Source organism: Ovis aries, chromosome 18, assembly GCF_016772045.2.
Source record: "Ovis aries strain OAR_USU_Benz2616 breed Rambouillet chromosome 18, ARS-UI_Ramb_v3.0, whole genome shotgun sequence".
Classification (NCBI taxonomy): Eukaryota; Metazoa; Chordata; class Mammalia; order Artiodactyla; family Bovidae; genus Ovis; species Ovis aries.
Window position 1 is genome coordinate 1,190,765 of NC_056071.1, and position 141,304 is coordinate 1,332,068.

Consider the following 141,304-nt stretch of genomic DNA (forward strand, 5'->3'; position numbering starts at 1 on the left):
CTTTCTACCTCAGGACAGCGTCTGACAAAGCAGAGACAGTCCATGATTTGCCTTTTGGGAACACTCACAAGTTCTAGGAGTGGCATATTTCCAAAGATGGTTACAGTAACCCAGCTGCACAAGGCTCTTCTGACAGGATCACCTTCATACACAACTAGATCTGACCCAAAACCAATGGAACCGTAACTAGCACTGCAGGGTTGGCTTTGTGAAGGATTCTGAAACAGCCAGGTTTAAGAAAATTGACATTAAGCAGGTGAAAAGCGTTTGCCCTGAGGCTTACTTAGGAATCATAAGAAAACAGGTGCATGCTTTTATGTGCTTGAAAAGCAGGAGTCTGGAATTGTAGACCCACGCAGAGATTTTGTGGGAAGCATTTTCTGTTTGCACTCAAGAAGAGTCTTCTTATATTATTCTAAGAACAACCAACTGATTTTTCAGGTAAAAGAAACTATGGTGAAGAATTCTAAAGCATGGGGTTTAATTGTAATACAGACAGGCAGGATCAGTTTCTCCTAATCATCCTGTAGATAAGGGGCTCCAGACAGAGAGATGAGCTAAACTCCAAGGAAAGTGAGTTGCCAGGACTTGGTAAACAACATGTTTCTTGAGATCTGAGCCTGTGATTATGCCAGAACTGAGACTCAGAACCTGCTTCCATTTTCCAGTCCAGCGACCAAGGCTTATAAGAAGGTGGGTACAGTCATCCAGACCAACTCACAGTGGTCCTTTTTGACCTATTAAAACCTTGCGCTTTTGAGCAGAAACTAGGATTTCTTTGGTTTGAGTACAACAGAGGATGTGAATACAACCAAAATCAGCCAGCATCTATTGAGTACTTGTTCTGTATTTGTCATTGTTGTTTTTGTCCTCCATGGAATATTCCATCTTACGGATAATGAAATGTCATACAGGGAATTACCTGGTGGTCCATTGGTTAAATTAAGATCCCACAAGCCATGTAGCACGGCCAAAAAAATAAAAACTCATATAAAGAGGCTAAGTGCCTTTTACAGGCTTATATTTAAGTGAAGAAGTAACTTGGCTCTCTTAAACGTGCTGGATATCCCTTCCAAATCATGACCTCTGCTTCTAACCGAGATGAATCCTCCATGCTGTTCTTTACAATTTTATCCCCTGTAATTACATATTTAAGGTATAGGAAAGCAGTCGATGTAATTGTTCCTGCTCTTAACTGTGTGTGTGTGTGTGTATATATGTATATTTTTTTTACTTAATATTATGTTTTCAGTATTCACCCATTTATATGTAACAATAATTGCTCATTTTCATCTCAAGATAATATTCTATCATTATCCTTCTGTATCTATCACACTATACCTGTGTCTAATATCACTATGTGTGTATGTGTGTATAAATAAATATCTACTTATGAATAGTTGTGTATTTAGTAATGTTAAGTATATGTAGAAATAATACCATGATATCTATATGCCACAATAGATGTGCCTCTTCTATATATGATGGTTGTTTAAATTGTGTAGTCTTCAGTTTTCACCTACACTGCTGCCATGAGCATCTAAGTATGGGTATCCTTAGACCTTAGCCCTTAAATGTTACGAGTAGACCAAACTTGCTCACTTAGCTAAACAAGTGAAAACTGACAAATGATGATGATTAGTCGGTATCTACATGTTCAGCAAGATGTTTTAGTGGAGATTGAAGCCCCTGGTTTAGCAGTGGTGGTTTTCTGGCTACTTCAATACAAATCCTATTTATCTCTTTAATAGACTGTGAACACAGTAAGGACAAAATCCATAAGATTATTTTATTTGGTGATGTAAATATAATTGTGTATGAAAGCTTATACTGAAGTTATTCAGGATGGAAGCAGCAAAAGCCAAAGTTTCAACCTCTGTTTTTCTTTTCTTTTCACCTATTACTCCAGGCATATGGTATACATGTTAGTTATTTGTTTATAAAGGGCTCTTGGGAGAAAGAAGGTTTCCAGCGTTCTATGTAAATCACAGAAAATGCATCTGTATGCCTACAGGTTTTTTAATTCTTTAATTCTCAAAATTAGATTGCTAACTCCCCTTGTTCCACACCCCCCTTTCCTCTGCTATCATTACTCTATGAAGTTTTCCATACTGTACTCTTGGAGTCTTCCTTTCTGTATTAATTTTTTCCGAATAATTTAGAAGGATGTTTGAGAGAGGAGGCAGGGCTAGAAACTGTAATCCAGGTGAAAGTGATGATCCTCAGAAGATGATAAAGCAAATGTGGCAAAATATTTAAAATTAGTTAATCTGGGTAAAGCAGATGTAGATGTTTTTCTAGAACTCCTTTATTTTTTGATGATCCAGTGAATGTTGGCAATTTGATCTCTGGTTCCTCTGCCTTTTCTAAATCCAGCTTGAACATCTGGAAGCTCACAGTTCACATATTGTTGAAGCCTGCCTTGGAGAAATCTGAGCATTACTTTCCTAGCCTGTGAGATCAGTGCAATTGTACTGTGGTTTGAACATTCTTTGAAGTTTCCTTTCTTTGGGATTGGAAGGAAAACTGATGTTTTCCAGTCCTGTGGCCACTGCTGAGTGTTCCAAATGTACTAGTATATTGAATGCAGCACTTTCACAGCATCATCTTTTAGCATTTGAAATAGCTCAACTGGAATTCCATCATCTCCTCTAGCTTTGTGTGTAGTGATGCTTCCTAAGGCCCCCTTGACTCCACATTCCAGGATGTCTGGCTCTAGGTGAGTGGTCACAACATCATGATTTTCTTTCGTGAAGATCTCTTTTCTATAGTTCTTCTGTGTATTCTTGCTACCTCTTGTAAATATCTTCTGCTTCTGTTAGGTCCATACAACTTCTGTCCTTTATTGTGCCCATCTTTGCATGAAATGTTCCTTTGGTATCTCTAATTTTCTTGAAGAGATCTCTAGTCTTTCCCATTCTATTGTTTTCCTCTATTTTTTTGCATTGATCGTTGAGGAAGGCTTTCTTATCTCTCCTTGCTGTTCTTTGAAACTCTGCATTCAAGTGGGCATATCTTTCCTTTTCTCCTTTGCCTTTCACTTCTCTTCTTTTCAGAGCCTCCTCAGAAAACCATTTTGCCTTTTTGCATTTCTTTTTCTTGGGGATGGTCTTGATCATTGCCTCCTGTACAATGTCATGAACCTCCATCCATAGTTCTTCAGACACTCTATCAGATCTAATCCCTTTAATTCTATTTGTCACTTCCACTGTATAATTGTAATGGATTTGATTTAGGTCATACCTGAATGGTCTAGTGGTTTTCCCTACTTTCTTCAATTGAAGTCTGAATTTAGCAATAAGGAGTTCATGATCTGAGCCACAGTCAGCTCTGGGTCTTATTTTTGCTGACTGTGTAGAGCTTCTCCATCTTTGGCTGCAAAGAATATAATCAATCTGATTTTGGTGTTGACCATCTGGTGATGTCCATGTGTCAAGTCTTCTCTTGTGTTGTTGAAAGAGTGTGTTTGCTATGACCAGTGCATTCTCTAGGCAAAACTCTGTTAGCCTTTGCCCTGCTTCATTCTGTACTCCAAGGCCAAATTTTCCATTACCCCAGGTATTTCTTGACTTCCCACTTTTGAATTCCAATCATATATAATGAAAACACATCTTTTGGGGGTGTTAGTTCTAAAACGTCTTGTAGGTCTTCATAGAAGCATTCAACTTCAGCTTCTTCAGTATTACTTGTTGGGGCATAGACTTGGATTGCTGTCATATTGAATGGTTTGTCTTGGAAAAGAACAGAGATCATAGTGTCATTTTTGAGACTGCACCCAAGTACTGCATTTCAGATTCTTTTATTGACTATTAGGGCTACCGCATTTCTACTAAGGGATTCTTGCCCACAGTAGTATATATAATGGTGATCTGAATTAAATTTGCCCATTCCAGTCCATTTTAGTTTAGTGACGCCTAAAATGTCAATGTTTACTCTTGCCATATCTTCTGTGACCCCATCCAGTTTACCTTGATTCATGGACCTAACATTCCAGATTCCTATGCCATATTGTTCTTTACAGCATCGGATTTTACTTCCATCATTAGTCACATCCACTGGGTGTTGTTTACAGTTTGGCTCTGCCTCTTCATTCTTTTTGGAGTTATTTCTCTACTCTTTTCCAGTAGCATATTGGGTCCCTACTGACCTGGAGATTTCGTCTTTCAAAGTCATATCTTTTTGCCTTTTCATAATGTTCATGGGGTTCTCAAGGCAAGAATATGGAGCTGGTTTGCCATTCCCTTCTCCAGTGGACCACATTTTTATTTTTATTTTTTTCAGAACTCTCTGCCATGACCCATCCATCTTGGGAGACCCAACATGACATGGCTCATAATTTCATTGAGTTAGACAGTGTTGTGGTCCATGCAATCAGTTTGATTAATTTTCTGTGATTATGGTTTTCATTTTGTCTGCCCTCTGATGGATAAGGATAAGAGACTTATGGAACCTTCCTGATGGGAAAGACTGAGGGGAAACTGGGTCTTGTTCTGATGGGTGGAGCCATGCTCAGTTCAGTTCAGTCACTCAATCGTGTCTGACTCTTTGTGACCCCATGGGACTACAGCACGCCATGCTTCCCTGTCCATCACCAGTGCCTGGAGTTTACTCAAACTCATGTCCATTGAGTTGGTGATGCCATTCAAGCATCTCATCCTCTGTCGTCCCCTTCTCCTCCCACCTTCAATCTTTCCCAGCATCAGTGTCATTTCAAATGAGTCAGTTCTTCACATCAGGTGGCCAAAGTATTGGAGTTTCAGCTTCAGCATCAGTCCTTCCAAAGAATATTCCGGACTGATTTCCTTTAGGATAAACTGATTGGATCTCCTTGCTGTCCAAGGGACTCTCAGGAGTCTTCTCCAACACCACAGTTCAAAAGCATCAGTTCTTTGGCACTCGGGTTTCTTTATAGTGCAACTCACACATCCATACATGACTACTGGAAAAACCATAGCTTTGACTAGATGGACCTCTGTTGGCAAAGTAATGTCTCTGTTTTTAATAAGCTGTCTAGGTTAGTCATAGCTTTTCTTCCAAGGAGCAAGTGTCTTTTAATTTCATGGCTGCAGTCACCATCTGCAATGATTTGCAAGCCCCCCAAAATAAAGTTCGTTACTGTTTCCACTGTTGGGCCATGCTCAGTAAATTTTTAATCCAATATTCTGTTGATGGGTGGGACTGTATTCCCTCCCTGTTATTTGGCCTGAGGCCGCACCTCCACAGGAGACCCCTGGACACTCACAACAAATTCTGACTCCATCTCTTGTGGGGACACTGCTCCTTTCTCCTGGTTCCTGGTGTGCACAGGGTTTTGTTTGTTCCCTCCAAGAATCCATTTCCCCAGTCCTGTGGAAGTTCTGTAATCAAATCCCACTGGCCTCTAAAGTCAAATTCCCTGGGTATTCTCAGTCCCTTTGCCAGATCCACAGATTGGGAAATATGTTGTGGGTCCTAGAACTTTCTTAAAAGTGCGAGAATTTCTTTTATATAATTGTTCTGCAGCTTGTGGGCCATCTGCTCAGCGGCTCTATGGTGGGTCACATTGGGTGACCCAGTTCTGCTGCAGGAAGAGCCCCTGTTCCTGTGGCAAGCCACTGCTGCTCCATGCCTCCACAGGAGACACTCAAACACTCAAAGGTGGGTCTGGCTCAGTCTCTCTGGGGCCTCTGGATCCTGGAGCACCCAATGCTTTGTTTAACCTCTCCCCACCCCCCACCCCCCAGAGTTTCTGGCAGTTATGGGATTTGATTCTAGACATGATTTTGCCACTCCTATCGTCTTTAGAGGCTTCTCCTTTGCCCTTGGATGTGGGGTATCATTTTTTGGCTGGATCCAACATTCTCCTGTTGATAGTTGTTCAGCCATGAGTTGCAGCTTTGGAGCTCTCACAGGAGGAGATGAGTGCATATCCTTCTACTCTGTCAGCTTGTGAATTTGGCTCACAGTATATGTGGTTCCAAAGAGTCAGACACGACTGAGCACTTGTGTATTGTATTGGCCTGTACAAAATGACTGAGTAATATTCCATTGTGTGTGTTTGTGTATGTATACATTCACACACATGTATACTATACATCTTTATTCATTCATTTATTGATGGACACTTATATTGCTTCCATATCTTGACTGTTATAAGTAATCCTGCCATGAACATTGGGGTGCATGTATCTTTTAGAATTAATGTTTTTGTTTTCTATGGATGTATACTTAGAAGTGGAATTGCCGGAGCATGTGTTAGTGCTATTTTTAGTTTTTTGTTTTTATTTTTAACAACCTCCATATTGTTTTCCATAGTGACTGCATCAATTTGCTTTCTCACTGGCAGCAAGAAACATTCTGGCTAAGATTTGTTAGTTGTATTATTTTTGACGATAGCCATTTTGGCAGGTGTAAAGTGATACCTCATTGTACCTTTTGACTTGTGTTTCCCTAATGGTGAGCCATGTTGAGCATCTTTCATGTGCCTGTTGGCCGTCTTCATGTCCTCTTTGGGAAAATATCTATTTGGGTTTTCCATCCAATTTTACTCAGAAAGAGAAACCAAGGAAATAATCCTCTTACTATTACATAAAAAAGAATAAAATGCTTAAGAATAAGTTTATCTAAGGGGTCAAAAATCCTGTGCTTGGAAAACTATAAGACACTGAAGAAGGAAATTGAAGACAACACAAATATATGGAAAGGTATGTCTTCTTGTACTTGAAGAATCAATATTTTTAAAATGACAATATTAACCAAGGAAATCTACAGATTTAATGAAATCCCTATCAAAACACCATGAATATGTTTCACAAAACTGGAACAAATAATTTTAAAATATATATAGAAACACAAAAGACCCCAAGTAGCCAAAACAATATTGAGAAAGAACAGAGCTGGTGGAATCAAGTTCCCTGACTTCATCCTATATTATGAAGCTACAGTAATCACAACAGTGTGGTACTGGCAGAAAAACCAATGCATAGGTCAATGGAACAGAATAGAGAGCCCAGAAATAAACCTAGGCAATTATGGTCAATTAATATATGACAAAGGAGGCATGAATGGACAATGTTTCTCTTTTTCAATTTTTTTTTTCCTGGGTTCCAAAATCACTGCAGATGGTGATTGCAGCCATTAAATTAAAAGATGCTTACTCCTTGGGAGGAAAGTTATGACCAACCTAGACAGCATATTAAAAAGCAGAGACAAAATAAATAAATTTAAATTAAAAAGGCAGAGACATTACTTTGTCAACAAAGTTCCAGCTAGTCAAGGCTATGGTTTTCCAGTAGTCATGTATGGATGTGAGAGTTGGACTATAAAGAAAGCTGAGCACTGAAGAATTGATTCTTTTGAACTGTGGTGTTGGAGAAGACTCTTGAGAGTCCCTTGGACTGCAAGGAAATCCAATCAGTCCATCCTAAAGAAGATCAGTCCTGGGTGTTCATTGGAAGGATTGAAGCTGAAACTCCAGTACTTTGGCCATCTGATGCAAAGTACTGACTCATTGGAAAAGACCCTGATGCTGGGAAGGATTGAGGGCAAGAGGAGAAGGGGACAACAGAGGATGAGATGGCTGGATGGCATCACTGACTCAATGGATGTGAATCTGAGTGAACCCCGGGAGTTGGTGATGGACAGGGAGACCTGGCATGCTGCAGTTCATGGGGTCACAAAGAGTTGGACACGACTGAGTAACTGAACAGAACTTATTTATTTTAATTGGAGGCTAATTACTTGACAATATCGTAGTGGTTTTTGCTATACATTGACATGAATCAGCCATGGGTGTAAATGTGTTCCCCATCCTGAACCCCCCTCCTAACTCTCTCCCCATCCCATCCCTCCGGGTCATCCCAGTGCACCAGTCCTGAGCATTGTCTCATGCATTGAACCTGGACTGGCAATCTGTTTCGCATATGGTAATACACATGTTTCAGCGCTATTCTCTCAAATCATCCCACCCACGCCTTCTCCCACAGAGTCCAACAGTCTTTTCTTTACATCTGTGTCTCTTTTGCTGTCTCACATATAGGGTCATCGTTACCATCTTTCTAAATTCCATAAGTATGCGCTAATATTCTGTGTTGGTGTTTTTCTTTCTGACTTACTTCACTCTGTATGATAGGCCCCAGTTTGATCCACCTCATTGGACTGATTCAAATGCATTCTTTTTAATAGCTGAGTAATATTCCGTTGTGTATATGTACCACAGCTGTCTTATCCATTCGTCTGCCAATGGACATCTAGGTTGCTTCCATGTCCTGGCTATTGTAAACAGTGCTGCGATGAACACGGGTACACGTGTCTCTCAGCTCTGGTTTCCTCGGTGCATATGCCCAGAGTGGGATTTCTGGGTCATATAGCAGTTCTATTTCCAGTTGTTTAAGGAACCTCCACACTGTTCTCCATAGTGATTGTACTGGTTTGCATTCCCACCAACCCTGTAAGAGGGTTCCCTTTTATCCACACACTCTCTAGCATTTATTGTTTGTAGAATTTTTGGTAGCAGCCATTCTGACTGGCATGACATGGTACATCATTGTGGTTTTGATTTTCATTTCTCAGATAATGAGTGATGTTGAGCATCTTTTCATGTGTTTGTTAGCCATCTGTGTGTCTTCTTAGGACAAAGGTCTGTTTAGTTCTTCAGCCCATTTTTTGATTGGGTTGTTTATTTTTCTGGAATTGAGCTGCAGGAGTTGCTTGTATATTTTTGAGATTAATTCTTTGTCCCTTGCTTTGTTTGCTATTATTTTCTCCCATTCTGAAAGCTGTCTTTCCACCTTGCATATAGTTTCCTTCATTGTGCAAGAGCTTTTAAGTTTAATTAGCTCCCATTTGTTTATTTTTTCTTTTATTTCCATTACTCTGGGAGGTGGGTTCAGAGGATCCTGCTGTGATTTAGGAGAGTGTTTTGCCTGTTTTCCTCTAGGAGTTTTATAGTTTGTGGTCTTACGTTTAGATCTTTCATTCATTTTGAGTTTATTTTTGTGTGTGGTGTTAGAAAGTGTTCTAGTTTCATTCTTTTACAAGTGGTTGACCAGTTTTCCCAGTACCACGTGTTGAAGAGATTGTTGATTTGATTCTTCTGCCTTTTTTTCTTGATGAGTTTGGCTAATGGTTTGTCTATTTTTCTTTTTATCTTCTCAAAGAGCCAGCTTTTAGTTTTGTTAACTTTTGCTATAGTCTCCTTTGTTTCTTTTTCATTTATTTCTGCCCAAATTTTTATGATTTCTTTCCTTCTACTAACCCTGGGTTTCTTCATTTCTTCTTTTTGTATTTGCTTGAGGTGTAAAGTTAGGTTATTTACTTGATTTTTTTCTTGTCTTTTTCAATCTTCTATCAATTATAAAAAATGGTCTTCTAGAAACTCATGCAAGGTAATAAAGAGTTTTTCTTCATATTCTTTTATATTAAATATTGTTTTCAGCTTATTAAAGTTTCTCAACTCAGAAAAATATGTCACTATGTGATATTTCATTGTTGAGTTAATTAAAGGATTCCAGTATCTGTTGCTGTATATCCAATCACTGTTTTAACTTTTATCTTTTCATTTTTTGAATAGTAGACATTACCATTGCTGCTGCTGCTGCTAAGTCACTTCAGTTGTGTCCGACTCTGTGTGACCCCCATAGATGGCAGCCCACCAGGCTCCCCCGTCCCTGGGATTCTCCAGGCAAGAACACTGGAGTGGATTGCCATTTCCTTCTCCAGTGCATGAAAGTGAAAAGGGAAAGGGAAGTCTCTCAGTCATGTCCGACTCTCAGAGACCCCATGGACTGCAGCCTACTAGGCCCTCCGTCCATGGGATTTTCCAGGCAGGAGTACTGGAGTGGGGTGCCATTGCCTTCTCCATACCATTGCTAGATCATGCCTTAATTTTTGGAATCTTGCCTAATATTACCAGGCAGAACAGCTTCATTCAGTGGAATAGTAGGAGTTTCTTTCTGACATTGACTAAATCCAGTGGTGGTGAAATATTTTACTTACATAATTTGTAATAACTGAGCATTTGAATCAGCGAATGTCTCAGTTCCAATAAGTGATAGTTTATTCTGACATTTTCACATATTATTTCTTCACATTCTTTAATAAGTTCTTCAGCATCTGTAGTATCTTCCACATCTATGTGCTTAGTCACTCAGTCATGTCTGACTCTTTGAAACCCCATGACTCCTGTCCTTTGGATCCTCAGGCAAGAATAGTTAGGTGGGCAACCCACTCCACATCTGTAGTACAGTCTATTTCTATATCTTGTTGATTCAGTGCCTTGAGCTTGTGATTTTCTTAACCTTACGATAATTTTAAAAAGGTCTGTGATCTTGGGCAAGTCCTTCAAGCATCTGAGCATCAGTTTTGTTATCACTTTATTCAAAAAATGTACTAGAGAATAAATGGTACTTGAAGGGAAGCCTTCAAGTTAATTGGTTTCCTCAGTTCCCCACCCCTTTGTCTTGCCCTCCCAACCAGTGTGTTTCTGGAGCTGTCATTGACGCAGAAGCTATAGAAGAATGGTACTTGAAGAAAAAAAAAAGAATGGCACTTGAGGCCTGACTGGACTTTGAGTATTAAGGTTTGTATACGCAATTCCAACATGTGGGAAAATTTCCCCTACAACCACCAAGCCATTGTCTGATACCAGATAGCAATTGTCTGACACCAGACACTGAAATTCAACTCAAATCTGACGTCATCCAACCAGAGATAGTATCAGATTTCACAGGTTAAGGGCTCAGCCCTAGAAACTGCCCCTCTTGCTTCAGATATCAATTGCAAGTTCAGGTTATCTCCTGTTTCTCTGACCAGCTGGCTAAAAATCAGAGCTTCCTATGACCACTTGGATTCAATTAATTTGTTAGAATGGCTCACAGGACTTAGAAAACTGTTTTACTCACTGTATTACCAGGTTATTACAAAGCACATTAAAAGTTAGGAATCAGCAGCTGCAAGAACAGATACCGAGTGCAAGGTCCTGATCAAAGGGACTCCATCCCTGTGGAGAGTGGGCCCAGCACTGTGGTGTATGAAATATTTCTAGTTCACAAACCTAGAAGTTCTCCAAACCCCATCCTTTTGTTTTTAATGGAATCTTCATTACCTAGGTACAGTTTATTAAATCTGGGGATGGGATTGAAAGTGCCACCTTCCTAATCACTTGCTTATCTTGGCAACCAAGCCAGCCCTCATTCTTCCCTATCTTCTAAAATCACCTTATTAGCATAACAAAAAATACCATTTTTACTCTCAGCACAAGAAATTGCAAGGGTTTTAGGAGCTCTACGCCAGAAAAAGGGAGATATATGTATCTTATTCTAAGTTGCAATATCACAAGTATCCAGTTCCGTAGTGTTGCAGGAAAGAGAGTAGTACTAGAGAGCACAATCACATCCCAGGTTACGTCTGAGTCCCTGGGACAGCCGCCAAATGTGGGTTCTGGGCTCTTACAGGAAAGAATTCAAGAGTGAGCCACAGTAGGGGAAAAGAAGATTTATTCAGGGAGATAAACACTCCATAGACAGAGTGTGGACCATCTTCGAAGGCAAGAGTCACCAGGGTATGACGTTATGGGGCTATTAGTTTTTATAGGGTTGGGTAATTTTGTAGGATAATGAGTAAGAGGATTATCCTAACTATCTGGGGGAAGGGATGGGGATTTCTAGAAATTGGGGCACGATCCACTTTTTGGCCTTTTATAGTGTTGACTAAAAAAGATGCACAATGTGAGAGTTGCAAGTTTTGTTTGTCTTAGTGTTTAATTGATTGATGATTGCTTCACACTATTGCTTTGATTTCTGTCATACATCAATATGAATGAATCATAGGTGTATACATGTGCCCTCCCTCTTGAATATCCCTCCCACCTCACTCCCATTCCCACCCCTCTAGGTTACTATAGAGTCCCGGTTTGAGTTCTCTGACTCATATAGCAAATTCCCATTGGCTATCTATTTACATATGTTAGTGTATATGCGTCCATGCTATTCTCTTCATTTGTTTCACCCTCTCCCTCATTTCCCCCACCCTTGTCCATAAGTCTGTTCTCTATGTCTGTGTCTCCATTGCTGCTCTCTGAAAAGTTTTGTCAGTAACATCCATCTGGATTCCAAATACATGCATGAATATATGATACTTCTTTTCTCTTTCTGACTTACTTCATTCTGTAGAATAGGCTGTAGGTTCATGCACCTCATTAGAACTGACTCAAATGTGTTCATTTTTATGGCTGAGTACTATTTCATTGTATATATATATATGTACCACATCTTCTTTATCCAGTCATCTTCCAGGCCTTGGCTATTCTAAATAGTGTTGCAAAGATACCCCAGTGTATCTTTTTCAGTTTGGTTTCTTCAGGGTATATGCCTAGAAGTTTAATTGCTGGGTCATATGGTTTTATTTATAGTTTTTTAAGGAATCTCCATACTGTCTTCCATAGTGACTATATCAATTTACATTCCCACCAGCAGTGTAGGAGCGTTCCTTTTTCGCACTTGCTGTTTGTGGATTTTTTGGTTATGGTCATTCTGTCTGGTGCAAGGATTCTTTAATATATGCAGATCAATCCGTGTGACACACCATATTAACAACTTGAAAGATAAAAACCATACGATAATTTCAATAGATGCAGACAAAGCTTTTGAAAGAATTCAGCACCCATTTATGATAAAAGCTCTTCAAAAACAAAAAATTGGCATAGAAGGAACCTACTTTACCATAATAAAAGCCATATACAACAAGCCCAGAGAAAACATTACTCTAAATTGTGAGAAACTGAAAACATTCCCTCTAAGATCAGGAATAAGACAAGGGTACCCACTCTCACCACTATTATTCAATATAGTTTTAGAAGTGCTAGCTGTGGCAATCAGAGAAGAGAAAGAAATAAGAGGAATCCAGACTGAAAAGGAAGAAGTACAACTCTCACTATTTGCAGATGATATGATATTTTACTTAGAAAACCCTACAGATACTATCAGAAAATTGTGTTAAATTTCGTTTGGGCTGAAATGAGGACCGCAGCCTAGGAGGCAACAGCTCAGATACCGCTGAGAGACTGCTTCAAAGAGGCAGTGGAAAGAAAGTCAATATATAAGGTTTTGGTGAAGGTAGAGTTCAATACAATTAAGACCTCATTTTACAAAAGTTTTTTCTGCTAGTCACAAGGATCTGATGTTATCATGAAGAGAATTAGTGCTTTTCTAGATATCAGTCAGTTCAGCTGTGCAGTTGTATCTGACTCTTTATGACTCCATGTACTGCAGCACGCCAGGTTTCCCTGTCCATCACCAACTCCCGGAGCTTGCTCAAACTCATGTTCATTGAGTCAGTGATGCCACTCAACCATCTTATTCTCTGTCATCCCCTTCTCCTGCCTTTAATGTTTTCCAGCATCAGGGTCTCTTCCAGTGAGTCACATCTTTGCATCAGGTGGCCAAATTACTGAAGTTTCAGCTTCAGCATCAGTCCTCCCAATGAATATTCAGAACTGATCTTCTTTAGGATGGACTGGTTGGATCTCCTTGCAGTTCAAGGGACTCTCAGGAGTCTTCTCCAACACCACAGTTCAGAAGCATCAATTCTTCGGTGCTCAGCTTTCTTTACAGTTCAACTCTCTCATCCATACATGACTACTGGAAAACCAAAGCTTTGACTAGAAGAACCTTTGTTGGCAGAGTGATGTCTTTGCTTTTTAATATTCTGTCTAGGTTGGTCATAGCTTTACTTCTAAGGAGCAAGCATCTTTTGATTTCACAGCTGCAGTCACCACCTGCAAAGATTTTGGAGCCAAAAATATAAAGTCTGTCACTGTTTCCATTGTTTACCCACCTATTTGTCATGAAGAGATGGGACCAGATGCCATGATCTTAGTTTTCTGAATGTTGAGTTTTAAACCAACTTTTTACTCTCCTCTTTCACTTTCATCAAGAGATTCTTTAGTTCTTCTTGACTTTCTGCCATAAGGGTGGTGTCATCTGTATATGTGATGTTATTGATATTTCTCCTGGCAATCTTGAGTCCAGCTTGCACTTCATCCAACCTGGCATTGCTCATGATGTACTCTGCATATAAGTTAAATAAACAGTGTGACAATATATTGCCTTGACTTACTCCTTTCCCAATTTGGAACAAGTCTGTTTTTCCATGTCTAGTTCTAACTGTTGCTTCTTGACCTGCATACAGATTTCTCAAGAGGCAGGTCAGGTGGTCTGGTATTTCCATCTCTTTCAGTATTTTCCAGAATTTGTTGTGATCCACATAGTCAAAGGCTTTGGCATAGTCAATAAAGCAGAAGTAGATGTTTTTCTGGAACCCTCTTTTTTTTTCCTTTTTATTTAAAATTTTATTTTTACTTTATTTTACTTTACAATACTGTATTGGTTTTGCCATACATTGACATGAATCCGCCACGGAACTCTTTGTTTTTCTATGATCCAACAGATGTTGGCAATTTGATCTCTGGTTCAGTGCAATGGTATCTGAAAATTTGCCCCAAATAAGGTTAGGTATTAGAAAGCTCATTTCGCTTTTGAGAAAAGTATACTATGGATATGCACTCTTTGGGACTAAGGCAAAGATATAGTATAAATTTTGTGGCTTATATTCTTTCTCCCTTTTGCACTCTTCCTGCTCTTTCCCATTCAAGATTCTCATCAGTGGACTCTAAGTTGTGTCATTAATGAACCACTTGCTGAAAGATACATTTACTTATATTCTATGATTTTGTGTAAAACATCTCTAAGAATTAGGTACAGCTTAATATGCCTTTTGGCATCAAGATCTGGGAAGCTGAGTTTGGTGCCTTATAAACTAGACCCCTGGAGGAAGAGATGGAAGCCCACTCCAGTATTCTTTCCTGAAGAATCCCATGGACAGAGGAACCTGGCAGGCTATGGTCCACAGGGTCGCAAAGAGTCAGACATGACTGAAATTACTTAGCACAGCCCAGCACAAACTTTTAGGAGCTCTGATTCTTGATATCTGCTAAGAATGTGGTGCTGAAAATGTGAAAGTGTTGGGAATCAGTGTCTCAATGGACGGGAGACAAATTTGCTGATAGTACAAGTTTGGACCAATGGAGTAATGATGGTTGGTGCCACAGTAGTAGAGACCAAAGAAATATATTACTTATTTTAAATTATCAACAGAATTTACTGTTGATGTAAAAATTATTTAAGTATATTTTTCAAATAACTTATAAACCAATTAACAGAATCAGACAATTTCCCTGGAAAACTATAATATATAGACATTTGGGGTATTTTTTTTTTAATTTGTGTCTGGGCTTTTCATGAATCTAATAATTTGCTTACTCATCATAGTGCTTTGTACTATTTTTTACTGTAATAAAATTCATGTTAAATAAAACTTACCATTTTAAATGTACAGCTCAGTGGCACTGTATGTCACACTGTTCTGCAACCATCCACCATACATCTCCAGAACTCATTTCATTTTGAATGACTAAAACAGTACCCACTAAACAACAGTTCCCCATTTCTCCCTATTCCCAGCCCCTACCAATGACCATTCTACTTTATGTCTCTATGAATCTGACTACTCCAGTTATCTCATGTAAGTAGAATCATATAATATTTGTCCTTTGCTGTCTGCCATAGTTCATTCACATAACGCCCTGAAATTTCATCCATGTTGTTGCTATATGTCAGCCTGATGGTTTCATTTACATAAATTGGAAAAGGAAGATTGTTAATCACACTATTCTGACTAGGAATTCCTGACAACTTTTGTGATAAAAGTGACTAAGATAAAGATCAGCAACCTTTTTCTCTAAAGGGCCAATTTGTTGGACAAATAAAAATTTATTTTTAGAAATTGACTCATGTGAGTCAATGGCAAATCCAAAATCTGCAGGGTAAGCCAGCAGGTTGGGAACCCAGGAAGTGTTGAATGTACAGAAAGAGTCCAAAGGCCATCTGCTGGCAGAATTCTATCTTTCTTTGGGGACCTCAGTCTGCTTTTGCTTAAGACCTTCAACTGATTGAATGAGACTTACCTACATTATGGGAATAATCTGCTTTGCTCTAAGTCTACTGATTTAAATGTTAATCCCATCTGAAGAATATCTCCACAGCAACAAACAGATGATGTTTGACCAAATATTTGAGTACTATATCCTAGTCAGAAGAAGGCAATGGCAACCCACTCCAGTACTCTTGCCTGGAAAATCCCATGGATGGAGGAGCCTGGTAGGCTGCAGGCCATGGGGTCACTAAGAGTCAGACACACTTGAATGACTTCACTTTCACTTTTCACTTTCATGCATTGGAGAAGGAAATGGCAATCCACTCCAGTGTTCTTGCCTGGAGAATCCCAGGGATGGGGGAGCCTGGTGGGCTGCCGTCTCTGGGGTCACACAGAGTCAAACATGACTGAAGCGATTTAGCAGCAGCAGCAGCATGTCCTAGTCAATTTGACACATAAAATTACCATCACAGTCAGATAGTAAATATTTCTGGTTTTGTGGACCAAATAGTTTCTGCTGTTTAGTGCAGGAAGAAGCTCTCCTCAACCCTGTCCTGGCAGGGTTTGAAAACTGAACTTACAAAGACAACCAAATTTATTTATGACTTTTTCGTTTGCCAGCTCTGGGTGGCTGGTGGGATCCTAGTTCCCCAACCAAGGATCACACCCTGGATCCTCAGCAGTGAACACATGGAGTCCTAACCACTGAACCACTGAGGAATTCCCCATACAGATTTAGTTAATGTGAGTTGTATGTGACATAGGAGCCTTCGTTCCTAAGGAAAATTCTAAATTCTATACAATTCTAAATTCCTATAGAAACAGACCTTGACTATTTTAATGCCAAGTTTGTACAAAAATGTCAGAGAGGATGAGCTTAGTGAATAAAACTGAATGAAATTTATTATGGTAATTTCTTATTCCTTTTGGCATCCTTTTGTCTTTCAAAATAAAAATGATCCTTCCCCCTGGGTATAGTACGGGCACCTCTCATGGGAGATTCTTATGACTCATCTTAGAGGAAGTTTGGGAGAAGATCACAATGACCTTCCTGCCTTCCTGCCTCTTCTATTTCCTCCGAACCTTCAGCTTAAAATATTCAATGAAGCATGTGTTGAGGTGCATGCATGAGTGTGTGTGGGTGTGCTCAGTCCTGTCCAACTCCTTTGTGACCTCATGGACTGTAGCTTGCCAGGCTCCTGTGTCCATGAAATTCTCAGGCAAGAATACTGGAGCAGTTTGCCATTTTCTTCTCCAGGGGATCTTCCTGAGTTAGGGATGGAACCCATGTCTCTTGAGCCTCCTACATTGGTAGGGGAGTTCTTCACCACCTGAATCACTGGGGAAGCCCCTATGTTGGGGATATGTGTGTTAGTCCCTCAGTAGTGTGTGACTCTTTTTGACCTGATGGACTGTAGTGCACCAGGCACCTCTGTCCTTGGGATTTCCAGGCAAGAATACTGGAATGAGTCACCATTCCCTTCTCCAAGGGATGATCCCAACCTAGGGATTGAATCCAGGCCTCCCACCTTGCAGGAAGATTCTTTACCATCTGAGCCACCAGATACAGTATGCCTTTAACCCCATCAGTTGTAACTACTCAGCTCTGTAGTTGTAACCACAGATAATATGTAAGCAAATGTACAAAGCTATTGTGAGATAACAGAAAAAAAAATTATATGCCAGTCTCTGCTCCTAGTTCCTGCCACAGAGCTCCTAAAACCTTATAAATTCCTAAGTAATAAGAACACTTGTCTTAAAACTCAACATTCAAAAAACTAAGATCATGGCATCCAGTCCCATCACTTCATGGCAAATAATGGGGAAACAGTGGAAACAGTGACAGACTTTATTCTCTTGGGATCCAAAATCACTGCAGATGGTGACTGCAGCCATGAAATTAAAACATGCTTCCTCCTCGGAAGAAAAGCTTTGACCAACCTAGACAGCATATTAAAAAGCAGAGACATTACTTTGCCAACAGAGGTCTATCTAGTCAAAGCTATGGTTTTTCCAGTAGTCATGTATGAATGTGAGAACTGGACTATAAAGAAGGCTGAGTGCCGAGGAATTGACGCTTTTGAACTATGGTGTTGGAGAAGACTTGAGAGTCCCTTGGACTGCAAGGAGATCAAACCAGTCAATCCTAAAGGAAATAAACCCTGAATATTCACTGGAAGGACTGATGCTGAAGCTCCAACACTTTGGCCACCTTATGTGAAGAACTCACTCATTGGAAAAGACCCTGATCCTGGGAAAGATTGAAGGCAGGAAGAGCAGGGGGATGACAGAGGATAAGATGGTGGGATGGCATCACCAACTCGATGGACAGGAGTTTGGGCAAGTTCCAGGAGATGGTGAAGGACAGGGTAGCCTGGTGTGCTGCAGTCCATGGGGTCTCAAAGAGTTGAACACAACTGAGTGACTGAACAATAAGAACACTAGGGGTATCTCTGGTTCTAATATTTGTCTTTGACCTCATCCTTGATACAAGGCTCCTAAATCTTTTGTAAGTTGCTATGTGAGAAGAATATTTGGAGCATCTTCTGTTCTAATGAGGTGACTGGGTGGGCTACTGGGTGACTCTTGAACATCAGAAAGACCAAGCCATGCTTAGAAGCCTGGAATTTTTCAGTCCCACCCCTCACTTCTCTAGAGAGGAGAGGGGCTGTAAATGGAGTTAATAATTGAACATGCCTATATGAAGAAGGCTCCACAAAAATTGCCAAAGTACGACGTTTGGCAAAGTTGTAGATTGGTGAACTATCTGTGTACTGGGAGGACTTTGATGCACCCCAGTCAATCCTCCCAGACCTCACCCTAAGTATCTCTTCAGGCTGTTCAGCTGTATCATTTATCATATCTTTAATAAACTAGGAAATGTAGGTAAAGGTTTCCCTAAATTCTGTGAGTTGCTCTAGCAAATAAATTGAGGAGATCATAGGAGCCTCCAAACCACAGAAGTGTTGACTGGGGGGAAAAAAGCACAACCTAAAAGTTGATAATTCTGTTTTATTTGGCAGATTTTCTGAGGACTGAAACCCATAAAATAATCCCTCAGTCCTGAGGGACTGTTTCCCAGAGGTAAAGAAGGAGCCAAGATATTTAGGAGCTTTTGCAAAAAACAACCAACCAACCCCCCACTCCACAACCAGGTGGTGGAAACATTGAAAGTCTGCTGTTAATTAGAGAAAAACCAGATATCTCAAGTTAATGAACTTAACACTTTTTCTGTGTTTCGGAAGATGCAGGAGCCTGGGCTCATTGAAATCATTCCTTTGATGTGCACCTTAACCATATAGGGTCAACATCCTGTTTTTCTCCATCCTGAATCCCCTCCGGGTGCATAGCTGGGGGTGGCTACAGAGCCTGATGGCTTGATGGTGGCAGCATCCTTTGTTTACTGCTATGGCAGGGTACATTCTTTGTCTGCAGAAGTTATGGATAACCTGGGGAGTATTCTTGCACTTGGCATCTGATGCCGGGTAGGAGAAGTCTTGTAGAAGTGAGCTGTGGGCTCTGACCTGTGTTATCTGACACTATATCCAGGCAGATAATATTAGAATTGAGTTAAATTGTACAACATCCAGCTGGTATATGGATAATTACTTGGTTTAGAGAAATCCCAACACATATTTGGTGATGGAAATGTCAGAAGTGAAGTATTCTATGTGAGTGTGATAGTTGTGTAAGGCTAAAGGGGAAACACACAGCAGTTTGGGACCTGGATTTTTCCTTACTTGGGAAAAGTCTGGGTTTTTCTATTCAGCTATGTTCTACATGCACTTTATTCCTGAATACTGAAATTTGAACTTCATATAATTTTTGTATCACAAAATATTATTTCTTTCGATTCCTTCCTAACCATTAAAAAATGCATAAGCTGTAGGTGGGATGTGATGTGGTTCTTTGACCGTCTAGAGAATTCTTGCCCCCCAAATCTGGAGACATAGTGAGAATGTATATACAATCTGTGGGTGGAAGAGTATCTTTTTATTATGCGTGTTTTGTTTCTAAACAAGTAGGTACTTTCTTCCCCTGATCAGCCTCTTCCTGAATTGGTCCTGGGACTTTCCAAGAAGGCTGCTAATAGGAGAATCTCCCTCCTGCTGTTCCCAAGGTGGGGGAGGGGCCCTGCAGCAAAGATTTCTCTCTCCTGTTGAGCTTGTGAACCAATTGTGCCTGTAGTGAAAGACTGCCACCCAGTGCCTTCAGTTCAGTTCAGTCGCTCAGTCGTGTCTGATTCTTTGTGACCCCACGGACTGCAGCACGCCAGGCTTCCCTGTCCATCATCAACTCCTGGAGCCTACTCAAACTCATGTCCATCATGTCGGTGATGCCATCCATCCAAACATTTCATCCTCTGTTGTCCCCTTCAGTTCAGTTCAGTTCAGTTGCTCAGTCGTGTCTGACTCTTTGAGACCCCAAGAGTACTCCAGGCCTCCCTCCCAGTGCCTTAAGTAAGAATAAGAAGGCAGTTTTGGGTTTTTGTGTTGTTTTCTCTTTTCACCCAGCTTTCTGCTTGGGTTCTCATATGTGGATTTGTGCACATCGGTTGTGGAATTAAAATTATAATGAACAGAGTCATTACCCCTACAAGATGGTTAGGCCATTACAGATGGTTAAGAGTAGAGGTTAAGAGCACAGGTATTGGAGCCAGGGTGCTGGGCTTGAATCTGAGCTCAACCACCTATGAGCTGTGTGACTTTGAGTGTCGATTTTTACTGCTCTGTGTCTCAATTTCCTAACCTGTAAAAGAGATGGAGATTCGAAATAAGTTATATGGTTGTTATTTGAACTAGTGTTAAAGTACCTGGAAGATACTTCATAATGATTGGGCATCCTTGCACTTTTTTCTTTGAGGTTCCCTTTTCCTTATTGATTTCTATATGTTCTGGCTGTAGTGATAATTAATGACAATTAATGATTCATTGAAGATACAGAATTAATGATAATTCATTATCTAAGTATATAGCAAATGAGTTCTCTTGTGTTTTCCATTTCAACTTTATTGTCTTTTGCCAGACAAGTTTCCTTGAACAACTTGTTATGTTCCCTTTACTTTTTACTTCATATAGTTCATAAATTCAAGTTACAGAAAAAAAATCTTTCAAATTAGATTTTTTTTTCAGTAGGAAGTCTCCCTTCTTCCCTTGTATGTGAGCCTTCTTCTCCTTTATAGGTGACCATGTTAGAATATTTTTGCATATCATTTTCTGATCAGGTTTATTCCCTTAACCAAATTTAACTTCAGAATACTTTTATATTTACATATTTTGAAGGTAGTACAGAGAGTTCCCCTATATCTCATACATATATTCCCTATTATCAATATGTTACATTTGTATGGTACATTCATTACAATAATGAACCAATATTGGTACATTATTATTAACAGAAGTTTATGGTTTATTCAGATGTCCTCAGTTTCTCCATAATGTCCAAGATCTCATTCAGGATGATATATTACATTTAGTACTCCTGTCTCAAGGCTCTTCTTGGTTATGATAAGAATCAGAAAGTTTATCAGCCTTTGTTTTTGATGCTCTTGACAGTTTTGGCAATTACTAGTCAGGTATTTTGTAGAATGTCCCTCAATTGGGATTAAAAAGAAATTAACTTATATTGCATATACAAGAAAATCTTGTAAAAACTGCACAATTTAGTGCTTTTTAGTGTATTCACAATGTTTTACAACCCTCCCAACTATCCAAATCCAGAACATTTCATCATTCTGTAAAGAAACACTTAACAATTAGCAGTCCATCTCCATTTTTTCTTTCTTTAATTTCCTGACAATCACTAATCAGTTTTCCAACTCTATGGATTTGCCTATTTTGAACAATTCATTTAATGGACACATAAAAGAATACAGCCTTTCACTTAACATATTCAGGGTTCATCCATTTTGTAGCATGAATCAATACTTCATTCCTTTTAATGGCCAAATGCTATTCTATTGTACAGTTATACCATACCATATATTTTGCTTAATCATTCACCAGTTGATAGACATTTATTTCCACTTCTGACTATTACAGCAGGATTGTTATGAAAATTCATGTATAACTTTTTGCAGATGTGTGTTTTCATTTATTTTTGGTTACATACTTAGGAATAGAACTCTAGGAGGGAACATACGGTAACTTTATGGTTAAGTCGGACACAACTGAAGCGACTTAGCAGCAGCAGCAAACTCTTCCTAAATGACTACACTATTTTACATTCCTATGTGCTGTGTTGAAAGGTTCCAATTTCTCCACATCCTCCTTAACACTTGTTATTGTCTTTCTGATTATAGCCCTCCTAGTGAGTGTGAATTCGTATTTCATGGGGCCATTCATTTGCATTTCTCTAAGAATTAATGATGCTGAGCATCCTTTCATGTGGTGATTGGCCATTTGTTTGCCAGTTTTGGGTGAATTATCAAATTCAAATCCTTTGCCCATTAAATTTTTTGTCTTTTTAGTTTTGAATTGTAAGTCTTCCTTTATCAGATAGCATTATGATTTGCAAATTTTTTTACTATTATGCTGGCTGTCATTTCATTTTTTTAAGTGACCTTTCAAGAAAAAACTTAACGTACTTGTGATGAAGTCCAATTTATTTATTTTGGTTGCTTGTGCATTGGTGTATCTAAGAAACCATTCCTTCAGTCAGAATCACACAGATTTACGTCTTCGTTTCCTCCTAAAAGATTTGCATTTTACTCTTACAAACGAACTTTCATCCATATCCATTTTGAGTTAATTTTTGTATATTGTGTGATGTAGGAGCTCTGATTACTTTTTGCAGACTCCAGTTTCAGTTGCATAGAGAATAATTATAGTCTAGATTTGATGTGTTTTAAACTCCTATCTCTGTTTGAATTGTGACGCCTACATTAAAAAAAAAAAAAAAGGAATGGTTGGGCAACATCATTTTGCTGGGAAGTCTCCTTTTCTGTATACTCACTTGCTAATTGCAGAATATGCTCACCCTTACAAACTGATTTTAAATATTCTCTTTCAATAAATGAGTGAGCCAAAATGGCCACACTCTCTGTGTCACTTGTAATGTCGGGATCCTATCATGCCTTTCCCGCCATCCAAAGCCAGGTTCTTAACTATAGTACTTAGTTGCTCAGTCGTGTCTGACTCTTTGTGACTCCCATGGACTGTATCCCGCTAGGCTCTCTGTCCAAGGGATTCTCCAGGCAAGAATACTGGAGTGGATTGTATGCCCTCCTCCAGGGGAACCTCCCAACCCAGGGATCAAACCCAGGTCTCCATCATTGCAGGCAGATTCTTTACCATCTTAGCCACCAGATTGAGCAGCCACGAAATTAGGAGTCTGGGCAGACTGGCAGAAAGAGCAGGCTAGAAAAGGGTGAAGATAGGTAAAGGAAATTGACAGCAAGTACATTAGAGCTTAGAATTAAGTTTAATTTTGTTTTATCTTAATACTTTAATTCTGAAAGTAATCACTGTAAAAATACAAACATGGCAAAAAGATTAAAATGTCTCACTAAAGAAGAGTTTAAAGAAATCATGACTTGCTTTATATGTGTTTATAAAACATATAAATGTAACATAATATGTGTGTTACCTTGCAACAGGATAAGGTCACCAGAGGAAAACCTGAAAAAGGTATGGACTTTTGCATTTTCACAAAAAGGAAATACCCAATTCCCACTCCAAAGGGAGGTACCACTCTGGGTTGAAGTACAACTGTTAACATTTGGTACGATTCTAAGAGCCATGAACTGCCGGCTCGTGGTGGTCCCTAGAGCTCCCCCACCCCAAAGGCCTTAGGACTTTGACCACCGGGGTGGGATAGACACCATCCCCGGTTTCCCTGCCTGGGAGGGCGCGCATCGCCTGCAGTGCCACTGCGGCAAACAGACTGCGCAGGCGCGGCAGAGTCCGGTCGCCAGGAGCGGGGCAGCTTGCCGCGCATGTGCAGGCGGAGTCTGCGGAGTGGTGCCGTGACGGCGGCGGAGCGCAGCGCGGTCTGCCAGCCGGAGATGCGTGACGTTGTGTTCTGAGGAGCGGCCAGCGGCGCGATGGAGCGGGCCAGGTCAGCCGTGTGGTGGGCAACATTTTTTTTTTTTAAATCATCCTGAGCTTTCATAACTAGAAGTATTTCGGTATTCACTGGGGATCTGGGCTCTCACGTTCTTTGTTCGGTGGCCGGATGGAACAACTCTGGAGGCTTGAGGCTGGAGTGACTCTCCTGACCGTGTCTTGTCAGGTCTTGGGGGTATCTGCACCGTCATGTTGCGCCCCCTCAGATTCTCTGATTCTTTGTTTCTGTGGTTGAGGCCGCGACCGCGGGCGGCCACGATGCAACAGTCGGGGGAAGGCGGGGTCAGCGTTGTCCACAGCGGCCGTGAGGCGGCAGCAGGTGCCGTGTCCACGGAGGCGCTGATGTGTGGCAGCAGCGGGAGGGAGTGGTTGTGGTGGTCCCTGCGGCAGTGAGGAGGAGGGGGCAACGGGGTGACCGCGGTGGCGGCTATTTAGGGGGCGGCCGAGAGGCCGCGCTGCCCGTGGCGGGTGAAGGGGGCCACGGGAGCATGGTGGGGTCCCTCTGTGGCCTCGGTATCGGGAGGTGGTGGGGTGCCGGCGACGGTGGGGCCACGGAGTGGCGGTGGGGGCACGACAAAGCAGTCTTGAGGCATGGCTGCAATAGGTTAGCGGGTGAGCGGGTGGGGGCACGCGGGTGGCGGTGGCCATCTGTTTGAAAAAAAGGGAGAACTGTTCAGTGTTCTCGTGACCAGCAGTGCTCTTAGAGTTTGAATGGTGCAGCAAAACTACTGTCCCTAAATTGAAGGGGTGGCTGCAAAAATGTCCGGTCCTTATATACTTGATTCCTTTAAATATCTCACATTTGTGAGCTTGGTTTAAGAGGAGGGATGTGGTATTCACAGCCCATCTAATGCATCTTGCGGGGGACCTGCCAGGTTCTGGGATGTGACAGCCAGAGGCGTTTCTCGTTCGCGTGCGTTTTCTCTGCATTTGGAATGTGAGTTTCGAAGGCCAGCTCAGGAGCGTGGGGGTTGGTGTGGCGTCACAACCTTTGTGCGGCTCTGCGAAGATGGCGGCCACTGCAGCTGTGCGGCTCTGCGCAGGCGTGGAGTAGGGGCGCGGCCCTCCCCGTGTTGCCGCAGTGGGGGAGGGGCGGCCCTGCGGCCTCCAGGCGGGAAGTCGGCCGCGCCCTCCGGAGAGCCGTGCGCAGAGGGGGAGAGGCGGACCGGGGAGTTGTGGGGGGCGGCTGCCGCACCCTGGTGCTGCGGTAGGGAAGGTGTGGGCTGGGGGTGCTCAGGTGCGTCAGTGATGACACCACGTCTGCTGTGCACTGGGAGAAGGGATTTGTGCAGCTTCCGCTGTGTGGGGTGTCCCGGGGAGGAAGGACACAGGTTTGCTCAGCCTCTGCATTTTAAGTCACCCCTTCCCTGCAGTGCCATGGTGGAGTGGAGCAGGTAGGCCAGAGAGTTGCACAGTTTTTCCATCCTGTGCCTGCCTGAAATGTCAGGGCAGTTGCACTGTGCCCCTGGCCTTCTCAATTTTTAAGGGAGTGGTGCGGCCTTGGAGGCCAAGAGAGGTGAGTGCATTCTGGGATTCACTACGCTACTTAAAAGACAGCCTCCATCGCTGGTGCAGGAGCTTTTTCAGTTTTGTTCATTTCCCTTAGGTGGTATTGTGAGCAGTCTTTTAATTGTTATCTGTAAAGTGGATTCAGTTAGCCTTTTAGACAACTCTCATCCCTTTAATCTCTGATTTCAGTTTTCCAGATTAACATAATTCCATAGCTACATTTCCCTTTCGTGTCTGTCTTATTTTTTGATTGCTAGATAATCCATTGGTGATGTTACCTTTATAATTTCCTTAAATCAGGGGATCAAGGCTCCTCTAGGACTCTTAGGAACTGAGGTCTATGAGTTGTTCAAGGAGAAAAGCAGAGAAAAATGTAGAATGTAGGTGTATCCTAGGTGTATCTGGGATTAGTGAATTCTTGCCCTTAATTGGACTTTTAAAAAAATTGGAATATATTTGCTTTACAATATTGTGTTAGTTTCTGCTGTACAGCAACTTCACAGTTGCTAATGTGCTCAGCTATGTGTACATATTCCCTTCCTCTTGATTTTTTAATTATTTTTGTTCCATTATTTTTGAAGTTGGAGCTGGTATGAATATTCCCTGAGAAGAGGTAATTAACAAAGTACCATGATTATTGTATTACTATTTCCATACTTTGATTTTGGGGGACATTTTTAAGGATTTTCCTTGCAGAATTTTGATGTGTTTGCCTTTTTTACTCATTTATCACAAATAGTATGCCTGCTTGTGTGCCCAGTTAGAAAGTAATTTAGGGAAATGTAAATTAAGCTTTGGAAGCTTTTTTCTGGAGTTATTTTCTAGTAGCTCAAAAAACAGGACTCTGGTATTTTGTGATACTTATGATTTGCATCTTTTTTTTTTTTTCTGCTTGTAGGAAGATACTGCTTCAAATATGAACATCTGATCATTTGGCCCTTTGCGAGATGAGAGTGCATCATCCTGGTCCGCCATTTTGTAGTCTTGCCCTCTGACTTAGGACCTCAATATGGCGGACTCTGTGGAAAGACCTGAAGTTTGAAGGTCTCTGTCCTGACTTGTGACTGTTTGCCATAGTACCACAGCTTGTTGAGAATGGGAAAGGAATATGAGCCCTGTCTGAAGTTTAGAGCAAGGACTGTGTGTTGCTTTCTAAGGCAAGGTACTTTGAACATGAGTTGTTGATGGTTAAGGCATCATCCTTCACTAAGAATGGGCAAAGAAGTTTTATTTTCTGGTTCCTGGGTGCTGGCTGGCTCAGAATTCTCTTTGATTCTAAAGGTTTTGTTTTTAGAGGCACTGATTTTCATGTTAGTGGGAGATCACACCCTGGGATTACCTCACATTATCTTTGTGTTTTTTAATTTTTATTTCTCATTCTTGAGGTCTTAGTCATTGAGTTATTACTTTTTTTGGGGGGGTTGTGTGAGGAATCCTGAGTATTTGATAGAATATTAGATAGGAAAAAACCCTCATGATCTTTTGCTTTTTCATTATATTTTCAAATTTGTTGTTGTTTTAGTTGCTAACTCATGTCTTGCCTTTTTTGGACTCCATGGATGATAGCCAGGCTCCTCTGTCCATGGGATTTATTAGGCAAGAATACTGGAGTGGGTTGCCATTTTCTTCTCCTGGGGAACTTCTCAGGGATTGAACTGGAGTCTCCTGCTTAGCAGGTGGCTTTTTTACCATGGAGCCATCTGAGAAGCCCATATTTCCAGATTAGTATTAATTTTTTAATGAAAGGGATTTTGGAGTGAAAAATTACCATTGTGTACAAAGACATTACAAATGTACATATGTGTATTTAGAACAAAGTTCGAAATAAAGCTGCTCATCACTGATTTTGCAGGTAGCTTTAAAAATCTTTGAAAATTGAAAAAGATAACTTTATATACTGATTCTTTTCTCAATTGAACACAGACCTTCAGGTTACATAAAGGAACTGAAGATTTTTTTCTGAGGGGTGGGATGGATAATGGGGTATTCTCAGTTAAGCGTGGATGAATCATAATGGGTGGTCTGTGACAAAGCAGAGGTCTGTGGCAAAGCAGAGGTTTATAATTCCTTTTACTGTATTAGTAAATATGTTTGAAACTACAATCTTGTGTATCAGTGTTTCATCCTTTTTTATGACTGAATGACATTCCATTGTATGGATATACCATACCACACCGTATTTTGTTTATGCATTCATCATTTATACTTTGGGTTATTTCTATTTTTGGCTATTACAACTAACACTGCTAGGAATTTTCATGTTCAAGTTTGAGTTTTTATTTCACTCCAAGCTTGGAGTAGAAATACTTGGGTCACATGTTAATACGCTCAAGATTTTTAAGAAGTACCAGAGTTGTGTCATTTTTCATTTCTCCAGTTTCTCCACATCCTACTCCTGTGGTGTGAAATGGTGTTTGTGGTTTTGATTTGTGTTTTCCTAATGACCCTCATATTGAGCATCTTTTTTTCTATTAAGGGAAATTTTTATGCATTTGGAAAGCGATCTGTTTGAAACTTACTCATTTTATTTTTTGTAATTTATTTATTTCATAGCTGTGCTGGGTCTTCATTGTTGCACCGGCTTTTCTCTAGTTGCAGTGAGCTGGGGCTGTTCTCTTAAGTTGCAGTGCAAGGTCTTCTCTTTTCTGTGGCTTCTCTTGTTGTGCAGGCTGGCTCTAGGGCATGTGGGCTTCAGTTTTTTCTGCTCCTGAGCTCTAAAGCACAGGCTCAAAAGTTGCAGTGTAGGGATTTAGCAGCTTCATGGTCTATACGTGGGATCTTCCCATACCAAGTATGGAACTTGTGTCTTCTGCTTTGGCAGGTGGATTCTTTACCACTGAGCCATCAGGGAAGCCCCCTTTACTCATTTTAAAATTGTTTTGTTACTATATTATTGAGTTGTAAGAGTTCTTTATATCTCTCTAAATTAGAGTTCTTTATATCTGGAGGAGGAAATGGCGGCCCACTCCAGTATTTTTGCCTAGAGAATCCCATGGACAGAGGAGCCTGGCGGGCTACATGTAGTCCATGGGGTCACAAAAAGTCGGACACGACTGAGCGACTAATGTTAATACTATATATATTCTGGATAAAAGACTTTCATCGCATATATAATTTGCATACCTTTTCTCCCATGCTTCTAATTGTTTTTCTTTTGAAGCAAAGATTTTTCACTTTTGGTGAAATCCTATGGATTTCTGTCTCCATTAGGTACTTAGGTGTCATAATCTAAGAAAGCATTACCTAATCAAAGGTCCAAAGGTCAAGGGGATTAGCAAAGGTATTTTTTTAAAATGATCTTTTCTACTGCTTGATTAGAACATTAAAGTTTTTGAAGCAAATCCAGGGTTATTGGTAAACTCTTGTTTATTTTGCATAGTCTAATATGAAACCCAAAATAGCATGGGTTCAGGAAATTATCTTTTCGAATGTGTCCTTTGAAATCTGCCTGGGAAATACTACTTGCGTAAAATGCCTTTCCTTATCTCTGTTTTGAGTTGACATTTTAAAATTGCAGTTCCTGTAGTTTCTAGTCTGTGACGCAAGTGCTGAACAGATTTCCTGTTCAGATCCTTTGAGCAGCCATTTTGTGAGCTATTCTGCAGATTATACTGTCAGTGGCTATGGTTTTTTTTTTTTTAAGCATTTTTAAAATTTCTTGTTTCTCAAATCCTAAGAAGGAAGCATTCACACAAGAGATTGCTTAGACACTTTGTAATTTAAATTTTATACTTTATTCCACTGTACAGAAGGATCTATCATAATAAAATATTTTTCAAATCATTTTTGGAATCATTGTTGCCATTTTTCAGGGGTATGTTCATTTATTTGTATGTAAATATATATAAATATATAGTGTTATATCTGTATATGTGAGTATATGTAGAAATATACAGTTTTGCTTAACTTTTTGATATTTTTCCTTTTTGGGCTAGATTCTGACCATTGACGGATAAAGATCTAATAGTTAATTCTGCCTTTGTCAGTTTTATTGATTTGTAATTGGCATATATCACCATACCTTGCTTTAATTAGATTAGATGGAGTTTAAAAATTCCGTTTTACTAGATACATGTATAATCTTTAAGTAAGTGGTTATTTCAGAAATTGATGAATTCTGGAAAACAAATCCCCTTTCTACCTCAGGGACCGTTTACACTTGAGACGGACTACAGAACAGCACGTACCAGAGGTGGAAGTCCAAGTCAAACGTAGAAGGACAGCCTCACTGAGCAACCAGGAGTGAGTACAGTCAGGCCCTGAGAACCAATTTAGGGCATTTTCAAATTGGAACAAAGTATGCTGCCACAGGGAATTTAAATGAATTTAATTAATGAAAGAAGCTTGTGCATGTTATATTGATACAGTAAAAAAGCAATTAAATTATCCATAACCATGTTGTGCTAACTTTTGCTAAAATTTTAGTAACATGTATTTCCTTTTATCTATACACGTGTAGGTAACACGGTATGTTCATAAAGTTCTACCTCCTTCAGCGTATTAAAGTTGTTTCTGCTTTATTATTTTGCACTTTTGCTGTGCTTGCCTGATGTTCTGTGCTTTGAAGAGATGGAAATGTGTGTGTTCATGTGTGCTCTGCAGTCGTTAGAATTTTTTTAGTTAGTGCATTTGAAATGTATACGTTTTTCTCTTAATTTAGGATATGAATGTGTTTCTAAAAGGAGCATTTCAATTAAAACTATATTAACATTTCTAAAGAGTCACAACTTAGCAGCTAAAACAATAATAATGACATGATACATACTGAATTTATATTGGGTTTTGTGCATTTTGTTATTACCACAAATCTTGATAGTTATCAGTGGTAAAATTGGTTTTCTTTCCTAAAGCTGTTATTTTTCAAATTGCATTGCTGTTACTAATACATGAATATGATTTTCTCATAAAACATGTAATTTTGAGATACACAGTGAATATCAAGTATCACCAGTCCATTCCCCTCCCTGTGTCTCCCCAGAGAGAAATCCTCAGGTAGTTTGATCTCTTATCATTTCAGACCTTTTAATATGCATTCATGTGCACACATATGGAGTGTGTGTGTGGAGGCATGTTTGTTTATATACAGAAGATTTATTGTGTAGCAATACGCCTTGGGAGTCTTTCCATGTCAGGCATTCTATAATAACCTTTATCATTATCTTACTGATGGATATTTACATTGTTTGCATTTCTTAGTTATTGCAGTGAAGAAAGGAGCAGTCAGTCTGAAAAGTAATACTACAGTTGTCTCTTGTATAACAAGGGAGTTGGGTTGCAGTCCCCCACATAGGCAAAAATCCCTGTGTATCTTTTGAGTCCCCCCAAATTGAACTATAAATTGCCTCTTGTTGACTAGAAGCATTACTGATAGTATAGACAATTGACTGAACAACATTTTTATGTTAAATGTATGTCTGCATATATTTTACATGTTCATGACATACCTAACTTTTTTTGATGTTTCTAGGCTCTGGTTTGTCTGCAAGTTTTTCAAATTGTCAAAAATTTCCAAAAAAAAAATCCCCAATATATTTATTGGGGGGAAAACATATATAAATAGTCCCACACAATTCAAACTCTCATTTAAGGGTCAACTGTTATTAATATTTGTTTCTATTTTATTTCACTTCTTCAAATATGAAGTTTTTACAAATATGAAGTTTTTACATGGGTAGCATTTTGTATCTTATTTTTGTTATTTGCTCATTTAATATGTGGGAAAATTTCAGTATTTTGCATATTTTAAATTATTGGCAAGGCAAAAGATTTCTCTATTTTCCCATGTCTGTTTTACTTTACTTATTCTTCAGAGTTCATTATTCTTTACTTTATTAAATTCACTTTAATATTCACTTCATTAAATATTCACTTTGAGTGAATATTTTATATAATTTATGATAGGCATTTGCCTGTTTTCTTTTACATGGTAATGCCATTTTTTTCCTCCCCAGAATCTCTAGAAATGACTTGAGGTAGATTAGAGATTGTGGCAGAGGTATGGGTGGAGGAGATTTCTTGGGAGAGGATCTTTGTTAGTGAGTGAAGGTTCTATTACATTTGTTATGTTTTATTAGAGCCTTTATCCAGTGTAACATCAGTGTGAATCATCAGTATAACAGCTGGTCATATGCTAATCTTCTGAAAGCCTGCTTTAGGTTTCATTCATTTTTCCATGTCTGTGGAAATACTTTATTGCTTTTGAAGAAGAGACAACTTCATTTACCTGATGTCTGTTGTATATGTTATGTATAAATACTAGGAGGTGCTGAACTAGAATCTGAGGGTAATTTTGAGTTGGAAAAACAATATAATTTCCCCAACCACCTTTTTCCACTTTGATAATAGGTGGATTATAGAAACAGGTAAGCAGCATAAATATTCTGTTCTCTAAGCCCAGGTTTTAACCTGAGCCATCTAGTTAGCTTTAACTCTGGTGTGATCCCAGAGGCCCACCATGAATAACAAACACACTCCTATCACTGGTTAAACTCAAAGGATTAGAGATGACCTCCTAGGAACCATGGACAAAGTCCAGCCTAATTCTTTATGTTGTTGTTCAGTTGCTTAGTCATGTCCCACTCTTTGTGACCCCATGAACTGCAGTTAAAAGTCTTAATTTAAAAGTATAGAAATAGTGGAAAACCATTTATCACAGTCCCATTTTCAATTCTAGCTGTTACTGAATATTTTCATACATATGTACTTATCAGCTGCTTGCTAGTGCAGGAAGTAAGAGAAATGGGTTCCATCCCTGGGAAGATCCCTTGAAGGAGGACACGGCAGCCCACTGCAGTATTCTTGCCTGGAGAATCCCATGAACAGAGGAGCCTGGCGGGCTAAGGTCCACAGGGTCACAAAAAATTGGATACAACTAAAGTGACTTAGCATGCAAGCACATACTTACAATGAGGGCAGTTTTTTGGCTGGTGATTTATTTATGCTTGTCTTGTTAGCCAGCAAACTGTGTAATTTACTGTATCTCTTATTCTCAGGATCAGATTTACAGCCAGATAGAGTCTTACTTATAGGTAGGAATATGTTGAGTATTTTTCTAGAATTCCCTGATAACTAAAGGATGGTAGATTTACATAGTCTGAGAGCCTAAGTAGCTTGGAGGTTCTTTGTTTCAGTTAGTAACTTCCAGTCAGCATAAATAACTATCTTAAAATGTCTCATTGGAAATGCCTTAACCAATACCCTACCTCCTTAGGGGTTAAAGAGTTGTTTCCAGATTAGAAATGGTTATTATACTCTTGGTTCTTTTATAGGGCATTTTAAACCAAAAGAGCTCTTTCTTTTTTCCTTTAAGTTCCTTGGTAATATCACCAAAGAGGGTAAGTATCCCTCAGTTCTTGTACATTCCTATGTGCAGAGAGCCTCCTCTTTTATAATTTGTTCATAATGTAGTGGTATGCTCTGAACCTTGGAGTATTAAATTTAAGGGTCTTTTCATGCTTGCATTGTTAACTATATAGGGAAATGTCTTTTCATTTATGTGTTCTGTGCTCTTGTCGTAGGTGTCACGTGTACCTGAGGCGATCTCAGCAGCAGCAAGTACCTGTGGTGGATTTCCAGGCAGAACTGAGACAGGCATTCTTAGCTGAGACACCAAGAGGTGGTTAAAGCAGTATTGGAACACCAAGGTAGCTGATTTCAAGAGAAAAATAAAAACAGGTTATAGCTGATGAAATCATGATCAGGATTAAACAACTAATTAAAGGGTAGGATGTTTGGAGGTCATTTAATTATTTGGGATATATTCAATTTCTTTTCCTTAAAAGCATCATACAAATATAAACACATAGCAGAAAATTTTAAAAAGTAAAAGCAGTACCTTAATGCTCTCACCCTGAAAGACTTTTGTCATGAGTTACTTTCTAGACAATGTAGTCTTTGCTTTTTAGGTAGTTTTATTCATATTTAACTTGTACTGCTTTTCACCTTAACGTAAGAGAAGTATTTCATTATAAATAGTTGCTGAATATCCTCCTAATATGTTTTAGAATTCCTTTCTGTGAGAACTTTATCTTTTCTGCTGATAGTTTGAAATGAAGTTTCAGTGATTTGCTTTTTGCAAAACAGATAGGACCATTTCCTTGGATATGCAGATGTGAAAATAAATCAAGGAATTTGAAATTAAGGTTCATGTTCTAAATTATATTATGAATTATTAGTCTTCAGTTGCCATGAGAAAGTATAGTGCCAGGTACACTTTCATCTGCATTAATTTTGTCAATTACATATAATTTATTTCTATTAAATTAGAAATACACATCACATCCATTAGCAGATGAGAAGCTAAATATTTTCCCAGGCTTATTTACTACTTATTTCTTGTTTTCTTTCCTCATGTTTTGTTACCCATTTGTTTGAGTCATCTGACAATGTAACAAAACTATTATTAACTTATGATTTGTCAGTATTATGTAGATTTATTTACAGTGTCTTTTTGTGTTAATTGCTTAGATTTTTAGAAAATTGCAATTAATTTTGATTAAATACTCTATTTTTCCTTTCTTAAGTTTAAGATTTGAATGACCTAAGTTCAAAGGGTTTAGTATGTACTTTTCAGAAACTAAGGAAAGAAGTTTATAGATGAGTTTTCTTCTAGATTTTCTTTATTTCTATTTCAGAGTATAACCCTGCAACTCAAATTAATTAGGCTTATGGCCATCATTTCAAACGGAAAAATCCTCCCCTACTGAATACTTTACCCAGCATTCTCCAGTAATTGCCTGGACTTGATTGCAAGACAGTAGAATTGATTTCAGGCAGTGGAATCTGATAATTGTCCTCAGCTGTCCCCCAGAGTAAGAACGTTTTTACATGAATAAGTGTGCATAATTGATTTTTTAACCAAGAATTTTTTGGCCCTTTAGTATAGTTTAGATACTCTTGCAAGTTCCTGTATAGTATTATTTAAATCATAATTATGATCTACAAGTAGAGTAATCTAATTTTCTAAGTTTTAAGTGCTAGTTTCATCTAAATAGTACTAGTTACTAGAATTATTTTACAGCAAGATTGATAAAGTATCTGACTCATTTATTGCCTGTTTTTATAAATAAAATTTTGTTAGCACAGAGCCATATCCATTTATTTACATAAGGCCTGTGGATATTATTGACAGTACAGTGGCAGGTGGGAGCATTCATGACAGATTGAATGCCAGGCAAGACCTACAATATTTATTGTCTTTCCTTTTAAAAGAAAAAGTCTGCTAGTCTCTTAGAGAACCACTTTCAAAGATGAAAACATAAGGTGGAGCCAGTAGGGGAGTGTTGGTGCTATAGAATGTGGTAAAGGGAAAGGTATTACAAGGAGAGTAGATGAAGTAAACATTACAGAGTAGAGAATCAGATGAATTTGGTGACAAGGGTCTTGTTAAAGTCTGCTGTACGTGTAAATGGGTAAAGACATTTAAACAATTGATATGTTTTCTTTTTCATTATAAAAATGTAAAGCATATGAGTGATAGCCAAGAAAAATGGGAAAGTAAACCACAGATTTTAAATAGCCATGTTTCAACCATAGTGGCATTTTTTTTCTTTCATTTTACCCATTTGCTTTTCTTTTGAAAACATAGTTGTAATCATGTTTTTAAACTATTCTATTTATGTATATCATTAATGTTCCTTCATTTTATTACATAATCCTCAATATGATTTGTAATGAATAAATGATGGTCCCTTCATGATTTACTTTTTCTTTGTACTTGTGTTTCTTTCCCCCTAGTTTGCTATGCTGTTACGAATATTCTGCATTTTTAAGATAGTGTATATTAGGTATTTTAAATTTATTAGGATGAGGATTCAGTTTGGGTATGCAACGTATAAAAATTAGTAATTTATAAAATGTTTTGTTATGTTGCTTTCTAATAACACAATAAGCAGTATTGATTACCATCAAGAATAATTCAGTTCAGTTGCTCAGTCACGTCTTGATACTTTGCGACCCCGTGGATTGCAGCACACTAGGCTTACCTGTCCGTCACTAACTTCCGGAGTCCACTCAAACTCATGATTATTAGAGTCAGTAATGCCATCCAGCCATCTCATCCTCTGTCGTCCCCGTCTCCTCCTGCCTTCAATCTTTCCCAGCATCAGGGTCTTTTCTAATAAGTCAGTTCTTCGCATCAGGTGGCCAAAGTATTGGAGTTTCAGCTTCAGTGTCAGTCCTTCCACTGAATATTCAGGACTGATTTCCTTTAGGATTGACTGGTGGATCTCCTTGCAGTCCAAGGGACTCTCAAGAGTCTTTTCCAACACCACAGTTCAAAAGTTCAAGAATAATTACTACAGTGATAATTTCTTAGTACCACCTTTGATGTCTCTTTTTTCCCCTTTGATAAACACTTTCCAAAATGGAAAAATTGTTTTCCTCTGGTTTAAGTGGCATTGCTTTGTGGATTAATAGTTTCCACTTACTTGTGTTTCTCACATTAGACTTTTGTGCATTTTTTTTTTTCAGTGAAGGGTCTATTTTACCAGGTGAACGGGAACTAATACTATACCATTGTTCTGTGACTTCTCATTTTTTGTATGTTATTTGGCCAAGTCTGACCATCAGATCTTTTGATTTAAGGAAGCTTTACACATCTACGTAGTTTAATCATTTCAGAGTCCACCCTTTTCAAAAATTTGAGAACTCTTCTTTCTGAGGAGTCCGAGGATGTAGTCAGGCTCGCTGGACCATTTATTTGTTTATGTCTGCTTTCATAGAAAATTTATTATAACTGCTAATTCCTTAGTGCAGTGTAATATTGCTGCTCTTGTTTTTTTTTTTTTTCCTCTTACTGCGTTTTGTTCTTTGCTGTGGAGATAACATTTGATCATTCTACAAAGTAATATATCTCCTTTCCCTCACAAGGATTCATGATTAGAGTATGCTGAATTTAGGAATGAGATATAGCTTTCTAAATTTCAAGTGCATCTCATTAAGAGAAGCCCATTCTTAACCTCTCCAATTAGTCAACCCCTATTCTGAGTGAAATGTTACCTTCTATTTATATGGATTATTTTATACATAATACATATTTATGTTCCCAGTTCTGTAGGTCTCCAGTTCTTAGTCCGTGACTCAAATCCCCAGGTGCGTTTTTATACTTGGTAATAACTTAGTGGTTGTGGGAGGAGTTTGGAACCTCAAACAGATTAGAGGGACAGATACAGGCCTGACTGGCTTCCTCTTGTGTTCTGATCTACTATACCAGGAAATCTTTGTTTGCATTTGTTGATCTGTTAATAGCTAAGGTGTATGAACCTGGTTTGGTATGTGTTCACTGAAATACCAAGCAGAATAAAACATTTGGAATGGGTCTGATTGGGAAATCTGGACTCTGAAGTCTTTTGGCACTTGAAGGTAAAATCCCTGACTCTGAATTATAAAATTCCATTTGAGGGGTGACTGACTACAAATATCCACCTTAAATGCCCATTTGATACTGGTTCCTACTGAAAAGTGAAAGTGTTAGTCGCTCAGTTAATGTCTGACTCTGCGACCTCATGGACTATTGCTCCCTGGGCTGCTATATCCATGGAATTCTTCAGGCAAGAATACTGGAATGGGTAGCAGTTCCATTCTCCAGGGGATCTTCCTGATGCAGGGATTGAACTCAGGCCTCCTGCATTGCAGGCAGATTCTTTGTCTGAGCCACCAGGGAAGCCTATTATATTAATCTTTATTTCAGAAACCTTTCTGTGATTACATTTCTTTCCTTTACATGTAATTTTGAAAAGCCGTATCCAGCCCTGTTTTTTTCACCTGGTAATCACTGTCTGTGGCTCATTGTCTACTAGCATGTCTCCATTTGGGAATAAGGGCCAGGAATACTGTCTTACTGAACATTCAGCTGCTTTTGTTCTTTGGAGGCACTAGTGGCAATATTAAATATAATCTTAGCAACTTTGAAGATTATTTGACGGTTCAGACAATTTACAAGAACAGCTTTATTGGTATATGTTATATATACCATAGGATTTGCCCAGTTATAAGCAGATTGCTGTTACAGCCATTGCCACACGTCCTTTTAGGGTTTTCTGTTGCCCGAGTAAGATCCCTTTGTGCCATTTAATTCATTCCCCAACTCCATCCCCTATTTCAGATAACCACTTAACTTTCTATCTCCATGGATTGCTGAAGATCTTAAATCTTAGCTATACTATCATAAAAGTGGAAATTGCAAGTGGTTCAAACATATACCAAGGTTTCCTGAATTTACAGACTGCTCTTTTATAGAGAATCCTGTCAGAATTCAGAACATTTAAATTATAGGCCTGAAACTTTTCATGTGGATATGGATTAAAATTGCATTCTTCCTCTGCAATTTTTTGGAAGAGTTTGAGCAGGATAGGTGTTCTCTAAACTTTTGATAGAATTTGCCTGTGAAGCCATCTGGCCTTGGGCTTTAGTTGGAAGATTTTTTATTACAGTTTCAATTTGCATGCTTGTGATTGGTCTGTTCATATTTTCTGTTTCTTCTTGGTTCGAGTTTGGAAGGTTATACTTTTCCAAGAATTGGTTCCATTTCTTCCACCTTGTCCATTTTATTGGCATATAATTTGCTCATACTATTCTCTTATGACCTTTGGTATTTCTGTGTTGTCTGTTGTAACTTCTCCTTTTTCATTTTTCGTTTTGTTGATTTGAGTCTTCCCCCTTTTGTTCTTGATGGGATCCTCAGTTTTATCTTCTCACAGAATCAGCTTTGCAATGAATTTTGCTGTAGTCTCCATTTCTTTTTCATTTGTTTCTTCTGATCTTTGTGATTTCTTTCCTTCTACTAGCTTTAGGGTTTTTTTGTTGTTCTTTTTCTAGTTGACTTTAGGTGTAACATTAGGTTGTTTATGTGATGTCTCTTTTTTCTTGAGGTGGCTTGTATATCTATAAATTTCCCTCTTAGCACTGCTTTTATTGCATCCAATAGATTTTGAGTTGTGTTTTCATTGTCATTTGTTTCTAGACTTATTTTGATTTCCTTTTTGATTTCTTTAGTGAGCTGTTGGTTATTCAGAAGCCTGTTTAACCTCCATGTGTTTGTGTTTTTTATAGTACTTTTCTTGTAGTTGATACCTAATCTTACAGCCTTATCAGAAAAGATGCTTGAAATGATTTCAACTTTAAAAAATTTAACCAAGGGTTTGATTTCTAGCCCAGGATGTGATCTATCCTGGAGAATGTTCCATGTGCACTTGAGAAAAAAGTGGTCTATTTTTTTGTGGATGAAATACCCTGTAGATATCAATTAGGTCTAACTGATCCATTGTATCAGTTAAAACTTGGGTTTTCTTATTGATTTCCTGTCTGGATCATCTGTCCATTGGTGTGAGTGGGATATTTTTAAGTCCCCTATTGTGTCACCCTGTTACCAAAATCAGACAAAGATGCCACAAAAAAGGAAATTACAGGCCAATTACTGATGAACATAGATGAACAAATCCTCAACTAAATGTTAGCAAACAGAATCCAATGGTGGGCTTTATCCAGGGATGCAAGGATTCTTCAGTATACACAAATCAGTCAATATGATTCACCATATTAACAAATTGAAATATAAAAATCACATGATCTTCTCAGTAGATGAAGAGAAAGCCTTTTACAAAATTAAACACCCATTTATGATAAAACCTCACCAGGGAGTAGGCATAGAAGGAACATACCTCAACATAATAAAGGCTGTATATGACCAACTCAGAGCAAACGTTATCCTCAGTGCTGAAAACCTGAAAGCATTTCCTTTAAATTCAGGAATAAGATGAGTCCACTCTCACCACTCTTACCACTATCATTCAACATAGTTTTGAAAGTCCTAGCCTTAGCAGCCTGAGAAGAAAAAGATATAGAAGGAATCCAGATTGGAAAAGGAGAAACTACATTTATTGAGGGTAGGATTGACTTACAGAAAAAGCTGCACACAGGATGCATGGCAGTTTGCATGCGGAGAACAAAGCTTGGGAGAGTCCGAGTAATGGTCATTTTATTTTATTTTTTTTAGAAAACCTAATACCCTCCAAATTCTCTTTAAAATGTAGTGAACTGACACAAAATTTTTCTAATTGTAGGGAAATACTGCCTCTACAGTTTACCATCCTTACTGAACTATTTGCATAACCTTGTTAAACTCTCTTCTAATCTATTATAGTTTTACACACCATTCTTTTTTGTTGATACCATAGATCTTAACCACTATTTAAATGATTTTATTTTCACATAAGAAAATAGATGATTGTAAATTACTTAACCAGCTTACTGTTTGTAAATTTCTCTATTGAAAACAATGGAGACAGCAATCTTACTTGAAATGTTTGCATTGTTGAAAGTATAATTATACTAGATTTGTTTATGATACTGAGTTACTTTTACATGTAAAACCAAATTCCCATTCATAAAGAACATAATGTGTATGTTTGCTTTTTAAATATAATTAGCAGTTTGAGACCACTTAATAGTTTTGGCTAGGTTTGGTTCATACTTATTAGAAGCATTTTCTTAAGTATATCTGGGGAAATGATAGTATTCTAATGCTTGTTTCTTTGATTACTAAGAAAGTTGACTGTACATACATGTAAGCATTCAGTAGTGGTATGTCGCCTTTTGACAAAGGACATCTTAAGCAGGTACGTGATAATATATTGTATTCTTAGTGAAGAGATATTTCCTAGCATTATTCTGAAGGGACTTTGGCTTGGTGCGGGGAGGTAACACTGAGGTTGAAAGCATTTAGGTGGTTTAGCCAAGGAGCAAAATCTGGGTTAACTCAGGAGGAATTCAAATGGAGAAACTTAGGAATACCAAAATGTTGAAGTTGAGATTACTTGGTATTAATTTGTGACCAGAGAATTAAACACCTTAGAATAAGGATGGAAAAAGAGAATACTACATTTTGGGAATATTAATAGAAAAGCTTATTTTTGAAACTTTAAAGAATTTTCTGTGTAAAATTACATTCAACAAACTGGTAACTTACAGGTGTGCAAAAAATGGGAGATAAGGTGATCAAATAGTGAAATTTGGTGTTTAATTGGTGGGTATAAGAATGAAATGGAGTGATTTAAGATTTTCTGCCTGTTTTAAACCATGGTAGATGTGGTGCAGCTTGATCATGCTTTCCTCTGCAGGCTCCATCTACTATTTGAAGCTTCTGCCTCAGCTTGCATTGTTTGTAAGAGAACCTGCGTCATACCTTTATCTGTAGCCTTCCCTTAGGTCTTAAGGATCCTGAAACTTTCCTGTGGACATTGAATTTGGTGGAACAGCAATCATGGTAAGATGTTTATTAGGGTAGAGGGGAGAGCAGCTATTCTCTCAATATATTGGATTTCCAGAGTGTGGGTGTTTTGGGGTTCTTAATAGGGAATTAATCTATAGTGATGATACCTCATTGCATTGAATAAAAACTGGAGAAAACCTCGGTATGGTGTCCTGTTATAGAGATCTTGCATTGTGAAGAAAAACAGAACAGAATTTTTGGTCATATTTACAGTGGTGAGGGATCACCTGCAGATGAGGGACTCAAGAGGTCAGATTTCAATAGATTGAAAAGTCTACTTTGAAAATGGATGGTCCAGTAAAACCACAGCAGAGGAACAGGCTTGGAATCAGTGGGGAAGAAAAATGGAGGTCTTCAAGGCTTGATTGGTACAAAGGAAAGCAGTCTAGAGAGATTCAGCATCCTGATCCGTTTTGTGGTTCTGTTTAAGTTTAGGTAACCAAGAACATACATTCTTAATGGGAAGGATATTCAAAGGAACTGAAAATTAGTTTTTGAGGAATGAGAAGAATCTTAGATTTTTAGAGTGGTTTGGGGTCTTCCAGAGGTCCACAGTATGTAAATAGTATTTCTGCATATAAAGATTTCAGTGGAGTGGTCACTTGGGATGAAAATCTTTTTAAAAGGTGCCTTAGTGGCACCTTTAAAAAAAATAAAAGTTTGAGGAACACTGATGAAAGTTCTGAATGATATAAGAGGTGGGGTGTAAGCTGGGATAGAGGCCTTTAAAAGAGAACTGAAAAATAATACATTGTGTTTACATTGGGTTGACAGAAACTGCAAAGTTTTTGATGGAGATAGGAATTTCCCGCCAATTGTCTAGGTGTCTAGTAGGAAAAGAAATAGTTCTAAGGATCAAGTACTCTGCAGGAGAGTGAGGTTTGGGATTCAAATTGGGAAAGGACAGGGATTAGAATGATGGTATGCTAAAAGGGAGAACTGGGTTTGGGGATCTATTGGGGATGTCATATATTTAGGGCAGTGGAAAACTACATAGGGATTCTGAAAAGCAGACCATTTCATAAGTGGTCCTGGGTCCAAATTTAGTATCCTAAAGGTAAGGTAAGAAAAGATTGACTGCATGATGTTTTTGTTAAGAAAGCAGCCAAATTTGGATTGGCATAGGAGTGGGGAAGAAACAGGAAAGGGTTAGAAAGTAGCTGCAGACAGTGATGACTAACTCTTACCTTACTCCTTCCAGACTGTGGGAAAGAGTAGCAAGATGCTGCAGCACATTGACTATAGGATGAGATGTATCCTGCAAGATGGTCGCATCTTCATTGGCACTTTTAAGGCTTTTGACAAGCATATGAACTTGATCCTCTGTGATTGTGATGAGTTCAGGAAGATCAAGTAAGGCCATTTTGGGTTTGGGCAGTGGGGTCCTGAGGGAGAGGCAGAACAGTTTAAGGGTAAAGGAGGATAAAGTAAGTAGTTAGGGTACCTGCTGAAGGAGACAGGAAAAATGGCAGTCCTGTCCTGGTCTCATCTCTGAATTGGATGAATCTCCCAGTATTAGAGTCACCATATCCACACTACTATTTTATTATTTTTTTATTTTAATTTCAAAAGTGGAATTATGAACTAAAACTGAGGAAAAAAGCTGTATGCTACTCTCAGAATAACAATTTATGTTTATTTAGAAAATTGAGATCAAAGGAATTGTAAGAGTCACAATTACTCTTCATGGTTGAGTTGAAATGAGAATAGAATAGTTCAGGCCTGGTCTAGCAGTTGTTCAGCCAGCCTCTTTGCCTGCCTGTTGTTTTGTCTGAACTCACGTGGTCAGTGTTGATTTGGTGGCGGCCTCTAACCTCCCTTGCTTATTTTGGAGGTCTGTCCATGCTCTTTCTCCAGAAATAACTTCAGTATGCTTGTGCCTTACCTACGACGCAATCCTCTTTGCACCTGTGTTTGAGGAACTTCCTTTAACAATAAGAGCGTGGCACTTGGCAGATCCCAGAGCTATTACACTCAATTGACTTTTCATTCAGAGTATTTGAGTCAGTGCTTGTAATATCTCTAGATGTTCAAAATGGTTTTGTATCAGGCTCTTATCTAGGGGCAGAATTTACATTGACCATTGGCTTGATTTCTTCTGTTCCCACAGTTGATGATATATTGTCCAAAAATTTAATTTGACCAATTCACTTAGAATTTTATGTATGAAGAGAAAGGTGATGATGCTTTGCCTGCCTGCTATACACGTCTGTTCTCAAATCTTAATAGAATCTATAACATATTCCTTGTCTTTTTGTTTTTATTCTTAATTTTCTTCCTGCATATGAAGTTGGGTCATTTCAGAAATTCTAGATGATGAATGCTAAGTTAATGATCAATGTTAAGGTTTTGTTTAAATAATCTACATTTTTACTGGAAACGATTTTTAAAAAATTACAACTTTGATAAATACTAAAGACAACTGAGAGTGCTTTATCCTTAATTTATGTCTCATTCTTCAGTAGTTTTAGGGATAATTTCACCTAAATAAGGCACTATCTCTATGGTAGAAGTTGTATGCATATATGACTTTTGCTGCTGACACATGAGGAAATTAGACTAACAGAAGTTCAAAAAGTTTTCAGAAAGATTTCCCCTGATTATACCCATGCATACTCAGTCACTTTGGTTGTGTCTGACTCTTTGCCACCTCATGGACTGTAGCCTGCCAGGCTGCCCTGTCCATGAGATTCTCCTGACAAGAACACTGGAGTGGCTTGCCATCTTCCAGGACTCAGACCCACATCTCTTATGTCTCCTGCATTGACAGATGAGTTCTTTACCATTAGCACCACCTGGGAAGCCACTTCCCATGGTTATATAATATGTGGTAAGTCTAGGAATAAGCAGGTGTCTGCTATTAGACTGTTGCTGTTCTCATCCCTTATTTCAGTTGTCTGTCATCAATATTTACTTAATTAGTTAAAAATGATTTAAATCCCATTTTAACATAAAAACTTGGTTTCAATGTTTCCTGTCTTCAAAGTCTTAGCCAGTGTTGATCACTTTATAATGATCTCCTTATAACAGAAATAATTGAATTACTGTGTAGTGCATTAGAAAATAATGTAGTGTTGTAGGTCAGTTATACTTCAAAAACAAACTCAGAAAACGAGATCGAATTTGTGGCTGCCAGAAGCAGGGGGTGGTGGGGCGAATTGGATGAAAGTGGTTAAAAATTATGAATTTCCATTTTTAAGATAATTAGGTACAAGGGATGTGATGCAGAGCATGAGAAATGAAATTAGCAGTGCTGTCTGTTATACATGAAAGTTATTAAAAGAGTTCATCACAAGGAAAAACATTTTTTTTCTTTTGTATCTGTAAGACATGTTGGAGGTCCACTAAAATTATTGTGGTAGTCATTTCATGAAATAAGTAAGTCATTATGGTATAGACCTTGAAGTTAACACAGTATGGTTTGTCAATTGTATGTCAGTAAAACTGGAAGGAGAAAGATAAAATTCTAAGTTTTGCTATCAGTAAAGACCCTTATGCTGGAAAAGATTGAGGGCAGGAGGAGAAGAGGGTGACAGAGGATGAGATGATTGGATGGTATCACTGACTCAATGGGCGTGAGTTTGAACAAACTCTGGGAGACAGTGAAAGATAGGAAAGTATATTGTGCTGCAGTTCCTGGGGTCGCAGAGTCAGCATGACTTACCAGTTGAACAATAGCAACAACTATTAAAAGAATCTTAGCAATGTTATTTGCATCTATGTTTCACAAAGAAGAAATTAGTTTTGCTATAGTACAACATTGAGGGAATATTCTGAAAGTTTGATGTATGATAGGAAAAGAGCTCACGTTATATATCGAGTCTAGTTTTCTTTGTTTTTGTCACGACTCAGTAACTGAGCATGACTATCTGGGCATGGATTACTGTCTTGATAGGTAATTATCTATAAAAATGTTAGTGAGTCGATCCATAACTTACCATACTAAAATTTTCTTCCCGTTTATAGGCCAAAGAATGCTAAGCAGCCAGAGCGTGAAGAAAAGCGAGTTTTGGGTCTGGTGTTGTTGCGTGGGGAGAACTTGGTTTCCATGACTGTGGAGGGACCACCCCCCAAAGATGTAAGAAAGATGTAGGACAGGACAGAACATTAATGTGGGAGGGAATCACATTGTTTGAATTATGTGCTAAATGAGTGTACAACAGAGACAAAGTATACTATACCTTTGTCAAAATGTGCCTGGCACTTGATATAAGTTCTTGTTTGTCTATAATGGGAGATTAAGCATATTCTATAGAGTTATGCTGACTACAATCTAGTTAAGGGTAGGAGTGCTGATTTATTTTCTCTTGATAGGATCATGAAAATATATGGGCTCCCAATTTGACTAGTGTACATCTAGTCTGTAGGATGCTTCTCTTGATGCTATTTTCAATATAGAACCTCATATGAGATAGGGTATATGGGAAAATGTTGGAAAGAGGTAATTATTTAGGAATGATTATTGATAGATAGGTTTCATAAATTTGATTTCAAGCTATATATGTATTTTTTTGTTTCAGACTGGCATTGCTCGGGTACCACTTGCTGGAGCTGCAGGGGGCCCTGGGGTTGGCAGGGCAGCTGGCAGAGGCGTTCCAGCTGGTGTTCCAATTCCCCAGGCTCCTGCTGGATTAGCAGGACCTGTCCGAGGGGTTGGGGGCCCATCTCAACAGGTGAGGAACCAGGAATGTTATTGAGAGAAAGTACCTGGAATCTGATATTGAGGAGGTAGAAAAAACTGAGTGAACATCCTGTACTGCGTAAAGCAGTATATGCTGTAGAGGGAAGAGAGGTAAAAATATACATTATGAAGCCACCATGATAGCAGTAACTCAGCACTGATGAGCAAAGAGGAATATGGATGGATAAACCAGAGTTGAGCATGCAAAGGGCTGATGAGGTTAAAAGTGGACATGTTCATTTTAAAGGATAGTGTGATAGTGGTGATAGTGTGCTTTAAATGAGAAAAATGGGAGAAGTGCAGAATTACTATAATTACTTTATGTTTAATAAATAGTGTATGATCAGCCTTTTATTTTCTGTATTTGAATGATGTGAGGAAGTGTTAATATTTGCTGTCTATCTGTGTGTTCTTTCTCAGGTAATGACCCCACAGGGAAGAGGCACTGTAGCAGCTGCTGCAGTTGCTGCTACTGCCAGCATTGCTGGAGCTCCAACTCAGTATCCACCAGGACGGGGGACTGCACCTACACCTGTTGGTCGAGCAACCCCACCTCCAGGTAAGGAATTGGTGGAGAATTCGGTTCTAAAAGGAATTCTAAAAGAATTTGGTTGTTAGATACCAATGTGGATCTGTGAAATAAAATCATGATGACCAAAATCACTCTTTAAGAAGATACTGAATTAAGGCTCAGCCTAACTCCCTAACTAGGAACTTGGAATATGTTTTCACTTTTGGCCATTGATTTTTAATGAAAAGCTATGGACTCTTGAATTGGGATGATCTGACGTAGCAGTGGTCAAGGAGAAATTTGTTCAACTCTTTACTTACTACCTGGCTTATTTTTTTAACTATTATCTTGTGCTTTATGCTACCATCTTAGCTGATTTATGTGCCTTTTTTTTCCTGCCATTTTTCTTTCTAGGAATTATGGCTCCTCCACCTGGTATGAGACCACCCATGGGCCCACCAATTGGGCTTCCTCCTACTCGTGGGACACCAATAGGCATGCCCCCTCCAGGAATGAGACCCCCTCCACCAGGGATAAGAGGTGAGTGAGTGTTAATAATTTTCTCAGTGGTACTAGCCAGGCCCCTGAATATTTATGTTTGACTATTTTTTTATGATCTCATGGAATTTTGCTTTTTCTTTTCAAGGTCCACCTCCCCCAGGAATGCGTCCACCAAGACCCTAGGATACTGTTGATCCTTCTTAGTCACTTTTTGTCCTGCAATGCAGCTTGTGAAATGTGTGAAATGTTTGTGAGCTTTTGTCCCCTTCTGCTCCATTAATATTAGCTAATAAATGCATAGAGCAATTAAACTGTGAGGTACTGTTGTACATTTTTTGCCTTTTGATGTTTTTTTAGAGGTCAGAGTTAAGATTGGGATTTTTCTGGTCTTGAAGTTATTATGGATGAGGTAAATCCTGTTAACCAACTCATTTAAATAATTTTGTCTTTAGGTCTTATGGTAAAACTGTTGTGATACTTGTTTTAGCTTCACAACTTTGACTTTGTGCACTGGCTGGTATCATATAATAAACTTTATACTGACCCCTCTACTTTACCATGCTATATATACTTGAAGGAAAGTAGGGATGTGATGCCTTGTAAGGTCATCTTTAGAAGGAAACTGATACTGAATTAGATTTTGTTTCTTCAATCAAAGTATTTGAAATGGGAAGGTTCTCCCTTCCTTGCAAACTTACTTCAGTTGATGACCTTTTTGGACGTAGTGTCTTGTGCCTTTCTGGTCAGAGAGACGACATGATCCTGGAGTAATCATCATTCCCTACCAGTGAGTAAGTATTTACAAATTTTAAAATGAATGGTAGAGTATGGGTCCTGGGACACTTCTTTAAATTTTACTTTTAGGCTGCACTGTGCACCATGTAGGATCTTAGTTCCCTGACCAAGGATCAGATGCACACCCCCTACGTTGGAAGCATGGTGTCTTAACCACTGGACTACCAGGGAAGAGCCTAGTTGACTGTTAAGCACCAGCGACAATCATATCCAGCTGCATCATTTAGTGGTGCATGGGAAGTTCAGAGAAGTAGACAGTATCTTCCAAACAAATAATTAACAAATGCCCAAATATCTAGGTCTAGTTAGAGTTGATACGTGACAGTGAAATCTTTTAAAAGGAAGAGGTTGAAGGTTTCAGGTTTTATGGCTAAGGTTTCAACTAGACAATAAATGAGTCCTTATTGACTGTAGCAATTAGCTTGTAAAACACCACAGTTCAAGACTGGTAATAACTCCTTACTAATTTAAGACTTGTAGACTAATTTATCTTCTGCTTTGATTTTATCAGCAGAGATTGTATCTGTGTCGCCTTTTCCAGCTTTTAAATCATGGCCTTTCAAATAACAGTCTCTGGAAGAAGAGGGGCATTCAAAATGACTACAGGTGCTGGCCCCAACTTTATATGATCTATCCCAAAGTAATTTTTAGATTAATGGCCACTTTCAGGTAAGAAACAAAAGCAGCCAAGCCTTCCTTGGTTTAGGAGATTTTATAATACATGAGATAACTTTTTTAGAGTTTGTGAATGTTACAAAGAAACTTTGTGATAACTGAGCCCCAGGCATTTGGATCTCTGTAGGCAAAACCATTCTCTTAGGAGAAAATTGACCCTGATATATATGACAGATACACAACCCTCATTTTTTATTTTTTTTTATTTTTCCAACCCTCATTTTTTAGAGAAAAAGTATGTAAAGAGTTTATTTTCTAAGAAGCTTGGTCTCTGGATCAGCTTTAAATAATTTGTGGTACATTTTTATGTTTTTGGAAAGAAAATACTCATCCTTGTATAGATCTGCTGATGTGCATAGCCTTTGCTACTACTGCTAAGTCGCTTCAGTCGTGTCTGACTCTGTGTGACCCCAGAGACGGCAGCCCGCCAGGCTCCCCCGTCCCTGGGATTCTCCAGGCAAGAATACTGGAGTGGGTTGCCATTTCCTTCGCCAGTGCATAAAAGTGAAAGTGAAGTCGCTTAGTGGTGTCCGACTCTTAGCGACCCCATGGACTGCAGCCTACCAGGCTCCTCCATCCATGGGATTTTCCAGGCAAGAGTACTGGAGTGGGGTGCCAGTGCCTTCTCCGGCATAGCCTTTAGATATGCATATTTAAAGACTACTTGTTCTCTAATATTAATTAAAGATGGCCTCTTTTGCAAGTTAGAGGTGAATGGCAAGAACCCTAGATTATGCAAAAAGCTTACTTCCATTATTTTTGCTTGGTGATAATAGTATTTTTCTCTGGTTAGAACTTGATTTTTTTTTTTTTTTTGAGAACTCTTCATTGTAGAACCCATACAAAGAAAACTTAGGTGTAAGAGAAGTATGGGTATTTTGTTGTGGATTGCTAGGTCTGCTTCTACAGTGTTATTTTTTGGTCACATACTAATACCAACATAGTCAGTTTTTAGACACTCATGAAGTAAATACTTGGTGTCTCTAAGAGTTTCTCCTACATACCTGCATTTGAATGAGTGCATGTTCACCTAAAACATAGTTGGACAACAACTTCCTGGTTTCCTGTTCACATTTACTGTAATGTAATTTACTGTAATGTTCACATTACATTCACTGTGGCTCCATAAAGATATACATATTGTATAGCAATGTATATTTTTATTGTGGTTTACAATTTTCAGTAGAATTCTGGGACTTTTAAAAATTGAAGTAAGAAGTTGGTATTTAATAATTAATACTACCTTTCTGGTTTTGAGTTGTTTGTGGTATTCTGTGCTTATGTGATAGACAAACTGATGTTAGTTTAGAAGCATGTGAGATGTGACATAGTTCCCTGCTTCCATAGACTCAGTACTCACTTGTGTAATCATGTCTAATTTTAGAAGTCTTCTAATTTTTCCCAGCTTCACTGATAGCATTGTATAAATTTAAATAAATTCATAAATTTAAATTCATAAATAGCATTGTATAATTTTAAAGTATACAGCATGATGTCTTGTAATAGGTATATATTGTGAAGATTACCACAGTAAGATGAATTAGCACATCTGTTGCCTTATGGAATTATTTTTTGGTAATAAGAACATTTAAGATCTATTTGTAAAATTTGTCATAGCAGATTTTAAGTGTACCATATATTAACTGTAGTCATCATGCTCTACATCAGATCCTTAGAGTTTATTCATCATATAATTGAAAGTTTATTACTTTTGATCAGCATTTCCCCATTTCTTCTACCCCCTAAGCCCCTGGCAGCAATCACCATTCTAGTCTTCAGATTTTTTAGATTCCACATTAAGTGAGATAGAAAATTTTCAACTTTTGTAAACAAAACTCATGTTTTGTTTTTAATAGGTCTTTACTTAAAGGAGTAATTTATGGGATTATGTGAAAATGGTAGAATTTTCAAAATCCTGCAAATATCACAAAAAAACACTTTACTATGTTAATTTCAAGTAAGACTTATTACTCATTTCAGCAGGTAGTCAGTTACAAACCTCTGTTGTATTATGAAATGTTCAGATACATGTTATTGAGTTTATAATACATTGCCAGATTCTGTTTTATTCATCTTTGCATTCTAACTCCTGTGGGATGTGCCATAAATATAAAAATGTTCAAAATTTGAATTTTCTTAGATAAAGCAAATCATCTTATCATGGATTTTTTTTTGTCTTGAAACTTTTTCAGTCATATGCAGTACCTTTTTGCCCACATAATTGATGCCTCTGAAAGGAAGAGAGAATTTGGATACTGAATTTTCTGATGTGTTAATGTGGATCCTACCCAGTAATGTTGCAACAAGGCTAAAAATCTTACTTAACTACGTTTAGGACAGAACAAACCACACCAGGTAAAATAATCTTGTTTTTTTAAAAAAGAGCATATTACAGAGGCCTTGGCTAGGTTTATGATGACATAGGACCTTGTCTGAACATGATGATTTCAAAATTTGAGCTTAAAAGGACACTCTGAAATCTAGTCAATGTGCCTCAATAGACTTTTCAGACATTATTCTTGGCAGAAATGTTGTCCTGACATGTGAAGCCTGAATGGCTAAAATTGGCAGGTGTAGCAGTACACTTTGTGCCAGTTCTTTAGACATCCCTTGTTTTCTTTTCGTAGATTTTTGTAATTATTTTCTTTTTTTCTTCCTTTTTTATATGTGCGCATATATATATGTGTGTATATATGTGTGTGTGTGTGTGTGTGTGTGTGTGTACCACACACACTGTTCAAAGCAAAAATGGAAGCTCATCTTGGATCTCAGAAGGCACATATGTGACAAGGTGGAAACAAAGACAGAAACAAGATCAAAAGAAAGGAAACTACCACATCTTGGATCAAACATTGGAAACCAGCTCTGGGTGTCTAAGTGATGTCCAGAAAGAATGTTTATGGGACGTATTTTATGAAATGCAGTGAATGTGGTAAGTGCTGCCACATGGATGTTGGTGTTTAAGGACAGTTTATTTCTCTTCAGTTGTCTGCAGTTGATCAGTGCGATCAGAGCCTATCACAGAGTAAATGCTTAAGAGAGATACCATTACTGATGTTTTAAAATTTTATTAGATACTTATATTAGTGAATGTTAACTTGGATTAGTGTCAGATTAGAATCTAGGGCTATCTGATATACTCTGAATACTTACTAGTCAGTAAGTTTGGCTCCTCTCTGGGAGTAGCTGTTTAGTAAATAGCAGGATTTATTGTAGAGAAGCTAAGTACTTTGTCATGAAGTTTACAGGGTATTCATAGGGATACATTTTAGTCATTTTTGTCAAAAGTGGAAATACGTGCAATTTGAGTTCATAGGAGTGAGCATATCTTTGTTGCTTAGTGAGATGATGAAGTTCTACTAGAAGAGAAGTATTTGAAATGTACTTTTGCTTGTTCTAGATTTGAATGTTGGTGAGTAGCATCAGATATTCACACAGCCAGTGTATCTTTGCAAACAGTGCATAGGGGCAGTTAGTACAGGGGAGCTGCTCCTTTATTGCTACAGGATACTTACTTCAGCTTTTTAAATGGTAGATGAAGTCTTCTTTCTGTGACTTCTGCCCTTCAGTCATAAAAATGACTAATAAAAAATACAAAGCAATAGTAGATGTTTTAAGAAATATTTCTAAGAATAGAAACAATCTCAGTGAGTAGTATGTTTTCTTAGACATGGTAATTTCTACCTACAGTGGCAACTCACTCCAGTACTCTTGCCTGGAGAATCCCATGGAGGGAGGAGCCTGGTAGGCTACAGTCCATGGGGTTGCAAAGAGTTGGACAACTGAGTGACTTCACTTTCACTTTACCCTGGCTGGTGAACTTGGCTGGAACACTGGCTTTGAATTTTATATAGACTGAGCAGTTTTTTTGACTAAGACAGTGAATTGTGGCCCTAAGTGATGTCAAAGCAACAATACAAATATTCCATCCCCTCAAATTGCTGAAGTCACAAAGAAGAAACTTATGAAAGTCTTGTTACAGAATAATATTTTTGTTGTCTAAGATTATAACATGGCAGGTTTTGGAAAGATGGTTTTTCTAATAATGGAAATATTTCTAATACCGGAAAGATAGATTTTTCTAATATTCTTCCTTTATTAGAATTAAACATTAATGGTTCACTGGAGGCCTTGGTGTCATTATGACTTTTTTTTCACCAAAGCCTATAATAAAAATTGGGATCTAACAGGTTTTTGATAGGAATTTTTGTTACACTATTGTCTCAATTATTGGTAAGTACAAAAAGTTGGCCATGGGGTCGCAAAGAGTCAGACACGACTGAGCGACTAAAGTGAACTGAACTGATAGGCAAAATTTGGCTTTCAGTGTAATGTTTATTTTCTGATTATTTTTTGTAAGGATTGAGTCAAGAAGTGAGAAAATTTATTGTGCCAGCCAGAATCTAATATCAGGGAATTGTGTGGTACAGTTCCCCCTGCCCCTGGCTGTACCTTGTAGCTTGTGGAATCTTAGTTCCCAAACCAGAGATTGAACCCAGGCCCTCAGTAGTCAGTGTGGACTCCCAATCGCTGGACTGCCAGGGAATTCCCTGGGTAACACTATACTGTCTTAAACTTACCTATGTGAGAGTTCCAAATTTTGATTAGGGGCTTTTCTGAAGAGAGATGTGTATCTCTTACTGAATGCCTTTACCTGTTTCAGTCTGGCTCACTAGGGAATAAAACTTCTGTGTTTAAAAAAAAAAGTCATTTTTTATTGTAAAGTAGTTAGCCTCCAATTAGAATAAATAAACTTAAATTTTAAAAAAGGCATTAAAAAAAAAGAGCTGTTATTTATGGCTGCACTGGGTCTTTGGTGCTGTGTGTGGGCTTTCTCCAGCTGTGGCGAGTGGGGGCTGCTCTCCTTGTGGTGGTTGGGCTTCTCACTGCAGTGGTTTCCCCTGTTGCAGAGCGCAGGCTCTAGGCATGTGGAGGCTGTAATTACAGCTCATGAGCTCTAGAGCACTGTCTAGAGCTGTAGTGCACAGGCTTAGTTGTCCCTTAGCATGTTGGATCTTCCTGGACCAGAGGTTGAACCTGTGTCTCCTGCATTGGCTGGTGGATTCTTTACTACTGAGTCAACAGGGAAGCCCCCAAAGACATGTCTTTGTTTAATTTATTCTTAGAGCAAATCTTAAAAATCAAGAGAGCATAGTTTTTGAGGCATATACAACAGAGTTTACTTATTAGTGGCTAACAGTAACTTGAAAACATAAAGATATGTGAAAATGCATATGCTATATTTAGGTTAGCAGAATACATTGATTATTCTCTTGGTTTTTATAATGTGCCATAAACAACATCCTACAACTCATTGTAAAAGAAAAGACTTTGAATAGTTGCTTTTAAAATTGAAAACACGTGTACAGATAATTCAAAGAGGATAGTGGCAAATAAGCAGGAAAACAATTCATAAACATCCTTTTAAAATCACTGTGTAATATATATTTACTATCAATTTTACAGAGATTTGAAACATGATGTCAACTTGAAGGTGATTGGCTGTCATTCATGAACATGAATGGGGCCTAAGAAAATGGACAAGGATTTCATCAAGAAACTTAGAATCTATTTTGCACAATAGCTACTGTGTTATATAGATGGCTGTTTTGGAGCTGCTTTTCATACTGAAACTTCTAACTGGTCCCCTTACTTCCAGCTTCAGATTCTGTAATTTATCTGTTGGCCAGAACAATCTTTGAGAAAGATGATGAAACCACATTGTATTCTTCATAAATCTGCAATAGACATGTTTCAGAAGTGTTAGAAATAAGCAATAATCGGAGAAGAGGACAAAGGTTTATATAAACTGATAATATTTTGAGTATTTCTTGCCACTGTGAAAATTGAAAATTTTCCAGTTCTAGTTACTGAACATTTGGATTCATAAATGTCAAACTCCTTTCCCCTTACCCTTTGGTCCACAAGAGTCTCAAGATAACTTTGCACAGCAAGATACAGTGTGCAACTCAGGATGGTTTTAGGGTAGTTGTGCAAACTTTTTTTTCTATTAACATAGATGAGCAGATTTTTCTGGAGTATCCTGAGCAGTTTTACGTATGGACTGATAAGGAATTCTACACCTCTTGCCAATTTAAAGCGTCTTTGGCCAGGGCGCTTCTGTATAGATACTTTCTAGATCCTTAACTCTATTGATTTGCCTGATCCAACAGCATCAGGACAGCAACTCTCATTCCAGATTCTCTCCAGTATTCAAGTATGTGAAGGGTGTCTACTGAATTGAAAATTATTTCAACTCGGTAAAACTTCAAGTGTTGGCTAGTCTGGACAATATCAAGTACGCAAGCTAACCCTATAGGAATAAGAGGCTAGGAAGGGAAGGATAGTGCTTCTTGATTTCAGTTAGAAGCTTCACCATCTACAGAATTATAGACAAATTAAGAGTTTAATACTGGCCCGAACTTCGTCTTGGTTCTGAAATATTGATATTTCATGAGCAGTCTTTGGATTGGTGAGGAAGAGTAATTTCCTTGCTGTGGATTATCACAGATACCAGTGAAAGCCCTATATATATGGCATTTGTGTACTTTTATGATAAACAGATCTTAATTGCATTTTAAAACAACTCTGATCCTATTAATTTATTTGACATTTCTAGCTTATGAATGTTTTTAAATACTTAGGAAAATTGTGTTTGGGTAATGATATTGAGATATAAAATACTCTGAATGATGAATTGTTTATTGAATGTTAGGAGAGGAAGAGAATGAAATTCAGCATGTAAGAGCTTAATTGTATTCTTTCTTTGCTTAATCTTTTGAAATCTAATATTCAAGTAGATAGGTCTACATTTATAATCATCAATATATTATTTTTATATAAGATAATACAGCTTGTTTCCTAAGAAAGTTTCTAAAAATATCTTTGGTAAAATTGTCTTCTGGAAAAGACCTTTAGAAAGGGATTCTGAGGACATTTTGTAAACTGTACAGAATTCTGTATTGTTTATGGCTGGCAAAAAGAGAAGGACATGGAAATGTCTCATATTAATATATCATAAAAGCAAAAGAAGGTACTGCTATTGTTTATATGCATTTTAAAAATACTATGTATGACATAAATATAATTGTTTCGTGACAATTCTCAGTGTGTTGCAAACATTAACAGAGTTTGTTAATATGTATAGAATTATGTTTAATACATGATTATAGAAATAAGGATTGTTAGAATACCTCTGAATGATGTATACATTTGAAATCATCTGATTGGATTATTGCAGTGGCTTTTTGGGATGAGAGAGATTGTTCTGTATTCAACTGTCATCTAAGAAATTCTATTAAGGGTGTTCCATCAGGTTGTAGACGTTATCCTGTAAATGGTATTTATGTTACAGTTTTTTATGGTATGAGATTGCCTTATCATGATGGAATTTTTGCACCAGAGAAGAGACTCTCAACGCTTACATAATCAGGGTTGATTGGGATTTTTTTAATTGCTTTGTACATAATAGAAAAAGTACTGTGCTTTATCATCCTATCATGCGTAGAGATGGTTGACATTTTGGGCATTTCAATTACTAGAATATAATGTTGGTTACTGAGGAATTTCTAGACCACTTTGTGTTAGGCAAATAAAAGCTGAATTTAGGAGACAGAGAATAGGGAGTTTTGGAAGATTGTATATGTAAATGCATCTGCATAAAGAGTGTTCTCAAACAACATCCAGACTTTGCTCCATGATCAGATGTTGGGAATCTAAATATATTTAAGCAATATTCTAATGGCCAATCAATATTAATTCATTTCTGGTAGAAGTTGTTAAACAGTTTGTTGTAAGCAATGTTAAATTTTTTGTTTAGCTTGTAATTGTCTATATCATTGTAAATTCATATCAATCTAATAGGATAGAAATATTTTTGTTTGTCAAAAGGAATGTTCCTTCCAGCCTCTCAGTTCATTGGATCCTTAGACAATTTTTAGGTTGTGAGAAATACATAGTATGGAGTATCTAATGTAAATATATCATTTTATGACAGGATTCATCATGGTGGAACCATCACTGGACTGCTTTTATGTTTTTCAGATATATTTGTATACAGAAAGAACACAACTCTTTATATAACTTGGAGAAATCTTCATATATGGTAAAACAGCATAAGTTACAAAAGTTTTCATTTGCCGGTGGCATTTGACTTTTAATGAAAATAGTGAATTATTGTTTTAAAATACTTGTTTATAGTTGTATAGACAATATGTAAGTTTTTATGGGTGATGTTAGTGATAGTATATCCATATATCAGACCTGAGTTCATTAAATAGTTGGCTGATCAAAGGAATGTTTTTATATTATGTCTATTTAATAGTATTATTATATGTTTTTAGGCATATGAGCTATAATTATGCATGTTTTATAAAATATTAACTGTGCAGAGAGTGAAAATTTTGCCTATTTTCACACCATCTGAGTAAATAATTGGGCAATTAAGGGATTCTTTTAGATGGTGGTCAATAAAATAGAATATGTAGTCGTTTGCTCTAAACATTTCTTCCACGTTTTGTAGGGATGTTTTTACATACATATCCATGTATACATATAAACGCACAGGAATACATGCACATATGTGTGTATTAAACTAGTGATACTAAAAGTCATAGAATGGAAATATTTTGGGGGCCAGTTATCATTTGGCTTTAGTCTTAGGTTCTTTGGGTTGTTTGAGGGTGGATAATATAGGAAGCTTTAGTTTATGAACTTTATTGCTGGAGAATATAGTGAGGCTGTTAGATATGTGGGAAGCAAATATTAGTGTTTTAAAATGACATCTACATAGGATTTGCCTGGTAGGCATGTATTTTGTGAGTACCAAACTGATAGACAAAAGTGAAAACATTATTTTGACAAATTGAATTGCTAAACTACTTGTATTTGGGATATATTTGGTTGCTAGGGATTACTTTTATAAAATATTTTTAATTTCTGTCAATAATTTTGGAATACCTTTTTGTTGAAATGTTAAAGTTATGGTCATTGTTTTATCTTAGTTAGAACAGAGGGAGCATCTTCATGAATTAGGCTTGAATTTTTATGGTTTTTGTTTCTTATTGTGTTCTTGAGGCTTTTTTCACTAGACATTGTTTGTTAGCGTGTAGAAATTATCATTCATATTTTTAAATATATAGACTTGTGTATTTTTCCTTTCCATCTAAATTTTGAGTTTTAAATATTAGAAGAGAGTAAAGACACATTGCATACTTGTCTAACAAGCAAGCTCTTCCTTAACAAGTTCCTATGTGTTCTGAAACCGCGCGTACGCGCGCGCACACACACACACACACACGAAATCAATATACTAATGTTAAACTAATGGTGAAAAATATATATTATGAAGAGAAGTGTTGCATGACCATTATGTGTTTATACTTAGTCTGTACAGGGGGACAGTATTATTAGGTGGTTGTGTGCCTGTGATCAGATTTTTGTTTCTTATCCATATAACATTAGATGTTCACAAATTTCTGTCATAGTTTTGAATACATATTTACCTAAGATTCAAACACATAAGCTTTATGCTTGTTGAAATGGAATGGTAACGTTAAGTCTCACTGTTCTTGAGTGATTTTTAGAATGCTGTGTATGCAGTTAAAAACATGTGTTCTTTCTAGATACAGGCATTTCTTATATAATTTTACCTCTAATTGTGGGACAGGTATGTGTAACTTATTTTCCCAGATGTGCTAAGGTTCCTGATGCAATTCATTTTCCTAATGAAAATTTTATAGAAATGTTTGTGTTCACTTGCTAACATGACAATAGCCAAAACAATTTTGTAAATAAGGAGCAAAAGTAATATTTAGTTTTAAACATGTAATATTTCTAAATGTACTGAGAATCTAAAAAGTTTAACTTTATAACTATTTCATTGTAAATGTGTTAGTATTATCTTTTAAAATCAACATAGCAATGAAGTTGACAAACAGGCCCTTGGAGCTATGAAAAAGTTATCATATATTAGTTTGGTTGTTAAGTGGAAACACTGACAAGATCACACATTTACCCTGTTCTCATATAGAAGGAGAATTGGCCATTGTATCAAGTACGTATATTTAAAACTTACACCATGTAAATTCTTTTGGTATATCTAATTCAAACCAAGATTCCTGATATATTTCATTTATATAATTTTTATTAAGAGCAGTTTCGGGTTCACAGAAAACTTGAAGGGAAGGCACAAAAGATTTCCCATGTACCCTCTGTCTGAACACTTGCATAATTCCCCCCATTATCAACCTAGTACATGTATGAAAATCCACCTCCGTTATCAAATCCTCTATGAGAGTGGTACATTTTGTTAAAATTGATGAGCCCACATTGACACAATCACCCAGTGTCGGTAGTTTATACACATTATGGTTAACTCTTGCTCTTGCACATTCTGTGGGTTTGGAAAAAGATAATAATGACATGTGTTATCATCATCCTATTGTAATGGCCATAAAAAGCCTCTGTGCTCTACTCACCCTTCTTACAGATTTTATCTTTATTTTTTTCCTCTTAACATTCAAATTAAAATATGACTTTGTCAAATAAATTTTATACTACCTCTTGGAACAATACACAGTTCTGTATGTGTTCCCTCGGTTGCATGACAATATTCAAGACAGCTTTGTAAATAGGCAGATATAAGGTTTTAATTTTTAACATCTAGACTTTCTAGATGTATAGAGTCTCATAAAGTATAATTTTGTAAATAATTCATTGTAAAGTTTCATTGTTTTCTTTAGAAATCTCAGCAGTGAAATTGATGCTGTTGTGGGTTTCTTGAGCTATATACCTGTTTAGGGATCTGCTTTCTGAGTTATGGAAAAGCAAGAGTTAAATGGTACTTTTTCATTTTTGGATTCTCATCTAAAAGAAAGTTTTGTATTTTTAGTGCTTAGATTTTTGTACATTAAAAAAGTCAAGTCGTAATTTGTAGTTGTGCTGCTGATAGGGTATTATATATTTTAATCAAAGGAAATGTGTCTTATAAGATTTTATTGTCTTTGAATTATACAGTGTTGTATTTAATTGGAATGCATGACAGCATACAAGACAACATTGTAAATAGCAGTAAAAGAATCATTAAAAAATCTAGGTTTTCTAGATGCATGGGATTTCACTAAGTATAAATTTGTAAATATCTCATAAAATATCACAAGGTGGCTTCTATGGTTGTATTAGTGTAACAGAACTCATAATTGGCTTTTAGGACTGTAATATTTTGGTGTTTAGTTCAGTTCAGTCACTCAGTCATGTCCAACCCTTTGCGACCCCATGGACTGCAGCATTTCTGGCTTCCCTGTCCAATACCAACTCCTGGAATTTACTCAAACTCAGTGTCCATTGAGTCGGTGATGCCATCCAACCATCTCATCCTCTTTAATCCCCTTCTCCCACCTTCAGTCTTTGCCAGCATCAGGGTCTTTTCAGATGAGTCAGTTCTTCGCATCAGGAGGCCAAAGTATTGGAGTTTCGGCTTCAGCATCAGTCCTTCGAATGCGTATTCAGGACTGATTTCCTTTAGGATGGACTGGTTGGATCTCCTTGGAGTCCAAGGGACTCTCTAAGAGTCTCCTCCAACACCACAGTTCTAAAGCATCAATTATTTGGTGCTCAGCTTGCTTTATAGTCCAACTCTCACATCCATACATGACTACTGGAAAAACCATGGCTTTGATTAGAAAGGACTTTTGTTGGCAAAGTAATGTCTCTGCTTTTCAGTATGCTGTCTTGTTTGGTCATGACTTTTCTTCCAAGGAGCAAGCGTCTTTTAACTTCATGGCTGCAGTCACCATCTGCAGTGAATTTGGAGCCCAGAAAAATAAAGTCAGCCAGTTTCCACTGTTTCCCCATCTATCTGCCATGAAGTGATGGGACCAGATGCCATGATCGCAGTTTCTGAATGTTCAGTTTGAAGCCAGCTTTTTCATTCTTTCACTCTCATCAAGAGGCTCTTTTTGCTTTCTGCCGTAAGGGTCGTGTCACCTGCATAACTGAGGTTCTTGATATTTCTTCCAGCAATCTTGATTCCAGCTTGTGCTTCCTCCAGCCCAGCGTTTCTCATAATGTACTCTGCATATAAGTTAAATAGGCAGGGTAACAATATACAGCCTTGACATACTCCTTTTCCTATTTGGAACCAGTCTGTCTCATGTCCAGTTCTAACTTTTGCTTTTTACTTCTACAGTGGAGCACGTTTTTCCATAACTCTCCACCATGACCCGTCCATCTTGGGTGGCCCTACACAGCATGGCTCATGGTTTCATTGAGTTAGACAGGGCTGTGGTCCATGTGATTAGTTTTCTTTGATTGTGGTTTTCATTCTGTTTGCCCTCTGATGGAGAAGGATAAGAGGCTTATGGAAGCTTCCTGATGGGAGAGGCTGACTGAGGGGGAAACTGGGTCTTGTTCTGATGGGCTGGGCCATACCCAGTCCATCTTTAATCTGATTTTCTGTTGATGGGTGGGGCTGTGTTACCTCTCTGTTGTTTGAGCTGAGGCCAAACTATGGTGGAGATAATGAAGATAACGGCAACCTCCTTCAAAAGTTCCTGTGCACACACTGCTTTACTCAGTGCCCCAACCCTGTAGCAGGCCACTGCCGACCCAGGCGTCCACCGGAGACTCCTGGGCGCTCACCAGCAAGTCTGAGTCAGTCTCTTCTGGGGCCACTGCTCGTTTCTCATGGGTCCTGGTGCACACAAGGTTTTCTTTGTGCCGTCCAAGAGTCTGTTTTTCCAGTCCTGTGTAAGTTCTGGCGGCTCTGTTGTGGGGTTAATAGTGACCTCCTCCACGAGTGCTTATGCTGTACCCAGATCTGCTGAATCCAGAGCCCCTGCCCCAGTGGTAGGCCCCTGTTGATCCATGCCTCCACAGGAGACACTCAAACTCAAAGGCAGGTCTGGCTTAGACTCTGGCATCCCTGGTGAGCCCAAGGTTTTGTTTGAGCCCTTCAAGCATCTCTGGCAGGTATGGGGTTTGATTTCTACATTCAATTTCGCCCCTCCAGCCATCTTGTTGGAGCTTCTCCTTGGATGTGGAGTTTCCTTTTTTGGTGGGATCCTTCATTCTCTTGTCAGTGGTTGTCCAGTAGTGAGTTGTAATTTTGGAGTTCAGAGGAGAAGATGAGCGCCTGACCATCTGCTCTTCCATCTTGGGTCTGCCATTACAGTTGGTGTTTATGCAGTGAGTTTTTGGGCATAGGGATATCTAGATTGTCTCCATGTCTTTAGATTGTTAGATTCTCATAGGAAAAGATTAGATTGTATACTTTAACAAAGAAAAATGACCAAAGGATTTTATTTTTATCTTCAGGAAGAAAGGAAGACATTAAAAGGGAATTGGCATTTAAGTCATAACTATTTTCATAGCTAACATAAAGTAATGGTTATTTTGCTATACTATATAAACATACTGGTTGAGAATTTATATCCATATACAAACATACTGTAAATGTATATACATACATATGTAAAATTAGTTTTAGGGATATAGATAGGATAATTTCTCTTTAAACATCTATTCATTGCTTTTTTTTCTTTTTAGGGAAAAAATGGAAATAGAATTTCAGTTATAAGCTTAAATGTGTAGAAACCTGCTTCATTTATATCTAAACATATGTTAATATTTCCATATATACTTCTGTGAGAACAGAATTTCTGTGATTTTGAGGTTTTTTTCTGAGAGCTTTTGAAAGTTTTCTGGTGGGTAGTTAAATTTGTATATTATAATCAGTAACTAATGTCAGGAGTATTCTCAATTGCCTATAATGTAAATAATGAAAATTTGTTAGAGGGATCATTTGTCTATCTTATTTTTTGTAGCAGTTTGGCAATGACAATCAAAATTTGAATATGTAAAACTTTTGAAATGATAAAACTTGCTGATGGGATTTTACCTGTTACTGTTCTCAAATTCATAAAGAAGAAAATATGTTAGAGATTGTAACATAATTTGAATGTCTGAAATATGCATCATTAAAAGAAGAATTGTAATGATAGCTTATTTGTATGACTGTCATTGAAACACTGAAAAAGTATTCTGATATTGAATGTTTTAAGTTGATTCTTTCAAATGTCATTTTTGAACAGATAACAACTAAATGTGTATGCTGAGATACGTCCATATGCCTCTGTTTTTTCTATTTGAAATATTAATGGTTACTATTCCTAAGGAGGGGTTTTTTTTCCGACATAATAGAATTAAACAATGCTTATTCCGTAGTGTTAATTGGTGATATTTTAGCATTCTTTTTGAAACTTTTGCACATGTGTAAGTTCAGTACTAAAACATATGTTGCTATATGACAATGTAAAAGTGCAGATGTGAATTATGGAATAGAAAGTTGTCTGGAAAATCATAGCGAAAATTTAACATTACTATATAAACATACCAGGAAAAAAGGGACAGCTGCTATTTACTGCCTTTAAAATTTTATATGTATTTCGAAAGCAACATCAAACAACCGAAGGAACTTAAAAGATACAGCCAATTTGTACTTGTCTTCATTGTTACCTGTTGACATTTTTGGAGTGTTGGGCTGTTGTATCCAGCTTTGTATTCCCAGTGACTGTTACGCATAGTTTTTGAGTGATCATGAAGAGCGTGTGACCTAGATACTAGTGCGGCAGAGAGTTTTAAACAGTGAATTAAAGAATATTTGATTACTCTCGGAAAGAAGGGAGAAGATGGGATTTCAGGTAGGTGTTATACAATTATATTTGGGTTGACAAACACATGAATGATAACAGTAGTCATTGAAAGTTTCTATAAAGCGTGATTTTATAAGACAGTGCCAGATTTGTGGCTAATTGTTGAGGAAAAGTCTTTTGGAATAGCTTGGGAATTACTCTTAATTAATGGGCCTAATTGGAGAAGGGGGTTATTTTCTTTTACAGTAGTTTGAGTCTGTTGAATGGATTGCTCATAGGTTTTTATGGCTTTTTAGATTATTCAGAATTGGCATGAAAAATTTCAGTAGTCTCAACATTCATGTTGAAAGTACTCTGAGAAGGTGTAAGTAAAAAAAAATTCTGTTTGGGCTAGTCTTATCTGCTAGTTTTTTAATTTGCATTCACTATTCCTGTCACTTCTAAAGGTATAATAATCAGTGTCTCCTGGAATTTTATTTGTATCTGACCTTGGCTTTATTGTATACTTGCTTTTCAGGTAAATGAAAGGTGAAAGAAAAACATAACATGCAGATAATCTGAGGATATCTGAGATCATCAGGAACATTCTTCCAGTGGAGTTCCTTGATTTATAAATCTCAACTGTAAACCACAAGTAAGACAGTTCTGGATCAAGAAACGCTGTATTAGGACAAGATTTTGGCTAGGCTCAAGAAAATAACACTGGTGCAGACTTTGTTCTTGTACAGCTTGGAATTAGCAGATATTCCTGAGAATCAGTAAGTAAGCCAGTTACTTAAAAATATAATTGTATAAAAGATGGAGTCCATGAATACTGTAGGCGATGGCCTGCCTTTAATTAATTTAACACCAAACACGATAACTAACATTGCAAAACAAATGATAATCAATATTTTACTAATTATAAATTAGGGAATAGACCAGCTATTTTTGCATGTGTAGTTTGGTGGTAGAATAATGGTAGAGGTTCATGGCAGCCTAAGAAAGGTGCTAATATAGAATAATAGTAGTAGTAAAGTCATGTTGAAGTTGGAGAGTTAAATCAGCTACAGGATTAATTAATGAAGAACCGTTTCTAAGTGTTAGTTCAACATTAGCCTCCACTTAACCTGCTGCTTCAGTGTTTGGTCAGAATGCTATGTGCTTTACCTTATTATTTCCTTGTTTTTCCCTGTAGGGAGGTGGTAGTACAGGAAAAGATACTTTGCCATTTTTGTTTTAATCTCAGTAATTGTCACCAGACCAGTTACATTATTGCTCATTCCAGGTTTTCTTCACTCCCATCACTGGGCTCAGGAAAACCCCTTGGTGATAGTGATTGTAAGGGCAATATGAGTGCTCATTTGATTGAGGGCAGGGAACTTTGGTTAGACAGGAACTGATTCTACTTTTCTTAAGTTTGATGGAATTTTGGTGGCAGCTAGTGTTTATCGTTCCGATAACATATAGGTAACTGTCCTAAACGTGGTTAATATATAATACATTATTGTGCTATTTCTACAGATTCTGTGGGTGAAGATTTCTGAGAGTGCCAGAATGTATGTGGAATCAACTGGGAAGACCCAGTTCAATGATTGAGAGTAATTCAAACCACTAGAGTCTTCTGGATACTTTTTCACTCACATCTGGCACTGGTTTTAGATGACTTGGAAGGTTGGGCTTAGCTAAAAGGCTTTTTAACCATCACACAGTTAGGTTCTCACTTGAATCATAAAAATAAGTGTTTGAAGTGGCATGGCCTTTTTTGATTTAGTTTCAGAGGTCATGTAACATCATTTCTGCCATATTCTGTTGGCTAACCTTGTCATGGAGAAGGCAATGGCAACCCACTCCAGTACTCTTGCCTGGAAAATCCCATGGACAGAGGAGCCTGGAAGGCCGCAATCCATGGGTTTGCTAAGAGTTGGACACGACTGAGCGACTTCACTTTCACTTTTCACTTTCATGCATTGGAGAAGGAAATGGCAACCCACTCCAGTGTTTTTGCCTGGAGAATCCCAGGGACGGGGTAGCCTGGTGAGCTGCTGTCTGGGGTTGCACAACGTCGGACACGACTGAAGTGACTTAGCAGCAGCAGCAGCAGCAACCTTATCATATGGCCAGCCAGAATCTCAGCGTGGTGGGATAGTGCCAGGGTGACTGCAGGCACAGATAGCTTGCAAGACCAGATTGAAGACAGTACAGTAGATTAAGAGCGACACATGTGGAGCTTCAGTAGTTTTTTGTATTGTTTTTGAAGGGGTCCTTGATTTTCAGAATTCTACTTTTCTCACACTCAGAATCTCTTTTTAGATAATTTTTGGCAAATATCTTACTCATTGCCTGACGTAAAGTCATACTGAATTGTTTTGTGATTTGGGGAGTTAATTAGGCAAAAGATAAAAAATTAGAAAAAAAATGATTTTTGGATTAAGTCACTTGGGAAATGAAAAATAGAGAAGATTCAGGTCCAGAGTGTAGATACTGAAATGTAGAATCTTAGAACTCCTGAAGCTGTGGAACTATAGGAAGAATGAGAGGGGACAGCTGTTGATGAAGTCAGTAATGTAACAGATGCTGAATTCCTGCCCTTGACACTGTAGGAGCTTTTCCTTCATTTCCCATTCTGCCTTGCTGTAGGATTACTTCATGGGATGTGCTGGCAAGAAATGAATACTGACAAATTCCTTAAACGTTCTTTCTCAGAGAGCCTTATTGCCTACCTGCTGTCCATGGGATAACCTTGAAAGTAAAGGTTTTATTCAGAAAATGTTTCCTTTTTCCTCAGGGATAAATCATAACTTAAGAGAAGATTACAGGCTTCCCTCATAGCTCAGTTGGTAAAGAAGATCCACTGGAGAAGGGATAGGTTATCCCCTTCAATATTCTTGGCTTTCCCTTGTGGCTCAGCTGGTAAAAAATCCGCCTGCATTGCAGGAGACCTGGGTTCGATACCTGGGTTGGGAAGATCCTCTGGAGAGAGAGAGGCTACCCACTCCAGTATTCTAGCCTGGAGAATTCCATGGACTGTATAGTCCATGGGGTCACAGAGTCGGACATGACAGAGCCATTGTCCTTTCATTTTCTTTCAGTTTTTCAAAGATAAGATTAATGGTTTTTTGAAAGGTACCTGCTCAGCAATTCTGATGGGGCCTATAATGCATTAGGAACTAAATGGTTTCCTAAGTTCCTTTGTAGACTCTATATCTTTAATATAGTTACTATTTTTCTTATCAAATGGACTAAGTTTCTTGGTTATTTTCATTGCAATATTTAGGTATTGGTATGTTTCTTATACAGAAAGCCATGTAGATTACATGATATCATGAGTGAGTGATCTGGTGGAGATGGAAGAGTAATAAAGAGACATAGACAATGTGAGGAGAAAGTTCAAAGGATCAGTTCATAAGATACAAGAAGCAAGATATAAGAATACCAATACCTGGTTTTCTCATTGTTAAAAGAATTCCAAAGCAAATTTTGATTCACTTGTTTTTTCATGTTAGAATAGCTATTTATTGCATTTTATTTTATGTAATGAAATGAAGTATGCTACTAACCTTTACCCATTTTTTCCCCAGTGTGTCCTCTCAAGTGATGACTACATAGGAAAACTGATACCATTGATTCTGCCACCATCTTCCATAAAACCAAAAAATAGTCTTCATAATGTATGGCAACTCCTCATTATTGTATTGCAACAGACACTCCCTGTAGATCAGAAAAACAGGCTGAGAAGGCTCAAATTTAAAGGGTGATATTGGAGAGAATTGTAACCAGGCATGTGGACTGTTTTCATTGTTGCTATTGGACTGAATCTCAGGAGCTTGAATGATGGAGACAGTGTTATGCCCAGGACCTTGTAATGTCAAAGCTTCGTTTCATTGCACCCAAAAGTATTATTGCATATATTTAAAATTTTCATTTATCACAGGGAAATTTAAAATTGATTCATAAAAAATCACAATTTTCAAGATTTCAAAGGATATGGAAAATTTTAAATGTAACATTTTACTTCTTATATGCTGTTTTTCCTCCTCTGATTCTGCCACCTCTGTCTATGTTATCTACTTATTGATGAAATTTTGGGCATATCTTATGGGTTTATTGATCAGTTAACACTCATGGCATTTTGGGGGATCTGTATATACTAGCCACAGATTTTTCTATGCAGTAAGCATTGTTTATATATGAATTGTAAATTTATCCAACTAATTTGTTGAAATAATTCCAATGAAACTATGAAGACTAAGGATACCCAAAATTTACAGTTTCAAGTCCAAAGTAAAATAGATTTTCCTCTATTATATAGACAGGATTTCATCAATCTTATCTACAAGTGTTTATATAGATATAGTTCCTAAAACTGTATAAATGTTACATTTTTATTCTTTGGCAATATGATGTTACAAAGAAATTGCCTTTTCTTCAGCCTGTCATTTTCATAGATGCTTAGTCCTTACCAGTCTCTTGCATTATTTCATTTTTCTCTTTTTTTTTTTCCTTTTCATTTTCCTTGGTATATCAGTGTCTTAGTGTAGTACAAATGAAATACCATATTTTATTGCTGTCAATTTACTGTGTTTTGTATTTTGGTTGTATATTAAAATATAATCATACTATGTTTTATGCCTTGTGAGTTTTGTGTTTTTCTTTAAAACATGTTTGTATTAGTATCATTTCCTCATCTGTTTTTTTTTATCACATGTTTTGCCATTTCTCTTTCATTTATCCTTACTGTGGTTTTAAAGCATTACATATTCAAATTGTTTACCTTGACTTAGGTAGTTACCACTCATCTTCACTTCTACCATAATCATAGAAATTCTGACATATAATTGATTGAATTTCTATTTATTTGTCTGCCTTACTTTCTATTGTTACTTTAAAATTACTGATGAATCTTTTCTATTCCATTGAGCTCTCTCATTTCTCTTCTTTTTCAGAATATTCCCTGACTAAACTTGCATTTTTTCTCTCAATTGATGCTTAACATTACTTTGCAAGTTGGAAAAAATAATGCAGTTTTTATTTCATTTGCAACAATTTAATAGATTAATTAGGAGAGACTAGATCTCTTTGAGTCTTCCTGTCAAACAACAAGGTATGTCTTTATATTTTTCTAAAATCAAATTGTTATGTTGGAATACTGCTAGTTTAGCTTTTCTTTTTAAAATTCATTCCTAAGCATTTCATAGTTTTGTTACTGTAGTGATAGGGATTGCAAAACTAGTTTTTTTCATATTAATATATGTAAATCAGCTTTAATATTTTTTAAATACAATTTCATTGAAACTCAAATTATGATTTTCTTTAATTTTTAAATACTTATGGGTCATCTTATGAACTTTTTCACCTTTTAAGAATTTCTCATCAAATTTGGTGACAGATTTAATAAAATGTCTGTGTTTTCAAGTTGATATTTGCCATTTTAATTATTAAGATGAACTGAATTTTTCTAAAACTGAAAATTTTTGTATCCAATGAATATGTGAACTACAATTTGTTTATTTTTATATTATCTCTCCCCTATTACAGCTATCATTATTTTATTGACACTTTCTGAGAAGATAGTCCTAAACACAGAACTTTATTTTGTGTTTGCTTTACTAGCTCTGTCAAAACTGTTCTGAGTGTTTTTTCATGTAGACTGGAAACAGGAAATACTAGCCTTATTTAGTTTCTAATTCTATATTGATATATGACTTAATACCTCCACGAATGTTGCTTTGGTACTACATAGGCTTTTGTTGTTGTTCATTTGTGTTTTTAATATTTTCCAACTACTTCTCTAAACATCTTTTATTGCAGTATACAGTTATAAAAAACAGTAAATGTCTATTGATGTGCAATTACCAACTGATAATTTTATACATCTAAAGTGGTATCCAGTGTTGCATGTAGTTGTCAAAATCTGCTTAATCTCTCATTTGGGATGGCTGTTTAGTTTGATTTCCTTGATTTTTAACACTTGGAGAAACTACAAAATACCTGAACCACGTGCATCTGGGTTTGTGTGCTCTTTTTCCTTTCCTTTGAGTTTGAAATATACACTTGGCAAAAATACTATGGAAGTGATGTAGTTTTCAGTTCATCCCTGCTTGCTGCTGCTAGCTGCTAAGTTGCTTCAGTCGTGTCCAACTCTGTGCGACTCCACGACCTCCCACCAGGCTCCCCTGTCCCTGGGATTCTCCAGGCAAGAACACTGGAATGGGTTGCCATTTCCTTCTCCAAGGAAATCACTAGGGATCATATAATGTTGACAGTGGGCTTCCCTAGTGGCTCAGTGGTAGAGAATCTGCCTGCCAGTTAGGAGACTGGGGTTCTGAAAGACCCCTTGGAGGAGGGCATGGCACCCCACTCCAGTATTCTTGCTGAAGAAATCCAATGGACAGGTGCTTGGTGGGCTACAGTCCATGGAGTCACGACAGAGTCAGATGTTCTAACTAAAAACAAATGTTGATAGTGCCTTATGACTAGTGATGTAGCTTTGCTTACTTACTGTTATAATTAATAAGTATCTTTTGTGAAAGATAATGCCAGTACTCTTATACTTTGATATGCTAATTTTAGTGTGTATTAAAGTTTCTTGTCAAATTATAATTTTAAGAAAATCTGTCAAGTCTACATTTTAATTTTATTTTTTAAATTTATTTATTTTAATTGGAGGCTAACTGCTTTACAGTATAGTAGTGGTTCTTAACATACATTGACATGAATCAGCCATGGGTGTACATGTGTCCCTATCCTGAGCCCCCTTTCCCTCCTCCCTCCCCGTCCCATCCCTCTGGGTCATCCCATTGCACCAGCCCTGAGCACCCTGTCTCATGCATCAACCCTAGACCAGCGATCCACTTCACGTATGATAATATGCACATTTCAGTGCTACCCTCTCAAATCATCTCACCCTCGCCTTCTCCCACAGAATGAAAAAAGACTGTTCTTTACATCTGTGTCTGTTTTGCTGTCTCACATATAGGGTCATTGTTAGCATCTTTCTAAATTCCATATATATGTGTTAGTATACTGTATTGGTGTTTTTCTTTCTGACTTACTTCATTCTGTATAATAGGCTCCAGTTTCATCCACCTCATTAGAACTGATTCAAATGTGTTCTTTTTAATAGCTGAGTAATATTTCATTGTGTTTACATACCACAACAGTCTTATCCATCCGTCTGCTCTTGGACATCTAGGTTGCTTTCATGTCTTGGCTGTTGTAAACAGTGCTGTGATGAACATTAGGGTACATGTGTCGTTCAACTCTGGTTTCCTCTGTGTGAAGAAACATTTTATTATGTGAAGTTGTCTGATTGGGAGTTGTCCATTCTCCCCATTCAGTTTTTCAGTTATTCATTTCAGTGTAGACTCATGGATATTTTCTTTACCCTATAGATAAAGATGGATCTCCACTACACTACCTTTTTTTTTTTTTCCCTGAATTATCCCACATTTGGCCTCTGTCTTTTCAACATGTCCCTATCCTTTCTCTAGTAACAGTATCCAGGTTCATTTTGTTCTTATCTTAACCCCCGTATGAAACCTACCATTTCTCCTAGGATCCCTGGTTCCTTAAGGGAAGTAAGATTCGAGAGCAAGATATGTATCAACTTCATTTTTCTTTTTATGGCTTTCTGTGGGTAAACCACATATTTTCTGTTGATGAACTTGGATGTTTCCGCTCTTTTGCTTTGAATAATAGGGCTAGTGGCTATCCACATTGAACAATGATTCTATGAACACTGGTGTAGAAATGTCTGAGTCTCTGTTTTCATATCTTTTGGGTAGATACTTAGAACTAAAATTGCATGGTAATTCTCTGGGTAGCTTTTTGAGAACTATCCAGTTTTTGTTATAAAATGTTTCAAAGACAGAAGAGAGCATAATAAACTTTCATATATTTTGCAACTAGAACTAATAGTTGTCAGAATATTGCCAAATTTTCAAAATTAGAAATACAGTGATACTTTGGCCCTATGTATGTGTACAGAACACATTTTTAAATAACTACAATTTCATATCCCTAGTATTAACTAGAATCCTTTAATATATTTTAAAATAAATCCCCATGTAAATTTATTAGTTGTTCCAAAGATAACTGTGATAGTTGGAAGAAATCTGAATCCAAACTGGAAATACATTTTTATCTAGGCTACTTTTAGCTTAGTTTGGCAAATTTATTAATTTATTTCAGTTCAGTTCAGTTGCTCACTCGTGTCTGACTCTTTGCGACCCCATGAATCGCAGCATGCCAGGCCTCCCTATCCATCACCAACTCCTGGAGTTCACTCAAACTCATGTCCATCGAGTCAGTGATGCCATCCAGCCATCTCATCCTCCATTGTCCCCTTCTCCTGCTGCCAAACCCTCCGAGCATCAGAGTCTTTTACAATGAGTCAACTCTTCGCATGAGGTGGCCAAAGTGTTGGAGTTTCAGCTTTAGCATCAGTCCTTCCAAAGAACACCCAGGACAGATGTCCTTTAGAATATACTGGTTGGATCTCCTTGCAGTCCAAGGGACTCTCAAGAGTCTTCTCTAACACCACAGTTCAAAAGCATCAATTCTTCGGTGCTCAGCCTTCTTCACAGTCCAACTCTCACATCCATACATGATCACTGGAAAACCATAGCCTTGACTAGACGGACCTTTGTTGGCAAAGTAACATCTCTGCTTCTTAATATGCCATCTAGGTTGGTCATAACTTTCCTTCCAAGGAATGAGCGTCTTAATTTCCTGGCTGCAATCACCACCTGCAGTGATTTTGGAACCCAGAAAAATAAAGTCTGACACTGTTTCCAGTGTTTCCCTGTCTATTTCCCATGAAGTGATGGGACCAGATGCCATGATCTTTATTTTCTGAATGTTGAGCTTTAAGCCAACTTTTTCACTCTCCTCTTCCACTTTCATCAAGAGGCTTTTTAGTTCCTCTTCACTTTCTGCCTTAAGAGTGGTGTCATCTGCATATCTGAGGTTCTTGATATTTCTCCCGGCAGTCTTGATTCCAGCTTGTGCTTCCTCCAGCCCAGCGTTTCTCATGATGTACTCTGCATAGAAGTTAAATAAGCAGGGTGACAATATACAGCCTTGATGTACTCATTTTCCTGTTTGTAACCTGTTTGTTGTTCATGTCCAGTTCTAACTGTTGCTTCCTGACCTGCATATAGGTTTCTCAAGAGGCAGGTCAGGTGGTCTGGTATTCCCATCTCTTTCAGAATTTTCCACAGTTTATTGTGATCCACACAGTCAAAGGCTTTGGCATAGTCAATAAAGCAGAAATAGATGTTTTTTTGGAACTCTCTTGCTTTTTCCATGAGCCAGCGGATGTTGGCAATTTGTTCTCTGGTTCCTCTGCCTTTTCTAAAACCAGCTTGAACATCTAGAAGTTGATGGTTCACGTATTGCTGAGGCCTGGCTTGGAGAATTTTAAGCATTACTTTACTAGTGTGTTAAGTGAGTGCAATTTTGCAGTAGTTTGAGCATTCTTTGGCATTGCCTTTCTTTGGGATTGGAATGAAAACTTACCTTTTCCAGTCCTGTGGCCACTGCTGAGTTTTTCAAATTGTTGGGCATATTGAGTGCAGCACTTTCACATCGTCATCTTTCAGGATTTGAAATAGCTCAACTGGAATTCCATCACCTCCACTAGCTTTGTTCATAGTGATGCTTTCTAAGGCCCACTTGACTTCACATTCCAGAATGTCTGGCTCTAGGTGAGTGATCTTTGTGATTTTTTGAGTTTAATGTCAGATTTTTGAGTTGTCTCTTGTTAGTGAAAAACACTTAATGAAGTCACTAGTTAAAATACAAAGAGTTTTCTTGCAGTTACGACCATCAGAAGTTGCACCAGCAGGGAGAATGTGGATATTGTGATAATGGGTTTTGATTTTGGAGAGATTTCCATGAAATACTAAGGAATTCATAGAGCACATTATTACCTTTTGGTTGTGCCATTGTCTTTTTATTTTTAACTTTGAACTGGTCTATAAATTACCAGTAAGAAGTTACATTGGAAATGATATTTCAAAGAATACATGTGTGGTTGAATGGCATGGAAATAATTTTGAATACAAGATGGGTACCAGGGTCTCAGTAAATGAGCTGAGGAAAGAAAATTACAGTTTCATCATTTTTGTACTTATACCTGGTGTTTGTAGCCAGGAGATAGATTTCTGTAGTTAGGATGATGGGAGTTGTTTTCCATGGAGTACCAGCTAAGTCTTGACATAAAGATGATACTCATCTGTCATGAGGCCTGGCTGTGTGATAACCGGATGTTCACTTTCATTTGCAATCTCTCCCTCTGTACTCTCCCAGGTGGTGAACATGTGGACAAGAGGATCATAGATATCTTCTGCAGTGGTTCCATCCACAGCACTCAAATGTTGTCATTATTTCCCCCTTTTGGACATTATTGCATCTTTGTATCCCAAAGGGCACAACTTTTATATATGTATACTCAGGAATAGAATTGGCATGCTTTTGAGAAATAATTGCCTGAAGTGTTGTTTGTACTTCTCTGTGCTCTGAATTTATCTTGTGTTTTTCTTTATTGTTGTATCTACATTGTTGGATTTTTTAATCCATGTTTTACTTTACAAATGTGAGATTTGTGTCTGATAAATGTAATTAATGCAACCCTACTCCTTAGTCTTGTCCCAGGTGATAGCTAGGCTTTCTCTCGAGCCCAGTGCCTCCCATGTGCCAGTCTTGGTATCATTTATGAGATACTTTGTTTCTTATTGGAATCAGAAGCTCACAATTATTAGAGGGGTCCTAAACAAGATCTTGTTAAAATATTTGTATTATCTGTAAACCTCTCCAGTTTTCCTCTTTATTGAGTCTACTAGGTCTCCTCTAGAACAGGATCTGATTCTTAATTACAGTTGTCATCTTTCCCATACATGAATTTAAGATCTTGATCCCATCACACCTCTGGTTGTATAAGGAGAGCTAGATCCTTGTGCTGACATTTTGAGCCATGATAATGCAGTCTTGTGGAAAAATAGTTCCATAATTTTCTTGGCTATACTGGCATTTTCTTCTTTGGGACTGGACTATAAAAAACACATGAGGTTTTCTTTTAAGTCCATATCACTCTGATGTTTACCTAAGTGGGCTTAATATAGATAGTGTGTTTACGGAAAGTTTTGTCTACTTCTGGAAAATCAGATGCACTGTCTTATCAGGGAACTACTAACTGCATTGCCCAACTTCTGTCACTGTACAAGCCTGATACCTAGTGTGTTGAAACTGGGCATCCAAGAACGAAGGGTTATTAAACAACTTAGACTGTAGTCATTTATCCTTCATCCTACATTCCTACTTTATAGGAGTGATAAGAGTTGACTGTGGTATAGAGGCCAGTAATTTGTCTAAATTTATTTATGTTGAGTTTATTTTATAAGTATGCCATCATTATGATATTTGTTGTTTTACAACTTTATTTTTTCTTTAATATTTTGCAGAAATTTTCCAAACCAATGAATAGAACTTATCTGCAGAGTTTCCACTGGCTATATAAGTACATATTATAATTAATTTTCCATTTCTTTATTTGGAATTGCAGGTTAACTTTGTTTTTATTGTTGCATATAAAACATATAAATACATATAAATGCATATAAATACAACTTTGTTGTATTGTTGCATACATTCTGTCATGTATATAATTTTATATATAAAAATTGGTCTAATTCTGTGATAGATTTTTAGACGTGGAATTGTTAGACCATCAATTCTGCATATTTTAGTTTTAGTAGATATTGTAAATTTGCTCTTGAAGTGTTTTCTAGGACAACAAACATAAATGGAGAAATGGTAGTGCTAATTTCCATAAAAACTGTATATGGTGGATATTATCAGTCCTTTAACATTTTAGCCAATCTAATAGGTGAAAATAGTATTTTTAACTTAAATGTAAATAGTAAGTGGCCATGAGTAAAAAAAAAAAAACAAATAGGGACAACTCTATTCACAAGAGTTGTCAGAGGTAGAAACAATTGACCTCTTCTAAATGTAGTGCTTCATGGGGGTTCACAAACTTCCTAAATATATCTTATACCAGTGTTTATTTTTTCTGAGTTTATTTTTGAAATAATTTTACATTTAGAATTGCAGAGCTCTATAAAGAACCTCCATATACACTTCACCCTGATTTTTTCTACATTGTTTTGTTCTTTTTCTAGTTTTTCCTCCCTTCATCCCATCTCTCCTTCCCTGTTTCTTTAACTTTCTACCTGCCCAATTATTGTTCTTATATTAAGAATCCCTTATGAGTAAGTTCCAGATATGCCTCAGTTCAGTTCAGTCGCTCAGTCGTGTCCGACTCTTTGCGACCCCATGAATCACAGCACACCAGGCCTCCCTGTCCACGATGCCTAAATAACCCCAAATATTTCAGCATTCACTTTGTAAGATCCAGGGCATCCTTTTAAATTAACCTTGGTACGTTTCACAAAATCATGAAATTGGTCAGTAGTACAAATATATTACACTAAGACACATTCTATATTCAGATTTCACCATTTCTAAAATATTTCTTTCTGTTATTTCTCCACCTTTGAGGACCTAGAAAAGGATCCTCTGTTACATTCAAGATGTTCGCCTGTTTTCTTGAACTGACTGAGGAGTCCAGGTTCAGATTTGCTATAGATCAATATTCCATATAGACGGTACATTCCCAGTGTTCCTCCCTACTTTTGTTTGCTTTGTTAGGCTTTCATAACCTAATCTAGTGTCTGAGCCTGATGGCACGTGAACTCCAGTCCTCTGTGGTACTGTGTACAGATTGCTACAGTGATTATGTTGGCTAAAATCTGTATGTTGCTAAATTCTATGTTCCCTGTAAGTAACCAAGGAACTATAAGCAATCTACCAGTCATAATTCCAAATTTTATGCCAGAATAAAGATATTCTGAGTTTTGAAAAATGGCCTGGTTGAATTAATGAAATGTTCTTAAATCATCCTGAATATGATGAGTTTCAAAATCTAATTATTTGGTGCTGAGGCACAAGTCAGAAATGGAAATGTCATACCGATTTATAAATTGTAGACCAATGCAGTATATTTACAGAGGTATCATGACCTAAGGCATTGGTTAAAATGGTGACATGAGTATTCCCTGCTCTCTGTTTCTAACTTTGTGCTTAGTCTCTGATGACAGTCTTAAAGCAGAGGCTCAGTAAATGTCCTTTTGTGTTTTTAGGGAATATGGAAGGGAAGCCAAATTACTGATTGCAAACAAATGAAGTATGAGCTAAAAGAATGTGCAAAATAAACAGGCAAATGAATTACCATTAAAGAAAATTGTCATCTAAAGAAGGAGAAACAATTGAAGACAGTCCAGGGACTAAGGACATTTTGTTATTATTTTAATGTAAATATGGGGCTTTCAAACCTATAACAAGAGTATCTTGGAAAATTTGAAATCTGCTTGACTAAAATACATCCTCTTCCTTTTTTTTTTTTTCTTTACCAAATTCATAGATTCAGCCTCAATGTAGCAAAACCTTAACATTTCCATAGAATGAAGGGAGTTTTTAAAAATTAAATAGGAAATGATAACAGGAAAGCATTTTACTATTTAATTATTCTCCGGGATGTTAGCTGTGCTACCAAACAGTTTTTAATACATGAAGAAATGAAGAGGAGTCCCAAAGAGAATTCATTCTCTCTGATTTAAAAGTAAATGCAATGTGCTTACCTTGGAGAAGAGGGCAGGGATGCAACATGGCTGGATCTTTTTCATGAGGAAGGGTACTTTTCAAGGTAGCTGCTTGAAAACATGGAATGAAGATACAAAGAAGAGTAAACCACATGGGTGACCATAGCACACAGGGACTCCTCATTAAAAAGAGGCCCAGTAATTACTTGAGTCTCCAGTCACAGCAGAGCCTCTTCCTCCCATACGGTGCAGAATGAGTTAGTCCTAGGAAGAGTTCAAGGAGAAGATCGTAGCCTCTCAGCTCTCCATATCTCTTGACGTTTACTACTCTCTGGTAAATCATTTATGCAGAATTCCACGACTGTGATTCTTGGGATATTTGGTTTAACAAACATAGGACACTAAGTTAATTTCAAGGCAGACTATATAATTGGTTGAAGATACTGCCTCCACATGTATTTGGCCGTTTAAGATATCCTTGGGAATTCATCATATAGGATTATAAAACAAATCCTGTTGACTTTTTAAAAAATTTTTCCATAATTAAGTCTTAATATTTATTTTCAAGAATTATAGACTCGAAAAATTTTCTCCCATAATGCCTCATTTAGTATTTTTCAAGATAGAATGTTCTCACATAGTCCTGAGGCAAGAGTCATTGCATGGTTCAGTAGCTGTATTTTATTAATAGTTAATACCAACTGCTTTTGTCTTTCAGACGTTTTAAATTTTGACTTCTACAGTACTTAGGTTTTCTGTATTTTTATGTATTCAAGCATGGCAGGTAGCATGAAGATCACTGTGGTTAAAAAAACGGAAATAAAGCAAATGACATGGTTATTTCAATAATCACACGAAAGGTGGTGTGCTAGGCTTGCCGACATGGAAGTGTTGTGGAGTACTGAGATTTAGGATGTGTTTTGAAAGTGTCGATTAAATATTGAATGATTCTGGGTGGGATCAGAAGAGAATTCAAATAGGAGAAATAAGATGAGTGCCTTAGCACCTGAATGAACACCATTTACTATTCTAGAGAACATTGGGTTTCTTGAATGCATGATAAGAAAGAGATACATTTGCCAGCCTTATATTCATATTAATCTCACAGGTTATTGGTTTTGTGGTAGAAATAGTACTCTGGGGCTTAGGGGGGAATTGGGGATTGAGATGTTACTTTGGATTAATCAATACAAGATTGTTACTTATGGCCACAGGGAAGGAGGAGATGTAGTCATGAAGTATATGTAAGAATAGGAATGTATTCACTGAAGACTGTGCCTTGTATGCGCTAGCATTTAGATAATTGAGTTAATGAGGGCCATCCAATAAAGGAGATGGTCAACAGTGGCTAGAGTCATTGAAGACCAAAAGATTTTATTGTCCCTGAAGAGAAACAAAGATTGAATTTGTAAAAGGAATACCAGGGATAGCAGTTAGCTTTGCATGGCACTGAAAGGCACAATTAAGTTTGGAAATGAAGTAAGCTAAAATGCTACATGGAAAGAGAAAGGTAAATAGTATTTTAATATTGTCAAGGCCAATTCAAAGGATCCCCCTGAGTCAACAGTTTGCCCTGTAGTACCAGTATCAGTCTGGTATAGACACATGCTGATATCTTGTGAATTGGTTGCTTGAATCATGATAAAGTAAGGATGTATGTCAGTTGTACAGGCTGAGATCCCTTCAGAATTCCATATTATATACATATAGAACTGACTGTCTTCATTACAAGCCATCAGTATTACCATAATAACCTTCATGCAACTGTAATCTTGCAGTTCCACTTGTGTCTATCTGTTCCTGTATCCTTTGGCAGTGGAAGAATATCTCATCAAGGCAAGTCTGTGCAGTAGTTTCAGAGATTGTGACTTCTGTGAGATACTGAGAAAAGACTGTTGGAAAAAGGAATAATGGGTAAGGGCCAAGTGAATAAAAGATGGTGCTAGGAATCAAGGAAGCAAAGTCAGATGGGATGTAGAGAAGGTAGAATTTTGAAGGGAAAACCCACAAGGCCAAGGTTAAGGTGTCCTGAACCCACCTTTTAGATGATAATTCTAGAGCAGCAGTCCCCAACCTTTTTGGCACCAGGGACCTATTCATGGCAGACAGTTTTTCCATGGACCAGTATTGGAGGGATGGTTTCAGGATGATTTCAAGTGCTTTACATTTATTGTACACTTTATTTCTAATCTAATGTTGATGCCAATCTGACAGGAAGTACTAGTTCAGAGGTTGGGAACTCCTGTTCTAGAGGACAGTAAGTGTTAGTAACATGATTAACGTCGAACAGACAGGACTATGGATGATGATCTTTCCCAATTGAATCCGGAATATTTCCAGAAATTTATTGTCTTACTAACTAGTGGTTTAGAAATGAGTCTGAAATTTTTTGGCCCAAACTGTCTAAATTACTACCATTTAATACACAGCATGCTTTATTAGGTCTCTTAACATTTCATTACTAGATTTTGTTTTATTGTTGTATCTGCTTAAGTAGACTAGAAATATTGAGCTCCTTTTGACAGGGATGTTTTCCTATTAATATTTTGCTTTCCATTTATTATCTCATAGAGTCTACCATATAACAGGTGTATAATTGTAACTGTGGTGTTTAAAGTACTTTCGTGCTTGGATGAATGAAAGTTTGATGATTTAGCCTGTCACTTAAAGGGCGAGGAAAGTAAGAGTTTATAGAGAACCCCACATGAGGCAGCTCTTTGAGAATGTTTTTGGGAGTATGATAGTGATGGATGAGGAAATCATAGATATTGTATGCTAGATACTTATGCTGAGTAGGAATGCACAAGTACAGATTTAATATTAGGGAATCGAGCATCTGCTGAATTAGACTTTATGCAGGTTGAGTTAAAATCCCCATTCATTGTTGTGGAGTAGTATAATGCAGCCTTTTGTTTATTTCCTTTCTGCTTCTGTAGCATGTACCAAGAGGTATCCTGTTGTTTTTTTTTTTCCTACCATGTTCTTTCAAACAAAAACAATCCAACTCTTCCAAAGAGGAAGCTTTATAGATGGTAGACTTTTTCCTCTGGATAGGATCAACATATTTTGTAATGTTGCTCCTTTTAAGTAGTATATAATATCCCTGAAAATATTCATTTTCTCTGTAATATAAACTTTTCTAGTTTTAAAGTTTGCTTGAAAGTGAGAAGCTGGTCTTGAGGGACTGTGAACAGATCAACACTAAGACAGTGAATTGTAGCATGTAGTCTGTTATTGATGGTTGTCAATCATGAGAAGGAACAATACAGTACAGTCTGTATGGCTGATTTCAGTGAGAACTTTTAATATTTATATTTATATCTTTGAACTTCCTAACTTTAAAAAGTCCTTCCCTTTTGTATCTGTATCCCATGAAGTGTATGGGTGTTTTCTCCAAGTAAGATAGTTATATTCATCTTTGTGACCCAGTTCCAGTTCATTTGTTTAGTGTTGAAATTTGAGGAGTGCTGAACAAATGTATACAGACTATTGATAGGCAGGGAAGAAAAATCTTTGTCTTAAATAAGAGGCCAAGAAAGATAATAAAGAAAAGAAAATGGGGATTGAATGTGAGCTTTTTGCCACATTGCTGTCAGGTTCACAGAGTCCAAAAGAATAAGAAAATTCACCTTTATGGTGATTGTGAAGATGGGGAAAGTGCCCTGTCGGCAGCAATCTGACCAAGTAGTCAGAGATTGTTGATTTCTAGAAGGACACCAAAACAGGATATTTCCCTCCTCTTATTTTACTTTTGACTTACTGAGCTGTTCTGAGTAAGTTTAAGAATTCTTCTGACCTTATTACCTTCAGAAAAAGTATTCCTGTTGATTCACTTTGGGATGGCAATAGTAGTGATAGCTTCAATCAGAGTCCTGTTAAATTGTCTAGTTGATGCATAGTTACTGACGTTTATAATGTGAATTCATAATTCCTACCCAAATCCCCTTCTCTCAGTGGATAAAATGCTGTTTGGAGAGAGTATGAGAATGGATCATGATAAAATGGTAAGTTGGGCATGAGAATGCTGTTTTCAGATCTGAAGTATCTCAGGATTGTTCAGTGTGCCTTAATGTAAATAGCTGCATGTATTGAGTCCTATTTGCTTTAGCTTCCCAATTTACTCTTTAAAAAAAAACAAATTTATTCATTTTAATTGGAGGTTAATTACTTTACAGTATTGTATTGGTTTTGCCGCACATCAACATGAATCTGCCACAGGTATACATGTGTTCCCCGTACTGAGCCCCCTCCTTCCTCCCTCCCCGTACCATCCTTCTGGGTTGTCTCAGTGCACCAGCACCAAGCATCCAGTATCGTGCATCAAACCTGGACTGGCTATTTGTTTCATATATGACAAATTTGTAATTGTATCATTATTAATACACGTACCAATTCTGATTTATGTCTTATGCTGTCTCTTTTTCCTGAAATGTATATAATGAGCTCCTACTTGACAGGGATTTTTTTTCTATCACCTTGTCTTATCCTGCAGTGTCGGAAAATAAGAGTTTCATTGGTTTGTGAAATAGACACATTTATGAAGGAATGAGTGAAAGAAGTCACAAAAATGAGAGAATATAACAATAAAGATGTGATAGTGTTATTTTAGATAGATGTGATCCTATTTGAGTTATTTGGCAATCTCTTATGTTTCACAGTGTTGAAGGAACATGGAATTTAATGATTTTTTTTGAGATGTAGGCATGCAGATAGTAACTCTTTCAGTTTATTTTAAAATAAGTAATAGCAAAACCCATAAAAATAGCCAAATTGGGGAAATTAGAAAAGGATCACTCTTTGGATCCTCCCTCTTACATTGGTTCCATGTGAATGTTGCATAAATTTCAGTTAACCATGACTTCCACTTTGTTAACCCTTTTGAATTTGAGTAGGAAAGGACAGGGAGAAGGCAATGGCAACCCACTCCAGTTCTCTTGCCTGGAAACACCCATGGACGGAGGAGCCTGGTGGGCTGCAGTCCATGGGGTTGCTGAGGGTTGGACATGACTGAGTAACTTAACTTTCATTTTTCACTTTCACTGCATTGGAGAACGAAATGGCAACCCACTCCAGTGTTCTTACCTGGAGAATCCCAGGGATGGGGGAGCCTGATGGGCTGCCGTCTCTGGGGTCGCACAGAGTCGGACACGACTGAAGCGACTTAGCAGCAGCAGCAGCAGCAGAAAAGGACAGAGGAGCAGCACTAGCACTGACAGGAGTGTAAGTCTGTCTTCAGGTTTATTCATGTGTAGGGAAATGATGTCAGTGGGCCAGGAAATGCTCTCTGTTGCCTGTAGAATCATAAGGGATTAGTTGTGGTGCTAGTTGCTACTACTTTTGTTTGATACTGTTTAAGAAATCTATATTCCTGAAGTTTTTCCCAACTTTATGGAGTTGTAGTTTACAATTGAAATGGTAAGTGATACTTAATACGATTTGATATATGTATACAACATAAAAGTATTCCCCCCATTGAGTTAATCAGAACACCATTACCTAACATACTTATTTTTTGTATTTTTGTGTGAGAGAGCATTTAAATTTTACTCTCTTCACGAATTTTAATTGTACAATAAATAGGGTGTTGCCTGCTATAATCACCATGTTATACATTAACTTCTCAGACTTTATTGTTCCAATTGGAAGCTTGTACATTTTACCGATGCTCACTATTTCTCCCACCCCTAAGTCCCCAACAACCACTGTATTCTGTTTCTATGATCTTGACTTTATTATCTTTCAGATTTTGTATACAAATGAAACCATGATTGATTTGGCTTTCTGCCTGGCTTATATTGCTTATATCACTTAGTCCTCCAGGTTCATACATGTTGTAACAAATGACAAGAATTTCTTCTTTCATAAGGGTCAGTAATATTGCATCAAATATGTGTGTATATATACATACATATATATATACATACACAGCCTGTATTTTCTTTATCCATTCATGTCATTGAACAACTAAGGTTGTTTGCATATCTTGGCTATTGTGAATAATGATGCTATAAACATAGTATAGATAACTCTTTGACATGGTATTTTGTTAAATTTTATGTGAATTTTTTTCCTTTGGCTATGTACCCAAAAGTGGGATTATTAGGTGATACGACAGTTAAATTTTTAATTTCTTGAGGAACCTCCGTATTATTTTTCATGCTGGTTGTACCAGTTTACATGCCTACCTGTAGTATCAATATAAGGATTCCCTTTTTTCTTTATCCTTGCCCACTTTTTGTTATTTCTTGTCTTTTTGATAATAGGTATAAGTCCTAATAGGTGTGGGATGATAGCTCATTGTGCTTTTGATTGTGCATTTTCCTCATGATTAAAGATGTGGAACACCTTTTTATATACTCATTGGCTTTTTTATTATGTCTTTGAAAGAAATGTCTACTTACATCCTTCATTTTAAAATTGTTATTATATTTTTGCTCTTCAGTTCTATGACTTCCATGTATATTTGGAATATCAACCCCTTATTGGGTATGTGGTTTGCAAATATTTTCTCTCATTTTATAGGTTGACTTTCACTTTGTTGGTTTTTTTCATTGTTGAGCGGAAACTTTTAGTTAGATGTAGTCTCCCTTGTTTTGTTTAGTTTTGCTTTTGTTGTATTTGCTTTGGGTATCAAATAAAAAATATTACTGCAAAGGAGTCTACCTTCTGTGTTTTCTTCTAGGAGAATTATGATTTCAGATCTTCTATTTAGGTCTTTAATCCATCCAGAGTTGATATTTGTATATTACCTGTGACTGTCCAGTATTCCCAATTTACTGACATGACTGTCCTTTACATGGTGTATATTCTTGGCTCATTATGAATAAAATTGAACAGAGGGCATCCATGTGTTATTCCTGATCTTAGAAGAAAAGCTTTCAGCATTTCACTGTTAGGTATGATGTTTGCTGTGGACTTGTTTTTTATGGCCTTTAGTATATTGAAGTACATTCGCTTTGTACCTTGAGGTGTAGTGTTAGTTTATTTGAGATGTTTTTTTCCCTTAATGTAGGTGTTTATCACAATAAGTGTCCTCCTTAGAACTATTTTTGCTACATTCCATAAGCTTTGGTATATTATATTTCCATTTTGTGTCATTTTTTTGATGTCTCTTTTGAATTATTCACAGTTTTTCTAGAGCACATGACTTAATATATATTTTAAGAATTTTTCAATTTCAGTTTTGTAGTTTCATATCATTGTGGTCAGAAAAGATGCTTGAAATGATTTAATTTTTAATTATTAAGACTTATTTTGTGACCTTGCATATGATTTATCCTAGAAAATTTTCTATGGATTCTTGAGAATAATGTTTATTCTAGTGCTGTTAAAAGGAATGTTCTGTAAATATCTACTAAAGTTCATCTGATCTAATGTGGTGTTCAGTTTTTAACTCCTGTCTGACTCTTTGTGATCCAATGAACTGCAGCACGCCAGGGTTCCCTGTCCTTCACTATCTCCCAGAGTTTGCTCAAATTAATGTCCACTGAGTCACTGATGTCATCCAACCACCTCATCTTCTCTCACCCCCTTCTCCTCTTGCCCTCAGTCTTTCCCAACATCAGGGTCTTTTCTGATGGTTGGCTCTTTGTATCAGGTGGCCAAAGTATTGGAGCTTCAGCATCAGTCCTTCCAAGGAATATTCACGGTTGATTTCCCTTAGAATTGACTGGTTTGATCTCCTTGCAGTCCAAGGGACTCTTAAGAGTCTTCTCCAGCATCATAATTCAAAAACATCAATTCCTCAGTGCTCAGCCTTCTTACAGTCCAACTCTCATACCCATACATGAGTTCTGTAGAAACCATAGCTTAATGCAAACATTTGTCAGCAAAGAGACGTCTCTGCTTTTTAATATGCTGTCTAGGTTTGTCATACCTTTTCTTCTAAGGAGCAAGTGTCTTTTAAATTTATGGCTGCAGTCACCATCTGCAGTGATTTTGGAGCCCAAGAAAATAAGTTTGTTACTGTTTCCACTTTTTCCCCCATCTATTTGGCATGAAGTGATGGGACCAGATGCCATTATCTTAGCATTTTCAATGTTGAATTTTAAGCCACCTTTTTCACTCCCCTCTTTCATCAAGAGGCTCTGTAGTTCCTCTTCACTTTCTACCATTAGAGTGGTATCATCTGCCTATCTGAGGTTGTTGATATTGCTCCCTCTCATCTTGATTCCAGCTTGCGGTTCATCCGGCGTGGCATTTTGCATTAAATTCTCTGCATATAAGTTAAATAAGCAGGGTGACGGTGTACAGCCTTCACATACTCCTTTCCCAATTTTGAGCCAGTCCCATTGTTCCATATTTGATTCTAAGTGTGCTTTTTGACCTGCATATAAGTAAGATGATCTGGTATTCCTGTTTGTTGTGATCCAGATAGTCAAAGGTTTCAGCGTAGTCAATGAAGCATAAGTAGATATGTTTTTAGAATCTGCTTGCTTTGTCTATTATCCAGTGGATGTTGGCAATTGGATCTCTGGCTCCTCTGCCTTTTCTAAATTCAGCTTGTACACCTGGAAGTTCTTGGTTCACATACTGTTGAAACCTAGCTTGAAGGATTTTTGAGCATTATCTTGCCAACATGTAAATGAGCACAATTGGGCAGTAGTTTGAACATTCTTTGGTATTGCCTTTCTTTGAAGTTGGAATGAAACTTGCTTTTCCAATCTTGTGTAAGGCCTAATATGTAAGGTCTAGTATAAGTCTAATGTTCTTTTTTAGTGATTATTTCCATCTGGATGATCTATCCATTGTTGAGAGTGGGATATTGAAGTTCATTGTTATTATTGTATTGCTGTGTAATTTTCCCTTCAGATTTGTTAGTATTAGCTTTATGTATTTACATGCTTTCCAGGTGGTGCGAGTGGTAATAAAACCCACCTATAGTGCAAGAGACACCAGAGATGTGAATCCACTCCAGTATTTTTGCCTGGAAAATCCATGGACAGAGGAGTCTGATGGGTATAGTTCATGGGGTCGCAAAGAGTTGAACACAACTGAGCGACTGGAGCATGTACTGACACATTTAGGTTTTCCTATATTGGGGTTGAAATAGTTGAAATTGTTACATCCTCTTGATGCATTGACCTTGTATGTAGTGACCTTATTTTTCTCTTACAGCTTTTGGCTTAAAGTCTGTTTTGTATGATATGAGTACAGCTATTCTTTGTTAGGTTTTTTTTTTTTTTGCATAAAATATATTTTTGTATCCCTTTGTTTTCATTCTATAGAAGTTCTTTAAAGCTTAGGTGAGTCTCCTGTAGGCAGTATGTAGTTGGATATTTTTTTAAATCCATCTAGCCAGATTTTCATGGCAGCCACCTGAGGGACAGACCCCAATAACACCTAGGTGGTTTTTTTTTTGGCCATGCCTCTAGGCATGTGAGATCTTAGTTCCCCAACCAGGGATTGAACCTGTATCCCGTACATTGGAAGCATAGAGCCTTAACTGTGGACTGCCAGGAATGTCCCCTCCCATAGCTTTTGATTGGAAAATTTGGTCTATTTACATTGAAAATAGTTGTTCCTAAGTTTGGACTTCTTATTGCCATTTTGTTAATTGTTTTCTGGCTGTTTTGTAGTTCCTTTGTTCCTTTCCCCCTGTCTTGGTCTATTTCTTCGAGATTTGATAATTTTTGTGATATAGTATTCTTTGATTCGTTTCTTTTTATCTTTTGTGTATTTAGTATAGTTTTTTGTTTTATGGTAACCATGAAGTTTATATAAAATATCTTTCATGTACAACAGTTTACTTTAAGTTGATAATATCTTCAAATGCCTACCCCTTCATGTTATATTTTTGATGTCACAGTTTACATCTTTTTACATTGTGAATCCAATAAATTTTTTTAATAGTTACTTTAATGTTCTGTTCTTTAACCTTTATTCTAAAGTTAAAAGTGATTTACCTATTCCCATTGCAACAAAAGAGTAATCTGATTTTAACTGAATGTTTATCTTTGTTGGTGAGGTTATACTTTCGTATGTCTTCCTTCTAATTAACATTCTTTCATTACAGCTTGAAGAACACCCTGTAACATTTCTTACAAGACTGATTAGTAGTGATGAACTCATTGAGCTTTTGTTTGCCTGGAAAACTCCTTATTTCCCATTTAATTTTGAGGAAGTAATTTGCTGAATAGAGTATTCTTGGTGTTTTTTTCCTTTCCTCAATTGGAATGTATCACCCTATACCCTTCTGCCTTTCAAGTTTTCTCCTGAAATATTTCCTGATAGCAATATGGGGTTTCTCTTGTACATAACTTGTTTTCTCATGCTGCTTTTGAGATTCTCACCTAATATTTAGCATTTGACAATTTCATTATGTGTCTTGGTGTGATCTCTTTGAATTCTCATTTTTTCTTTGTTTTGCATGGGTGGAAGTTATTTTCTGGGATTCCTGAATCTGGATGTGTCTTTTTTTCCTAGATTAGGCGTTTTCAGCCATTATTTCTTTGAATAGCACTGGTTCTCCTTTCTCTCGATATTTTTCTGGGACCTCTGTGCATGCCAAGTCACTTCAGCCATGTCCGACTCTTTGTGACCCTGTGGACTGTAGACCCCCAAGTTCCTCTGTCCATGGGATTCTCCAGGCAAGAATACTGGAGTAGGTTGCCATTTCCTTCTCCAGGGGATCTTCCCGACCCAAGGATTGAGTGGGCAGGTTCTTTACCACTAGTGTCACCTGAGACCTCTATAACACATATAGTTAGCTAGTATCCCATAAGTCCTTAATGCTATTTTCACTTTTTAGTTCTTTCTTTTGACTTATCTTAGTGGATGAATTCCACTTCACTGTCTTTTAAGTTTTCCAGATTTTTCTTTTCACTTGATCTAGTCTACTGTTGAACTCTCCTATTGCATTTTTTAGTTTGGTCGTATTCTTTGGCTCTGTGATATCTGTGTGGTACTTGTAAAAATTTTCCTGTGTGTTAGTTAAAATTCTTATTTTGTTCATACATTTCTCTTATTTTGGTAAGCATCTTTATGATCGTTTTGAACTCTCAGGAAAATCACTTATCTTCATTGTTAGTAAGCTCTGTTTCTAGTTTCTGTTGTTCTTTTATTTCAGATGTTTTCCTGTATCTCTTCATTTTTCTTGGCTCTCTATGTTGTTTCTGTGCCCTACTCCAGTATTCTTGCCTAGAGAACCTCATGGGCAGAGGAGCCTGAAGGGCTGTAGTCTATGGGGTCACAAAGAGTCAGACATGACTGAATGACTAAACCACCACCACCATGTTGTTTTGACTATTTGGGTTTGTTTTTTTTCTTTCCATACAAATTTTAAAATTATTTGTTCTACCCAAAAAATCCCATTGATATTTAGATAGGAATTGCATTATATCTGCAGATTGCCTTGAGTACTGTGGTCATTTTAACAATGTTAATTCTTCTAATCCAAGAATGCAGTGTATCTTTCTATCTTGTTTCACAGTATGCAGGTAAAACCCTTTCAGGGAAAGGTTGGCAGAAGAGTGACTTTGCTTACTGCTTTTGCACTGAGCCTATGGGAAAGCCAGCTAGGAATTGCCCCTTTGTTTTCTATAGTCTGTGGAATTTGTGAATGGAACCCCCTTTAACTATATGACTGATGGTCTTGAGACCTATTTCTTGAGTAGAACCTATAAAATCTTGGGTATAGACGTGTACAAGGTCCTTCCAGGGAGATACTAGGAACTTAAAGCCTTGTGGAGTGTGGAGGAGTGGTGTCCACTTCCACGTTCTCTGAGAGGATCAGAGCCAGCCCCTGGTACCTGCTAAGTTAGAAGACTAACCTTCAGGCAGCAGCTATTAAAGTAAGTGTTAGTGTTAGTCACTCAGTCGTGCCTGACCCTTTGTGACCCCATGTACTGCAGCCTACCAGACTCTTCTGTCCATGGAATTTTCCAGGCAAAATCCCCTGGAGAAGGAAATGGCAGCTCACTCTTTAAAGCAAGCAGATACTCTTTCAGGGAAAAACTGAAATATGCAATTTTGTTTGTTCCCTCTGTGCTGATAGCTGGGATGGTAGCCTTGGTGAGTGCTTGCATGCTTATTAAGAACTGTTTCTTTGTTTGCCATACTGTTTTGTCTGATTTACACAAGCTCTTGGTTTTTAGAGCAAGGGATTTTGTGAATCTGTCCCTCTTGTGAGTCTTAACCCACAAGACTGATGTCCTTTCGGATGGACTGGTTGGATCTCCTTGCAGTCCAAGGGACTCTCAAGAGCCTTCTCCAACACCACTGTTGCTAGATCAGTCCTTTGGTTTTCAGGGAGAAGCTAGAAATTGGGACTTCTCTCCTGATGGTAAGGCACTATGCTGAGGGTGGAGTTGATGCCAAGAATGTGTAAGGAAACAGCCTTTCCTACCTGTTTCGATGTATTTTCTCGTTTGTCCTACTTTCTGAAAGTTTCTGAGTCTCTTTCAGAGTAAATTGTTCTGTGTGTAGCTGTACATTTTGTGTGTCTGTATGAGGAGGGGAGCTTAGGCACCTCCTTTGTCACCATCTTGTTGCTTCTGAATTTCTAAAGTTTTAGATCTTTTCAGTCAAAACTTTTACCATTGCTTTAATATTGTTTTTGAAACGTGAAGTACTTAATAATTTAATCTTAGCCTTGGATAAGCAGTTTAGTTGCTCGGTCATGTTCGACTCTTTGCAGCCCCATGGACTGCAGCACACCAGTCTTCCCTGTCCATCACCAACTTCCAGAGCTTGCTCAAACTCATGCCCATTGAGTCAGTGATGCCATCCAACCATCTCATCCTCGTCGTCCCCTTCTCCTCCTGCCTTCAATCTTTCCTGCATCAGGGTCTTTTCAGATGAATCAGTTCTTTGCATCAAGTGGCCAAAGTATTGGAGTTTCAACTTCACCATCAGTCCTTCCAGTGAACATTCAGAACTGATTTTCTTTAGGATGAACTGATTCGATCTCCTTGCAGTCCAAGGGATTCTCAAGAGTCGTCTTCAACACCACAGTTGAAAAGCATCAATTCTTTGGTACTCAGCTCTCATTATAGTCTAACTCTCACATGCATACATGACTACTGGAAAAAACCATAGCTTTGACTAGACAGACCTTTGTTGGCAAAGTAATGTCTCTGCTTTTGAATATGCTGTCTATGTTGGTCATAGCTTTTCTTACAAGAAGCAAGCATCTTTTAATTTCATGGCTGCAGTCACCATCTGCAGTGATGACTCCTTTTATTCTTCAAAGATATTTTATTGTATGGATTTCTAATTTTCATTATGATCAGTGAATATATTCTATATCAGCTGAGTTATTTTAAATATCTTTGGCTTGATACATGGTTTATCTTGGTGAGTATGCCATAGACACTTTTTAAAAGAGTGCATTTATTCTGAAGTTGTTGACTGTAGTGTTTTATAAATGTCCATTGGGTTTAAGTTGTTGATAGTATTGTTCATATCATCTATGATTGATATTGTGCTTTATTCTATAAATTACTGAAAACGTAGAGTTTAAAGTCACCAACTGTGATTTGATTTGTCTGTTACTCCCCTTTATTTCTGTCAGTTTCACTTCAGGTAATTTGTAACTTTTATTTGTCATACAAACTTTTGTAATTATTTATAAATTGACCATCTTATATTTTGAAATGTCTCTATCTTTGGTAATAAACAGACATGATGTTTGCATTATTGAAAATTAAGATAACTGCTCTAGGTTTCTTTTGCTTTCTGTTAGGATGGTGTTACCTGTTTATCTTTTCAACCTATAACTTTATGTATAAAATGTCATTGGATGGTGTATAGTTGTTTAGTATGTTTTAACCATTAATGGAACGTTTATTCAGTGTTCATTTAAGTATTGAAAAAGTGGATTTAAGTCCATCTCTTTTATTGTTTGTTAAGTGTGCTCACATCTTTTATTGTTTCTTTGTGAAGTGTATACTCCCTATCAGTGCCTATCTTCTGCTTTCTATTCTTCTGTCTCTTCTTCTCTGCCTTCCTTTTAATTTTTTTTCAAAATTCCTTTTTCCTTTACCTTTTTAGCTATACTTCTTTTTTTTTTTTAGTGGTTTTCTAGGGAATACTATATATATTTGTTTTAGCCTTTTAAGACTATTAAATCATTTCCCATAAAAAGAAGAATCTTGGAAATATACATACCTATTTACCTAGTCTTTACCCCTTATATGCTAGGGTTGCCATATATACTACAAGTAATATAGACAATGGAATAATTGTTTTAAATAGGTATATTTATTTTTAAGAATTTAAGAGGGAAAATATTTCATATATAGAAAATTATAAAACACTGGTGAAAGAAATCAAAGAGGACACTAATAGATGGAGAAACATACCATGTTCATGAATCAGAAGAATCAATATAGTGAAAATGAGTATACACTACCCAAAGCAATCTATAGATTCAGTGCAATCCCTATCAAGATACCAACGGTATTTTTCACAGAGCTAGAACAAATAATTCCACAATTTGTATGGAAATAGAAAAAACCTTGAATAGCTAAAGCAATCTTGAGAAAGAAGAATGGAACTGGAGGAATCAACCTGCCTGACTTCAGGCTCTATTACAAAGCCACAGTTATCAAGACAGTTATGGTACTGGCACAAAGACAGAAATATAGATCAATGGAACAAAATAGAAAGCCCAGAGATAAATCCACGCACCTATAGACAGCTTAACTTTGACAAAGGAGGCAAGAATATACAATGGATTAAAGACAATCTCTTTAACAAGTGGTGTTGAGAAAACTGGTCAACCACTTTTAAAAGAATGAAACTAGAACACTTTCTAACACCATACACAAAAATAAACTCAATGGATTAAAGATAAATAAGTTTCTGTTGAAACAGAAATGCTCAGTTTTGAGAAACACTTCAGTGTTGTAATGTCTTTTTTTAGTGATTCTCAAGTTCTACTTCATTTTACTCTATCATAAATTTGTCATCTATCCGTAGATCTATCATCTATCACTTTTATCTTCCATAATTTATGTTTGTCTCTATCATCTGTCTAGCTTATTAATATATGTTATTCAAATTCTGTTACTCATCATCTTTGTTTTATGTATCATCTATCCATCCATCCTGCTATGAAATATAATAGGAAGAAGAGCATGGCAATGGAAAAACAAGGGCTTTACCTCCCATGTGAAAGGACAGTGATGACAGTGGTCTCTGAGGTGATGACGCATAAGGAGAAAACAATAGCATGAGGACGGAGGGCCATTAAATTAAGGGACTCATCTGGCAGGAACTCTTGACTTACTACTATGCTCAAATTTGGGAAATCAGAGTAGAGCTGCCTCCATTCTGTGCCAGCTTTCATGAGAAAATTTAGTCTAAATATGGTAACTGCCTTCTCAGTCCACTTATGCTTCAGTGTCTTAAAACTAAGTTTTAATTATATGAAGTTACTACCTCAGTCTACATTAAAGTAGACCACGGACTGGTAAGCCTTTTCTGTAAAGGGTGAAATAACAAGCAATTTCAGTTTTGTAGGATGTATCATCTCTATTGAAGCTGATCCTCTCTGCTCTTGCAGTGTAAAAGCAGCGAAACACAGTATGTAATTGAATGAGTGTGGCTGTGTTTTGGTAAAACCTTGTTTACTACAGCAGGCTTTGTGCTTCAGTACTACATCCTGAACTAGAGCATTGGGTAAACCAGAACCTGGAAAATAATCAGATTAATTACCCAGTACATGGTAAACGTATCTGAAAATTATTTTTCCATTTTACTTTCATGAAAATTATTAATAATTAAAATTATTACTAAAATTATTAATAATTCTGCTAAATCTCATTCACAAGAGAGTGCTCTAAGTGAATACTATATGCCATCATAACCTAAGCAATATAAAACCAATGTACATGACTGGAGTGAAATGAACCCCTTTCCAGTTATAACCAATAAATTATATTTTAAATTTAGCATATTTTTCCCATAAGTTCCCAAGGATTGTCACCCAGATCTTACCTGCTTTCTTTTCCTCTTCAGTACATATCAGGTCAGAATATTGTCTCTCAATTCCTTGGTGGTATCTGGTCTCCTTAGGCTTTGACTGCAGTCTATTTTGACTTCACCTGAGCAGTTTTTGTAATTGTTTCAACATCTCATAATAGGATTTGTATGTTCCAAAGCTATCATGTAATCTTGTTTATAAAAATGTGAAAGATTCACATTTTCATAAATAACTAGTGAACATAATCTTTAATCCAATTAAACTGTGTTTTCCAAATTTTCTCCATGTTGTCTACATTGGAGAGTTTACAAGAGAGAAGGAATATCCAAAACCTGCTAGCTTAAATTTGGGTTATTATTTTTTCTGCAGTCATTTGAAAATGTACCTTTATGTTTACTTGAAACTTACATTACCAGGTTAGTGTTAATATTCTATTAAAGGCTCACCCAAATCAATTAGAAAAAGACAAGTATTCCAGTACAAAAGTAGGAATACATATAAATGAACAAATCAGAGAAGGAAAGTACCATGAATGACCAAGAACACATAAAATATATTGCCAGGCTGGCAGTACATTTCACTCTGGAGCAAGAAATGTGTGTTTTGGATAAAGTTTTGCCTTCGCTCTGGTATCTGAGGAGAAATAAAACTGGAGATAATTCACAGAGGCCCAGAATACTGAAAGCACATAGTAATTAAGTAGTCAAACACAGGACTCAGACACAGAGCTTCAGCCCTGATGCACTTAATGGTGCATTTATAGCAAAGTCTCATGAATTTTAAACTTTTAATTTACTGTCCAAGACATGGAATGTATGTATTAAGGGATACTAAGAAAGTTGGATAATTTTATAAAATTTTCCTCAGGAATAATAGGATCAGTGTTGCAAATGTGTATGTAAACTCAAGGGTACTCATTACAGCCTTAGTTACACTTGTAAAATTATAAATAATCTCACTGAAATAATTCAAGAAATATAGGGCAGAATATCTTGAGATGGTTTATGTACATAGGAAATATGAAAAGTTTGGCCATTAGTTCCTGAGTACCAACTATGTTTGAAACATTAATATTGTATTTTATTCACATAAAATGTGCTTGTTTCCTTCATATGACTTTCAAAGAAGACATGTAAGTTGAGGAGGGATCATTATTTACTGTGTAAGCCCCGTTTATAGATCACATTTTGCTTGCTTATTCATTCATCAGTTTATGGCATTCTACTAACTTATTTCTGAAATGGCTGTTTTTCATAATCCATTTAATGTGGAGATTTTGTACATGTATATTTATTCTTTTAAGGATAAGACTCACAACTAAATTTGTCTGGAATTAATACCATCTCTCGTTTGAAACACAGGTCAGCACAGTGCCTTTGGAAGAATAAACTACTTATATTAGTACATTCCCAAATTGAAAGACAGCATTTTGAGGTCATCTTTATTTTCTCTGTTGTTAAGGTCAGAGCCATGCAAATTCTCAAGTTTAGTTCTTTAAACTTAAAAGTGTAAGTGTTGAGATACTGCAGGAACAGGACAAAAAGATGAATAGGACATTCCTTACAACATTAATGGTATGGAGAAAGTAGATCCTGAATGAGTGAATTAAGCCACAAGGATAGGATGTTTCTTGTTCAATTCTGAGTCATAAATTGATTGAAGTCATAATGAGATGAGAACTAAAAAAAAACTTTCTTGGTTTGATGTAGCCCAGGTCATTTTCAGGCTACTTTCCATTGAGCCCTTGGCTTAGTAGATTGGAGTGGCCTGTGTACTGTAGTGTTTCAGGATCTGTCCTTTCTCAGGGCAAATGAAATAGGTCTAATTTCTGTTCTGGATCATGTATTCAACTTGTCACAGTCTGAGCTTGAACAAAATGACTGTTGTTGAACCGTACTACATTCCTTCTAAGCAAGCCAGAGCTTTAGTAAAATGTTGTGCAGAAGATTGGGTAGTGATTTGCTACAATTTTTGCCTGATATTCAACATGTTGTTCTGCTCTGATTTCTTACTTGGTCCTTTGGAGCTGTGTGCTGGGTGCAGAGGACATATTGCTGGTGGTTGGGAGACTGGTGATGGACCTTTGTGGCTGATGCCAGTAAGACTTTCAAACTGTATTTTGGTACTCAAGGTTACATAACTAGGCACTAGCTGCCAGCCATTTTGGTGGTAAGGTATGTTGCCCCATTTAGCCTCTTTGGGATTTTACAACGTGTGAGTTCCTGAAGAATGGGGCCAACAGTAAAATCCCACCCAGGTGTTCACCCTGGCAGTGACATCAGCCTTGCAAGACCATGGTTGTGGTAGAGATCCGGCATTGTTGCATACCACATTGCTTCAATTAGAGCCATTGGCTCCCTGATGGTGGGAAACCTCAAATCCAGATTTCCCCCCTTTTTTGTGAAGTCTCCCAAGCGGCCTTCAGTGATCTGTGAGCGCAGGTATCTTGGGTGGTGGTTTCAAGCTGCCAGGCAGGATTCAAGGTTGCCATAGGAAAGCCACCTTCTTCCTGTGGGTCTTGCTGAGTCTGATTGCCCTGTATGAGTAGAGCCCTTGGAGGCTTCTGATGTTTTAAGTCACCCTGGGAGGCAGAAGGAGTTCAATTTAGACCAAGTCTTGCTTTATGGGAGCTTTCTCAAGGTATGGTTGGTACCCAGGCCCTGCATCTGTGGATTTGAGAATAATCTGGCAGGAAATGGGCATGCTCTGTGGGAGTAACTTTTGGATTGGTACCAGGACACAACCTCTTGTCTGTGGGGCTGCATCCCCGGCTGACCGAGTGGGCACTTGCACAGGAAGAGGTGCATGCCCTGAATTCTTCTGCTCCACGAGCTTTGTGTGCCCATCCCAAGGCCAAGTTGACCACACTCCAGGTTCTCCAGTTATAGTTCAGGAGGAGGTGGGACTTGTGGCATTAACACTGACTGTATAGTAGCTTGTAGTGTCACCTTAATTAATTCTCAGATGCTCCTAAGGTCTTTAGGTTCAGGATCGAGTTTTGGTCAGACCTGCATGGATCAAGTAGTCGGGAGCATGGCCTTTGTCAACCCGTCTGTATTCTTGCATGGTGTTCATTTAAGATGGATTCAGGTCTCTTGAGAAGTCTGTGTGTTCAGGACCAGGGCCTTTGCTTGCCTTTCAGACTCTTATTTCACTTAGGATTTGTAAAGGCTCCCAGAATCCTGGATCATTATTGGTACAGTAGAACACTGAGTACTCAGACCCACATGCAAGTCTGGGCCACCTTGCATCAGTCAGGAGACTCCAACTCACATGAACCTAACTTTTTCACTTGTAAATACCAGTATCCAGTCGTATATAAGGGATCTACAGTTGGGAAGCAAAAAGGCCTTCCTCAGGAACGGTGGGCTCAGTATTGCTTACGAGAAGTTTTTCACCTGAAGCTTGCCTGTGTTCTGTCCCTTATCAGGTGAAGTTCCAAGTGTGTGCCGTCACTCAGAAATCACCCTTGTGAGGGTACTCGAGGTTCTGGGAAGCAAGGAGTATGGCGGGCCAGGTTGCCCACTCTTTTTTCACCGAGCATGGTGCCTTCCCTGCCCCTTCGCGTCATGGATTTCAATTTCCTGAGACTGCCTGGTGGCTGGTATGGAGGGACCATCCTTTTGCTGAGAAGCCTGGGGGCTCTGAGTTCCCCTGGTTCTGGGGACTCCAAAGTCACTGCTCCTCTGGGAGCTGCCCTGCCTGCCCCGTGGAGGTGGGCATAGCCAGCATCGTGCTCGGATCATGATGACACCCCCACATGCATTCCTTGGAAAATCTGAACAAAATGAGTGAGAACTCACTACCGTCTCCTCATCAAACTGAGGTCCAGCACGTTGCCTCCTTTGGAGTTAAGGGAGGACTGGTTAGCAGTGAGTGCATTCACTATCACACAGGCATGGATAGTTAGTCACCACCATTTCCACGGCTGCCCCAGGGTGGGCTGCACAGATGTTGAGTGGCTCTTGGAATGCCAGGTCCATGTAAAGGCGTGAGGAGCATAGAGGCATTCGGCTGTCCAGTGGTGGCAGGAGTCACAGTAGATCCTGGCTGACTCTTGAGCTCTTGGGGCAGGTGTTTCTTCCGTTAATGCTAGTGCCTCTTCCAGTAGTGGTGATATGAAACCAAAGCACATAGCCTGTGACTTGACGGACCCCAGGTCAGATCTGAGGCCCTCGCCATTGCAGCCCTTTGGGTTGGTGAGATTCCGAGTGGCCTTGACTTTCAGTTGCAGGGACCAGTTAAGTTGGAGGACCAAAAATGGTCTGTTTCTGTTCTTGGCAGTTCCTGTATTGCAACTCCTGTCAAGTGTTGAGCCTTGCAGGACACTGTGGCTTGAGCGATCTTAGCCATAATTCCTCCCTTGGGTTGGCCAGAGGCCTAGGAGAATGGTTTTGCATAAGATGGTGTATCTGATTTCCTGGGAAATCTGTCTCCCTGATATTCAGGCCTGTTGTTCTGTCTTCAGTGATACATTCTGTGGTCCTTTTGGAGCTGCTCTTGCTGGGTGCAGATACAGGGCATTGCTGGTGGTTGGGAGACTTGGTGTGGTGACCTTGTGGCCTGATGCCAGTAAGATCTTTCAAACTGTCTTTGGTGCCTGGATTACAATAACTAGGCCTGAGCCACCCTCTTTGGTAATAAGGTATTTTGTCCATTTAGCCCTTGGGACTGGAATTTACAACTGTATGAGTTCCTGAAGAATGGGGCAGCAAGACAGTCTGGATCCCAATGTTGACCATCTGGCAGTGACACTCACCTTGGAAGCCTGGTTGTGGTAGAGCTCCGGCATTGGTTGGCATACCACGCTGTTAAGTGTAGTACAATTGGCTCCCCTGACATCTTGGGAAACCTGGCAAATCCAGGGTTTGATGCCTGTTTTTGTGAAGTCTTCCTGGAAGTGCCTTGTGATCTGGAGCGCTTGGTGGTCTTGGTGGTGGGGCCGCCAGGCAGATTTTGGTGTTGCCAAATAAATCCACACTTCCTGTGGGTCTTGCTGAGTGCTGATTGCCCTGTGTGAGTAGAGCCCTTCCAGGCTTCTGATGTGGGTGAGTCACCCTGGGAGGCAGTGGAGTTCAATTTAGCCAAGTCTTGCTTTTGGGAGCTTTCTCTAGGGTTGGTTGGTGCCCCCTCAGGCTGTGGATCTGGCATGTTCTGGCCAGGAAAGGCCAGTTTCTGTGGAGTAACCCCTGGACCTGGACCTGATGACGACCACCTTTGTCTTGCACCAAGCCCGGAGACCACTGGTCTAATTGCACAGTCAGAGGTGCATGCCCTTATTCTTCTGTCTGCTTCTATCTGCTCCATCTGGCCCAAGCCAAGTTAACCACACTGTATGTTTCTCCAAAGAAGTTCAGGGAGGAGATGGGACTTGTTCAAGGACACCTGAGCTGTAAGAATAGCTGGGGATTTCAGGTAGGGAATTCACACAGATGCTCAAGGGGTTTTGGTCAGGTTCCTGTGCTTTGTCAGAGCTGGATCAATAGATCGGGAGCCCAGAGCCTTGTCTAACCCGTCAGTGTAATCTTGCATGGTGTTCTGCTATCCGTGGGAGTTCAGGTCTCTCTGGAGAAGATGTGTGTTCAGACAAAGGGCCTTTGCTCAGGGGCTCTGAGACACAAATAAACGGAGGAGTTCCCAAACCCAGAATCCTGAGAGCAGTGTTGGTACAGTAGAACACAGTACTCAGACCCACATAAGTCTGCGGATTGCACCTCAGTCACAGACATCCACTCACTTGAACCTAACTCTTCACTTGTGCAACACATGGGTATCCAGTCGTACATATGGGATAGTACAGTTGGGAAGAAAAAGGCCTTCCTCAGGGAACGTGTGGGCATCAGTATTGTTAGCAGAAGCTGGGGACACATCTGAAGCTTTCTGCCTGTGTTTTCTGTCCCCTTGTCAGGTGAAGTTCTCAAGTATGATTCCCATCACTCAGAAAATGGAGCCCTGCTCGTGAGATGGTGACTCGAGGTGCTGGGAGCCCGGCAGAAGTGTGGAGGGCCCAGGTTGCTACCTCTACTTTTTGGATCACTGAGCATGGAATGCCTTCCTCTGCCCCAAGACGCCATGGATTTCAGGTTTCTGAGACTGCCTGAGTGGCTGATGTATGAGGGACCATTCCTTTTGCTAGCGTGGGTCTGAGTTCCCCTGGGTGTTGGGGACTCCAGTCACTGGTTCCTCCTGGGAGCGGCCCTGCCTGCCCGTGGAAGTGGGCAGTGAGCCAGCAGTGCTGGATCGATGATGACACCCTCACAGCATCCTTGGAAAATATGAACAAAATGAGTGAGAAATTGATACCATCTCCTCATCGAAACTGAGGTCCAGCAGTTGCCTCCTTGGAGTTAAGGGCGGGACTGGTTAGCAGTGAGTGCATCTCCCACTATGTCACACACGGGCATAGTAGCTAGGTCACCACCATTTTGCAGGCGCCTGTCTGAGTTTGCTGCGTACAATGTTTGAGTGGCTCTTGGAATTGATGTCCATGTAAAGGCCTGAGGAGGTAGAAGAGGCTTGTCCAGTGGTGATAAGAGTCACAGTAGATCCTGGCTGACTTTGAGCTCTTTGAAAGGTGTGTTTCTTCCGTTAATGCTGCTAGTTGCGTTGGGGTATTGGTGATATGAAATCAAACAAAAGTTTCTGTGGTTTCCTCGGAGCCCCAGGTCAGATCTGAGGCCCTCGCCATTGCAGCCCTTTGGGTCGGTGAGATTCCCTGGCCTGTGTACTGTAGCAGTTGCAGGGACCTAGTGGAACGTTGGCAGGGGCAAAAAATAGGTCTAGTTTCTGTTCTTGGAGTTCCTGTATTGCAACTCCTGTCAAGTGTTGAGCCTTGCAGGACACTGTGGACTGTGAGCGATCGTAGCATACATTCCTCCCGTGGGTTGGCCAGAGGCCTAGAGCAGAATGGTTGTGCAGGTGAAGATAGGTGTAGTATGATTTCCTTGGACAATCTGTCCCCTGATATTCAGGCACTGTTTTCTGTCTTCAGTGATACATACTGTGGTCCTTTTGCTGCTGGTTGCTGGGTGCAGAGGACAGGGCATTGCTGGTGGTTGGGAGACTCGGTGATGGTGACCTTTGTGGCCTGATGCCAGTAAGAGGTCTTTCAAACTGTATCTTTGGTGCCTCGAAGAGTTACAACTAGGCCTAGGAGCCAGCCTCTTGGGTGGTAATAAGGTATGTTGCCCCATTTAGCCCTTGGGACTGGAATTTACAATGTATGAGTTCCTGAAGAATGGGGCCAGCAAGACAGCCGGATCCCACCAGGTGTTCACCACCCTGGCAGTGACACATCAACCTTGGAAGACCGTGGTTGTGGTAGAGATCCGGCATTGGTTGGCATACCCTGCTTCAGTGTAGTAGCCATTGGCTCCCCTGACATGCGGGTGGGAAACCTGGCAAATCCAGGGTCTCCCTGCCTGTTTTTGTGAAGTCTTCCTGGAAGCGCCTTAGTGATCTGTGAGCGCTTGGTGGTCTTATGGTGGGGACAAGCCGCCAGGCAGGATGGCATGGTGTTGCCATAATAAAAGCCTACCTTCTTCCTGTGGGTCTTGCTGAGTGCTGATTGCCCTGTGTGAGTAGAGCCCTTGGAGGCTTCTGATGTGGGTGAGTCACCTGGGAGGCAGAAGGAGTTCAATTTAGACCAAGTCTTGCTTTATGGGAGCTTTCTCTAGGGTGTGGTTGGTGCCCAGGGCCCTGCAGGCTGTGGATCTGAGCATAATCTGGCCAGGAAATGGGCCCCGTTTCTGTGAGTAACCCTGGATCCTGGTACCTGAGGACGACCACCTCTTGTCTTGCGCTCCGGCGGAGCCCGGAGACCGACTGGGCTAATTGCACAGGAAGAGGTGCATGCCCTGTATTCTTCTGCTCTGCAGCGTATGGTGGGCTGCATCTGGCCCAAGGCCAAGTTAACCACACTGTAGGCCTTCTCCAGAAGAGAGAGTTCAGGGAGGAGGGACTTGTGGCAAGGACACCTGAGCTGTAATAGTAGCTGGGGTAGTGTCACGGTAAGGGACATTCACACAGATGCTCCGCAAGGGGCCTTAGGTGGTCAGGTTCCTGTGCTTTGGTCAGACCGCATGGATCAGGTAGATCGGGAGCCCAGAGCCTATGTCAACCCGTCAGTGTAATTTTGCATGGTGTTTGTGGGAGCGTGGGAGTTCAGGTCTCTCTGGAGAAGATGTGTGTGTTCAGACACCAGGGCCTTTGCTCAGGGGCTCTGAGACACGGAAATACACGGAGAGAGTTCCCAAGGCACCCAGAATCCTGAGAGCACGTCGTCGTTGGTACAGTAGAACACGAGTACTCAGACCCACATCAAGTCTAAGGCCACGCTTGCACACTCAGTCAGGCAGACATCCACAGTCACATGAACCTAACTTTCTTCACTTGTGCCAACACATGGGTATCCAGTCGTACAAGGGATACTACAGTTGGGAAGCAAAAAGGCCTTCCCTCAGGGAACGGTGGGCATCAGTATTGCTTAGGAGAAGCTGGGGACACACCTGAAGCTTGCCTGTGTTTTCTGTCCCCTTGTCAGGTGAAGTTCTCAAGTGTGAGTGCCGTCACTCAGAAAATGGAGCCCGCTCGTGAGATGGTGACGAGGTGCTGGGGAGCCCGGCGAAGTGTGGCGGGCCCAGGTTGCGGCCACTGCTTTTGGATCACCGAGCATGGTACGCCTTCCCCTGCCCCAAGACGCGTCATGGATTTCAGGTTTCCTGAGACTGCCTGAGTGGCTGTATGTATGGAGGGACCATTCCTTTGCTGAGAAGCCTGGGGGCTCTGAGTTCCCTGGGTGTTGGGGGACTCCAAAGTCACTGGCTCCTCCTGGGAGCGGCCCTACCTGCCCCGTGGAGGTGGGCAGTGAGCCAGCACGTGCTCGGATCGATGATGACACCCTCACATGCATTCCTTGGAAAATCTGAACAAAATGAGTGAGAACTCACTACCGTCTCCTCATCGAAACTGAGGTCCAGCACGTTGCCTCCTTGGAGTTAAGGGCGGGACTGGTTAGCAGTGAGTGCATCTCCCACTATGTCACACACGGGCATGGAGGAGCTAGGTCACCACCATTTGCGAAGCGCCCGTCTGAGGGTGGGCTGCGTACAGCATGTTGGAGTGGCTCTTGGAATGCGAGGTCCATGTAAAGGCGCTGAGGAGCATAGAGGCATTCGGCTTGTCCAGTGGTGGCAGGAGTCACAGTAGATCCTGGCTGAGCTCTTGAGCTCTTCACGCGGAAAGGTGTGTTTCTTCCTGTTAATGCTGCTAGTTGCGCTCGTTGGGGTAGTGGTGATATGAAATCAAGCACAAAAGTTTCTGTGGTTTCCGATCGGAGCCCCAGGTCAGATCTGAGGCCCTCGCCATTGCAGCCCTTTGGGTCGGTGAGATTCCCAGTGGCCGTGTACTGTAGCAGTTGCAGGGACCTAGTGGAACGTTGGCAGGGGCAAAAGGAAATAGGTCTAGTTTCTGTTCTTGGCAGTTCCTGTATTGCAACTCCTGTCACAGTGTTGAGCCTTGCAGGACACTGTGGACTGTGAGGCGATCGTAGCCATACATTCCTCCGTGGGTTGGCCAGAGGCCTAGAGCAGAATGGTTGTGCAGGTGAAGATAGGTGTAGTATGATTTCCTGGGACAATCTGTCCCCTGATATTCAGGCACTGTTGTTCTGTCTTCAGTGATACATACTGTGGTCCTTTTGGAGCTGCTGGTTGCTGGGTGCAGAGGACAGGGCATTGCTGGTGGTTGGGAGACTCGGTGATGGTGACCTTTGTGGCCTGATGCCAGTAAGAGGTCTTTCAAACTGTATCTTTGGTGCCTCGAAGAGTTACAATAACTAGGCCTAGGAGCCAGCCCTCTTGGTGGTAATAAGGTATGTTGCCCCATTTAGCCCTTGGGACTGGAATTTACAACGTGTATGAGTTCCTGAAGAATGGGGCCAGCAAGACAGCCGGATCCCACCCAGGTGTTCACCACCCTGGCAGTGACACATCAACCTTGGAAGACCGTGGTTGTGGTAGAGATCCGGCATTGGTTGGCATACCACGCTGCTTCAGTGTAGTAGCCATTGGCTCTGACATGCGGGTGGGAAACCTGGCAAATCCAGGGTCTTCCCCTGCCTGTTTTTGTGAAGTCTTCCTGGAAGCGGCCTTAGTGATCTGTGAGCGCTTGGTGGTCTTGCGTGGTGGGGACAAGCCGCCAGGCAGGATGGCATGTTGCCATAATGAAAGCCACCTTCTTCCTGTGGGTCTTGCTGAGTGCTGATTGCCCTGTGTGAGTAGAGCCCTTGGAGGCTTCTGATGTGGGTGAGTCACCCTGGGAGGCAGAAGGAGTTCAATTTAGACCAAGTCTTGCTTTATGGGAGCTTTCTCTAGGTGTGGTTGGTGCCCAGGGCCCTGCAGGCTGTGGATCTGAGCATAATCTGGCCAGGAAATGGGCCCCGTTTCTGTGGGAGTAACCCCTGGATCCTGGTACCTGAGGACGACCACCTCTTGTCTTGCGCTTTTCCGGCGGAGCCCGGAGACCGACTGGGCTAATTGCACAGGAAGAGGTGCATGCCCTGTATTCTTCTGCTCTGCGAGCGTATGGTGGGCTGCATCTGGCCCAAGGCCAAGTTAACCACACTGTAGGCCTTCTCCAGAAGAGAGAGTTCAGGGAGGAGGTGGGACTTGTGGCAAGGACACCTGAGCTGTAATAGTAGCTGGGGTAGTGTCACGGTAAGGGACATTCACACAGATGCTCCGCAAGAGGGCCTTAGGTGGTCAGGTTCCTGTGCTTTGGTCAGACCGCATGGATCAGGTAGATCGGGAGCCCAGAGCCTATGTCAACCCGTCAGTGTAATTTTGCATGGTGTTTTGTGGGACGTGGGAGTTCAGGTCTCTGGAGAAGATGTGTGTGTTCAGACACCAGGGCCTTTGCTCAGGGGCTCTGAGACACGGAAATACACGGAGAGAGTTCCCAAGGCACCCAGAATCCTGAGAGCACGTCGTCGTTGGTACAGTAGAACACCGAGTACTCAGACCCACGTCAAGTCTGCGGCCACGCTTGCACACTCAGTCAGGCAGACATCCACAGTCACATGAACCTAACTTTCTTCACTTGTGCCAACACATGGGTATCCAGTCGTACATAAGGGATACTACAGTTGGGAAGCAAAAAGGCCTTCCCTCAGGGAACGGTGGGCATCAGTATTGCTTAGCGAAGCTGGGGACACACCTGAAGCTTGCCTGTGTTTTCTGTCCCCTTGTCAGGTGAAGTTCTCAAGTGTGAGTGCCCGTCACTCAGAAAATGGAGCCCGCTCGTGAGATGGTGACTCGAGGTGCTGGGGAGCGGCGAGAAGTGTGGCGGGCCCAGGTTGCGGCCACTGCTTTTGGATCACCGAGCATGGTACGCCTTCCCTGCCCCAAGACGCGTCATGGATTTCAGGTTTCCTGAGACTGCCTGAGTGGCTGTATGTATGGAGGGACCATTCCTTTTGCTGAGAAGCCTGGGGGCTCTGAGTTCCTGGGTGTTGGGGACTCCAAAGTCACTGGCTCCTCCTGGGAGCGGCCCTGCCTGCCCCGTGGAGGTGGGCAGTGAGCCAGCACGTGCTCGGATCGATGATGACACCCTCACATGCATTCCTTGGAAAATCTGAACAAAATGAGTGAGAACTCACTACCGTCTCCTCATCGAAACTGAGGTCCAGCACGTTGCCTCCCCTTGGAGTTAAGGGCGGGACTGGTTAGCAGTGAGTGCATCTCCCACTATGTCACACACGGGCATGGAGGAGCTAGGTCACCACCATTTGCGAGGCGCCCGTCTGAGGGTGGGCTGCGTACAGATGTTGGAGTGGCTCTTGGAATGCGAGGTCCATGTAAAGGCGCTGAGGAGCATAGAGGCATTCGGCTTGTCCAGTGGTGGCAGGAGTCACAGTAGATCCTGGCTGAGCTCTTGAGCTCTTCACGCGGAAAGGTGTGTTTCTTCCCGTTAATGCTGCTAGTTGCGCTCGTTGGGGTAGTGGTGATATGAAATCGAAGCACAAAAGTTTCTGTGGTTTCCGATCGGAGCCCCAGGTCAGATCTGAGGCCCTCGCCATTGCAGCCCTTTGGGTCGGTGAGATTCCCAGTGGCCGGTGTACTGTAGCAGTTGCAGGGACCTAGTGGAACGTTGGCAGGGGCAAAGGAAATAGGTCTAGTTTCTGTTCTTGGCAGTTCCTGTATTGCAACTCCTGTCACAGTGTTGAGCCTTGCAGGACACTGTGGACTGTGAGCGATCGTAGCCATACATTCCTCCCGTGGGTTGGCCAGAGGCCTAGAGCAGAATGGTTGTGCAGGTGAAGATAGGTGTAGTATGATTTCCTGGGACAATCTGTCCCCTGATATTCAGGCACTGTTGTTCTGTCTTCAGTGATACATACTGTGGTCCTTTTGGAGCTGCTGGTTGCTGGGTGCAGAGGACAGGGCATTGCTGGTGGTTGGGAGACTCGGTGATGGTGACCTTTGTGGCCTGATGCCAGTAAGAGGTCTTTCAAACTGTATCTTTGGTGCCTCGAAGAGTTACAATAACTAGGCCTAGGAGCCAGCCCTCTTGGTGGTAATAAGGTATGTTGCCCCATTTAGCCCTTGGGACTGGAATTTACAACGTGTATGAGTTCCTGAAGAATGGGGCCAGCAAGACAGCCGGATCCCACCCAGGTGTTCACCACCCTGGCAGTGACACATCAACCTTGGAAGACCGTGGTTGTGGTAGAGATCCGGCATTGGTTGGCATACCACGCTGCTTCAGTGTAGTAGCCATTGGCTCCCTGACATGCGGGTGGGAAACCTGGCAAATCCAGGGTCTTCCCTGCCTCTTTTGTGAAGTCTTCCTGGAAGCGGCCTTAGTGATCTGTGAGCGCTTGGTGGTCTTGCGTGGTGGGGACAAGCCGCCAGGCAGGATGGCATGGTGTTGCCATAATGAAAGCCACCTTCTTCCTGTGGGTCTTGCTGAGTGCTGATTGCCCTGTGTGAGTAGAGCCCTTGGAGGCTTCTGATGTGGGTGAGTCACCCTGGGAGGCAGAAGGAGTTCAATTTAGACCAAGTCTTGCTTTATGGGAGCTTTCTCTAGGGTGTGGTTGGTGCCCAGGGCCCTGCAGGCTGTGGATCTGAGCATAATCTGGCCAGGAAATGGGCCCCGTTTCTGTGGGAGTAACCCCTGGATCCTGGTACCTGAGGACGACCACCTCTTGTCTTTGCGCTTTCCGGCGGAGCCCCGGAGACCGACTGGGCTAATTGCACAGGAAGAGGTGCATGCCCTGTATTCTTCTGCTCTGCGAGCGTATGGTGGGCTGCATCTGGCCCAAGGCCAAGTTAACCACACTGTAGGCCTTCTCCAGAAGAGAGAGTTCAGGGAGGAGGTGGGACTTGTGGCAAGGACACCTGAGCTGTAATAGTAGCTGGGGTAGTGTCACGGTAAGGGACATTCACACAGATGCTCCGCAAGGGGGCCTTAGGTGGTCAGGTTCCTGTGCTTTGGTCAGACCGCATGGATCAGGTAGATCGGGAGCCCAGAGCCTATGTCAACCCGTCAGTGTAATTTTGCATGGTGTTTTGTGGGAGCGTGGGAGTTCAGGTCTCTCTGGAGAAGATGTGTGTGTTCAGACACCAGGGCCTTTGCTCAGGGCTCTGAGACACGGAAATACACGGAGAGAGTTCCCAAGGCACCCAGAATCCTGAGAGCACGTCGTTGGTACAGTAGAACACGAGTACTCAGACCCACATCAAGTCTGCGGCCACGCTTGCACACTCAGTCAGGCAGACATCCACAGTCACATGAACCTAACTTTCTTCACTTGTGCCAACACATGGGTATCCAGTCGTACATAAGGGATACTACAGTTGGGAAGCAAAAAAGGCCTTCCCTCAGGGAACGGTGGGCATCAGTATTGCTTAGCGAGAAGCTGGGGACACACCTGAAGCTTGCCTGTGTTTTCTGTCCCCTTGTCAGGTGAAGTTCTCAAGTGTGAGTGCCCGTCACTCAGAAAATGGAGCCCCGCTCGTGAGATGGTGACTCGAGGTGCTGGGGAGCCCGGCGAGAAGTGTGGCGGGCCCAGGTTGCGGCCACTGCTTTTTGGATCACCGAGCATGGTACGCCTTCCCTGCCCCAAGACGCGTCATGGATTTCAGGTTTCCTGAGACTGCCTGAGTGGCTGTATGTATGGAGGGACCATTCCTTTGCTGAGAAGCCTGGGGGCTCTGAGTTCCCCTGGGTGTTGGGGGACTCCAAAGTCACTGGCTCCTCCTGGGAGCGGCCCTGCCTGCCCCGTGGAGGTGGGCAGTGAGCCAGCACGTGCTCGGATCGATGATGACACCCTCACATGCATTCCTTGGAAAATCTGAACAAAATGAGTGAGAACTCACTACCGTCTCCTCATCGAAACTGAGGTCCAGCACGTTGCCTCCCTTGGAGTTAAGGGCGGGACTGGTTAGCAGTGAGTGCATCTCCCACTATGTCACACACGGGCATGGAGGAGCTAGGTCACCACCATTTGCGGCGCCCGTCTGAGGGTGGGCTGCGTACAGATGTTGGAGTGGCTCTTGGAATGCGAGGTCCATGTAAAGGCGCTGAGGAGCATAGAGGCATTCGGCTTGTCCAGTGGTGGCAGGAGTCACAGTAGATCCTGGCTGAGCTCTTGAGCTCTTCACGCGGAAAGGTGTGTTTCTTCCCGTTAATGCTGCTAGTTGCGCTCGTTGGGGTAGTGGTGATATGAAATCCGAAGCACAAAAGTTTCTGTGGTTTCGATCGGAGCCCCAGGTCAGATCTGAGGCCCTCGCCATTGCAGCCCTTTGGGTCGGTGAGATTCCCGAGTGGCCGTGTGTACTGTAGCAGTTGCAGGGACCTAGTGGAACGTTGGCAGGGGCAAAAGGAAATAGGTCTAGTTTCTGTTCTTGGCAGTTCCTGTATTGCAACTCCTGTCACAGTGTTGAGCCTTGCAGGACACTGTGGACTGTGAGGCGATCGTAGCCATACATTCCTCCCGTGGGTTGGCCAGAGGCCTAGAGCAGAATGGTTGTGCAGGTGAAGATAGGTGTAGTATGATTTCCTGGGACAATCTGTCCCCTGATATTCAGGCACTGTTGTTCTGTCTTCAGTGATACATACTGTGGTCCTTTGGAGCTGCTGGTTGCTGGGTGCAGAGGACAGGGCATTGCTGGTGGTTGGGAGACTCGGTGATGGTGACCTTTGTGGCCTGATGCCAGTAAGAGGTCTTTCAAACTGTATCTTTGGTGCCTCGAAGAGTTACAATAACTAGGCCTAGGAGCCAGCCCTCTTGGTGGTAATAAGGTATGTTGCCCCCATTTAGCCCTTGGGACTGGAATTTACAACGTGTATGAGTTCCTGAAGAATGGGGCCAGCAAGACAGCCCGGATCCCACCCAGGTGTTCACCACCCTGGCAGTGACACATCAACCTTGGAAGACCGTGGTTGTGGTAGAGATCCGGCATTGGTTGGCATACCACGCTGCTTCAGTGTAGTAGCCATTGGCTCCCTGACATGCGGGTGGGAAACCTGGCAAATCCAGGGTCTCCCCTGCCTGTTTTGTGAAGTCTTCCTGGAAGGCCTTAGTGATCTGTGAGCGCTTGGTGGTCTTGCGTGGTGGGGACAAGCCGCCAGGCAGGATGGCATGGTGTTGCCATAATGAAAGCCACCTTCTTCCTGTGGGTCTTGCTGAGTGCTGATTGCCCTGTGTGAGTAGAGCCCTTGGAGGCTTCTGATGTGGGTGAGTCACCCTGGGAGGCAGAAGGAGTTCAATTTAGACCAAGTCTTGCTTTATGGGAGCTTTCTCTAGGGTGTGGTTGGTGCCCAGGGCCCTGCAGGCTGTGGATCTGAGCATAATCTGGCCAGGAAATGGGCCCCGTTTCTGTGGGAGTAACCCTGGATCCTGGTACCTGAGGACGACCACCTCTTGTCTTGCGCTTTCCGGCGGAGCCCCGGAGACCGACTGGGCTAATTGCACAGGAAGAGGTGCATGCCCTGTATTCTTCTGCTCTGCGAGCGTGGTGGGCTGCATCTGGCCCAAGGCCAAGTTAACCACACTGTAGGCCTTCTCCAGAAGAGAGAGTTCAGGGAGGAGGTGGGACTTGTGGCAAGGACACCTGAGCTGTAATAGTAGCTGGGGTAGTGTCACGGTAAGGGACATTCACACAGATGCTCAGGGGCCTTAGGTGGTCAGGTTCCTGTGCTTTGGTCAGACCGCATGGATCAGGTAGATCGGGAGCCCAGAGCCTATGTCAACCCGTCAGTGTAATTTTGCATGGTGTTTGTGGGAGCGTGGGAGTTCAGGTCTCTCTGGAGAAGATGTGTGTGTTCAGACACCAGGGCCTTTGCTCAGGGGCTCTGAGACACGGAAATACACGGAGAGAGTTCCCAAGGCACCCAGAATCCTGAGAGCACGTCGTCGTTGGTACAGTAGAACACGAGTACTCAGACCCACGTCAAGTCTGCGGCCACGCTTGCACACTCAGTCAGGCAGACATCCACAGTCACATGAACCTAACTTTCTTCACTTGTGCCAACACATGGGTATCCAGTCGTACATAAGGGATACTACAGTTGGGAAGCAAAAAAGGCCTTCCCTCAGGGAACGGTGGGCATCAGTATTGCTTAGCGAGAAGCTGGGGACACACCTGAAGCTTGCCTGTGTTTTCTGTCCCCTTGTCAGGTGAAGTTCTCAAGTGTGAGTGCCCGTCACTCAGAAAATGGAGCCCGCTCGTGAGATGGTGACTCGAGGTGCTGGGGAGCCCGGCGAGAAGTGTGGCGGGCCCAGGTTGCGGCCACTGCTTTTTGGATCACCGAGCATGGTACGCCTTCCCCTGCCCCAAGACGCGTCATGGATTTCAGGTTTCCTGAGACTGCCTGAGTGGCTGTATGTATGGAGGGACCATTCCTTTTGCTGAGAAGCCTGGGGGCTCTGAGTTCCCCTGGGTGTTGGGGGACTCCAAAGTCACTGGCTCCTCCTGGGAGCGGCCCTGCCTGCCCCGTGGAGGTGGGCAGTGAGCCAGCACGTGCTCGGATCGATGATGACACCCTCACATGCATTCCTTGGAAAATCTGAACAAAATGAGTGAGAACTCACTACCGTCTCCTCATCGAAACTGAGGTCCAGCACGTTGCCTCCCTTGGAGTTAAGGGCGGGACTGGTTAGCAGTGAGTGCATCTCCCACTATGTCACACACGGGCATGGAGGAGCTAGGTCACCACCATTTGCGAGGCGCCCGTCTGAGGGTGGGCTGCGTACAGATGTTGGAGTGGCTCTTGGAATGCGAGGTCCATGTAAAGGCGCTGAGGAGCATAGAGGCATTCGGCTTGTCCAGTGGTGGCAGGAGTCACAGTAGATCCTGGCTGAGCTCTTGAGCTCTTCACGCGGAAAGGTGTGTTTCTTCCCGTTAATGCTGCTAGTTGCGCTCGTTGGGGTAGTGGTGATATGAAATCCGAAGCACAAAAGTTTCTGTGGTTTCGATCGGAGCCCCAGGTCAGATCTGAGGCCCTCGCCATTGCAGCCCTTTGGGTCGGTGAGATTCCCGAGTGGCCTGTGTACTGTAGCAGTTGCAGGGACCTAGTGGAACGTTGGCAGGGCAAAGGAAATAGGTCTAGTTTCTGTTCTTGGCAGTTCCTGTATTGCAACTCCTGTCACAGTGTTGAGCCTTGCAGGACACTGTGGACTGTGAGGCGATCGTAGCCATACATTCCTCCGTGGGTTGGCCAGAGGCCTAGAGCAGAATGGTTGTGCAGGTGAAGATAGGTGTAGTATGATTTCCTGGGACAATCTGTCCCCTGATATTCAGGCACTGTTGTTCTGTCTTCAGTGATACATACTGTGGTCCTTTTGGAGCTGCTGGTTGCTGGGTGCAGAGGACAGGGCATTGCTGGTGGTTGGGAGACTCAGTGATGGTGACCTTTGTGGCCTGATGCCAGTAAGAGGTCTTTCAAACTGTATCTTTGGTGCCTCGAAGAGTTACAATAACTAGGCCTAGGAGCCAGCCCTCTTGGTGGTAATAAGGTATGTTGCCCCCATTTAGCCCTTGGGACTGGAATTTACAACGTGTATGAGTTCCTGAAGAATGGGGCCAGCAAGACAGCCCGGATCCCACCCAGGTGTTCACCACCCTGGCAGTGACACATCAACCTTGGAAGACCGTGGTTGTGGTAGAGATCCGGCATTGGTTGGCATACCACGCTGCTTCAGTGTAGTAGCCATTGGCTCCCCTGACATGCGGGTGGGAAACCTGGCAAATCCAGGGTCTTCCCCTGCCTCTTTTTGTGAAGTCTTCCTGGAAGCGGCCTTAGTGATCTGTGAGCGCTTGGTGGTCTTGCGTGGTGGGGACAAGCCGCCAGGCAGGATGGCATGGTGTTGCCATAATGAAAGCCACCTTCTTCCTGTGGGTCTTGCTGAGTGCTGATTGCCCTGTGTGAGTAGAGCCCTTGGAGGCTTCTGATGTGGGTGAGTCACCCTGGGAGGCAGAAGGAGTTCAATTTAGACCAAGTCTTGCTTTATGGGAGCTTTCTCTAGGGTGTGGTTGGTGCCCAGGGCCCTGCAGGCTGTGGATCTGAGCATAATCTGGCCAGGAAATGGGCCCCGTTTCTGTGGGAGTAACCCCTGGATCCTGGTACCTGAGGACGACCACCTCTTGTCTTGCGCTTTCCGGCGGAGCCCCGGAGACCGACTGGGCTAATTGCACAGGAAGAGGTGCATGCCCTGTATTCTTCTGCTCTGCAGCGTATGGTGGGCTGCATCTGGCCCAAGGCCAAGTTAACCACACTGTAGGCCTTCAGAAGAGAGAGTTCAGAGGAGGTGGGACTTGTGGCAAGGACACCTGAGCTGTAATAGTAGCTGGGGTAGTGTCACGGTAGGGACATTCACACAGATGCTCCGCAAGGGGGCCTTAGGTGGTCAGGTTCCTGTGCTTTGGTCAGACCGCATGGATCAGGTAGATCGGGAGCCCAGAGCCTATGTCAACCCGTCAGTGTAATTTTGCATGGTGTTTTGTGGGAGCGTGGGAGTTCAGGTCTCTCTGGAGAAGATGTGTGTGTTCAGACACCAGGGCCTTTGCTCAGGGGCTCTGAGACACGGAAATACACGGAGAGAGTTCCCAAGGCACCCAGAATCCTGAGAGCACGTCGTCGTTGGTACAGTAGAACACGAGTACTCAGACCCACGTCAAGTCTGCGGCCACGCTTGCACACTCAGTCAGGCAGACATCCACAGTCACATGAACCTAACTTTCTTCACTTGTGCCAACACATGGGTATCCAGTCGTACATAAGGGATACTACAGTTGGGAAGCAAAAAGGCCTTCCCTCGGGAACGGTGGGCATCAGTATTGCTTAGCGAGAAGCTGGGGACACACCTGAAGCTTGCCTGTGTTTTCTGTCCCCTTGTCAGGTGAAGTTCTCAAGTGTGAGTGCCCGTCACTCAGAAAATGGAGCCCCGCTCGTGAGATGGTGACTCGAGGTGCTGGGGAGCCCGGCGAGAAGTGTGGCGGGCCCAGGTTGCGGCCACTGCTTTTGGATCACCGAGCATGGTACGCCTTCCCTGCCCCAAGACGCGTCATGGATTTCAGGTTTCCTGAGACTGCCTGAGTGGCTGTATGTATGGAGGGACCATTCCTTTTGCTGAGAAGCCTGGGGGCTCTGAGTTCCCCTGGGTGTTGGGGACTCCAAAGTCACTGGCTCCTCCTGGGAGCGGCCCTGCCTGCCCCGTGGAGGTGGGCAGTGAGCCAGCACGTGCTCGGATCGATGATGACACCCTCACATGCATTCCTTGGAAAATCTGAACAAAATGAGTGAGAACTCACTACCGTCTCCTCATCGAAACTGAGGTCCAGCACGTTGCCTCCCTTGGAGTTAAGGGGCGGGACTGGTTAGCAGTGAGTGCATCTCCCACTATGTCACACACGGGCATGGAGGAGCTAGGTCACCACCATTTGCGAGGCGCCCGTCTGAGGGTGGGCTGCGTACAGATGTTGGAGTGGCTCTTGGAATGCGAGGTCCATGTAAAGGCGCTGAGGAGCATAGAGGCATTCGGCTTGTCCAGTGGTGGCAGGAGTCACAGTAGATCCTGGCTGAGCTCTTGAGCTCTTCACGCGGAAAGGTGTGTTTCTTCCCGTTAATGCTGCTAGTTGCGCTCGTTGGGGTAGTGGTGATATGAAATCCGAAGCACAAAAGTTTCTGTGGTTTCCGATCGGAGCCCCAGGTCAGATCTGAGGCCCTCGCCATTGCAGCCCTTTGGGTCGGTGAGATTCCCGAGTGGCCGGTGTACTGTAGCAGTTGCAGGGACCTAGTGGAACGTTGGCAGGGGCAAAGGAAATAGGTCTAGTTTCTGTTCTTGGCAGTTCCTGTATTGCAACTCCTGTCACAGTGTTGAGCCTTGCAGGACACTGTGGACTGTGAGGCGATCGTAGCCATACATTCCTCCCGTGGGTTGGCCAGAGGCCTAGAGCAGAATGGTTGTGCAGGTGAAGATAGGTGTAGTATGATTTCCTGGGACAATCTGTCCCCTGATATTCAGGCACTGTTGTTCTGTCTTCAGTGATACATACTGTGGTCCTTTGGAGCTGCTGGTTGCTGGGTGCAGAGGACAGGGCATTGCTGGTGGTTGGGAGACTCGGTGATGGTGACCTTTGTGGCCTGATGCCAGTAAGAGGTCTTTCAAACTGTATCTTTGGTGCCTCGAAGAGTTACAATAACTAGGCCTAGGAGCCAGCCCTCTTGGTGGTAATAAGGTATGTTGCCCCCATTTAGCCCTTGGGACTGGAATTTACAACGTGTATGAGTTCCTGAAGAATGGGGCCAGCAAGACAGCCGGATCCCACCCAGGTGTTCACCACCCTGGCAGTGACACATCAACCTTGGAAGACCGTGGTTGTGGTAGAGATCCGGCATTGGTTGGCATACCACGCTGCTTCAGTGTAGTAGCCATTGGCTCCCCTGACATGCGGGTGGAAACCTGGCAAATCCAGGGTCTTCCCCTGCCTGTTTTGTGAAGTCTTCCTGGAAGCGGCCTTAGTGATCTGTGAGCGCTTGGTGGTCTTGCGTGGTGGGGACAAGCCGCCAGGCAGGATGGCATGGTGTTGCCATAATGAAAGCCACCTTCTTCCTGTGGGTCTTGCTGAGTGCTGATTGCCCTGTGTGAGTAGAGCCCTTGGAGGCTTCTGATGTGGGTGAGTCACCCTGGGAGGCAGAAGGAGTTCAATTTAGACCAAGTCTTGCTTTATGGGAGCTTTCTCTAGGGTGTGGTTGGTGCCCAGGGCCCTGCAGGCTGTGGATCTGAGCATAATCTGGCCAGGAAATGGGCCCCGTTTCTGTGGGAGTAACCCTGGATCCTGGTACCTGAGGACGACCACCTCTTGTCTTGCGGCCTCGGCGGAGCCCGGAGACCGACTGGGCTAATTGCACAGGAAGAGGTGCATGCCCTGTATTCTTCTGCTCTGCGAGCGTATGGTGGGCTGCATCTGGCCCAAGGCCAAGTTAACCACACTGTAGGCCTTCCAGAAGAGAGAGTTCAGGGAGGAGGTGGGACTTGTGGCAAGGACACCTGAGCTGTAATAGTAGCTGGGGTAGTGTCACGGTAAGGGACATTCACACAGATGCTCCATAGGGGGCCTTAGGTGGTCAGGTTCCTGTGCTTTGGTCAGACCGCATGGATCAGGTAGATCGGGAGCCCAGAGCCTATGTCAACCCGTCAGTGTAATTTTGCATGGTGTTTTGTGGGAGCGTGGGAGTTCAGGTCTCTCTGGAGAAGATGTGTGTTCAGACACCAGGGCCTTTGCTCAGGGGCTCTGAGACACGGAAATACACGGAGAGAGTTCCCAAGGCACCCAGAATCCTGAGAGCACGTCGTCGTTGGTACAGTAGAACACGAGTACTCAGACCCACGTCAAGTCTGCGGCCACGCTTGCACACTCAGTCAGGCAGACATCCACAGTCACATGAACCTAACTTTCTTCACTTGTGCCAACACATGGGTATCCAGTCGTACATAAGGGATACTACAGTTGGGAAGCAAAAAGGCCTTCCCTCGGGGAACGGTGGGCATCAGTATTGCTTAGCGAGAAGCTGGGGACACACCTGAAGCTTGCCTGTGTTTTCTGTCCCCTTGTCAGGTGAAGTTCTCAAGTGTGAGTGCCCGTCACTCAGAAAATGGAGCCCCGCTCGTGAGATGGTGACTCGAGGTGCTGGGAGCCCGGCGAGAAGTGTGGCGGGCCCAGGTTGCGGCCACTGCTTTTGGATCACCGAGCATGGTACGCCTTCCCCTGCCCCAAGACGCGTCATGGATTTCAGGTTTCCTGAGACTGCCTGAGTGGCTGTATGTATGGAGGGACCATTCCTTTTGCTGAGAAGCCTGGGGCTCTGAGTTCCCCTGGGTGTTGGGGGACTCCAAAGTCGCTGGCTCCTCCTGGGAGCGGCCCTGCCTGCCCCGTGGAGGTGGGCAGTGAGCCAGCACGTGCTCGGATCGATGATGACACCCTCACATGCATTCCTTGGAAAATCTGAACAAAATGAGTGAGAACTCACTACCGTCTCCTCATCGAAACTGAGGTCCAGCACGTTGCCTCCCTTGGAGTTAAGGGCGGGACTGGTTAGCAGTGAGTGCATCTCCCACTATGTCACACACGGGCATGGAGGAGCTAGGTCACCACCATTTGCGAGGCGCCCGTCTGAGGGTGGGCTGCGTACAGATGTTGGAGTGGCTCTTGGAATGCGAGGTCCATGTAAAGGCGCTGAGGAGCATAGAGGCATTCGGCTTGTCCAGTGGTGGCAGGAGTCACAGTAGATCCTGGCTGAGCTCTTGAGCTCTTCACGCGGAAAGGTGTGTTTCTTCCCGTTAATGCTGCTAGTTGCGCTCGTTGGGGTAGTGGTGATATGAAATCCGAAGCACAAAAGTTTCTGTGGTTTCCGATCGGAGCCCCAGGTCAGATCTGAGGCCCTCGCCATTGCAGCCCTTTGGGTCGGTGAGATTCCCGAGTGGCCGGTGTACTGTAGCAGTTGCAGGGACCTAGTGGAACGTTGGCAAAAGGAAATAGGTCTAGTTTCTGTTCTTGGCAGTTCCTGTATTGCAACTCCTGTCACAGTGTTGAGCCTTGCAGGACACTGTGGACTGTGAGGCGATCGTAGCCATACATTCCTCCCGTGGGTTGGCCAGAGGCCTAGAGCAGAATGGTTGTGCAGGTGAAGATAGGTGTAGTATGATTTCCTGGGACAATCTGTCCCCTGATATTCAGGCACTGTTGTTCTGTCTTCAGTGATACATACTGTGGTCCTTTTGGAGCTGCTGGTTGCTGGGTGCAGAGGACAGGGCATTGCTGGTGGTTGGGAGACTCGGTGATGGTGACCTTTGTGGCCTGATGCCAGTAAGAGGTCTTTCAAACTGTATCTTTGGTGCCTCGAAGAGTTACAATAACTAGGCCTAGGAGCCAGCCCTCTTGGTGGTAATAAGGTATGTTGCCCCCATTTAGCCCTTGGGACTGGAATTTACAACGTGTATGAGTTCCTGAAGAATGGGGCCAGCAAGACAGCCCGGATCCCACCCAGGTGTTCACCACCCTGGCAGTGACACATCAACCTTGGAAGACCGTGGTTGTGGTAGAGATCCGGCATTGGTTGGCATACCACGCTGCTTCAGTGTAGTAGCCATTGGCTCCCCTGACATGCGGGTGGGAAACCTGGCAAATCCAGGGTCTTCCCTGCCTCTTTTTGTGAAGTCTTCCTGGAAGCGGCCTTAGTGATCTGTGGCGCTTGGTGGTCTTGCGTGGTGGGGACAAGCCGCCAGGCAGGATGGCATGGTGTTGCCATAATGAAAGCCACCTTCTTCCTGTGGGTCTTGCTGAGTGCTGATTGCCCTGTGTGAGTAGAGCCCTTGGAGGCTTCTGATGTGGGTGAGTCACCCTGGGAGGCAGAAGGAGTTCAATTTAGACCAAGTCTTGCTTTATGGGAGCTTTCTCTAGGGTGTGGTTGGTGCCCAGGGCCCTGCAGGCTGTGGATCTGAGCATAATCTGGCCAGGAAATGGGCCCCGTTTCTGTGGGAGTAACCCCTGGATCCTGGTACCTGAGGACGACCACCTCTTGTCTTGCGCTTTCCGGCGGAGCCCGGAGACCGACTGGGCTAATTGCACAGGAAGAGGTGCATGCCCTGTATTCTTCTGCTCTGCGAGCGTATGGTGGGCTGCATCTGGCCCAAGGCCAAGTTAACCACACTGTAGGCCTTCTCCAGAAGAGAGTTCAGGGAGGAGGTGGGACTTGTGGCAAGGACACCTGAGCTGTAATAGTAGCTGGGGTAGTGTCACGGTAAGGGACATTCACACAGATGCTCCGCAAGGGGGCCTTAGGTGGTCAGGTTCCTGTGCTTTGGTCAGACCGCATGGATCAGGTAGATCGGGAGCCCAGAGCCTATGTCAACCCGTCAGTGTAATTTTGCATGGTGTTTTGTGGGAGCGTGGGAGTTCAGGTCTCTCTGGAGAAGATGTGTGTGTTCAGACACCAGGGCCTTTGCTCAGGGGCTCTGAGACACGGAAATACACGGAGAGAGTTCCCAAGGCACCCAGAATCCTGAGAGCACGTCGTCGTTGGTACAGTAGAACACGAGTACTCAGACCCACGTCAAGTCTGCGGCCACGCTTGCACACTCAGTCAGGCAGACATCCACAGTCACATGAACCTAACTTTCTTCACTTGTGCCAACACATGGGTATCCAGTCGTACATAAGGGATACTACAGTTGGGAAGCAAAAAAGGCCTTCCCTCGGGGAACGGTGGGCATCAGTATTGCTTAGCGAGAAGCTGGGGACACACCTGAAGCTTGCCTGTGTTTTCTGTCCCCTTGTCAGGTGAAGTTCTCAAGTGTGAGTGCCCGTCACTCAGAAAATGGAGCCCGCTCGTGAGATGGTGACTCGAGGTGCTGGGGAGCCCGGCGAGAAGTGTGGCGGGCCCAGGTTGCGGCCACTGCTTTTGGATCACCGAGCATGGTACGCCTTCCCTGCCCCAAGACGCGTCATGGATTTCAGGTTTCCTGAGACTGCCTGAGTGGCTGTATGTATGGAGGGACCATTCCTTTTGCTGAGAAGCCTGGGGGCTCTGAGTTCCCCTGGGTGTTGGGGGACTCCAAAGTCGCTGGCTCCTCCTGGGAGCGGCCCTGCCTGCCCCGTGGAGGTGGGCAGTGAGCCAGCACGTGCTCGGATCGATGATGACACCCTCACATGCATTCCTTGGAAAATCTGAACAAAATGAGTGAGAACTCACTACCGTCTCCTCATCGAAACTGAGGTCCAGCACGTTGCCTCCCTTGGAGTTAAGGGCGGGACTGGTTAGCAGTGAGTGCATCTCCCACTATGTCACACACGGGCATGGAGGAGCTAGGTCACCACCATTTGCGAGGCGCCCGTCTGAGGGTGGGCTGCGTACAGATGTTGGAGTGGCTCTTGGAATGCGAGGTCCATGTAAAGGCGCTGAGGAGCATAGAGGCATTCGGCTTGTCCAGTGGTGGCAGGAGTCACAGTAGATCCTGGCTGAGCTCTTGAGCTCTTCACGCGGAAAGGTGTGTTTCTTCCCGTTAATGCTGCTAGTTGCGCTCGTTGGGGTAGTGGTGATATGAAATCCGAAGCACAAAAGTTTCTGTGGTTTCCGATCGGAGCCCCAGGTCAGATCTGAGGCCCTCGCCATTGCAGCCCTTTGGGTCGGTGAGATTCCCGAGTGGCCGGTGTACTGTAGCAGTTGCAGGGACCTAGTGGAACGTTGGCAGGGGCAAAGGAAATAGGTCTAGTTTCTGTTCTTGGCAGTTCCTGTATTGCAACTCCTGTCACAGTGTTGAGCCTTGCAGGACACTGTGGACTGTGAGGCGATCGTAGCCATACATTCCTCCCGTGGGTTGGCCAGAGGCCTAGAGCAGAATGGTTGTGCAGGTGAAGATAGGTGTAGTATGATTTCCTGGGACAATCTGTCCCCTGATATTCAGGCACTGTTGTTCTGTCTTCAGTGATACATACTGTGGTCCTTTTGGAGCTGCTGGTTGCTGGGTGCAGAGGACAGGGCATTGCTGGTGGTTGGGAGACTCGGTGATGGTGACCTTTGTGGCCTGATGCCAGTAAGAGGTCTTTCAAACTGTATCTTTGGTGCCTCGAAGAGTTACAATAACTAGGCCTAGGAGCCAGCCCTCTTGGTGGTAATAAGGTATGTTGCCCCATTTAGCCCTTGGGACTGGAATTTACAACGTGTATGAGTTCCTGAAGAATGGGGCCAGCAAGACAGCCCGGATCCCACCCAGGTGTTCACCACCCTGGCAGTGACACATCAACCTTGGAAGACCGTGGTTGTGGTAGAGATCCGGCATTGGTTGGCATACCACGCTGCTTCAGTGTAGTAGCCATTGGCTCCCCTGACATGCGGGTGGGAAACCTGGCAAATCCAGGGTCTTCCCTGCCTCTTTTGTAGAAGTCTTCCTGGAAGCGGCCTTAGTGATCTGTGAGCGCTTGGTGGTCTTGCGTGGTGGGGACAAGCCGCCAGGCAGGATGGCATGGTGTTGCCATAATGAAAGCCACCTTCTTCCTGTGGGTCTTGCTGAGTGCTGATTGCCCTGTGTGAGTAGAGCCCTTGGAGGCTTCTGATGTGGGTGAGTCACCCTGGGAGGCAGAAGGAGTTCAATTTAGACCAAGTCTTGCTTTATGGGAGCTTTCTCTAGGGTGTGGTTGGTGCCCAGGGCCCTGCAGGCTGTGGATCTGAGCATAATCTGGCCAGGAAATGGGCCCCGTTTCTGTGGGAGTAACCCCTGGATCCTGGTACCTGAGGACGACCACCTCTTGTCTTGCGCGGCGGAGCCCCGGAGACCGACTGGGCTAATTGCACAGGAAGAGGTGCATGCCCTGTATTCTTCTGCTCTGCGAGCGTATGGTGGGCTGCATCTGGCCCAAGGCCAAGTTAACCACACTGTAGGCCTTCTCCAGAAGAGAGAGTTCAGGGAGGAGGTGGGACTTGTGGCAAGGACACCTGAGCTGTAATAGTAGCTGGGGTAGTGTCACGGTAAGGGACATTCACACAGATGCTCCGCAAGGGGGCCTTAGGTGGTCAGGTTCCTGTGCTTTGGTCAGACCGCATGGATCAGGTAGATCGGGAGCCCAGAGCCTATGTCAACCCGTCAGTGTAATTTTGCATGGTGTTTTGTGGGAGCGTGGGAGTTCAGGTCTCTCTGGAGAAGATGTGTGTGTTCAGACACCAGGGCCTTTGCTCAGGGGCTCTGAGACACGGAAATACACGGAGAGAGTTCCCAAGGCACCCAGAATCCTGAGAGCACGTCGTCGTTGGTACAGTAGAACACGAGTACTCAGACCCACGTCAAGTCTGCGGCCACGCTTGCACACTCAGTCAGGCAGACATCCACAGTCACATGAACCTAACTTTCTTCACTTGTGCCAACACATGGGTATCCAGTCGTACATAAGGGATACTACAGTTGGGAAGCAAAAAGGCCTTCCCTCGGGGAACGGTGGGCATCAGTATTGCTTAGCGAGAAGCTGGGGACACACCTGAAGCTTGCCTGTGTTTTCTGTCCCCTTGTCAGGTGAAGTTCTCAAGTGTGAGTGCCCGTCACTCAGAAATGGAGCCCGCTCGTGAGATGGTGACTCGAGGTGCTGGGGAGCCCGGCGAGAAGTGTGGCGGGCCCAGGTTGCGGCCACTGCTTTTGGATCACCGAGCATGGTACGCCTTCCCCTGCCCCAAGACGCGTCATGGATTTCAGGTTTCCTGAGACTGCCTGAGTGGCTGTATGTATGGAGGGACCATTCCTTTTGCTGAGAAGCCTGGGGGCTCTGAGTTCCCCTGGGTGTTGGGGACTCCAAAGTCGCTGGCTCCTCCTGGGAGCGGCCCTGCCTGCCCCGTGGAGGTGGGCAGTGAGCCAGCACGTGCTCGGATCGATGATGACACCCTCACATGCATTCCTTGGAAAATCTGAACAAAATGAGTGAGAACTCACTACCGTCTCCTCATCGAAACTGAGGTCCAGCACGTTGCCTCCTTGGAGTTAAGGGCGGGACTGGTTAGCAGTGAGTGCATCTCCCACTATGTCACACACGGGCATGGAGGAGCTAGGTCACCACCATTTGCGGCGCCCGTCTGAGGGTGGGCTGCGTACAGATGTTGGAGTGGCTCTTGGAATGCGAGGTCCATGTAAAGGCGCTGAGGAGCATAGAGGCATTCGGCTTGTCCAGTGGTGGCAGGAGTCACAGTAGATCCTGGCTGAGCTCTTGAGCTCTTCACGCGGAAAGGTGTGTTTCTTCCCGTTAATGCTGCTAGTTGCGCTCGTTGGGGTAGTGGTGATATGAAATCCGAAGCACAAAAGTTTCTGTGGTTTCGATCGGAGCCCCAGGTCAGATCTGAGGCCCTCGCCATTGCAGCCCTTTGGGTCGGTGGAGATTCCCGAGTGGCCGGTGTACTGTAGCAGTTGCAGGGACCTAGTGGAACGTTGGCAGGGGCAAAGGAAATAGGTCTAGTTTCTGTTCTTGGCAGTTCCTGTATTGCAACTCCTGTCACAGTGTTGAGCCTTGCAGGACACTGTGGACTGTGAGGCGATCGTAGCCATACATTCCTCCCGTGGGTTGGCCAGAGGCCTAGAGCAGAATGGTTGTGCAGGTGAAGATAGGTGTAGTATGATTTCCTGGGACAATCTGTCCCCTGATATTCAGGCACTGTTGTTCTGTCTTCAGTGATACATACTGTGGTCCTTTTGGAGCTGCTGGTTGCTGGGTGCAGAGGACAGGGCATTGCTGGTGGTTGGGAGACTCGGTGATGGTGACCTTTGTGGCCTGATGCCAGTAAGAGGTCTTTCAAACTGTATCTTTGGTGCCTCGAAGAGTTACAATAACTAGGCCTAGGAGCCAGCCCTCTTGGTGGTAATAAGGTATGTTGCCCCATTTAGCCCTTGGGACTGGAATTTACAACGTGTATGAGTTCCTGAAGAATGGGGCCAGCAAGACAGCCCGGATCCCACCCAGGTGTTCACCACCCTGGCAGTGACACATCAACCTTGGAAGACCGTGGTTGTGGTAGAGATCCGGCATTGGTTGGCATACCACGCTGCTTCAGTGTAGTAGCCATTGGCTCCCCTGACATGCGGGTGGGAAACCTGGCAAATCCAGGGTCTTCCCTGCCTGTTTTTGTGAAGTCTTCCTGGAAGCGGCCTTAGTGATCTGTGAGCGCTTGGTGGTCTTGCGTGGTGGGGACAAGCCGCCAGGCAGGATGGCATGGTGTTGCCATAATGAAAGCCACCTTCTTCCTGTGGGTCTTGCTGAGTGCTGATTGCCCTGTGTGAGTAGAGCCCTTGGAGGCTTCTGATGTGGGTGAGTCACCCTGGGAGGCAGAAGGAGTTCAATTTAGACCAAGTCTTGCTTTATGGGAGCTTTCTCTAGGGTGTGGTTGGTGCCCAGGGCCCTGCAGGCTGTGGATCTGAGCATAATCTGGCCAGGAAATGGGCCCCGTTTCTGTGGGAGTAACCCCTGGATCCTGGTACCTGAGGACGACCACCTCTTGTCTTGCGCTTTCCGGCGGAGCCCCGGAGACCGACTGGGCTAATTGCACAGGAAGAGGTGCATGCCCTGTATTCTTCTGCTCTGCGAGCGTATGGTGGGCTGCATCTGGCCCAAGGCCAAGTTAACCACACTGTAGGCCTTCTCCAGAAGAGAGAGTTCAGGGAGGAGGTGGGACTTGTGGCAAGGACACCTGAGCTGTAATAGTAGCTGGGGTAGTGTCACGGTAAGGGACATTCACACAGATGCTCCGCAAGGGGGCCTTAGGTGGTCAGGTTCCTGTGCTTTGGTCAGACCGCATGGATCAGGTAGATCGGGAGCCCAGAGCCTATGTCAACCCGTCAGTGTAATTTTGCATGGTGTTTTGTGGGAGCGTGGGAGTTCAGGTCTCTCTGGAGAAGATGTGTGTGTTCAGACACCAGGGCCTTTGCTCAGGGGCTCTGAGACACGGAAATACACGGAGAGAGTTCCCAAGGCACCCAGAATCCTGAGAGCACGTCGTCGTTGGTACAGTAGAACACGAGTACTCAGACCCACGTCAAGTCTGCGGCCACGCTTGCACACTCAGTCAGGCAGACATCCACAGTCACATGAACCTAACTTTCTTCACTTGTGCCAACACATGGGTATCCAGTCGTACATAAGGGATACTACAGTTGGGAAGCAAAAAGGCCTTCCCTCGGGGAACGGTGGGCATCAGTATTGCTTAGCGAGAAGCTGGGGACACACCTGAAGCTTGCCTGTGTTTTCTGTCCCCTTGTCAGGTGAAGTTCTCAAGTGTGAGTGCCCGTCACTCAGAAAATGGAGCCCGCTCGTGAGATGGTGACTCGAGGTGCTGGGGAGCCCGGCGAGAAGTGTGGCGGGCCCAGGTTGCGGCCACTGCTTTTGGATCACCGAGCATGGTACGCCTTCCCCTGCCCCAAGACGCGTCATGGATTTCAGGTTTCCTGAGACTGCCTGAGTGGCTGTATGTATGGAGGGACCATTCCTTTTGCTGAGAAGCCTGGGGCTCTGAGTTCCCCTGGGTGTTGGGGGACTCCAAAGTCGCTGGCTCCTCCTGGGAGCGGCCCTGCCTGCCCCGTGGAGGTGGGCAGTGAGCCAGCACGTGCTCGGATCGATGATGACACCCTCACATGCATTCCTTGGAAAATCTGAACAAAATGAGTGAGAACTCACTACCGTCTCCTCATCGAAACTGAGGTCCAGCACGTTGCCTCCCTTGGAGTTAAGGGCGGGACTGGTTAGCAGTGAGTGCATCTCCCACTATGTCACACACGGGCATGGAGGAGCTAGGTCACCACCATTTGCGAGGCGCCCGTCTGAGGGTGGGCTGCGTACAGATGTTGGAGTGGCTCTTGGAATGCGAGGTCCATGTAAAGGCGCTGAGGAGCATAGAGGCATTCGGCTTGTCCAGTGGTGGCAGGAGTCACAGTAGATCCTGGCTGAGCTCTTGAGCTCTTCACGCGGAAAGGTGTGTTTCTTCCCGTTAATGCTGCTAGTTGCGCTCGTTGGGGTAGTGGTGATATGAAATCCGAAGCACAAAAGTTTCTGTGGTTTCGATCGGAGCCCCAGGTCAGATCTGAGGCCCTCGCCATTGCAGCCCTTTGGGTCGGTGGAGATTCCCGAGTGGCCGGTGTACTGTAGCAGTTGCAGGGACCTAGTGGAACGTTGGCAGGGGCAAAGGAAATAGGTCTAGTTTCTGTTCTTGGCAGTTCCTGTATTGCAACTCCTGTCACAGTGTTGAGCCTTGCAGGACACTGTGGACTGTGAGGCGATCGTAGCCATACATTCCTCCCGTGGGTTGGCCAGAGGCCTAGAGCAGAATGGTTGTGCAGGTGAAGATAGGTGTAGTATGATTTCCTGGGACAATCTGTCCCCTGATATTCAGGCACTGTTGTTCTGTCTTCAGTGATACATACTGTGGTCCTTTTGGAGCTGCTGGTTGCTGGGTGCAGAGGACAGGGCATTGCTGGTGGTTGGGAGACTCGGTGATGGTGACCTTTGTGGCCTGATGCCAGTAAGAGGTCTTTCAAACTGTATCTTTGGTGCCTCGAAGAGTTACAATAACTAGGCCTAGGAGCCAGCCCTCTTGGTGGTAATAAGGTATGTTGCCCCCATTTAGCCCTTGGGACTGGAATTTACAACGTGTATGAGTTCCTGAAGAATGGGGCCAGCAAGACAGCCCGGATCCCACCCAGGTGTTCACCACCCTGGCAGTGACACATCAACCTTGGAAGACCGTGGTTGTGGTAGAGATCCGGCATTGGTTGGCATACCACGCTGCTTCAGTGTAGTAGCCATTGGCTCCCTGACATGCGGGTGGGAAACCTGGCAAATCCAGGGTCTTCCCCTGCCTCTTTTTGTGAAGTCTTCCTGGAAGCGGCCTTAGTGATCTGTGAGCGCTTGGTGGTCTTGCGTGGTGGGGACAAGCCGCCAGGCAGGATGGCATGGTGTTGCCATAATGAAAGCCACCTTCTTCCTGTGGGTCTTGCTGAGTGCTGATTGCCCTGTGTGAGTAGAGCCCTTGGAGGCTTCTGATGTGGGTGAGTCACCCTGGGAGGCAGAAGGAGTTCAATTTAGACCAAGTCTTGCTTTATGGGAGCTTTCTCTAGGGTGTGGTTGGTGCCCAGGGCCCTGCAGGCTGTGGATCTGAGCATAATCTGGCCAGGAAATGGGCCCCGTTTCTGTGGGAGTAACCCTGGATCCTGGTACCTGAGGACGACCACCTCTTGTCTTGCGCTTTTCCGGCGGAGCCCGGAGACCGACTGGGCTAATTGCACAGGAAGAGGTGCATGCCCTGTATTCTTCTGCTCTGCGAGCGTATGGTGGGCTGCATCTGGCCCAAGGCCAAGTTAACCACACTGTAGGCCTTCTCCAGAAGAGAGAGTTCAGGGAGGAGGTGGGACTTGTGGCAAGGACACCTGAGCTGTAATAGTAGCTGGGGTAGTGTCACGGTAAGGGACATTCACACAGATGCTCCGCAAGGGGGCCTTAGGTGGTCAGGTTCCTGTGCTTTGGTCAGACCGCATGGATCAGGTAGATCGGGAGCCCAGAGCCTATGTCAACCCGTCAGTGTAATTTTGCATGGTGTTTTGTGGGAGCGTGGGAGTTCAGGTCTCTCTGGAGAAGATGTGTGTGTTCAGACACCAGGGCCTTTGCTCAGGGGCTCTGAGACACGGAAATACACGGAGAGAGTTCCCAAGGCACCCAGAATCCTGAGAGCACGTCGTCGTTGGTACAGTAGAACACGAGTACTCAGACCCACGTCAAGTCTGCGGCCACGCTTGCACACTCAGTCAGGCAGACATCCACAGTCACATGAACCTAACTTTCTTCACTTGTGCCAACACATGGGTATCCAGTCGTACATAAGGGATACCCTACAGTTGGGAAGCAAAAAGGCCTTCCCTCGGGGAACGGTGGGCATCAGTATTGCTTAGCGAGAAGCTGGGGACACACCTGAAGCTTGCCTGTGTTTTCTGTCCCCTTGTCAGGTGAAGTTCTCAAGTGTGAGTGCCCGTCACTCAGAAAATGGAGCCCCGCTCGTGAGATGGTGACTCGAGGTGCTGGGGGAGCCCGGCGAGAAGTGTGGCGGGCCCAGGTTGCGGCCACTGCTTTTTGGATCACCGAGCATGGTACGCCTTCCCCTGCCCCAAGACGCGTCATGGATTTCAGGTTTCCTGAGACTGCCTGAGTGGCTGTATGTATGGAGGGACCATTCCTTTTGCTGAGAAGCCTGGGGGCTCTGAGTTCCCCTGGGTGTTGGGGGACTCCAAAGTCGCTGGCTCCTCCTGGGAGCGGCCCTGCCTGCCCCGTGGAGGTGGGCAGTGAGCCAGCACGTGCTCGGATCGATGATGACACCCTCACATGCATTCCTTGGAAAATCTGAACAAAATGAGTGAGAACTCACTACCGTCTCCTCATCGAAACTGAGGTCCAGCACGTTGCCTCCCTTGGAGTTAAGGGCGGGACTGGTTAGCAGTGAGTGCATCTCCCACTATGTCACACACGGGCATGGAGGAGCTAGGTCACCACCATTTGCGAGGCGCCCGTCTGAGGGTGGGCTGCGTACAGATGTTGGAGTGGCTCTTGGAATGCGAGGTCCATGTAAAGGCGCTGAGGAGCATAGAGGCATTCGGCTTGTCCAGTGGTGGCAGGAGTCACAGTAGATCCTGGCTGAGCTCTTGAGCTCTTCACGCGGAAAGGTGTGTTTCTTCCCGTTAATGCTGCTAGTTGCGCTCGTTGGGGTAGTGGTGATATGAAATCCGAAGCACAAAAGTTTCTGTGGTTTCCGATCGGAGCCCCAGGTCAGATCTGAGGCCCTCGCCATTGCAGCCCTTTGGGTCGGTGAGATTCCCGAGTGGCCTGTGTACTGTAGCAGTTGCAGGGACCTAGTGGAACGTTGGCAGGGGCAAAAGGAAATAGGTCTAGTTTCTGTTCTTGGCAGTTCCTGTATTGCAACTCCTGTCACAGTGTTGAGCCTTGCAGGACACTGTGGACTGTGAGGCGATCGTAGCCATACATTCCTCCCGTGGGTTGGCCAGAGGCCTAGAGCAGAATGGTTGTGCAGGTGAAGATAGGTGTAGTATGATTTCCTGGGACAATCTGTCCCCTGATATTCAGGCACTGTTGTTCTGTCTTCAGTGATACATACTGTGGTCCTTTTGGAGCTGCTGGTTGCTGGGTGCAGAGGACAGGGCATTGCTGGTGGTTGGGAGACTCGGTGATGGTGACCTTTGTGGCCTGATGCCAGTAAGAGGTCTTTCAAACTGTATCTTTGGTGCCTCGAAGAGTTACAATAACTAGGCCTAGGAGCCAGCCCTCTTGGTGGTAATAAGGTATGTTGCCCCATTTAGCCCTTGGGACTGGAATTTACAACGTGTATGAGTTCCTGAAGAATGGGGCCAGCAAGACAGCCCGGATCCCACCCAGGTGTTCACCACCCTGGCAGTGACACATCAACCTTGGAAGACCGTGGTTGTGGTAGAGATCCGGCATTGGTTGGCATACCACGCTGCTTCAGTGTAGTAGCCATTGGCTCCCCTGACATGCGGGTGGGAAACCTGGCAAATCCAGGGTCTTCCCTGCCTGTTTTTGTGAAGTCTTCCTGGAAGCGGCCTTAGTGATCTGTGAGCGCTTGGTGGTCTTGCGTGGTGGGGACAAGCCGCCAGGCAGGATGGCATGGTGTTGCCATAATGAAAGCCACCTTCTTCCTGTGGGTCTTGCTGAGTGCTGATTGCCCTGTGTGAGTAGAGCCCTTGGAGGCTTCTGATGTGGGTGAGTCACCCTGGGAGGCAGAAGGAGTTCAATTTAGACCAAGTCTTGCTTTATGGGAGCTTTCTCTAGGGTGTGGTTGGTGCCCAGGGCCCTGCAGGCTGTGGATCTGAGCATAATCTGGCCAGGAAATGGGCCCCGTTTCTGTGGGAGTAACCCCTGGATCCTGGTACCTGAGGACGACCACCTCTTGTCTTGCGCTTTCCGGCGGAGCCCCGGAGACCGACTGGGCTAATTGCACAGGAAGAGGTGCATGCCCTGTATTCTTCTGCTCTGCGAGCGTATGGTGGGCTGCATCTGGCCCAAGGCCAAGTTAACCACACTGTAGGCCTCCAGAAGAGAGAGTTCAGGGAGGAGGTGGGACTTGTGGCAAGGACACCTGAGCTGTAATAGTAGCTGGGGTAGTGTCACGGTAAGGGACATTCACACAGATGCTCCGCAAGGGGGCCTTAGGTGGTCAGGTTCCTGTGCTTTGGTCAGACCGCATGGATCAGGTAGATCGGGAGCCCAGAGCCTATGTCAACCCATCAGTGTAATTTTGCATGGTGTTTTGTGGGAGCGTGGGAGTTCAGGTCTCTCTGGAGAAGATGTGTGTGTTCAGACACCAGGGCCTTTGCTCAGGGGCTCTGAGACACGGAAATACACGGAGAGAGTTCCCAAGGCACCCAGAATCCTGAGAGCACGTCGTCGTTGGTACAGTAGAACACGAGTACTCAGACCCACGTCAAGTCTGCGGCCACGCTTGCACACTCAGTCAGGCAGACATCCACAGTCACATGAACCTAACTTTCTTCACTTGTGCCAACACATGGGTATCCAGTCGTACATAAGGGATACTACAGTTGGGAAGCAAAAAAGGCCTTCCCTCGGGGAACGGTGGGCATCAGTATTGCTTAGCGAGAAGCTGGGGACACACCTGAAGCTTGCCTGTGTTTTCTGTCCCCTTGTCAGGTGAAGTTCTCAAGTGTGAGTGCCCGTCACTCAGAAAATGGAGCCCCGCTCGTGAGATGGTGACTCGAGGTGCTGGGGAGCCCGGCGAGAAGTGTGGCGGGCCCAGGTTGCGGCCACTGCTTTTTGGATCACCGAGCATGGTACGCCTTCCCCTGCCCCAAGACGCGTCATGGATTTCAGGTTTCCTGAGACTGCCTGAGTGGCTGTATGTATGGAGGGACCATTCCTTTTGCTGAGAAGCCTGGGGGCTCTGAGTTCCCCTGGGTGTTGGGGACTCCAAAGTCGCTGGCTCCTCCTGGGAGCGGCCCTGCCTGCCCCGTGGAGGTGGGCAGTGAGCCAGCACGTGCTCGGATCGATGATGACACCCTCACATGCATTCCTTGGAAAATCTGAACAAAATGAGTGAGAACTCACTACCGTCTCCTCATCGAAACTGAGGTCCAGCACGTTGCCTCCCTTGGAGTTAAGGGCGGGACTGGTTAGCAGTGAGTGCATCTCCCACTATGTCACACACGGGCATGGAGGAGCTAGGTCACCACCATTTGCGAGGCGCCCGTCTGAGGGTGGGCTGCGTACAGATGTTGGAGTGGCTCTTGGAATGCGAGGTCCATGTAAAGGCGCTGAGGAGCATAGAGGCATTCGGCTTGTCCAGTGGTGGCAGGAGTCACAGTAGATCCTGGCTGAGCTCTTGAGCTCTTCACGCGGAAAGGTGTGTTTCTTCCCGTTAATGCTGCTAGTTGCGCTCGTTGGGGTAGTGGTGATATGAAATCCGAAGCACAAAAGTTTCTGTGGTTTCCGATCGGAGCCCCAGGTCAGATCTGAGGCCCTCGCCATTGCAGCCCTTTGGGTCGGTGAGATTCCCGAGTGGCCGGTGTACTGTAGCAGTTGCAGGGACCTAGTGGAACGTTGGCAGGGGCAAAAGGAAATAGGTCTAGTTTCTGTTCTTGGCAGTTCCTGTATTGCAACTCCTGTCACAGTGTTGAGCCTTGCAGGACACTGTGGACTGTGAGGCGATCGTAGCCATACATTCCTCCCGTGGGTTGGCCAGAGGCCTAGAGCAGAATGGTTGTGCAGGTGAAGATAGGTGTAGTATGATTTCCTGGGACAATCTGTCCCCTGATATTCAGGCACTGTTGTTCTGTCTTCAGTGATACATACTGTGGTCCTTTTGGAGCTGCTGGTTGCTGGGTGCAGAGGACAGGGCATTGCTGGTGGTTGGGAGACTCGGTGATGGTGACCTTTGTGGCCTGATGCCAGTAAGAGGTCTTTCAAACTGTATCTTTGGTGCCTCGAAGAGTTACAATAACTAGGCCTAGGAGCCAGCCCTCTTGGTGGTAATAAGGTATGTTGCCCCCATTTAGCCCTTGGGACTGGAATTTACAACGTGTATGAGTTCCTGAAGAATGGGGCCAGCAAGACAGCCCGGATCCCACCCAGGTGTTCACCACCCTGGCAGTGACACATCAACCTTGGAAGACCGTGGTTGTGGTAGAGATCCGGCATTGGTTGGCATACCACGCTGCTTCAGTGTAGTAGCCATTGGCTCCCCTGACATGCGGGTGGGAAACCTGGCAAATCCAAGGTCTCCCCCTGCCTGTTTTTGTGAAGTCTTCCTGGAAGCGGCCTTAGTGATCTGTGAGCGCTTGGTGGTCTTGCGTGGTGGGGACAAGCCGCCAGGCAGGATGGCATGGTGTTGCCATAATGAAAGCCACCTTCTTCCTGTGGGTCTTGCTGAGTGCTGATTGCCCTGTGTGAGTAGAGCCCTTGGAGGCTTCTGATGTGGGTGAGTCACCCTGGGAGGCAGAAGGAGTTCAATTTAGACCAAGTCTTGCTTTATGGGAGCTTTCTCTAGGGTGTGGTTGGTGCCCAGGGCCCTGCAGGCTGTGGATCTGAGCATAATCTGGCCAGGAAATGGGCCCCGTTTCTGTGGGAGTAACCCCTGGATCCTGGTACCTGAGGACGACCACCTCTTGTCTTGCGCTTTCCGGCGGAGCCCCGGAGACCGACTGGGCTAATTGCACAGGAAGAGGTGCATGCCCTGTATTCTTCTGCTCTGCGAGCGTATGGTGGGCTGCATCTGGCCCAAGGCCAAGTTAACCACACTGTAGGCCTTCTCCAGAAGAGAGAGTTCAGGGAGGAGGTGGGACTTGTGGCAAGGACACCTGAGCTGTAATAGTAGCTGGGGTAGTGTCACGGTAAGGGACATTCACACAGATGCTCCGCAAGGGGGCCTTAGGTGGTCAGGTTCCTGTGCTTTGGTCAGACCGCATGGATCAGGTAGATCGGGAGCCCAGAGCCTATGTCAACCCGTCAGTGTAATTTTGCATGGTGTTTTGTGGGAGCGTGGGAGTTCAGGTCTCTCTGGAGAAGATGTGTGTGTTCAGACACCAGGGCCTTTGCTCAGGGGCTCTGAGACACGGAAATACACGGAGAGAGTTCCCAAGGCACCCAGAATCCTGAGAGCACGTCGTCGTTGGTACAGTAGAACACGAGTACTCAGACCCACGTCAAGTCTGCGGCCACGCTTGCACACTCAGTCAGGCAGACATCCACAGTCACATGAACCTAACTTTCTTCACTTGTGCCAACACATGGGTATCCAGTCGTACATAAGGGATACTACAGTTGGGAAGCAAAAAGGCCTTCCCTCGGGGAACGGTGGGCATCAGTATTGCTTAGCGAGAAGCTGGGGACACACCTGAAGCTTGCCTGTGTTTTCTGTCCCCTTGTCAGGTGAAGTTCTCAAGTGTGAGTGCCCGTCACTCAGAAAATGGAGCCCGCTCGTGAGATGGTGACTCGAGGTGCTGGGGAGCCCGGCGAGAAGTGTGGCGGGCCCAGGTTGCGGCCACTGCTTTTGGATCACCGAGCATGGTACGCCTTCCCCTGCCCCAAGACGCGTCATGGATTTCAGGTTTCCTGAGACTGCCTGAGTGGCTGTATGTATGGAGGGACCATTCCTTTGCTGAGAAGCCTGGGGGCTCTGAGTTCCCCTGGGTGTTGGGGGACTCCAAAGTCGCTGGCTCCTCCTGGGAGCGGCCCTGCCTGCCCCGTGGAGGTGGGCAGTGAGCCAGCACGTGCTCGGATCGATGATGACACCCTCACATGCATTCCTTGGAAAATCTGAACAAAATGAGTGAGAACTCACTACCGTCTCCTCATCGAAACTGAGGTCCAGCACGTTGCCTCCCTTGGAGTTAAGGGCGGGACTGGTTAGCAGTGAGTGCATCTCCCACTATGTCACACACGGGCATGGAGGAGCTAGGTCACCACCATTTGCGAGGCGCCCGTCTGAGGGTGGGCTGCGTACAGATGTTGGAGTGGCTCTTGGAATGCGAGGTCCATGTAAAGGCGCTGAGGAGCATAGAGGCATTCGGCTTGTCCAGTGGTGGCAGGAGTCACAGTAGATCCTGGCTGAGCTCTTGAGCTCTTCACGCGAAAAGGTGTGTTTCTTCCCGTTAATGCTGCTAGTTGCGCTCGTTGGGGTAGTGGTGATATGAAATCCGAAGCACAAAAGTTTCTGTGGTTTCCGATCGGAGCCCCAGGTCAGATCTGAGGCCCTCGCCATTGCAGCCCTTTGGGTCGGTGAGATTCCCGAGTGGCCGGTGTACTGTAGCAGTTGCAGGGACCTAGTGGAACGTTGGCAGGGGCAAAAGGAAATAGGTCTAGTGTCAGTTCTTGGCAGTTCCTGTATTGCAACTCCTGTCACAGTGTTGAGCCTTGCAGGACACTGTGGACTGTGAGGCGATCGTAGCCATACATTCCTCCCGTGGGTTGGCCAGAGGCCTAGAGCAGAATGGTTGTGCAGGTGAAGATAGGTGTAGTATGATTTCCTGGGACAATCTGTCCCCTGATATTCAGGCACTGTTGTTCTGTCTTCAGTGATACATACTGTGGTCCTTTTGGAGCTGCTGGTTGCTGGGTGCAGAGGACAGGGCATTGCTGGTGGTTGGGAGACTCGGTGATGGTGACCTTTGTGGCCTGATGCCAGTAAGAGGTCTTTCAAACTGTATCTTTGGTGCCTCGAAGAGTTACAATAACTAGGCCTAGGAGCCAGCCCTCTTGGTGGTAATAAGGTATGTTGCCCCCATTTAGCCCTTGGGACTGGAATTTACAACGTGTATGAGTTCCTGAAGAATGGGGCCAGCAAGACAGCCCGGATCCCACCCAGGTGTTCACCACCCTGGCAGTGACACATCAACCTTGGAAGACCGTGGTTGTGGTAGAGATCCGGCATTGGTTGGCATACCACGCTGCTTCAGTGTAGTAGCCATTGGCTCCCCTGACATGCGGGTGGGAAACCTGGCAAATCCAGGGTCTCCCCTGCCTGTTTTTGTGAAGTCTTCCTGGAAGCGGCCTTAGTGATCTGTGAGCGCTTGGTGGTCTTGCGTGGTGGGGACAAGCCGCCAGGCAGGATGGCATGGTGTTGCCATAATGAAAGCCACCTTCTTCCTGTGGGTCTTGCTGAGTGCTGATTGCCCTGTGTGAGTAGAGCCCTTGGAGGCTTCTGATGTGGGTGAGTCACCCTGGGAGGCAGAAGGAGTTCAATTTAGACCAAGTCTTGCTTTATGGGAGCTTTCTCTAGGGTGTGGTTGGTGCCCAGGGCCCTGCAGGCTGTGGATCTGAGCATAATCTGGCCAGGAAATGGGCCCCGTTTCTGTGGGAGTAACCCCTGGATCCTGGTACCTGAGGACGACCACCTCTTGTCTTGCGCTTTCCGGCGGAGCCCCGGAGACCGACTGGGCTAATTGCACAGGAAGAGGTGCATGCCCTGTATTCTTCTGCTCTGCGAGCGTATGGTGGGCTGCATCTGGCCCAAGGCCAAGTTAACCACACTGTAGGCCTTCTCCAGAAGAGAGAGTTCAGGGAGGAGGTGGGACTTGTGGCAAGGACACCTGAGCTGTAATAGTAGCTGGGGTAGTGTCACGGTAAGGGACATTCACACAGATGCTCCGCAAGGGGCCTTAGGTGGTCAGGTTCCTGTGCTTTGGTCAGACCGCATGGATCAGGTAGATCGGGAGCCCAGAGCCTATGTCAACCCGTCAGTGTAATTTTGCATGGTGTTTTGTGGGAGCGTGGGAGTTCAGGTCTCTCTGGAGAAGATGTGTGTGTTCAGACACCAGGGCCTTTGCTCAGGGGCTCTGAGACACGGAAATACACGGAGAGAGTTCCCAAGGCACCCAGAATCCTGAGAGCACGTCGTCGTTGGTACAGTAGAACACGAGTACTCAGACCCACGTCAAGTCTGCGGCCACGCTTGCACACTCAGTCAGGCAGACATCCACAGTCACATGAACCTAACTTTCTTCACTTGTGCCAACACATGGGTATCCAGTCGTACATAAGGGATTCTACAGTTGGGAAGCAAAAAGGCCTTCCCTCGGGGAACGGTGGGCATCAGTATTGCTTAGCGAGAAGCTGGGGACACACCTGAAGCTTGCCTGTGTTTTCTGTCCCCTTGTCAGGTGAAGTTCTCAAGTGTGAGTGCCCGTCACTCAGAAAATGGAGCCCGCTCGTGAGATGGTGACTCGAGGTGCTGGGGAGCCCGGCGAGAAGTGTGGCGGGCCCAGGTTGCGGCCACTGCTTTTTGGATCACCGAGCATGGTACGCCTTCCCCTGCCCCAAGACGCGTCATGGATTTCAGGTTTCCTGAGACTGCCTGAGTGGCTGTATGTATGGAGGGACCATTCCTTTTGCTGAGAAGCCTGGGGGCTCTGAGTTCCCCTGGGTGTTGGGGGACTCCAAAGTCGCTGGCTCCTCCTGGGAGCGGCCCTGCCTGCCCCGTGGAGGTGGGCAGTGAGCCAGCACGTGCTCGGATCGATGATGACACCCTCACATGCATTCCTTGGAAAATCTGAACAAAATGAGTGAGAACTCACTACCGTCTCCTCATCGAAACTGAGGTCCAGCACGTTGCCTCCCTTGGAGTTAAGGGCGGGACTGGTTAGCAGTGAGTGCATCTCCCACTATGTCACACACGGGCATGGAGGAGCTAGGTCACCACCATTTGCGAGGCGCCCGTCTGAGGGTGGGCTGCGTACAGATGTTGGAGTGGCTCTTGGAATGCGAGGTCCATGTAAAGGCGCTGAGGAGCATAGAGGCATTCGGCTTGTCCAGTGGTGGCAGGAGTCACAGTAGATCCTGGCTGAGCTCTTGAGCTCTTCACGCGGAAAGGTGTGTTTCTTCCCGTTAATGCTGCTAGTTGCGCTCGTTGGGGTAGTGGTGATATGAAATCCGAAGCACAAAAGTTTCTGTGGTTTCCGATCGGAGCCCCAGGTCAGATCTGAGGCCCTCGCCATTGCAGCCCTTTGGGTCGGTGAGATTCCCGAGTGGCCGGTGTACTGTAGCAGTTGCAGGGACCTAGTGGAACGTTGGCAGGGGCAAAAGGAAATAGGTCTAGTTTCTGTTCTTGGCAGTTCCTGTATTGCAACTCCTGTCACAGTGTTGAGCCTTGCAGGACACTGTGGACTGTGAGGCGATCGTAGCCATACATTCCTCCCGTGGGTTGGCCAGAGGCCTAGAGCAGAATGGTTGTGCAGGTGAAGATAGGTGTAGTATGATTTCCTGGGACAATCTGTCCCCTGATATTCAGGCACTGTTGTTCTGTCTTCAGTGATACATACTGTGGTCCTTTTGGAGCTGCTGGTTGCTGGGTGCAGAGGACAGGGCATTGCTGGTGGTTGGGAGACTCGGTGATGGTGACCTTTGTGGCCTGATGCCAGTAAGAGGTCTTTCAAACTGTATCTTTGGTGCCTCGAAGAGTTACAATAACTAGGCCTAGGAGCCAGCCCTCTTGGTGGTAATAAGGTATGTTGCCCCCATTTAGCCCTTGGGACTGGAATTTACAACGTGTATGAGTTCCTGAAGAATGGGGCCAGCAAGACAGCCCGGATCCCACCCAGGTGTTCACCACCCTGGCAGTGACACATCAACCTTGGAAGACCGTGGTTGTGGTAGAGATCCGGCATTGGTTGGCATACCACGCTGCTTCAGTGTAGTAGCCATTGGCTCCCCTGACATGCGGGTGGGAAACCTGGCAAATCCAAGGGTCTCCCCCTGCCTGTTTTTGTGAAGTCTTCCTGGAAGCGGCCTTAGTGATCTGTGAGCGCTTGGTGGTCTTGCGTGGTGGGGACAAGCCGCCAGGCAGGATGGCATGGTGTTGCCATAATGAAAGCCACCTTCTTCCTGTGGGTCTTGCTGAGTGCTGATTGCCCTGTGTGAGTAGAGCCCTTGGAGGCTTCTGATGTGGGTGAGTCACCCTGGGAGGCAGAAGGAGTTCAATTTAGACCAAGTCTTGCTTTATGGGAGCTTTCTCTAGGGTGTGGTTGGTGCCCAGGGCCCTGCAGGCTGTGGATCTGAGCATAATCTGGCCAGGAAATGGGCCCCGTTTCTGTGGGAGTAACCCCTGGATCCTGGTACCTGAGGACGACCACCTCTTGTCTTGCGCTTTCCGGCGGAGCCCCGGAGACCGACTGGGCTAATTGCACAGGAAGAGGTGCATGCCCTGTATTCTTCTGCTCTGCGAGCGTATGGTGGGCTGCATCTGGCCCAAGGCCAAGTTAACCACACTGTAGGCCTTCTCCAGAAGAGAGAGTTCAGGGAGGAGGTGGGACTTGTGGCAAGGACACCTGAGCTGTAATAGTAGCTGGGGTAGTGTCACGGTAAGGGACATTCACACAGATGCTCCGCAAGGGGGCCTTAGGTGGTCAGGTTCCTGTGCTTTGGTCAGACCGCATGGATCAGGTAGATCGGGAGCCCAGAGCCTATGTCAACCCGTCAGTGTAATTTTGCATGGTGTTTTGTGGGAGCGTGGGAGTTCAGGTCTCTCTGGAGAAGATGTGTGTGTTCAGACACCAGGGCCTTTGCTCAGGGGCTCTGAGACACGGAAATACACGGAGAGAGTTCCCAAGGCACCCAGAATCCTGAGAGCACGTCGTCGTTGGTACAGTAGAACACGAGTACTCAGACCCACGTCAAGTCTGCGGCCACGCTTGCACACTCAGTCAGGCAGACATCCACAGTCACATGAACCTAACTTTCTTCACTTGTGCCAACACATGGGTATCCAGTCGTACATAAGGGATTCTGCAGTTGGGAAGCAAAAAAGGCCTTCCCTCGGGGAACGGTGGGCATCAGTATTGCTTAGCGAGAAGCTGGGGACACACCTGAAGCTTGCCTGTGTTTTCTGTCCCCTTGTCAGGTGAAGTTCTCAAGTGTGAGTGCCCGTCACTCAGAAAATGGAGCCCCGCTCGTGAGATGGTGACTCGAGGTGCTGGGGAGCCCGGCGAGAAGTGTGGCGGGCCCAGGTTGCGGCCACTGCTTTTTGGATCACCGAGCATGGTACGCCTTCCCCTGCCCCAAGACGCGTCATGGATTTCAGGTTTCCTGAGACTGCCTGAGTGGCTGTATGTATGGAGGGACCATTCCTTTTGCTGAGAAGCCTGGGGGCTCTGAGTTCCCCTGGGTGTTGGGGGACTCCAAAGTCGCTGGCTCCTCCTGGGAGCGGCCCTGCCTGCCCCGTGGAGGTGGGCAGTGAGCCAGCACGTGCTCGGATCGATGATGACACCCTCACATGCATTCCTTGGAAAATCTGAACAAAATGAGTGAGAACTCACTACCGTCTCCTCATCGAAACTGAGGTCCAGCACGTTGCCTCCCTTGGAGTTAAGGGCGGGACTGGTTAGCAGTGAGTGCATCTCCCACTATGTCACACACGGGCATGGAGGAGCTAGGTCACCACCATTTGCGAGGCGCCCGTCTGAGGGTGGGCTGCGTACAGATGTTGGAGTGGCTCTTGGAATGCGAGGTCCATGTAAAGGCGCTGAGGAGCATAGAGGCATTCGGCTTGTCCAGTGGTGGCAGGAGTCACAGTAGATCCTGGCTGAGCTCTTGAGCTCTTCACGCGGAAAGGTGTGTTTCTTCCCGTTAATGCTGCTAGTTGCGCTCGTTGGGGTAGTGGTGATATGAAATCCGAAGCACAAAAGTTTCTGTGGTTTCCGATCGGAGCCCCAGGTCAGATCTGAGGCCCTCGCCATTGCAGCCCTTTGGGTCGGTGAGATTCCCCGAGTGGCCTGGTGTACTGTAGCAGTTGCAGGGACCTAGTGGAACGTTGGCAGGGGCAAAAGGAAATAGGTCTAGTTTCTGTTCTTGGCAGTTCCTGTATTGCAACTCCTGTCACAGTGTTGAGCCTTGCAGGACACTGTGGACTGTGAGGCGATCGTAGCCATACATTCCTCCCGTGGGTTGGCCAGAGGCCTAGAGCAGAATGGTTGTGCAGGTGAAGATAGGTGTAGTATGATTTCCTGGGACAATCTGTCCCCTGATATTCAGGCACTGTTGTTCTGTCTTCAGTGATACATACTGTGGTCCTTTTGGAGCTGCTGGTTGCTGGGTGCAGAGGACAGGGCATTGCTGGTGGTTGGGAGACTCGGTGATGGTGACCTTTGTGGCCTGATGCCAGTAAGAGGTCTTTCAAACTGTATCTTTGGTGCCTCGAAGAGTTACAATAACTAGGCCTAGGAGCCAGCCCTCTTGGTGGTAATAAGGTATGTTGCCCCCATTTAGCCCTTGGGACTGGAATTTACAACGTGTATGAGTTCCTGAAGAATGGGGCCAGCAAGACAGCCCGGATCCCACCCAGGTGTTCACCACCCTGGCAGTGACACATCAACCTTGGAAGACCGTGGTTGTGGTAGAGATCCGGCATTGGTTGGCATACCACGCTGCTTCAGTGTAGTAGCCATTGGCTCCCCTGACATGCGGGTGGGAAACCTGGCAAATCCAGGGTCTCCCCCTGCCTGTTTTTGTGAAGTCTTCCTGGAAGCGGCCTTAGTGATCTGTGAGCGCTTGGTGGTCTTGCGTGGTGGGGACAAGCCGCCAGGCAGGATGGCATGGTGTTGCCATAATGAAAGCCACCTTCTTCCTGTGGGTCTTGCTGAGTGCTGATTGCCCTGTGTGAGTAGAGCCCTTGGAGGCTTCTGATGTGGGTGAGTCACCCTGGGAGGCAGAAGGAGTTCAATTTAGACCAAGTCTTGCTTTATGGGAGCTTTCTCTAGGGTGTGGTTGGTGCCCAGGGCCCTGCAGGCTGTGGATCTGAGCATAATCTGGCCAGGAAATGGGCCCCGTTTCTGTGGGAGTAACCCCTGGATCCTGGTACCTGAGGACGACCACCTCTTGTCTTGCGCTTTCCGGCGGAGCCCGGAGACCGACTGGGCTAATTGCACAGGAAGAGGTGCATGCCCTGTATTCTTCTGCTCTGCGAGCGTATGGTGGGCTGCATCTGGCCCAAGGCCAAGTTAACCACACTGTAGGCCTTCTCCAGAAGAGAGAGTTCAGGGAGGAGGTGGGACTTGTGGCAAGGACACCTGAGCTGTAATAGTAGCTGGGGTAGTGTCACGGTAAGGGACATTCACACAGATGCTCCGCAAGGGGGCCTTAGGTGGTCAGGTTCCTGTGCTTTGGTCAGACCGCATGGATCAGGTAGATCGGGAGCCCAGAGCCTATGTCAACCCGTCAGTGTAATTTTGCATGGTGTTTTGTGGGAGCGTGGGAGTTCAGGTCTCTCTGGAGAAGATGTGTGTGTTCAGACACCAGGGCCTTTGCTCAGGGGCTCTGAGACACGGAAATACACGGAGAGAGTTCCCAAGGCACCCAGAATCCTGAGAGCACGTCGTCGTTGGTACAGTAGAACACGAGTACTCAGACCCACGTCAAGTCTGCGGCCACGCTTGCACACTCAGTCAGGCAGACATCCACAGTCACATGAACCTAACTTTCTTCACTTGTGCCAACACATGGGTATCCAGTCGTACATAAGGGATACTACAGTTGGGAAGCAAAAAGGCCTTCCCTCGGGAACGGTGGGCATCAGTATTGCTTAGCGAGAAGCTGGGGACACACCTGAAGCTTGCCTGTGTTTTCTGTCCCCTTGTCAGGTGAAGTTCTCAAGTGTGAGTGCCCGTCACTCAGAAAATGGAGCCCCGCTCGTGAGATGGTGACTCGAGGTGCTGGGGAGCCCGGCGAGAAGTGTGGCGGGCCCAGGTTGCGGCCACTGCTTTTTGGATCACCGAGCATGGTACGCCTTCCCCTGCCCCAAGACGCGTCATGGATTTCAGGTTTCCTGAGACTGCCTGAGTGGCTGTATGTATGGAGGGACCATTCCTTTTGCTGAGAAGCCTGGGGGCTCTGAGTTCCCCTGGGTGTTGGGGGACTCCAAAGTCGCTGGCTCCTCCTGGGAGCGGCCCTGCCTGCCCCGTGGAGGTGGGCAGTGAGCCAGCACGTGCTCGGATCGATGATGACACCCTCACATGCATTCCTTGGAAAATCTGAACAAAATGAGTGAGAACTCACTACCGTCTCCTCATCGAAACTGAGGTCCAGCACGTTGCCTCCCTTGGAGTTAAGGGCGGGACTGGTTAGCAGTGAGTGCATCTCCCACTATGTCACACACGGGCATGGAGGAGCTAGGTCACCACCATTTGCGAGGCGCCCGTCTGAGGGTGGGCTGCGTACAGATGTTGGAGTGGCTCTTGGAATGCGAGGTCCATGTAAAGGCGCTGAGGAGCATAGAGGCATTCGGCTTGTCCAGTGGTGGCAGGAGTCACAGTAGATCCTGGCTGAGCTCTTGAGCTCTTCACGCGGAAAGGTGTGTTTCTTCCCGTTAATGCTGCTAGTTGCGCTCGTTGGGGTAGTGGTGATATGAAATCCGAAGCACAAAAGTTTCTGTGGTTTCCGATCGGAGCCCCAGGTCAGATCTGAGGCCCTCGCCATTGCAGCCCTTTGGGTCGGTGAGATTCCCGAGTGGCCTGTGTACTGTAGCAGTTGCAGGGACCTAGTGGAACGTTGGCAGGGGCAAAAGGAAATAGGTCTAGTTTCTGTTCTTGGCAGTTCCTGTATTGCAACTCCTGTCACAGTGTTGAGCCTTGCAGGACACTGTGGACTGTGAGGCGATCGTAGCCATACATTCCTCCCGTGGGTTGGCCAGAGGCCTAGAGCAGAATGGTTGTGCAGGTGAAGATAGGTGTAGTATGATTTCCTGGGACAATCTGTCCCCTGATATTCAGGCACTGTTGTTCTGTCTTCAGTGATACATACTGTGGTCCTTTTGGAGCTGCTGGTTGCTGGGTGCAGAGGACAGGGCATTGCTGGTGGTTGGGAGACTCGGTGATGGTGACCTTTGTGGCCTGATGCCAGTAAGAGGTCTTTCAAACTGTATCTTTGGTGCCTCGAAGAGTTACAATAACTAGGCCTAGGAGCCAGCCCTCTTGGTGGTAATAAGGTATGTTGCCCCCATTTAGCCCTTGGGACTGGAATTTACAACGTGTATGAGTTCCTGAAGAATGGGGCCAGCAAGACAGCCCGGATCCCACCCAGGTGTTCACCACCCTGGCAGTGACACATCAACCTTGGAAGACCGTGGTTGTGGTAGAGATCCGGCATTGGTTGGCATACCACGCTGCTTCAGTGTAGTAGCCATTGGCTCCCCTGACATGCGGGTGGGAAACCTGGCAAATCCAGGGTCTCCCCCTGCCTGTTTTTGTGAAGTCTTCCTGGAAGCGGCCTTAGTGATCTGTGAGCGCTTGGTGGTCTTGCGTGGTGGGGACAAGCCGCCAGGCAGGATGGCATGGTGTTGCCATAATGAAAGCCACCTTCTTCCTGTGGGTCTTGCTGAGTGCTGATTGCCCTGTGTGAGTAGAGCCCTTGGAGGCTTCTGATGTGGAGTGGAGTCACCCTGGGAGGCAGAAGGAGTTCAATTTAGACCAAGTCTTGCTTTATGGGAGCTTTCTCTAGGGTGTGGTTGGTGCCCAGGGCCCTGCAGGCTGTGGATCTGAGCATAATCTGGCCAGGAAATGGGCCCCGTTTCTGTGGGAGTAACCCCTGGATCCTGGTACCTGAGGACGACCACCTCTTGTCTTGCGCTTTCCGGCGGAGCCCCGGAGACCGACTGGGCTAATTGCACAGGAAGAGGTGCATGCCCTGTATTCTTCTGCTCTGCGAGCGTATGGTGGGCTGCATCTGGCCCAAGGCCAAGTTAACCACACTGTAGGCCTTCTCCAGAAGAGAGAGTTCAGGGAGGAGGTGGGACTTGTGGCAAGGACACCTGAGCTGTAATAGTAGCTGGGGTAGTGTCACGGTAAGGGACATTCACACAGATGCTCCGCAAGGGGCCTTAGGTGGTCAGGTTCCTGTGCTTTGGTCAGACCGCATGGATCAGGTAGATCAGGAGCCCAGAGCCTATGTCAACCCGTCAGTGTAATTTTGCATGGTGTTTTGTGGGAGCGTGGGAGTTCAGGTCTCTCTGGAGAAGATGTGTGTGTTCAGACACCAGGGCCTTTGCTCAGGGGCTCTGAGACACGGAAAT

At 43.0% G+C, this 141,304-nt stretch overlaps 2 protein-coding genes, 1 long non-coding RNA gene and 18 other non-coding genes across 28 annotated transcripts; all 21 read left to right on the forward strand.

Annotated features, from left to right (window-relative positions):
• Positions 1 to 23,922: 23,922 nt before the first annotated feature.
• SNURF (SNRPN upstream open reading frame) lies at positions 23,923 to 35,245 on the forward strand. Of its 2 annotated transcripts, none has more exons than XM_060401542.1 (3): positions 23,923 to 24,039; positions 29,691 to 29,786; positions 33,062 to 35,245. In XM_060401542.1, the coding sequence occupies exons 1-3, from the start codon at positions 24,014 to 24,016 to the stop codon at positions 33,165 to 33,167; spliced, it is 228 nt and encodes a 75-aa protein (XP_060257525.1). In that variant the 5' UTR covers positions 23,923 to 24,013; the 3' UTR covers positions 33,168 to 35,245. The 2 variants fall into 2 exon arrangements, with proteins under 2 accessions (XP_060257525.1, XP_011953688.1); XM_012098298.3 differs by having other exon boundaries at positions 23,923 to 24,027.
• LOC132658104 (uncharacterized) lies at positions 25,170 to 29,327 on the forward strand. Its single transcript, XR_009597168.1, has 2 exons — positions 25,170 to 25,551; positions 26,443 to 29,327. It is a non-coding gene; the product is annotated as an uncharacterized LOC132658104 (long non-coding RNA).
• SNRPN (small nuclear ribonucleoprotein polypeptide N) lies at positions 33,091 to 67,234 on the forward strand. 7 transcript variants are annotated; one of them, XM_060401538.1, is made up of 13 exons: positions 33,091 to 36,635; positions 40,088 to 40,159; positions 40,661 to 40,806; positions 42,014 to 42,165; positions 44,779 to 44,890; positions 45,333 to 45,485; positions 45,914 to 46,052; positions 46,419 to 46,544; positions 46,651 to 47,969; positions 50,168 to 50,907; positions 53,442 to 62,674; positions 63,144 to 63,384; positions 66,187 to 67,234. In XM_060401538.1, exons 3-9 carry the CDS (start codon positions 40,804 to 40,806, stop codon positions 46,686 to 46,688), a joined length of 723 nt encoding a protein of 240 aa, XP_060257521.1. In that variant the 5' UTR covers positions 33,091 to 36,635; positions 40,088 to 40,159; positions 40,661 to 40,803; the 3' UTR covers positions 46,689 to 47,969; positions 50,168 to 50,907; positions 53,442 to 62,674; positions 63,144 to 63,384; positions 66,187 to 67,234. The 7 variants fall into 7 exon arrangements, with proteins under 7 accessions (XP_060257521.1, XP_060257522.1, XP_060257524.1 ...); XM_060401539.1 differs by having other exon boundaries at positions 40,738 to 40,806; XM_060401541.1 differs by having other exon boundaries at positions 33,091 to 33,187; positions 40,738 to 40,806.
• LOC114109250 (small nucleolar RNA SNORD107) lies at positions 50,383 to 50,456 on the forward strand. Its single transcript, XR_003585928.1, has one exon. It is a non-coding gene; the product is annotated as a small nucleolar RNA SNORD107 (small nucleolar RNA).
• A 28,702-nt stretch (positions 67,235 to 95,936) lies between the features above and the next one.
• Positions 95,937 to 96,027, forward strand: LOC121817158 (small nucleolar RNA SNORD116). Its single transcript, XR_006056960.1, has one exon. It is a non-coding gene; the product is annotated as a small nucleolar RNA SNORD116 (small nucleolar RNA).
• A 2,407-nt stretch (positions 96,028 to 98,434) lies between these two features.
• Positions 98,435 to 98,525, forward strand: LOC121817159 (small nucleolar RNA SNORD116). Its single transcript, XR_006056961.1, has one exon. It is a non-coding gene; the product is annotated as a small nucleolar RNA SNORD116 (small nucleolar RNA).
• A 2,555-nt stretch (positions 98,526 to 101,080) lies between these two features.
• On the forward strand, positions 101,081 to 101,173 carry LOC121817160 (small nucleolar RNA SNORD116). Its single transcript, XR_006056965.1, has one exon. It is a non-coding gene; the product is annotated as a small nucleolar RNA SNORD116 (small nucleolar RNA).
• Positions 101,174 to 103,788: 2,615 nt separating this feature from the next.
• Positions 103,789 to 103,881, forward strand: LOC121817151 (small nucleolar RNA SNORD116). The gene has a single exon (XR_006056953.1). It is a non-coding gene; the product is annotated as a small nucleolar RNA SNORD116 (small nucleolar RNA).
• Positions 103,882 to 106,510: 2,629 nt separating this feature from the next.
• LOC121817152 (small nucleolar RNA SNORD116) lies at positions 106,511 to 106,603 on the forward strand. Its single transcript, XR_006056954.1, has one exon. It is a non-coding gene; the product is annotated as a small nucleolar RNA SNORD116 (small nucleolar RNA).
• A 2,624-nt stretch (positions 106,604 to 109,227) lies between these two features.
• Positions 109,228 to 109,320, forward strand: LOC121817153 (small nucleolar RNA SNORD116). Its single transcript, XR_006056955.1, has one exon. It is a non-coding gene; the product is annotated as a small nucleolar RNA SNORD116 (small nucleolar RNA).
• A 2,626-nt stretch (positions 109,321 to 111,946) lies between these two features.
• LOC121817154 (small nucleolar RNA SNORD116) lies at positions 111,947 to 112,039 on the forward strand. Its single transcript, XR_006056956.1, has one exon. It is a non-coding gene; the product is annotated as a small nucleolar RNA SNORD116 (small nucleolar RNA).
• Positions 112,040 to 114,665: 2,626 nt separating this feature from the next.
• LOC121817155 (small nucleolar RNA SNORD116) lies at positions 114,666 to 114,758 on the forward strand. Its single transcript, XR_006056957.1, has one exon. It is a non-coding gene; the product is annotated as a small nucleolar RNA SNORD116 (small nucleolar RNA).
• A 2,628-nt stretch (positions 114,759 to 117,386) lies between these two features.
• LOC121817156 (small nucleolar RNA SNORD116) lies at positions 117,387 to 117,479 on the forward strand. Its single transcript, XR_006056958.1, has one exon. It is a non-coding gene; the product is annotated as a small nucleolar RNA SNORD116 (small nucleolar RNA).
• A 2,629-nt stretch (positions 117,480 to 120,108) lies between these two features.
• LOC114109189 (small nucleolar RNA SNORD116) lies at positions 120,109 to 120,201 on the forward strand. Its single transcript, XR_003585874.2, has one exon. It is a non-coding gene; the product is annotated as a small nucleolar RNA SNORD116 (small nucleolar RNA).
• A 2,632-nt stretch (positions 120,202 to 122,833) lies between these two features.
• On the forward strand, positions 122,834 to 122,926 carry LOC114109163 (small nucleolar RNA SNORD116). Its single transcript, XR_003585849.1, has one exon. It is a non-coding gene; the product is annotated as a small nucleolar RNA SNORD116 (small nucleolar RNA).
• A 2,641-nt stretch (positions 122,927 to 125,567) lies between these two features.
• On the forward strand, positions 125,568 to 125,660 carry LOC114109158 (small nucleolar RNA SNORD116). The gene has a single exon (XR_003585844.1). It is a non-coding gene; the product is annotated as a small nucleolar RNA SNORD116 (small nucleolar RNA).
• Positions 125,661 to 128,296: 2,636 nt separating this feature from the next.
• On the forward strand, positions 128,297 to 128,389 carry LOC114109159 (small nucleolar RNA SNORD116). The gene has a single exon (XR_003585845.1). It is a non-coding gene; the product is annotated as a small nucleolar RNA SNORD116 (small nucleolar RNA).
• A 2,638-nt stretch (positions 128,390 to 131,027) lies between these two features.
• On the forward strand, positions 131,028 to 131,120 carry LOC114109160 (small nucleolar RNA SNORD116). Its single transcript, XR_003585846.1, has one exon. It is a non-coding gene; the product is annotated as a small nucleolar RNA SNORD116 (small nucleolar RNA).
• Positions 131,121 to 133,758: 2,638 nt separating this feature from the next.
• LOC114109150 (small nucleolar RNA SNORD116) lies at positions 133,759 to 133,851 on the forward strand. The gene has a single exon (XR_003585836.1). It is a non-coding gene; the product is annotated as a small nucleolar RNA SNORD116 (small nucleolar RNA).
• A 2,643-nt stretch (positions 133,852 to 136,494) lies between these two features.
• LOC114112061 (small nucleolar RNA SNORD116) lies at positions 136,495 to 136,587 on the forward strand. The gene has a single exon (XR_003587640.1). It is a non-coding gene; the product is annotated as a small nucleolar RNA SNORD116 (small nucleolar RNA).
• A 2,641-nt stretch (positions 136,588 to 139,228) lies between these two features.
• LOC114112096 (small nucleolar RNA SNORD116) lies at positions 139,229 to 139,321 on the forward strand. Its single transcript, XR_003587660.2, has one exon. It is a non-coding gene; the product is annotated as a small nucleolar RNA SNORD116 (small nucleolar RNA).
• Positions 139,322 to 141,304: the final 1,983 nt, after the last annotated feature.

Bases quoted from the DNA above. Each gene is read 5' to 3' on its own strand.
- SNRPN (XM_060401538.1), top strand. The intron at 44,891-45,332 runs GTAAGAAAGATG...TTTTTGTTTCAG, and splicing joins AGGGACCACCCCCCAAAGAT to ACTGGCATTGCTCGGGTACC. The intron at 46,053-46,418 runs GTAAGGAATTGG...TTTTCTTTCTAG, and splicing joins TCGAGCAACCCCACCTCCAG to GAATTATGGCTCCTCCACCT.
- SNURF (XM_060401542.1), top strand. From the start codon at position 24,014: ATGGAGCGGGCCAGGTCAGCCGTGTG. The intron at 24,040-29,690 runs GTGGGCAACATT...TTTCTACCTCAG, and splicing joins CGGGCCAGGTCAGCCGTGTG to GGACCGTTTACACTTGAGAC. The intron at 29,787-33,061 runs GTGAGTACAGTC...CTCTTGTCGTAG, and splicing joins GCCTCACTGAGCAACCAGGA to GTGTCACGTGTACCTGAGGC.